Source organism: Leopardus geoffroyi, chromosome A2 (genome assembly GCF_018350155.1).
Source record: "Leopardus geoffroyi isolate Oge1 chromosome A2, O.geoffroyi_Oge1_pat1.0, whole genome shotgun sequence".
NCBI classification, from domain to species: domain Eukaryota; kingdom Metazoa; phylum Chordata; class Mammalia; order Carnivora; family Felidae; genus Leopardus; species Leopardus geoffroyi.
The window spans coordinates 70,328,219-70,472,397 of record NC_059331.1 but is presented as its reverse complement, the minus strand read 5'-3'; the positions used below and the strand labels follow the sequence as shown (position 1 = coordinate 70,472,397).

The window sequence follows — 144,179 nt, the reverse complement described above, 5'->3', positions numbered from 1 at the left end:
GAACATGCAATTAAAAAAAAAAAAAAAACTCTGTTCAACAAATGGTGTTGGGAAAATTGGACAGCAACATGGAAAAGAATGAAACTGGAACTTTCGTACACCATACACAAAAAGATAAGTTCAAAATGGATTAAGACGTAAATGTGAAAACAGAAACCATAAAAATCCTAGAGGAGTACACAGGCAATAATCTCTTTGGCCTTGGCCATAGAAACTTCTTTTTAGATATGCCTCCTGAGAGAAAGGAAACAAAAGCAAAAAATAACTACTGAGATTACATCAAAATAAAAAGCTTCTGGGGGAGGAGTTAAGGTGGCAGAGACCCTGGGCTTTCTTTGTCAAGAGCAAAACATAGCTGTAGTGAGGTCAGATTACTTGGAACACCCAGGAAATAGATCTGCAGAGTGGCAGAAGGATCTCCACAGTTGGAGAGAGAGAGCTTGGCAGATGAGAGGTGTGTGGATGTCACTTGGGGGGAAGAAAATGGTGGAGTCATGGAGAGGAAGAAACATTTACTGTTGAGAAACAAAAGGAGAGAAAGAGAGTGGTTGAGGAAGTGTAGCATCAAGTTAGCACAAGAGGATAACCTCTTGGGACCGCAGACTGGGGAGTGACAAGTACCAAGTGTCCCAGTTCTGTTTTTGCAAACAGCTTTTGCAAAACCCAGCTCAAAGTCTGAGGTTTTGGAAGTGCATGACATTCTCCAGAGTGGAGCCATGGCCTGCACTCCTGGGGAGGAGGGAGCTGGCCCCAGAGTGTAAAGCATGGTATAAACAACTCTGGGGTGCACTTGGAGAGAATAGTCCCCCTCCTGGAGGGGACTGGAGTACTTTTGGAAGATGGTTTATTGCCTTCCCAAGGACAAATGACCCTGAAGGTGCCAGCCAAAGGCCTTTCATCAACAGGGTGGAGAGGATCTACTCCAGAGGAAAGGGTGGATCCTTGCCGTATCCTTGAACTTTGGGTTTGGAAACCCAGCCTTGCACCAAGGAGAAGGCACAGGACTGCCATGGCTCAGAGCAAGCTGACTGTCCTCGCTACTCTGTGCGGGCTGCCTGTATAGCAGGGGTTCACATCCCTGGTCTGGGGATGAAACATTGGGGTGGCACCATTTCTGCCTCCCCACCCCAAAACCAACATGGTGGGACTTCAGAGAGCAATACAGCAGCCCTCAGTGGAGGCAGAATCTGCTTACATCAAGTCTTGCCCTTCTGTGCCTAGCGATTGCTTATTTACTAGGGCAAGACTGACTCTGAGCCAACGCAGCCAGCCTCTCCTGCAGACTGGCGCAGCCACCCCCCACCCTTTTTTCCTTTTGGAATCAGGCTCATAGATTCTGATTTGTTTTGTGTCATTTCTTTTTATCGTTTTATTATTTTTTTAATCAGGCTTTTTAAATTCTTTTATTTTCCCTTCTTTTCTCTTTTCTTCTGATTTTTTTTCTTTCTTATTCCTTGGAATCAGCCTTATAGTTTTTTTGATTCTCTGTTTGCTTTTGTTGTTGTTGTTGTTGTTGTTCCCTTTCCTTTTCTCTCTTTATGGAATTGGCACCACCCTACCCCCACCCTGCCCCAGTTGTTTCTCCAGAGTTACATCAACAAAAAAATCAAAGCACACCTAGTTAAAGGTCCAAACACTCCACCACTGCAAGTAGGGAGTTCTGCAGAGGACTGATCAGTGGGAAAGAGCAGCCAAAATGCAACAGCAGAGTACATACAGCATATACGAGAAACAGTTCCTGGAGTGCCAGCCCCTGAAGACTGTATGATTCCTTTTTAATATAATAGTGCTTTCAGGTGCAGGACACATACCAAGTTTTCAATGCATGCAAAAGACAGAAACTTAACAAAAAACACAAGATGGAGGAATTCTCCCTAAAAGAAAGATCAAGATGAAATCATAGCCAGGAACTTGCTCAAAACAGATATAAACGATATAGCTGAACAAGAATTTAAAACAGCAGTCATAAGACTACTAGCTGGGCTTGAAAAAAAGCATTGAAGACACCAGAGAAACCCTTACTGCAAAGATCAAAGACCTGAGAACTATTCAGGATGAATTTTAAAATGCTATAACTGATATGCAAAATAAATTAGATACAGTGACAGCGAGGATTGAAGAAGCAGAGGAGAGAATAGGTGAAATAGAAGATAAAACTATGGAAAATAATAAAGCTGAAAAAAAGGAAAGGAAATTATTAAATCATGAGGGGAGACTTAGAGAATTAAGTGATTCCATGAAACAAAATAATACCCATATCAAAGGCGTCCCAGAGGAAGAAGAGTGAAAAAAGGTGGTGGAAGTTTTATCAGGCCAAATTATATCTGAGAACTTGCTAATCAATTATATCTGAGAACTTTGGAACGAAACAGGCTTTCAAGTCCATGAGGCAGAGAGAATTCTCTTAAAAATAAAGAAAAACAGGTCAACGTCACGACATATCTTAGTGAAATTGCAAAATACAAGGATAAAGAGAGAATTCTAAAAGCAGTGAGAAACAAAAGGCCTTAACCTTCAAGGGTAGACACATAACGTTAGTAGCAGACCTGTCCACTGAAATGTGGCAGGCTGGAAGGAAGTGGCAGAAAATAGTCAATATGCTGAATTGGAAAATATGCAGCCAAGAATCCTTTAACCTTGCTGGTCTTTCAGAACAAAAGGAGAGATAAAGAATTTCCCAAACAAAAACTAAAGAAGTTCGTGACCACTATACCAGCCCTGAAAGAAATTTTAAGGGGGACTCTGAGTGGAGGAAAAAAAAAAAAGACCAAATCAGCAAAGACTACAAAGGACCAGAGAATATCATCAGAAACATCAAATCTAAAAATAACACAATGGCACTAAATTCATACCTTTCAATAACCACTCTGAATGTAAATGGACTAGATGTTCCAATCAAAAGATATTGAGTATCAAAATGGATAAAAGAACAAGATCCATCTATCTATTGCCAACAAGAGACTCATTTGACACCAAAGAGCACCTGCAGATTGAGAGTGAGGGGATGGAGAACCATCTGTCATGCTAATAGAGGTAAAAAGAAAGCTGGAATAGCCATACTTATATCAGACAAACTAGATGTTTAAAACATATGTAACAAGAGATGAAGAAGGGTATTACATCATAACTAAAGGGTGTATCCATCAAGAAGATTTGACAATCATAAATATTTATGCCACCAACTTGGGACACCAAAATACAAATCAACTAAACAGAAACATAAAGAAACTCATTGATAATAATTTCATAGTTGTAGGAGTCTTTAATATCCCACTTACAATGGACAGATTACCTAAGCAGAAAATCAACAAGGAAACAATGTCTTTGAATGACACACTGAACCAGATGGACTTAACAGATATATTCAGAACTTTTCACCCTAAAGCAGCAGAATACGCATTCTTCTTGAGAGCACATGGAACATTCTTCAGAATAGATCATGTACTGTGTCACAAATCAGCCCTTAACAGGTACTAAAAGATGGAGATCATACCATGTATCTTTTCAGATCACAACTCTATAAAACTTGAAATCAACCACAAGAAAAAAATGTAGAAATCCCTCAAATACATTGAGGTTCAAGGACACCCTACTAAAGAATGAATGGGTTAACCAGAAAATTAAAAAATACATGGCAGTAAATGAAAATGAAAACATGACAGCCCAAACCCTTTGGATGTAGCAAAGGCAGTCCTAAGAGGAAAGTACACTGCAATTCAAGAAGCAAGAAAATCCTAAATACATAACCTAAACTTACACCTAAAGGAACTAGAAAAGGAATAGCAAATAAAGCCCAAAGCCACCAGAAGAAGGAAAACAATAAAGATTAGAGCAAAAATAAACAATATGGAAACCAAAAAAAAAAAAAAAGAGTAGAACAGATCAATGAAACTAAAATCTGGTTTTTTGAAGGAATAAACAAGAAAAGAGAAAGGACCCCCAAAAATAAAATCATGAATGAAAGAGGCGAGATCACAGCCAACACCACAGAAATACAATTACAAGAGAATACAATAAAAATTCTGTGCCAATAAAGAGGACAATCAGGAAGAAATAGACAAATTGCTAGACACTCAAACACTACCAAAACTCAATCAGAAATAGAAAATTTGAACAAGCCCATAAAGAGCAAAGGAGTTGAGTCAGTTATCAAATATTTCCCAACAAATGAGAGTCCTGGGCCATATGCCTCCCCAGGGGAATTTTATCAGACATTTAAAGAAGAGTTAATACCTATTGTTCTCAAACTGTTCCAAAAAAAAATAGTAATGGAAGAAAAGCTCCCAAACTCCTTCTCTGAAGGCCAAAATTATCTTGATTCCAGAACCAAAGATCCCACCACAAAGGAGAATTACAGGCCAATATCCCTGATGGCAAAGAAAAAGTCAAACTTTCACTATTTGCAGGTGACAGTATACTCTATGTAGAAAACCTGAAAGACTCCACCAAAAAACTGCTAGACCTGATATGTGAATTCAGAAAGTCAAAGGATATAAAATCAATGTGTAGAAATCAGTTGCATTTCTATACATCAATAATGAAGCTGCAGAAAGAGAAATCAGGAATTGATCCCATTTACAACTGCACCCAAAACCATAAGATACTTAGGAATAAACCCAACCAAAGAGGTAAAAGATGTATACACTGAAAACTACAGAAAGCTAATGAAAGAAATTGAAGACACAAAGAAATGGAAAAACATTCCATGCTCATGGATCAGAAAAACAATTATTGGTAAAATGTTGATACTACCCAAAAGCAATCTACACATTCGATGCAATCCCTATCAAAATAACACCAGCAATCTTCACAGAGCTAGAACAAAGAATTCTAAAATTTGCATGGAATCATAAAAGACCCCAGATGTCCAGAGAAATGTTGAAAAAGAAAAGCAGAGCTGGAGGCATCAGAATTCCTGGCTTTAAGCTTTATTACAAAGGTATAATCATTAAGACAGTATGGTACTGACACAAAAACAGACACACAGATCAATGGAACAGGATAGAGAACCCAGAAATGGACCCACAAATGTATGGTCCACTAATCTTTGACAAAACAGAAAAGAGTATCTAATGGAAAAAGTCTCTTCAGCAAATAGTGCTGGGAAAACTGGACAGCAACATGCGGAAAAAGGAAACTGGATCACTTTCTATTTGATCATGTCAAAATAAAATTAAAGTGGATGAAAGACCTAAATTTGAGACAGAAAACCATCAAAATGCTAGAGGAGAAAACAGGCAACCTCTTCTACCTTGGCCTCAGCAACTTCTTTCTTGACATGTCTCAGATGGAAAGGGAAATAAAAGTAAAAATAAACTATTGGGACCTCATCAAGATAAAAAGCTTCTGCACAGTGAAGGAAACAATCAACAAAACTAAAAAGCAATTGATGGAATGGGAGAACATTTTTGAAAATGACAGATAAAGGGTTAGTATCTAAAATCTATGGAGAATGTTTCAAATTCAACACCCAACAAATAATCCTGTGAAGAAATGGGCAGAAGACACGAATAGGCATTTTTCCACAGGAGACATCTAGATGGCCAACAGACACATGAAAAGATGCTCAACATCACTCATCATCTGGGAAAACAAATCAAAACCATAATGAGATACCACCTCACACCTGTCAGAATGGCTAAAATTAACAACTCAGCAAACAACGGATATTGGTGAGGATGCAGAGAAAGAACACTTTTGCACTGTTGGTTGGAATGCAAACTGGTGCAGCCACTCTGGAGAAAAGTATGGAGGTTCCTCAGAAAATTAAAAATAGAACTACCCTGGGGCACGTAGGTGGTTCCGCTGGTTAAATGTCAGACTTTTGATTTCATCTCAGGTCATGCACAGTTCATGAAATCTAGCCTCGCATTGGGCTCTATGCTCACAGTGTGGAGCCAGCTTAAGATTCTCTTTCTCCTTCTCTCTCTTCTCTTCCCCACATGCACTCTGTCTCTAAAAATAAATAAGTAAACATTTTCAATTAAAGAAAAAAAATTTTTTAAATAGGGCACCTGGGTGGCTCAGTCAGTTGGGTGTCCGAACTTAGCTCCGTTCATAACCTCACAGTTTGTGAGTTCAAGCTGACAGCTCAGAGCCTGGAGCCTGCTTCAGATTCTGTGTCTCCTTCTCTCTGTCTTTTCCCCGTTTGACTCTGTCTATTTCTCTCTCTCGAAAATAAATAAACATTAAAATTTTTTTTAATAAATAGAACTACACTAAACCCCAGCAATTTTGCCACTAAATATTTATCCAAAGGATACAAAAATAATGATTTGAAGGGGCACATGCACCCCAATGTTTATAGCAGCAGTATCAACAATAGCTAAATTATGGAAAGGGCCCAAATGTCCATTAACTGATGAATGGATAAAGAAGATGTGTGTGTGTGTGTGTGTGTGTGTGTCTGTGTGTGTGTGTGTGTGTGTATATATATATATATATATATATATATATATATATATATGATGGAATACTACTCAGTGATTGAAAAGAATGAAATCCTGCCACTTGCAACAATGTTCATGGAACTAGAGTGTATTATGCTAAGTCTGTCAGAGAAAGACAAATATGATTTCACTCATGTGGATTTTAGAAACACAACAGATGAACATAGGAGCAGGGAAGAAAAAAAAGATAAAGACAGAGAGGGAGGCAAACCCTAAGAGACTCTTAAATACAGAGAACAAACTGAGGATTGATGGATGGGTGTTGCATGGAGGGATGGGTAAATGGATAATAGGCATTAAGGAGGGCACTTGTTGGAATGAGCATTGGATTTTATATGTAAGTGATGAATCACTAAATTCTACTCCAGAAACCATGATTATACTATATGTTAACTAACTTGGATTTAAATAAATATTTTTAAAAATTAAAAAAAAAGAAACACAACAGGTGAACATAGAGGAAGGAAAGAAAAAATAAGATAAGAACAGAAAGGGAGACAAAACACGAGGGACTCTTAAATACAGAGAACAAACTAGGGGTAGCTGCAGGGGGGAGATGTATGGAGGGATGGGATAAATGGGTGACGGGCATTAAGGAGGGCACTTGTTGGGATGAGCACTGGGTGTTACATGTAAGTGATCAATCACTGGTTTCTACTCCTGAAGCCAATTCTACATTGTATGATAACTAACTTGAACTTAAATAAATAAATTTTTAAAAATAAAAATAAATATAAAAGTTTCTGCACAGTGAAGGATACATTCAACAAACCCTTATATAAGGAAACTTTTATAATGCGAGAAGATATTTGCAAATGACCTATCTGATAAAGGGTTAGTATCTTAAATACATCAAAAACTTATAAAACTCAACACCTCAAATTGAATAATCCAAATAAAAAAATGGGCAGAAGATATGAGTAGACATTTCTACAAAGAAGACATTCCTTTGGCTAACAGACACATGAAAAGATGCTCAACATCACTCACCATCAGGGAAATGCAAATCAAAACTACAATGAACTATCACCTCATACCTGTCAGAATGGCTGAAATCAAAAACATAAGAAACAAATGTTGGTGAGGATGTGGATAAAAAGGAACCCTCTTGTACCTTGGTGGGAATGCAAACTGGTACATCCACTATTGAAAAAAGTATGGACTTTTCTTAAACGGTTAAAAATAGATCTATTCTATGATCCAGCAATTGCATTAACTGGGCATTTGCCCAAAGAATACAAGAACACGAATTCAAAGGGAGACATGCACCCCTATGTTTATATCAGCATTATTTTTTTTTTAATTTTTTTTCAACGTTTTTATTTATTTTTGGGACAGAGAGAGACAGAGCATGAACGGGGAAGGGGCAGAGAGAGAGGGAGACACAGAATTGGAAACAGGCTCCAGGCTCTGAGCCATCAGCCCAGAGCCTGATGCGGGCCTCGAACTCACAGACCGCGAGATCATGACCTGGCTGAAGTCGGATGCTTAACCGACTGCGCCACCCAGGAGCCCCTATATCAGCATTATTTACAACTGCAAAGACATAGAGGCAGCCTAAGTGTCCATAAATTGATGAATAAAGAAGATTTCATATGAAATCTTGCCATTTGAAATGACGTGGATGAATGGAGCTAGAGAGTATAATGTTAAATGAAATAAGTCAGTCAGAAAAAGACAAATACCATATGATCTCACTCATGTGGAATTTAAGAAACAAAACAAATGAGAAAAGGGGAAAAAAGAGAGACTGAGACATACTGAGAAATAGACTTGGGGTACCTGGGTGGGTCAGTCAGTTAAGCATCTGACTTCGGCTCAGGTCATGATCTCACAGCTTGTGAGTTCAAGGCTCATGTCGGGCTCTGTGCTGAGGGCTCAGAGCCTGGAGCCTGCTTCGGATTCTGTGTCTCCCTCTCTCTCTGCCCCTCTCCTGCTCACACTCTGTGTCTATCTCCTTCCAAAATAAATAAACACTTAAAATTTTTTTTTTTTTTAATTAAGAAACAGACTTAACTATAGAGAACAAACTGATGGTTACCAGAGAGGAAGGGGGATGGTGGAGGGGTTAAATAGTGACGAGGATTAAGGAGTGCACTTACCATGACGAGCCTAGGGTGATGTATGGAATTGTTGAATTACTATATTATACACCTGAACCTAGTATTACACTGTATGTTAACTAACCGGAATCAATAAAAACTTAAAGGAGTAGTCATGCCAAAAAATGTTTATGCTGGATATATAACTGAATCTAGTGCAGTGTTGTCCAATTGAACATTCTAGGACTATGGAAGTGTTCTATATTTGCACTGTGCAATACAGTAAGCACTAGCTACATGTGGCTACTGGATGCTTGAAATGAAGCCAGTGAGATGGAGGAACTGGATTTTTAAGTTAATCTTCAGAAGGTAATTTCAATTCACATATTTATATGTGGCTACTGGCTACTATATTGGAAATGTAGCTCTAGAGTCTAGACCTAACCTCCAAGTTACTCAAAATGGGAGATGGGAGAACAAGTTAAGTGACACCTAGGGGAAAGAATCAAGACACATCCGTAAGACAATAATCCTGGAGTCCTCAGAAAGTCAATGTCATTAAAAACAAAATTTAAAAAACAGGTGACAGCTGATGGGAGGATTATCCTCGGTGAGAAGAGATGAACAAAATGTAAAGCATTCACCTAGATTGGATCCTGACTGGAAAAAAAAAAATACAAATTTAAAAGATAGATATAGTGTGGTATTATAACATTATTATTAGTTTTTCAGGTATGATGTTGGTATTGGAATTATGTGGCAGGTTATTATTTTTAGAAGATGCATAATGAAGTATTTATGAGTAAAGGGGTCATAATATCTACAACAGCTCGCTTTCAAATGATGTAACAGATGTATGTGTCTGTGTGAAGAGAGAGAAAACTAAAGCAGACACAACAATTTTTTTTAATAGTCTTGTCATGCATGATATCTCTTCTAAGAGAGTAGAAAATGTAACTACTGAATTGAGTGACTTACAGGATTTCCAGGCAGAATCTTAAGGATGCTGTCTGGCTTCTTCTTAGTCTTTAGAATACAGGCATACCTCCTTTTATTGTACCTTGCTTTATTGTGCTTTGCAGATATTGCAGTTTTTACAAATTGAAGGTCTGGGGGCGTCTGAGTGGTTCAGGTTCAGTCAGTTAAGTGTCCAACTCTTAACTCAGGTTATGAGTTAAGTTCAGCTCAGGTCATGATCTCATGGTTCATGGTTCGAGTCCTACATCAGGCTCTGTGCTGATGGCACAGAGCCTGCTTGGGATTCTTTCTTTTTTTCTCTGTTCCTACCCCACTTGCACTTGCTCTCTCTCTCTCAAAGTAAATAAATAAACTTTAAAAGAAAAAGAAGAAAAACCAAATTGGAGATCTGTGGCAGTCTCACGTCAAGCAAGTGTATCAGCATAATTTTTTCCAGCAGTATTTGCTCAATTCATGTCTCTGTGTCGTATTTTGGTAATGCTCAGAATGTTTCAAACTTTCTCATTATTATTACATTTGTTATGGTGACTTTTGATCAGTGATTATGACGTAATGTAAGCTCACATGATGGTTAACATTTTTGGGGGGAAATGAAGTATTTTTAATTAAGATATGTACAATATCTTTTCTTATACATAAAGCTATTGCACACTTAATAGACTTCAGTATAGCGTAATCATAATTTTTATATGCATGGGGATATCGAAACACTCATTTGACTCACTTTAGTGGGACATCTACTTTATTATAGGGGCCTGGAACTGAATCTGCACTATCTCCATGGTATGCCTGCAAAATGTAGGAGATGAGAAAGAAGCTTAAAAGAGAATTATTGAACTTAAGAGTCAGGACTTGCTGGTTTTGAAAATTCTCAGACCTTCAGATGGCAAATAATATTAAACTCAAGAAATGGCTTCCAAGCAAAAATAAAACTCAGGATACTGTCAAAAACATATGATATAGGGGCACCTGGGTGGCTCAGCTGGTTAAATATCCAACTTCGGCTCAGGTCATGATCTCATGGTCTGTGAGTTCAAGCCCCATGTCTGGCTCTGTGCTGACAGCTCAGAGCCTGGAGCCTGCTTCAGATTCTGTGTCTCCCTCTCTCTCTGCCCCTCCCCCACTCATGCTCTGTCTCTCAAAAAATGAATAAACATTAAAAAAATATGATATAAAATGGAAGGCAACAGTGTAGCTGCAAAATCTTTTAAGATTTGTTTTAAAAGAAGCTTCTAGTGCCAAACTTCAGACAATTGTTCAGCTCAACAAAAGAGCTCCTAAGAACCTGAAGGTCATTGTGTTGAGCAACCAAGCAGAAGCTGATGTAATGGGATGAGCATTTGGGAGGCTTGGGGAGAGGATGAGTGTATTTGTCAAGTGGAGAAATATGTATCATGTGTCCAGCCTCCAAGATGGCCCTCAGTGATCCCAGTCTCCTGATATTTGTGCCCTAGTCTAATCCCTCCACTGAATACAACACAGTAGAGGTGATGGTCTGTGACTTCTGATGTGTGGCCATAAACGAATGGCATTGGCTCTTTTACGTAGAACCTTGTCTGAGAGATCCAATTGCCATTCATTTGGAGTCTCAAGCAGCTCTGTGAGGGCCGACATGGACAGTGTACTGTGTTAGATAGTGTCCCCCCCCCCCCCCGCACAAATTTATGTCCTTTCTAGACCCAGATGTGACCTTATTTGGAAATAGGATCATTGCAAATGTCATTAGTTAAGATAATGTCATACTGGAGCAGGACAGGCCCATGATCCAATATGACTGGTATCCTTATAGGCGTAAAACAGGGGAACAGACACACAGGGTAGAACACATGGAAGACAGAGGCAGAGATTGGAGTGATGTATCTGCCAGGCCAAGAGTGCAAAGGATGGCTGGGAAGAGCAGAAGCCAGGAGAAAGGCAGGGACCAGATCCTCTAGACCCTTCGGAGGGAGGATGGCCCTACAGACACCCTGACTTCAGATTTCTAGCCTCAGAACTGTGAGAGAACAAATCTATTATTTCAAGCCACCTAGATTGTGGCATATCCAGGAAATGAATACAGACGGTAACTGAGGCTGAGGCTGTCTGCCATCAACAGCACCAAATTGCCAGCCAAGTGGGTGAGCCATCTTGGAAATGTTCCTCCAGCTCCAGGCAGCATCTAACTGCAACCTCATGAGAGGCCCTGAGCCAGAATTGCTCAGCTAAGTTGATCTTGAATTTCTGTCCCATGGATACTGATATGTTTATTGTTATTTTAACCCATAAACTTTGAGGTAACTAATTACACAGCAATAGATCAGTGATACTGCAAGGATCTTGGGGGAAGGCCATTCCTTTGAGGATAAATGAATAAATTCACTTATATATTTGATAAATTATGTACTCTGGTCCAGAGCTTTGATGATGGTTTGGACACTTGCCCTGAGTAATCAACTGAAATTAGAGATTATTAGACTGAAACAGTGGTTTGGGAAAATGGCATAGCCTTAAGAGTGGTTTAAAGACAAGTGGTACCTGGGTGGCTCAGTTGGTTAAGCGTCCAAGTCCTGATTTTGGCTCAGGTGATGATCTCACAGTTCATGAGATGGAGCCCTACATCAGGCTCTGCGCTGGCAGTATGGAGCCTGCTTGGGATTTTCTCTCTTTCTCTCTCTCTCAAAATAAATAAACATTAAAAAAAAAAAAAGAGTAGTTGAAAGACCATAATTCCATTCCACAGGGCAGTAAATCCTGTTCACTTCATACCTCTTCATTTTCCTCTGAACACTGCTTTTTCTTCCAGTTCTTTCCAAGAGACATGGCTCTTCCTCTCTTCCCTATCTTATCCCTTCTTGATCAACCACTAGTCTTCTGTTTCAGAGTCCTGGTTTCCCACCACCTTTTTCCAAATTATTGTATCCCCATGGTTCCAATCTTAATTAGACCCCAATTAGAGGAAATTTTTAAAAATACATCAAAAGAAATATTAGGATAATGAACTCTTATGTACCCATCATTAAGCATAAACAATTATAAGTTCATGACCATCTGTTTCATCCATCTATATTACTTGTGGCCCTTCCCTAGATTATTTTGAAGCAAATACCAGACATTTCATCTATAATTGATTTAAGCATGTAGCATTATCACACTTAAAATCAACAATAATTCTTTAATATCTTTAAAAATCCAATCAATATTTACATTTTTTTGACTGTCTTGTAAGGTTTAAAAATAATTTATTTGTATCAAGATCCAAATAAAGTCATACCATGAATCTGAGTTCTACATCTCTTTACATATATAGGTTTCCCTTCCCTCTCTTCTCTCTTTTTTATCTGTCTTTTCTTTTTGTAAAAGAAACCAGATTGTTTATCTTGCAGGTATATCCACAGTCTGGAATTTGTTAATTGCATTTCCATGTATTTGTATTTCTTACACTGATAGTTAAATAGAGAAGCTTGATCAGATTCAGATTTTTGTTTTGTTGTAAAGATCTACTTGAGAGGTGGTGGTGTATATTTCTAGCAGAAGGTACACAACTTGTCTCCAGATAGCCACTGAGGATAATTGCCCAGACTTTAATTAATTAAGAAGAAAAGCAGTAACATTTACATTCTATTTTTCCTTCAAATGTCTAATAGGGTGAAGCAGTGAAAACCATGCTTGTTTGAAGAGGGTATAAAACAAGAATATGAAGCTCATGTGCCTGATTTTTTTTTAACGTCTAATTTTGAGAGAGAGCGAGGGAGGTAGGGGCAGTGAGAGAGGGAGGGCACAGGATCTGAAGTGGGCTCTGCGCTGACAGCAAAGAGCCCGATGCAGGGCTCCAACACATGAACTGTGAGATCATGACTTGAGCCGAAGTCAGATGCTTAAACTGCTGAGCCACCCAGGTGCTGATTTTAATGCTTATACTTTGAGCACATTTTTTGGCTGCCTCTGTCCACTAAGCTTTAGATGTTAAGCTGTCACTGTACCGCTCATACTAATGGTTTATCTTCCTTCACTATGCTCACTCCTTCAACAAGAATGGAAATTAGTTCCATTTTTATCCTTGACCTTGAAATGTCTGATGCTACCCCCATAAATTTGGGTCTGGTTGAATCTCTCCCCCACAACTCAGTAGCTGTATTATATTGGGCAGCTCTACCAATCCTGAGTTGTCTCGAGCTAGTAAAGTGTGGCTGAGAAACCTCTTCAGAGACTTTTGTAAGGCCTGAATGGGATAAGCGAATGCAATGATGCTTATCAAATGCTTCATACAGTGCCCGGCTCCATAAACGGTCAATATTATCACTGTGCATTAAAAATGAAATGCACTCAAGCGATTAAACCCATTAAATGTACAAGGGCCCAGAATAAAGAATCCCTATTGCTTTACCCTTGAGTGGGCCACTGAGAACATTACCAATGATTCAGAATGTGCTAGTTTTAAATTAAATACCACATCTCTGCAAGAGCTCGCCATATGTGGGGTGTGTGTGTGCTGAAGCTGCCGCATCTAAGTGGGAGGAGCAAGCAGCTCCCTGAAGGAAGGCCATGGAATAACCAGAAGAAGCAGAAGCAGCTGGAATGGGAAAAGGCTGATAAAAGCTGCCTTACCTGGCTTACCTCTGAGAGAGGACCAGCTCAGAAGCCACAAAGTTCTATTAGTACAAAGTCTGTTCCCTAGAGAATCATCCCTAATTTAACTGTAAAGGTGACATTGATTTTGTGAACATTCGTACTGTGGTAGGTGCTTTGCTGAGATTGTTTTATTTAATCCCCCGCTAACAACCCCATAAGGAAGTACTGAATGTGGTAGAGCCCAGACTGGAACCCAGAGAGTCTGATGTCAGAGACCATTCTTGTCTCAGTGTCTATAAATGTTGATGAGCTACTGTATAAAATGTACCTTCATCTCCCCAAAGCACTTTAATTTTACAACTCTCTGGATGTGGAATGCAGGGATTTCAGGTGTCAGCATATGCTGAATGCTTTTCGAGGCAGGGGAGGTTAAGTGGGACAGGAGAGTGGCTTGCTTTGCAGCTGCCCTGCAGGCCCACTGTGGCTCCCAATTCCCTTCCCTTTCCCCCTGCCCCAGCCAACAACAGAGAAACTATGGTGTTTTGCAAACTCTTGACATATTTCATTTACAAATTTTCCCATTTGACAAAAATAGCAGGGTTTCCATATGGGATAAAATCAGAAAATTAAGATGTTAGCAAGACAATTCAATGTAGGAAAACTTCAGAAAACCGGAGTGTTTTGGGGTGTTCAGTGTGGCAAACAGCGCCCATCCTTCACTAGTCCCTGTTTGAACACATACCAGTGATGATGACAATTGAGTAAAGGGATGTTTGAACTCTCTTCAGTCTGTGGTGATTATGGTGGCTGGTGGCTTAGTACAGTTTAGGAAGAGTCCCGGGAATATTGTGGAGATAAAAACCTTCATGGGCTCTAAAATATTGGGAGCCTCAGGAGAGTGAAACTGCAGGGTTGGGGAGCACACTCTCAAGGTCTGCTGGAGTGCAGCCTTGCCACCCCCCTCCCAGGTATATTCCCACAAAGAGCATGACCTCCAAAGGGTAGGAAATACCCACACTTCTGGGGAAGCCAAAACATGGGTGGATAGGTGATTAAGGACTGAACAGAAGAAGGCAGCACCCCAGCAGGAGGAACGTAGAGCAAAGTGAGCCCAGAGTCCCCAGCAAGGAGAGCAAGAACCACCCGGCCAGGTACTCAGACCCCACCCAAAGTTGTGGGACTGACAGCTCCAGAGCCTCTGGGTGGCAGAAAGGAGCTTGAGTCTGTTTGATTTATATACCAGTCAGTTCTCCAGATGTCCCCTTACCTATCTAATAGCATCATGACCATCTCCCCAACGCCAGCAAAACACTGGAAGCTTCTTTTCTGAAAAGAGTTCTAGTCTTTGGCCCAGAAGACACTAGATCTAATTGAAGGTTGAAGTGCCATCTGGTGAAGGTAGCTACCCAGCTCACTGCCCCCACTTCCTTCTGCCACCTGCAGGCAGAAGGCTGGGAGTCAGCCTAGTAGGGACTGAGGGGCCCCAGAAACTGACTCCACCAGTGCGCCAACTGAGGGATCAAATGAGATCATACCACATGGACCAGAATTTCTATCAGCTTCAGTCCCTCAACATAATTCTGGGCAGTTCTTGAGTAGTAGTAGGGAGACCCTCTGCCTGCCTTGTCCCTTGAACACAGCTAGATAAGTTTCAAATCATTATGAACACCCAAGAAGTCAATCTGAATGCTGAGAGGACAAATTTCACAACTAGAGGGAGAAAAAAAAAAGGCCACATTGTGGAAGGTAGGAGGTGCAGAGAAAAGATTTGGGGAGAAAAGAATCACGGATGCTGTGGAGGGGAGGGAGACCTCATTAGAGACAGAGGAGAGAGAGGAGAGACAGAGAGAGGGAAGGAAAGAGGGAGGGAGAGTGAGAGAGCAATGTGCAGGGGATTGTACAAGAAAAACCATTGGCTAGGAAGGAGAGGGGCTGATTATCATGAGTTTTTAATAACCAGTGGAGCTCGAAGACTAAAGTTTTAGAAGTGGAGCCAGAATGGAGCCCAGTGTGTGTAGCAGGGCTCCTATGGAGAAGGAGGGCAGAGGCCCGGGAGTAGAGAGGGTGGGCTGAGGAGCCCTTGGGTCATACTGCGAAAGACAGTTTCCGTTCTTGGAGTGCATTGGGGAGAGGTAATGCTGCCTCTCCAGGGACAAAAGAGCTGGTGGACACAATTACATTCATTAACATAGGAACTGAGACACCTGCTGAGGGCAGTTAACCTGGACACTGGCTTTTTGCTGCACCTTAAATTCCAAGCCCCTGTACGTCGGTGCAACTGCCCTTCTAAGACAAACTGGCACCAGGACCAGCATGGTGAGATCCTACCCAGAGGATCAGTGTGGGTTGGTACCATTCCAGGTCCCTAAAATTTGGAGTTTTGAAACTCAGCTGGTGTACTTGAGATAAAACACAGGTGAACTGTGCTGCCAGGCAGGCAGACACAGACACGGTGAAGGCAAGGCTCTGAGGATACATGACGGGAGATTGTTTGCTCTTCTTTGAGGGCTTCCTGGAAAGTGGTGGACGTGAACTCCCCTCTCTAGGGATGAGGGAGCTGAATGATGCCATAGTTACCTCTACCCACCAGCACAGACCAACTTTAGTGAGCAGCACAGCACCCACAGTGGGGGCTTGAGCCTCTTATACCAAGCCCTCCTCCCCTGCCCCGCACTCTGCAGGTGCTTCTTTACTGGGGAAAGTATGCCTGAAAACCAGAGCAGTGGGCCCCTTCCCAAGAAGACCAGCACAACCCCCCCGACCCCCACACAACAAGTCTACTGATCATAGAGTGCACTATGTTCTCATATGTGCTCATAGTTCTGCTCTAGTGGAAGTAGGATCTGGCCTCTTTTAATAAGCAGACAAAAGCACGACTAGTGAAAAAATCACCACACATGGGATAAGGCCCAAAAAATCCCCATTGCAGGCAAGAAGAAATTCTACAGAGGACTGACCTGTGGGAAAGAGTAGCCAAAATGCAACACCAGAGTGCACACAGTATATACCAGAACACTTCCTGAAGCAACAGGCCTTGGACAGTATATGACCTCTTCTTCATAAAGCCATTACTCTGAGAAGTAAGAAACACAACAGGCTTTCCTAACACATGGAAGAATACAAAAACCTAGACAAAATGCCAAGATGGAGGAATTCATCCCAAAAGAACAAGTAAAGGTCATGGCCAGGGATCTAATCAAAACAGATATAAGTAATATGCCTGATCCAGAATTTAAAACAACAATCATAAGGATACTATCTGGGCTTGAGAAAAGCACAGAAGATGCCAGAGAGTCCCTTACCACAGGGATAAAAGGACTAAAAACTAGTTGGGCCAAAATAAAAATAAATGGTACAACTGAGGCACAAACCTGATGGATGTAATGACCACAAGGAGGGAAGAAGCAGAGGAGTGAATAAGTGATATAGAAGATAAAATTATGGAAAACAGTGACCTTGAAGAGGGAAAGAAAAATCTTGGGTCACAAATTCAGACTTGGGGAACTCAATGACTTCATAAAGTGTAATAACATTCATATCATAAGAGTGCCAGAAGAAGAAGAGAGGGGAAAAGGGGCAGAAGGCTTACTTGAGCAAATTATAGCTGAAAACTTCCCTAATCTGGGGAAGGAAATAGACATCCAAATCCAGGAGGTACAGAGAACTTCCATCAAAATAAACAAAAACAGGCCAACACCAAGACATGTTGTAGTAAAATTTGCAAAATATAGAGATAAGAGAAAAATCCTAAAAGCAGCAAGGGAAAAGAAATCCCTAATTTACAAGAAAAGACAACTAAGGTTAGCAGTAGAAATCTCCACAAAAACTTGGCAGGCCAGAAAGGAGTGGCATGATATATTCAATGTGCTGAAAGAGAAAAATATGCAGCCAAGATTACTCTATCCAGCAAGGCTGTCATTCAGAATAGAAGGAGAGATAGAGTTTCCCAGGCAAACAAAAACTAAAGGAGTTTGTGAACACTAAACCGGCCCTACAAAAAATATTAAAGGGGACTCTTTGAGTAGGAAAGATAGACCAAAAGTGACAAAGACTAGAAAGAAACAGAGAAAATCTCCAGCAACATGACTTTACAGGTAATACAATGACACTAAATTCATATCTATCAATAATCATTCTGAACATATATGGACTAAATGCTAATCAAGAGATACAGAGTATCATAATGAATAAAAAAAACAATACCCGGGGCATCTGGGTGGCTTAGTCAGTTAAGCTTCAGACTTCAGCTCAGGTCATGATCTCACGGTTCATGATTTTGAGCCCCACAGTGGGCTCTGTGCTGACAGCTTGGAGCCTGGAGCTTGCTTTGGATACTGTGTCTCCCTCTCTCTCTGCCCCTCACCCACTCTCTCTTTCTCTCACTCTCTCTCTCTTCCTCTCTCTCTCTCTCTCTCAAAAATAAACATTATAATTTTTTTTTAGTGTTAGAAAAACAATACCCATCTATATACTGCCTTCATGAGACTCATTTCAGACCTAAAGACACCTGAACCATTTATCATGCTAATGGACATCAAAAGACAGCTGGAGTAGCCACACTTAATATTAGACAAACTAGACTTTAAAACAGAGGCTGTAACAAGAGTTGAAGAAGGGCACTGTGCCATAATAAGGGGTCTACTCAACAAGATCTAATAATTATAAATATTTATGCCTCAACTTGGGAATAGCCAAATATATAAATTAATAACAAGCTTAAAGAAACTCATTGATAATAATACAATAATAATAGGGGACTTTAACACCCCACATACATGAATGGACAGATCACCTAAGCAGAAAATCAACAAGTAAACAATGGCTTTGAATGACACACTGGACTAGAATGGACTTAACAGATATATTCAGAACATTTCATCCTAAAGCAGCAGAATATACATTCTTGAGTGCACATTGAACATTCTCCAGAATAGATCACATACTGGGTCACAAATCAGGCCTTAGCAAAAAGACTGGGATCATACTATGCATATTTTAAGACCACAATGCTATAATACAGGAAGTCAACCACAAAAAAAATTTGGAAAGACCACAAATACATGGGGGTTAAAGAACATCCTACTAAAGAATGAATGGGTTAACCAGGAAAGGAAGAAATAAAAAAAAATACAAGGAAGGAAAGAAAAATAAAAACGTGACAGTCCAAAATCTTTGGGATGCAGAAAATGCAGTCATGAGAGAGAAGAATATTGCGATATAGGTCTACTTCAAGGGGCAAGAAAAATCTCAAAAATGGGACCTAACCATACACTTAAAGGAGCTAGAAAAAGAACAACAAATGAAGCCTAAAGCCAGAAGAAGGGAAATGATAAAAATTAAGGCAGAAGTAAATGATACAGAAACAAATAAACAAAACCCCAGTAGAACAAGTCAATGAAACTAGGAGTTGGTTCTTTGAAAGAATTAATAAAATTGATAAACCCTTGGTCAGACTTATCAAAAAGAAAATAGAAAGGGCCCAAATAAAATCATAATGAGAATGAATCAATCAATCATTCAACCAACACCAAAGAAATACAAACAGAATATTATGAAAAAATTCCACGGCAAAACATTGGGCAATCTGGAAGAAATGGATAAATTCCTCGAAACATATAAACCACCAAAACTGAAACAGGAAGAAATAGAAAATTTCAACAGACCGGTAACCAGCAAAGAAACTGAATCAGTAATCAAAAATCTCCCGACAACTCTGGGCAGTTTTTTTTGCAGCACACACCAGGGAACCCTAAAATAGTAAAGGTAAAAACTAATGCCAACAAATAGGAAAAAGCAATTCAGACAGACTAAACTAAAAAGCCAGCTGAACAGGGCTAGAGAAAAATTCCCAGCCCACTGACCGGACTCACCTATGTTCATGAGCCTGTGGACTGGTGATGCCATCAGGGCATATTTGCACACGGTGAGTCAGGACCTGAGGAACCAGTAGAAGGAGCCAGAGGATGTGTCTTGAAGTGTGGGGTCCCCAGAGCAGTAGCATCGGTGTCGCCCTGGGACTTGTCAGAAAACAAACTCTCAGGCCCCTCCCCAGACCTAGTGAATCAGACACTAGCCCAGCAGTCTGTGTCTGAACCGGTCCTCCAAGCGTTTTCTGAACATGTCGAAGTTTGGGAACCACTCATTCCTTCTGCCACCCTCCGGGGAAATAATTCCTTTTCTTTTCTCTCCTCAAATCCCAACACTGCCGCCTCCTCCATATTCACTAAGCAGATGTTGCCTGGCTTCCTACTTCACCGAGAAAACTGAAGAAATCAGAAGAGAATTTGCACAGCTGCCACTACCCCCCATTCGCCCACCAGCGTCTGTGCTGTCTGTTGACCACAGCGCGGGGTCTGAGCCACTGTCCACAGCTGACCCACACTCAGGCACTGCCTCCCACCTCCTCTGCCTCTTAAGGACATCACTCTAGTGCTGCCTCTTGTCTGTTGTCTCTTTTTATTGTGTGTGTGTTTTTTTTACCTGTCCACAGGTTCACACCCATCAGTTTACAAACATGCTATTATTTTTTTGAACTTAAAAAAAGAAGTTTTAGGGACACCTCGGTGGCTCAGTTGGTTGAGCGTCTGACTCCTATTTTTGGCTCAGCTCATGATCTCAGGATCATGGGAGTGAGCCCCGCATCAGGTTCCATGCTGAGCGTGGAGCCTGCTTAAGATTCTCTTTCTCTCCTTCCGCCCCACTCCCCTGCTTGTGTGGACTTTCTCTCAAAAACATAAAAAAATAAATAAAAAGTTTTTTCTTGATCTTCTCTCTCTCATCAACTATGGCTCCATTTCTTTCCTTTCTTTTGCAACAAAACTGCTTTAAAGGATTGCCTATATTCTTGACATATTCACCAATGACCTCTCAGCTACTGAATCTAATGGTCAACTCTTGGTCTTTTTCTTACTTATCAGAAGTATCTGGGTCAGCTATTCACATCCTTCTGCATACATATCTGTTCTCCTCCCCAGCTTCCTGGAAAACATGCTCCCTACCCCAGTGACTGCTTCTTCTCACCCTCTTTGGCTGGTTCTTTCTCTTCTCCCAACTTCTTAGTGCTGGTGTGGCTCAAAGCTCTGTCTTTGGCTGCTTCTCTCTTCTCTTTATCCTCACTTCTTGGGTGAGCTCATGCAGCCCCATGGCTTTCAGTAACATTGATATGTCTCAAAGTGACAGTTCCACCCTAGATTTCTCTCTCAACTCCAGATGTTCCATGTTTGTCATCTCAAACTCAGTAGGACTGAGCCCTCATCTTCCTGCCTGACATCCTCCACATTTCAGCTTCTAGCAACTCCCCCCTTCCGGTTGCTTGGGACAAACACGTTGGAGCCATCTTTGTCTAGTCTTTTCTACTCTTCACCTGATTATAGGAATTTTTTTTAATGTTTATTTTTGAAAGAGGGAGAGAGAGCATGAGTAGGAAAGGAGCACAGAAAGAGAGAGACAGAGGACCCAAAGTGAGCTCTGCACTGACAGCAGGGAGCCCAATGAGGAGCTCGAACTCATGAACCGTGAGATCATGACCTGAGCTGAAGTCGGACGCTCAACCGACTGAGCCACTCAGGCACTCCTGATGATAGGGAATTCTATTGACCTTTCAAGGTACATTTAGATTCTGACCACTTCTCACCAACCCCACTGCTCTTAACTGTACCAGGGTGAGCTACCACCATCATTTCTTTCCTGGGCTAGTCTTCTGGTTCCCGTGCTATGCTGCATTCTCCCAGAATGATCCCTTTAAAACATAGACCAGATAAGGTCCTTCCTTTGCTCAAAACTCTCCAATGGCTCTCTACATCAACCAGAATGAGAGCTGAACTCCTAAGAATGCCCTTCCAGGCCTAGCCTTCCTCTGTCCTCTCATTCACTCCATTCCAACCAGGCTTTTCTGCCTCTCCATGAATGTGAGTGGCATGCACCCATGTGAGGGCCTTTGCACCAGGAGGACTTCTGTCTGGGTGCTCTCCCACAGTCATCTGGCCAACTTCCTTACTTTCTTCATGTATTGGCTTAAATGTCACTGTCTCCAGTCTTACTCTGATCATCCTGTTTAAAACAGTAATCTGTCTTCTCTCAGCCACCGTCAGTCCCTCTTATTCTGTTTTCTTTTTTCTGTATTATTACCTTCATATGTGAGATGATTTGCCTATTTATGTTCATTGCTTATCTCTCTCTGCTGAACTGCAAACCCTAGAAGGTAAGCATCTTTGTTCACTGTTGGATTCCAGGTGCCTAGGATAGTGTGTGTGGTGTTGAAGAAGCTCTTAATGACTATTTGTGGAATAAATTAACATCCTCAGAGAGATAAGATATTGTGGCCAAGAAATAAGAAGACAATATATATAAAAGATACCGTAAGAATGAGACAAACTCATGGACATAAAGAAATGAAAGACTCAATAGAAGAATTGGAAAACAGAGTTGAAATCTCTTGGGAAGTAAGACAACAATACAAAGGGGTATGAAATAGAAAAAAAGTTAGGGATCATCATCGGAGGTTTAATACCCAAATAACGGGTATTCAAGAAAAAGACAAGTACATGAGAGGGGGAAAAACATTAAGAAATAACTCAAGAAAAGTTCCTAGAATTGAAAGATATGAGTTTCCAGACCGGAAGGGCCCATCAAGAACCCAGGACTGGCTCATCATGCCAGAGAGAAAAAAAAAAAAAAATAAAATAAAAAAAAAAAATAAAAAAACCTGTAACTTGAAAAATTATTACATACAAAACACAAAATTAAGTATAAAGGAACACGGATCACAATGGCTACAAAATTCTCAGACACAACACTGGAAGCTAGAAGACAGTGCAGCCATGCCTTGAAATTTCAGCAGGAAAGTGATTTTTAGTCCAGAATTCTATAAGAATCTGTAATTTTTTTTTAACTTTTTTAACGTTTATTTATTTTTGAGACAGAGAGAGACAGAGCATGAATGGGGGAGGGTCAGAGAGAGAGGGAGACACAGAATCTGAAACAAGCGCCAGGCTCTGAGCTGTCAGCACAGAGCCTGACGCGGGGCTTGAACTCACAAACTGTGAGATCATGACCTGAGCCGAAGTCGGAAGCTTACCCGACTGAGCCACCCAGGGGCCCCGTAAGAATCTGTAATTTAAGTGTCAGTGCAGAACAAAGGCAACTTTCAGGCACGTGAGGTCCCAGAACATTTAGCCCAATTGCCAAAAGGGAATGTGGCCCTCCTTCCTGCTAGTGGAGAGACTCAGGGCTCCTTGGGCCCTTATCCCCCTGTTAGTTCCCAATAGCTGATAGGGCATTGATAACTTCTCTTATGGCCCCTAAGAAATGGTTTGCAAAGCTGGCCTCATCAGTTCTTGGAACTGTTGGGAGTATTTACACGATTATGGGAGGAAGTGTGATTATGTTACTTGGTACATGTTTTATTCCTGGGCAATACTTGAAAGAGTGGGGTGAGGTCCCTACTGACATGTGACTGGCACTGCTTCTGGTGGATGATCCTAGGAAGGCCACAAGAGTCTACCTAGTATAGAACCGGAAGATCTCTGTGGGTCACTAAATAAAGAATAGACCAGAGACATGGAGAACACAACCTCTCTAAACGTTCAGATTTTTCATAAGTCTGAAATTGTGGCTTCATTCCTTCTTGCTCCTATGGTTCTTCCTCCCCTTGATAGACCTTGGACAGTGAGGTTTGTGCACGCACGCACACACACACACACACACACACACACACACACGCACACACACACACACGCACACATACAGCTGGCTGGAAGCTCCAGATTGCCAGGCACAGCAGTGATACTGAGCTGTCATGAGGCACGGATTTTGGAACTGGACAGATCTGGGTTTTCATTCTGTTACTTAGGAGGTGAGCCTACGTCCTCACATAACAGCACTGCACCAATACCTTCACTTGCCCCAACAGAGCACATACATGAGCTAGACACCTTCTCCACTTGTTATTTCATTTTAATCCTCCCACCAACAAAATGAGGCTGTCCTGATTATTGTCCTGGATTTCTGGGAAGACAAAACAAAACAAAGAAACAAAAAACCCTTGAGCCTCAGGCAAGTTCTCATTCAAGTTCACAAGTGGTTGAGTTCAGAGCTAAACACAGGCATTCAGATTCTTAATCTCCACTACATATGCCCCTTGATGGCAGAGATCAGCCTCATCTTCATGCCAGAGGGTGTCACATTGCAAGGCTGGGTTGCTCATCTACCTGTGGTCCCCTCCTGCCATTTCCTGGAAAATGCACACGGGATTCTTCACCCAGGCTTATTGCCCCCACCCCCCACTGCAGAGGAACTGTCTGACATCTGCTAAGGGAGGGCCTCCCGAGTCTGAGCTCAAGGCTACTCCCTCCCAATAGGTGTTCATCAAGCAGGACTGTGAACCTCATAAGGATAGGACCCATGACTGTCAGTTCACGCTCAGCACTTAGCACAACGCCTGGCACACTGCGGGTGTATAATAAACACGCGCTGAAAGAAGGACTCAAGCCTCCCGTCTCCCAAGTGGATAAGGAAATGGGTGCAGTAATATTTGTGAAGCAGACTGGACCTCATTATAGCCCGAGACATCTGGGATCACTGGTGCTTCTAGCGATCTAACTCTAGGAAGCCAGTCTTGGTAAAATGGGTCCTTGAAGGAGGCTGTAACTTCACGCTGATCAGGAGGCAATGATTCAACACAGCCTTCCAGGGCCATGGTCCAGTTCAACAGCAGGCTGACAGGCATCAGGAGGTGACAGCCATTTCGAAAATTGACATCCGGCTCCTTATGACATATGGAAAAATTGAGACTGGAGGTGGCGTCACCCGCTGCGACAGGGGTCTTCCTAATTGGATGGGGTGGCTCCTGATTCCAGACACCCCTGCCACGCCAGTCTTCCACAGCATCCCTGCTTCCTACTTGAAGCCCAGCTTGCTAGCACGCATTCTTTAATCCAGAACCTGACACCATTACCTTTTGGGGTCAAAGACCACCTTGAAAGCCTGGTGAAAACTAGCAGCTGCCTCTCCAGATATTCATAGGCGTATGCACAGGAAATTCTGCACACAATTTAATGGGCCCCTAGATACCTCAAAACCACCACGGTCCCATCCCCACAACAAGCCTGGCCTCATGCCTGACTTGAAGCCCTTGGAAGAAGGGCCTCTCCAAGCTGCAGCAAAGAGCCTGGGAGGGCCTAAGGACAGTCCGTAAAAATGTTTAGGGAACCTGGGCTTTAAACCTGGATCACTGCTTTTATGAATTCGGCAAATGAAGTAACAGACGTTAAAAGCAGCACGCAGGAGGCAGGGTCAGAGTCCCCCACGCGGCCCAGAAGGCGGTGAGGGAGGAGCAGATGATGAGGATGGAGGAGGCCCGGCTGCTCCATTTCCCAGTCACGTGCTCCTGACCAAGGCCTCTCCCCCCAGGTGTCAATTTCCTCCTTTCTGCCTGGGGCACTTAGGGGAAGGGACGTTGAGTGCAAGTCAGAGTGTGACCACTGGTGACAACCATCTGCGCGTCCTCCATTCTGACTGTTACCCTGGGCAAGGCTGTCGGCTTTCTCACCTGTGAAACAGTCATAGTAATAGTGCCCCCCTCCTGCAGTGTTGTCACCATTAACAACGTGAGTGCAAAGGCCTGTCACACTATGCCAGCCACATAGATGCTGCTCTTACCATCACTGCCCAGGTTTCAGAGGGCCTTGGGATAGGAAAAGAATGCATGTGTAGAGACCTTCAGCAATCATCCCAGTGAATTATTCAGCACATCGTAAGGTGGGCACCCGCCACATTTTTAAGTGAACAATGAAATCTTCAGACTGGTGACCAATGCTCGTAACCGTCACCCTTAAATGCAGAGAAGAGGTGAAAACAAATGAAGATCCCACCAGTCATCATCACAAAACTGTCTTTACTAACAAAACCAAAGAACCCCACACACTTTTTCCAACATCAACTATTTTTTCTTCCAAATTTTAAAATGGTATTGTGCATACATGTAGTTGTTTCAACTCAGACACATTTTGAAGGACACAAAGAAATCAAGAAATCATTGTGAGATGTTTTGAGATCTAAATTCAGACCTACATCTATTAAACTGACTTCTGTGAGTCCTCTGCTCCTTGGCGTGGATGCCATCACTCTTCCGCCTTCAGGGACCAAGAGCTGGAACTGTCCTCAGGCAGCAGCTACGTGCCAGACGCCAGGAAGCGGGCTGACGTGGAGTCACAGAGCTGCACATCTGTGAACATCTAGTGGGTAAGTAGGAAGGTGTCAACCCAGCTGGGTTAAAAAAGAAAAAACCGTAAATAAAATCTCCGTTTATTCCACAAGTATTTTATCTTTCCCTCAGTACATTAGTCAGAAAGAAGCCTCGTGCTTATTTTTCAGACCTGGTGGGATGCCCAGGTGAGTCACCCTTGCTGTTTCTGGTCTGGAGACACGTGGCCAGAACCAGGACTTCCATGCGCTCCCTCTGGCTGAGACAGACACAGCCCCTGTGCGGTCCCGCTGGCTTCCTCTGACAGAGCTTACAGCCGAAGCCCTGAGTGCCGCCATGAACGAGGCAGGCCAGACCTCGTAAGCTCTGTGTGTGTGGTTTGGGTGAGGTGGGTGGGAGGGAGGGTTGTTTGGCTGGGCTGTGATACCCGGTGGTGAGCTCTCCTACCAGATAGTCCCCCTCAACTAATTCAGGACAGCATACTGTGCCTGAGAAGTTCCTGAGCAGGCCTAGGGAGTTGGTGAAAATAGAACCATTAGGGTTTATACCCATGGAAGCCATCCACCTAGTTTGAGAGAAAACAGTCATGGGTTAGAAACAAGTATCTGCAATGAAGGGACCCATGAGGCATCATCTAGAAACTGAAGGTCATGTTAGGGTGCCGGCCCCACAAACAAGGCTCAGCAACATTCTGAGAATTGCATATGCATGAAGGAGATTTGTTTTCTACGTGGATATTCATGCTCCTTTATGAAAGGAGTGGACATGAGGGCTGATAAATGATTGGATGGTCCCTTACAGACCAGGACCAGATGACCAGAGAAACCTGCTTTTAGTCTTTTACAATCCATGCCTCAGCTCACAAGACGAGAAGTATGTAGAAGTCCTAGGCTACTCGTATTGTGATGACAAAAGTCTTCTAAAAACTGAAATCCACATGACAGAATTATTGAGGGTACAGTAATCGAAATGAATGGCCATTTTTTTTTTTTTTTTTTTTTTTTTTTTAGATAAAACATGTCAGACAAACACCGTCATTTTCTTGGTTAGAACACTATGTTTCCCATATGCATAAATGCAGACTAGGCCTTTTATGGTTAATATATTTCATCAAATGTGAGATTTCAATCACCCAAAAGTGTGCAAAAAATGACTACTCCTCCCAAATTTACACTGTGATAAGTTACCGAATTTTGAAATAAGTTTAATTGCAGGGACATGGGAACAGCTGAGTATCTTTCCACTTATCACCATCTGGAATTGTATCCACGGAACTTATAATAAGTTATAATGCTGATAAAATTGAGGTGCAGTCTGTTTTAATATAAACCAAATCTAGAATTGCCAATGCTTAGTCATTGCTGGTTGCTTTACAACATGGTCACGAAAAGGCTTCCCTTGAATGTTCTCTGATTATCATGAAGTCCACTCCCCAGGCGTCCACTGCTTGGGATTGTAAGGAGCCTCTGGAACTTCACGTGGGAGCCAGAAACCCCTGCTGGGAATAGGGAGCCCCAGCTGGCCAGCAATGCATGCCCTCTGGCCTCTTAAAAGCACAAAGGGTGAACACAAAACACAAAGAGGGAGCGTTCAAGCACCTTGCGCAAAGGCTCAACCCCTGCCCCCAACCATTCCAGCAAAACCCCTTTTATTTGGTTGCTTTTCAATTTTTGGAGTGGTCTTTCCTTCACGCTTGTCTGAAAGGTTCTCATGGAAAATGCTGAAGAAGTAGCACTAGGATGTCACCTTAGAGATTCTTTCTGATAGATGAGAGACATACTACCTGACTATTCCCTGTCAGTACACAAGACACCTCACTTTAAATATTATATACAGAGAAGTGGCCGCTGCCGTACCCTCGTGTACGGTCAGCTCCGGGCTCACGGAAAGAGAAGGGCTTTCTGTTTAGAACAACTTACATTTGCAGACAACAAACACCAGAAACATGCAAATGCTACACAAGGCTGGACGCGAAGAATTCATATTTGACACCAGTGAGGGGAACACTGTTACAAAACGCCAAAGGGATGGTTTCTGTCATTCATGCTCTAACTTGAGGGTCTCTGCAACGAAGGGGGTGCCTGTGAAGGTGTTTGCTTCTCTTTTTTTTTGTTTTGCCTTCTTCAGGATTCACAGATGGCTCTGTGTCAGGCACTAAGCAATCTGGCTTTTGGTCCAAACAGGTAGGTGTCTTAGCGGTCTCACTGCATCTTTTTATCCCTCTGCGAAGGGGCAAGTTCAAATGCTGGAAACCGTGATGTCTCTGGTACCAGGATGTCGGAGAGAAAGTGAATCGCCCCAGCCATGCCTGCAATGTAAAATGTAGATCCTTTTAGGAAAGGGCATGAGGGTAGAGTCTGAAAGAAAGTGGCCCTTAATCATTTCCTTTACCAGGGGCTGGAGGGATGTCGGAAAAGGTGCTGAGGATTTTACAGATGACTTCATAAAAAAACCAGAAAACAGTTTACCTCAAAAATCCTTATATCAGCACCCAGCAGGCAATGATACCAGTTTTCTTCCCTGCCTTACCTTTCCTAAAAATTGGGTTCTGGGTTTTAATCCTGTATCTTGAATCTTTACGATGAGCGCACAGAACAAATCAAAAAAGTTATGGGTGCTGCCGGTGTGCTATTTTAACCATAAAACTCCCTCTCTCACAGCTTTATTCTTATTTCAAACAAAAAGCTGCATTTCATATCTTCTTTAAGTTTTAAGAATGTTAATTTTTTTAAGTTTTTAATTTTAATTCCAGTGTAGTTAACATACAGTGTTATATTAGTTTTAGGTGTACAATACAGTGATTCAATAACTCTACACATTTCTGTGTTCATCAAAGTAAAGTGTATTCTTAACCCTTTCACCTACTTTACCCCCCTGCCATGGACTCAGCTCCGCTCTGGTAACCATCTGTTTATTCTCTATAGTTGAAGATTTGTTTCTTGGTTTCTCTCTTTTTCTTTTTGTTTTGTTTCTTAAATTCCACATATGAAATCATACAGTATTTGCCTTTCTCAGACTTATTTTGCTTAGCATAATACGCTCTAGCTCCATCCATGTCATTGAAAAGATTTCATTCTTTTTGATGGCTGAGTAATATCCGTGTGTGTGTGTGTGTGTGTGTGTGTACTACTTTAAAATGTATGCTACTTGAAAATGAACTTTATTTTCATCAAAATCCACACTCCAAATCATCACTGCAGTCTGCACCAGCATTGGGCTTTCAACTGACCTATGGAGGGTGGGTGAGGAAACCTGCTAGCTGGCTCCAGTCTCCAGACCCCTCAGGTCCCTTTTCAATAGAAAAATTCCTCCCTTAATTGGATTACTGTTTGCTTATAGTTCTTCTTTTGATGTAAAATGTACATGCAACGAAACACACAAGTCTTCAGTGGACTCACTCTGAATTTTGACAAATGTGCATACACTCGTGTAAACTAAACTCCTATCAAGAGATGTGGAAATTTCCATTACCACCCTCAGAAGTGCCTGTCCCTACCATCAACCCTGATGTGGACTGGTTTGGCCTGTTTCAGAACGTCCTGTGAATGGAGTCACATAGTACATAGCCTGTTGTGTCTGGCTTCTTGCCTCAATGATTTTGCAATTCATTCATGCTTTGTGTGTGTCACTGGCTGTTTTCCTACATTTCAGTTGTTCCCAGACTTCCCCGTAAGTTTTTGTTTGAAGGAAGGGTTCTAGAAAACCACTGACTTATTAGAACCCTCAGGAGGGGTCCTAGAGTGGCCAGGCTGAGATGACCTTTGTTCTCTTGTTTTGGTGAGGGGGAGCAGCAGATTCACCTAGATGGAGCACTTGGGATGGAGAAAGTTCCAGAAGGGGTCATGGATGTCAGCATCCCTTTCAGCCTAGTAGTCTCCACACACGTATTCACTGTTACTACTTACCACCCATCCAACAAGAATCTATGCAGAGCCTACAGCCAGGCACTTGTGAGACACAGGGGAACAGATGAATCGGAGACCTTCCCAGCCTTTACGGAATTGTACACTCAGACTTCGACCTCCTGGGGTTTTAGCTGCCATTAATAAACTTGAATGAACTCCATTTAGAGTTCAGGTATCAACTCTATTGTATCTGATGCAAATACACTGCCGTTTTATGATGTAAAAGACTAAAATTTTTTCTGAGAATTATTTTTTATTATGATTTCTTTGAATATTAAAAGGATATTATCCTGTGAAAGATAAGAGCAAATGCTCTTTCTGCTCATATTTCTAATATGTGATTAAAAAACACTACCAATAGCAGAAATAGAACAGGGCATTTCACTACAGACAATTCAGATGTAAGAGGATAATAAAGAAGTACTGTCACAGCTTTATACACATAAACTTAATGCCCTAGGTAAAGTGGAGGGAGCAGTGTCTCAAAAGCACAAACTGCTGAAACTTACCAAATATGAAACTGATAACTTGAACAGCCCTATAAACTACTGAATAAACTGGACTTAGAGTTTAAAAACTCCCCAAACAAAAAATCTTTACGCCATAATTTAAGTTAGAATTAACACCAATTCTTCCACGAATTAATACACTGTCTTTTCCAGAAAACAGAAAAGGATATTTCTCAAACCAGTTTATTAGGAATTAACTCTGATACCAAAACCAGACAAAGATGGTGCAAAAAAGGAAAAGTCTAAGCCAATATCTCTCATGAATATAGATGTGAAAATCCTCAACAAAACATTAGCAAATGCAATTCCGCAATATATAAAAAGACCAAGTGAGGTTTATCCCAGAGATGCAAAGCTAGCTTAATATTTAATAATCCATGATGTTAATAAGCTAAAGAAGGAAAAAAAAATCACATAATCGTATCAACTGATGCAGAAAAAGCATTTGACAAAATTCAACACCAATTATTTGATTTAAAAAAATATTCAATCATTTATACCTTCTGAAGTTTACTTTGGAATTAATATAAGATATACCTTTTAGAGCAACAAGTTATTAAAAGTTATCCTCAGTTTATCCTTTGCCCTTTGATTTCTGTGGCTTAAATGATAAATTATCCAATTCACACACACACACACATACACACACACACGCACACACACATACATACACACAATATAAATGTAAAAAATGTAGGAGTCCTCTTCGTAGGATTTCTATTTTGTTTTCCTGAATTATATTCTCTAGCTTGTAGCAGAATTATTGTATTTGATTTCCTGTCATTGCTCATTCTTCAGAACTTTCTTCTGTACGCTATTATTTTTACCAACTACAACTACTTCTAACTGCTAATACTGTCGAGTTACTAATACAAATTATTCATACTTATTTATATATCTAAAATAGTTAAATGTATTTAAATAACTAAACATGTTTCCTGTGAATAGATCAATATTATATGTACACAATATAACAGATGAAATGCAGAGGAGCAAACTTATTATTTCTTCTATTACTGACTAGCAAACATCCCATGTTCTGTCTGCATGTAGTCTTGACAAAAGATCAAGAAATATTTGAAGGACATTCACAGGTACACAAAATAAGTAAGGCAAAGAGACTCATAATTTTCAGCAACAAACTACTTGGTTCGGGTTATTTTATGGTTGTGGAGGTATTATTCAAGTAAGAATAAATGGACTAGAACCAGTGCACAGGACAGGGGGACCAAATTCACCCACCTACATACTTAAACCTAGCTTTTTTGCTCGCTCTTACCTTCAAAGAGAGAATAAGGTCTGTCAGGAATGCGGCACCCATGTGCTCCATATTCTAGACACCACTCTGCAAACTAAGAGGAAGCATATTTAAGAGCGGAGATTTCACTTCGTGAAAAGGCAACAAACAAGACATTGCAATGAATTCGCCAGGAATCTAATAAAGAAGATTCCCAGGCAACCAGAGAGGGGTCAACAGGGCACAGACAGGCTAGGGCATGGCTATGCCAGGAGAAGCAGGGGAGACCGTGGAGTTGGGAGAAACAGGTTAAGAAAGGAGAGGAACTGTATTTTTGGATATTGCGTACGCTTTCCCGAGTGTTCAAATGTTGTTTACATAAAGACTCCTTACTTTGCAAGCTCGGTAGAGATACTTTTTGTCCTGTGTGAGATGGTACAGGGACAGGAAAGAATAGCCGTTCCCAGCCGTCCCATGGCAGATACCATAGCCCTTGCGAAGCAAACCTCGCTGCCAAATCACATCACTACACTCCATGGCTTCTTTCAGGTATTTCTCCTCCTTAAAGACCTGGGCAATGAAAAGTAAAGCAGTGTTAAAAAGATGTTTTGAGGGGCGCCTGGGTGGCTCAGTGGGTTAAGCGTTTGACTTTGGCTCAGGTCATGATCTTGCAGTCTGTGGGTTTGAGCCCCGTGTTGGGCTCTGTGCTGATAGCTCCAAGCCTGGAGCCTGCTTCGGATTCTGTGTCTCCCTCCCTCTCTGCCCCTACCCCGCTTGTGCTCTCTTTCTCTCTCTCAAAAATAAACAAACATTAAAAAAATTAAAAAAAAAAAAGATGTTTTGAATGGTAAGTTAGTAAAATAGTTTCCTTTCTGGTTAGTAAATTACACAACATTAGGAAACCTGAAGTGGCTCCTGGGGTAAAATGAGCACCCCCAGCAACACCATGGTGCAGCACCTCACAATCTACCCATCTCTTCCCCTTGTCCTCCTAGTTCAGGCTTCTGCAAAAGTAATTCTAAAATTTAGTTAAAAAAATCAGAATAAAAGATGTCAGAAAAAAAAAATGGGGCACCTGGGTGTCTCAGTTGGTTAAGCGCCTGGCTCTTGATCTCAGCTCAGGTCACGGTCTCGTGGTTTGTGGGTTTGAGCCCCATATCGGGCTCTGTGCGGACCATGTGGAGTTTGCTTAGGATTCTCTCTCTCCCTCTCTCTGCCCCTTCCCCACTCTCTCTGTCTCTCTCTCAAAATAAATAAACTTAAAAAAAAAAAAAAAAAAGCAACCAGAAACTCTTTGGTAAGATGTTTTGACACACATCGCCCATTCTGTACTGCCTAGAGCAAGGTACACCACCTACCGTGTTGAAACTTAGCTTATGTTGAAGGCCCCTGAGGGGCTGAGGATCTACAATGTTCTGCAGTGAAGAATACTCAACATCCTGGGTCAGCCACACTATCAGTAAGACCCTGATGGCCTGGCACTATCAGGGCGGGCGAGATCTGTCATGATCTATCACAGGGAAACCCGCACACAGCTTCCTGCTGGAGCAGACACGCCTGGGTTGCAGAACTTAATGGCACTGATTCCACTTAGCGGTTTATATGGACAGGCACAAATGAGCTCAGCAAAGACAAATGCCTGGTAGGAGGAAACTGTTTTTTTTTTTGCCTCCTCATATTCCCTTTTAAACTGTCTTCTCTTTCTCCTCACATTTCATTAATTTTGTTTCTATAGTCCTTCCCTTGGAATCTGCTGTCTGTAATCTCCACTTGCTTATCACCTCATTCCATTCTACTGCAAATGAGTTTTGGGCAATGAATTAGAGTCAAGGGGGTCATTAGAGCTGATCTTTTTAGGGGTAGCAAATAGGATTCATCTACTTGTCAGTGATTAGTAGTGACCACAAAAAAAAAAAAAAAAAAAAAAAAGGTGAACTGTGTGAATCAGGGTCTGTAGAGGGTAGGAGGAGGGAAAAGAGAGGGTCATTTGCATGTTACTCACTATTCCTGATCAAGAGTCTGTTCACCAGAGTCAGATGCAAGACTAACCCATGAAAGCCATTTGAGATGTGGGCTCTGGGGTCAGACTGCCTGAGTTGGAATCTCAGCTCTGTGTGGCCTTGGACAAATCACTGAACTTCTTAGGTCTGTTTTCTCAACTATAAAAGGATACTATTTCCTCACCTCAGTGGCTTCTTATGCGTATTAATGACACCAAGTCAATCAGATGGGGGAGGGGGGGAAGTCTTTTCAATAAACAGTGTAGAAAGAATCAGATTTCCTGATGCTTAACAAACAAAGAACCTCTCTTGGGCTGCCTGGGTGGGTCAGTCACTTAAGCATCTGCATTTGGCTCATTCGGCTCAGGTCATGATCTTGGGTTCATGAGTTCAAGCCCCGCATCGGGCTCTGTGCTGACAGTTCGGAGCCTGGAGCCTGCTTCAGATTCTGTGTCTCCCTCTCTCTCTGCCTTTCCCTCGCTCACACTGTCTCTGTCTCTCTCTCAAAAATAAACATTAAAAAAATTAAAAGCAAAAGCAAAGACCCACTCTTCTTACCTCACATGCACAATCCTAATATACAAAATATACACGTAACATACAAAAGTTAACTGGAGACAGTTCATAGTTCTAAATGTAAAATCTAAATCTGTGCAGTTTGTAGGAGAATATTCTCTGTATAATCTGGGGGTAAGTAAAATTTTGTGACAACTGATAAAGGGAAATCTCACTAAAGTGGAGTTGGGAGGTTAGAAGGGAAAGCCTCAGCACTAGAGTCCCTTCCAGGAAGGCTTGTCAATTCCAGACCCCACCAGAAGAGGAAACAGAAAAGAATCATCAATTACAGGCCCCAACAGGGAATAAGGTTCATTGCATCTTCTACAAGAAATCGACTACCCCTGCAACGCAGCCAATGAGAAACTGTCATCACTCCGAACTCTTGCTTTTTCCTAATGGACTTACATTCAAAACAAGTCCTCCCCCTTCCTCCTTCTCCATAACACGGTTCTCTCCTTTGTTGGACTTGCCTGTGGTTTTGCCATAGCCTGCACATGCCAGGAAGTAATTCTCTGCTGTTCTTGAATAAGCCCATTTTGCTGGTAAAATAACTGGCTGTTTTATTTTTTTAGCTTAACAATTTCTTAGACAAGACACAAAAAGAAATTACCATTAAAAACACTTGATAAAACACAGACTTTATCAGAATCGAAAACTCTCTTCATCAAGAGATACCATAAAGATGATGATTAGGTCAACTATAAAATTATTTCCAAACCATATAACCTGACAAAGACTTGTAACAGAAGATACGGAGAATTCTTACAGCCCAATAATAAAAAGATAAAAGAATAAAACAACATGGGAAAAAGAAATGAAGAGATAATTTAACAAAGGAAGATACACAAATGACCCATCAACAGGCAAATCTGCTCATCATTAATCTTTAGTTAGATGCAAATTACAACTACAATGAAATAGCCATCAGAATAAAATCAAAATGACTTAGAATACCAACTGTTGCCAAAGATGAGGAGAACCCTCTTCCACTGCTGATGGGACTATAAAAGGCGCAACTATTACTCTGTGCAAAGCTTTGGCAGTTTCTTACAAAACTGCAGCTACTTTCTGATCAGCAATTCTACTCCCAGGTATTGGCCCCAAAGACCTGTACAAGTGTTCATAGCAGCTTATTCATTAAAATAAGTGAAACTGGAAAACAAATTAATAAACTGTGCTATGTTTATGGAAGTGACTTTTAAACTTAGGAAGGTATCATGATCTTGAGGAAGGAGGAAAGAAAGTAGAGTTTGAAAGAATCTCTCCAGGTGAGTCTGATATGCACCCCTAAGTATTCCATATTTCAAATAATCGACTTACAAAGGAGCCTCTGGAACACAGTTTATATGAAAACATTTTCTGATGCATGGTCAACAGCTGACCATCAGGGAGCACTTCTGCTAGAATTCTATTCTGGGGTTTTCGGTGCCAGCACGTAGGTACAGGAGCAGGGAAGGCATAGTGGTTTCACACTTGAGCGTGAAATCGAAACATTACGTTGATACCACTTTGGTATGATTTACATGGTTTTTGTGGGCATATTTGTAAATACCTTTCCAAATACAATTTTCATCTGACCAATGTTTGGCATTTGTTTATAGTGGCTGAATCCATACAAACTGCTAATACCAGAGGGTCCATATGTGTAGTTAGAAGAAGGTAGAATTTGTTATCATTACCTGTAATTTACTGTCAGATAATCAAGAACTGATTATAACTATTCAGCAAAATAGCTTCCAGCTATAGGGTCTACAAACATAATTTGTTAGAAAGTCATTTGCAATTAATAAAATTCCTAACACAGCATATTGTTAAGACCCTGACATTTTTTTCAAGGATCATCTAAACTACTATAGAATTTTAAATTAACAAATAATACATGTTCATACAAAGTGGAGTATACTCAACTACCCACTGCAACTTGATTAGCATCTATAGTTAGGGAAAACAAATTAAGTGAGCCTCCACTCAATTTATAGTTTTTTTTAAGTTTATTTATTTATTTTGAGGGTTGGGTAGGGAGGGAGGGGACAGAGAGAGAGAGAGAGAGAGAGAGAGAGAGAGAGAGAAAAGGTGAGCAGGGCAGGGACAGAGAGAGAGAGGGAAAGAGAGAGAATCTCACTGTCAGCGCTGACACTGATGCTGGGCTTGAACTCAGAAACTATGAGATCATGACCTGAGCCGAAATCAAGAGTTGGACATAGAACCAACTGAGCCACCCAGGTGCTCCTATAGTTTCATGTGTGAAGGATATTAATAAATTTTCAAATACATGAAAGCCTTATGCTTTCATAAGCATTCTTGAAGAACTTATGAGTTGACATGCCAGCATGAGAAACTGTCGAAAACTTATTACACAAAATGTAAGCACTTCCTAATTCTGAGACCCCTTCAACGAACGCAGACCCTCTTGAGTTAACAAAAACCTGAGAGAAAATGGTGCCTAGAGCTGTGTTTCTCTAGCTTTGCACTTCCAACCCCGCTCCTGCTCACACCACCCTCTGCCTCGGCCAAACAAAAATCTCACCCTCTACTCTCTGACTCTGAAAATATATTTTTACCCCTAATTGTAAAACTATGTTCTAGAAGCCTTTTCAAATTGCCATTGATGCCCTCTTCCCCAAAAGATTCTGGTGTTTCTCGCCCTCCTCATGTTTGACTGGCGATGTAAATGGACAAAATTAAGTTTTAACGATGAAGAATGGGATCTTAACGGGTTTTGCTCCACACTTTCTAGAAGACAGGAATTTCTGTGTTGGAATAAGCAGGGCAAGGACAGGCGTTCAAATGATATTCTGAGTGAAAGCCGCACAGGCAGCAGGGGGTCTGTGCCACCTGTGGCACAACCAGGAGCAGAGCTCTGCTACATGTGACCAGCACAGGTGCAAACGGATGGTGGTGACGGTCAGCAGGGCTAATAGACATGGACCTCCCCAGGATGACGGCCCCGCTGGAAGCCCTGATGCCTCATTACTGCCTCCCACTGGCTCAGGGGTGGGGGTGGGGGAGACCCTCAGAAGCCAAGACTATGGGCCACCAGGAGTGCCCCCCTCTACAGTTTATCCCCTTTAATGTGAAAGAGAAAAGGGAGTCTGGCAAACAAAAGCTTTCATATTTTAACAAAGTCCTACATCTGTTTTGAATCTCAGAGTGTCCTTGTTTGTCAACAATATACTTGGATATTATGGTTGGATATTTATAATATTATAAACTTATCTCTATGTCACTGAAGTTCCAATGATTGCTCTAGAGCTCCAATACAGGGAGGCAGTGACTTGAACAAAATTCTGTTTTAATTTAAAGGCTGAGGTATTAATAGTTAAGAAGACGAATCATTAAATTCGTCTGATTTCCAAAGTGTATTTCATTGTGCCTTGCTCTTACCAAATATCCTAACTTTCTATTTTCTTGAATGCTCATACCTGAATTTTATATTATTTGAATATTTTAGCTATTACTATTGTAGGGAGACTAAAAGATTCTGAAAAATTTGCCTAAATTATGAGAGATACATAGTTAGTCACAAGGGGAAAATAAAACTGATTCAGAGACCAGTTCTCTTGTTATTTTCAGGTAGAAATGTGAATTCTGCTTCATTAATTCCATCTACTTCCTCAAAACTAAGGGACTTTGCCAAAACACTAATCAATCTTTGTGATTATTGTCATATACTTTGATATATGAGCAACAACCTCCAACATCAAATATTATAAATAAAAATGTATTTAAAAAATAAAATTATGAAAAAAGCATTGGTTACAATCCAATTAAAAAACGCACAGAGGGCGTAACTGGGTGGCTCAGTCAGTTATGATCTCATGGTTTGTAAGATTGAGTCCTGTGTTGGGCTCTGCTGCTGACAGTACAGAGTCTGCTTGGGATTCTTTCTCTCCCTCTGTCTCTGCCTCTTCCTTGCTTGTGCTCTCTCTCAAAATCAACAAATAAACTTATAAAAAAAAAGGGCAGAGGATTTGAATAGACATTCTTCCAAAGAAGACATACAGATTGCCAACACACAAATGAAAAGATGCTCAACATCACAAATCATCAGGGAAACAGAAATCAAAACCACAACGAGATATCACCTCACACCAGTGAGAATGGCTAAAATCAAAAAGACAAGAAATAACAAATGTTGGAGAGGATGTAGAGAAGAAAAAACCTTGTGCACTACTGATGGGAATGTAAATTGGTTTAGCCACTATGGAAAACAGTATGGTGGTTCCTCAAAAATTTTAAAATAGAGATACCATATGATCCAATAATTCTACTATTAAATATTTACCCAAAGAAAACAAAAACACTAATTCAAAAAGGTATGTGTACTCTATGTCTATTGCAGCGTTATTTATAATAGCTAAGAGGGTGTGCACGGAGCCTACTTCAAACAAACAAAATCAAACATGAATCTAAGACAAAAGATAAATCCATCTGAAACTTAAAGTTACACAGAAAAAAGAATTAAAAAAAAAAAAAGAGTGATTAGGGGTGCCTGGTTAAGTCGGTTAAGCGTCCGACTCCGGCTCAGGTCATGATCTCGCGGTCCATGAGTTCGAGCCTCGCGTCGGGCTCTGTGCTGACAGCTCAGAGCCTGGAGCCTGTTTCAGATTCTGTGTGTGTGTGTCTCTCTCTCTGCTCCTGCTCATGCTCTGTCTCTGTCTCAAAAATAAATAAAAACATTTAAAAAAATTTATAATAGCTAAGATATGAAAGCAACCTAAGTGCCCAGTGATACACAAATGGATAAGAAAGATGTGGTATGTTTGTGTTTATATATATATATATATATATATATATATATATATAATATATAATGGAATATTACTCAGCCATATAAAAGGATGAAATCATGCCATCTGGGACAACATGGATGGACCAACAAGGTGTTTTGCTAAGTGAAATAAGTCAGACTGAGAAAGGCAAATACCATATGATTTCACTTGTATGTGGACTCCAAACAGAAAAATGAATAAAATAAAGAGCAGAATCAGACCTGCAAATACAGAGAACTGATGGTTTCCCAGGGGAAGGAGGTGGGGCGACGGGCAACATGGGTGAAAGTAGGAGATACGGGCTTCCAGCTGGGGGGTAAGTCACAGGAATAAAAGGCACAGCCTAAGGAATAGAGTCCAAGATACTATAAAAATGTTGTATGGTGACAGATGGTAGCCGCACTTGTGGTTAGCCTGGGAGAACATATAGACTTGTGGAATCACTATGTTGGACACCTGAAATGAATACAACATTGTGTGTCGACTATGTTCAAATAAAAAATTAAAAAAATAATAAAATGTGTTAAGTCTCCTAAAAAACGTGCTTGGAAACATTTTTTCTCTGAGAACATCCATTATTTTTTCCAAGAAAGGACAAAACACTTAAGGGTTATAGAATATAGTAAGCTGTTTGTAATTTCAACTTCTATGTAATAAAATATTAAGAAAACACATTTAAAAAACACCAGAAAACAAAGAAGCAGCACTGTTTGCTTTCAACTTGGAAGATAATTCTCAGTCCAGGAGAGAAATCAAATGCATTCTTAATATTGTGCCCAAATGCATCTAGACAGGACCAGAAGAAATCAGTAAAGGTACTGCCTATTTTCAGATAATATTCCATATGTGTAAAACTTTGAACATCACACCCATCCCTTATGAATAATTTTATAACAATTTTAAACTCAAATTTAAAAGCCCCTGAATAAGCATCATCATCCAGCAATAAAGGCTTATTCAAGCAAGAAAATAAAATGACGGGAAGTCAAACAAAAAAGCATTTGGTTATAATAGTGCCTACTGCCTTACTGGGTATTCACACTCAGGATAAAAATCATTACTCTGCCGTTGGCTAGATTTTCTTTTACAAGTGAATATAATCCCTGTCAACACACACACACTTATAGCTCCGACCATAGGAGTGACCAAGTGAAACAGGGAGGCTTCATTTTGTAAAAACATTAATTCTAAAATGCTTTTAGTTTGCAATCAAATGTGCTGGCCAAAATCTAACTGAGAACCTGGTGAAAAAACTGAAGCTCTGAACAGTAATGCTTGTGGTACACATGGGAGTACTGACCTTGTAAGCCTGCGTAAGCATGTGGATGACGCCCGGGGCACCGTGGCACCAGTGGACCAAGCGATCGGTCTCATTGCTTAACGACGAAGGGTAATTCCCAGATCGGAATCTCTTGTGGCGCACGTAATCAATACTAGGTTTCACCATTTCTGTCAAGGTCTCTTGGTCCACTTTTGCTGCTGGCTTTAAACAAATAAAAACAAAACATTTAATTTCTTTTTCCTTATGTGTTTTTTAAGCCTTTGTACTGTAGCTAGTATAATAAAGCATCGATTACCTGGAATACTGAGGAGCATCTAAAATTAAAATTAATTAAATTATCCGGTTATTTAAGACTTGGATAGACCTTTTGTTTCAAATTTTTTGATGTTGAAGACAGTCCGAAGGCCATCAGCTGGAGAATTCCCTCTCGCTCAGGGTAGGCCTTCACCTGACTGAATGAGGCCCACCCACACTGCGGAGGGCAAACTTCTTTGCTAGAAGAAGTCCATGCATTCGTAAGAGTGCCAACAACACCGACCTTATCTTGTTCACGTTTGCTCAGGGACCTCTCTTGTGGCCGTGTATTCTGGGCCACTTGGAGATTAATATACATGCCTTAGAAATAACTGCTGCGGCAAGGATGGGGGAAGCTGTTTTGGCCTCCCAGGAGTCTGTCAGAGATAACACAGTCTTTCCCCTTCCTGATGCACAGGTGGGGCCCTGAGATCTCACTAAAGGGTAGCTGCCCATTAGGTGCGTGCAAGCCCTTTGAGGTGTGTGCAAACCCTCTGATCTCACTGCAACACTCTTCTGCATGTCCCCTCCCTCCACAAAATCTACGGACTAAGGTCTGGACTTCGCAGAAAATAATTATGCAGGTGCCATGGATCATCCCCTACTGATACTCCCCCCCACCCACCCCGACCCTTGTCAGTAAGGTACCTTGAAGAAAAGTCTGTGTAAACTCCATGGAGTGGCCTACTTTGTTTTCTGCCTTCTCAGTTGGGGGATACTTTACCATCCCTCCCCTTACCTTCTAACACCATTCAATTTTTTTTTAATGTTTATTTATTTTTGAGAGACAGAGACAGAGACAGAGAGAGAGAGAGAGAGTGAGTGAGTGAGTGGGAGAGGGGCAGAGAGAGAGGGAGACACAGAATTTGAGCCAGATGTGGGGCTCGAACTCATAAACGGTGAGATCATGACCCGAACCAAAGTTGATGCTTAACCAACTGAGCCACCCAGGCGCCCCTACACCATTTAAATGTAAATCTCACCCCAAATACCCTCATAGAAACATCCAGAAGAATGTCTGACCATATACCTGGACACTTTGGCCCAGCCAAACTGAAACACAGTATTAAACATCAGAGACAGCTAGCTAACATTTTTAGTGGGAACTTTGAAACACCTGTATCTGTAGACCTTTACCTGAGCGGTTTCTCCAAAAACCACCAAAACATCCCACTTCAACCCCCCTCGTGAGGTGAAGGCAGTGATGCCAACAGGTAAGAGAGGCAGTAGTGCGTGATGCTGGCCGTGGGGACAGGGAAGTCTCCCCTCACACCCTGAAGACATTCAGCCAAGCCCCCTGTGTTCAGTTCTACGCTTCACTTCAACTGTCCTCTACACTGGCTTTCTTGAATTGAAAGATCTGGTTCGGTTTCTCCAGGCCATTTCCTTTTGTCTCCAGTAGGAGTTAGGGGAGGGCCAGTCACTGTGCACGGTGATCTTATTGGCAGAAGTCCAACTGCTCTGTATAAAGTTTTCAAAGAAGCCCCCTCGCTGCCCAAACACCATGCCCCACATGCACGAGTCTCTCGGTCTTTGATAGTAACGGCACATTAAGTTCCTGAGTGCTGGGTTTTATAGGACAAACCAGCTTGCTTCTTGCTGGCATCCTCTTCTTCAGACACCTATGTGTGATCTTGCTCTGTCCTGCCTGGTCACCTGCCATTCTTTCATCTACTCAGTCTACACATTTGTAGTCTGGGGCTCCAGATGTGTCCTAGTCTCATCAAGGAAGTTAGGTTTCTGGTTTATTGTTGTCCTTGCTGTTTTGGGATGATTTTCAAGAGGAGAAATGTGTTTATTCTGCCATCTTGAAAGTGGAGTTTCAGTCATGTTTTAAAAGTTTTTTGTGTGTACTGTTGTGACAGCCTTCCAAATGAAACTGCGTGGGAGAACCTTCCACCGCCACACTGACCCACGGCTGCATGGTAGACTGGCACTAAACGCAGGGGTGGTGGGGGAAGAGCTGCGTCTACCTGGCCCTTGTGAGCGAGCTTTGGCACACGGCTGCTTAAGAGATTGCTACAAGAAAACCGACGCTGATTTCCATACAGAATTTTGGGTAAATAATGGTGCCATGTTCTTCACTTAAAAGCAGACAAGGGGACAATTTTGTGACCTGTGTTTCTCTCAAGGAAACCCTTATTATCTAACAAAATTAACCTAGACACCTCAATCTAAACTAAGTGATGTCTTATTGGTGTGGTTTTTATATGGTTATGATTCCCATAAGGGTGTCACTTAAAAAGAAAGTTTCAAAAGCTAGTGTCAAAACATTTTTCTGGGGAAACAGAAAACACACACAAATCACCAACTTCCCAGAATAGCAGTGCTATTTTTAAATGAAATGCAATTCTAGTTACTTTGGAAACACGTGTCTGTACTATAAAGAAAATTCACAAATTGGAGTATGTGTTTTATTTTTTCTAGAATAAACAACGACAACTAGTTACCAGAAAATGGGGGTTTAGCCCTGTTTAAATGTGAATTTCCTTTAGTGATAGAGTAAGTTTTTGAAAAAAAATTTTTTAATTTTTGAGAAAGAGAATAGTGTCAGCGGGGGAGGGGCAAAGGGAGAGGGAAACATAGAATCCGAAGCAGGGCTCCAGGCTCCAAGCTGTCAGCATAGAGCCCGACATGGGGCTCGAACTCACAAACTGTGTGATCATGACCTGAGCCAAAGTTGGACGCTTAACCGACTGAGCCACCAGGTGACCCATGGTAGAGTAGGCTTTCAAAAAGGATGTGAAGTAAAAATTTTAAAAAGAAGTATAAAGGTTTTTAGTTAAAAAGATCTAAATTCTAATAATCCACGCTCCTTGACTTACCAGCTTCGAGATTTTCAGCATTAATTAACTACTCTTTTATGGGTGTGGTAGATAAAGAAAGGTTTAATTAAAGAAAAAAAAGTAGGCTGTGTCTACAGTGGGGAAGGGAGGTCCAGGCCATGGGGCTGGAAGCAGGTTGAAGCAATATTTGGGGTGGGGTCTCTGCCTGCCTGATGGAAGTGAGTATTTAATTCAGCAGATGTCACGGATGATTGAGAGACCAGATCATCGAGACAACAGTAAACTAGTTGAAAATTTAGAACACAACTGACAGCAAGTTGGGGGTATCTGAACATGAGAAAGTCTCTGCCCAGTCTGGATGCTGGAGGCTCTTTCTGCTTCCCTCCATTCAAAGAGTTCCTACTACAATGAGCAGAAAGACATAGAAGAAAAATGCGGGCAGCAGGCACCTCACTAACCCAGTACAAAAGTGCATGCAGGACGCACACTCTTGGACTTCACTGCTTGGGGTTCATGAAGCAGAGCATAAATATCCATGATTCAGTGCAGGATCCTTATTTAATTTCAGTCTGCTGGATTTACACTAACATTTCAGGCCCCATTTCCCATCCGATCAAATATTTTATACTGTAGTCACTGTATTGGTATTCCAGAGTATTCCTATTTACCTGCATTAACATGTAGTAGATTCCAGCCATGCCGTGGGCTGCTCCAACGTACTGCTTCCTGTGCCACTGATACAACAGCGGACAGCGCTCAGCCTTCCTTTCTTCCCTTGACAGGGTCTTGCCTGATTCAATAATGGCATTGACTACCTACGGAGATTACGAAGACAGCGTTAAGTATCTTGTTTTTGTCTAATTAACAACATGTCTTTACATAGATTACTTAATCCAAAAATCTGTAAGCAGTGAATAGCACCACTGTTATCTTTACTTTATAAATTAATAAATAGAGGCAGAGAGAAATCAGAAGACAATCTCAGAGTAGAAAACGACATCAGGGAGTCAAACCAAGAAATTAAAAGTTCTTTGCGTGAACAGTTCACTGGAATCTAGAAAAACTTCCTAAAAGAACTTTCCCAGACTGCTTAGTTGCCTTGTAATTGCAATGTTTTCTCCAAAAGACCAGCCCTACATCTTCCAGGAAAGGCTGGAGGAACTGGCCTTATTTATGAACGGCTAATGAAATGCCTGCAGCATGCAGGGTTTTAGTTAAATCCAAAGAATATCATACCTGTAATGACTACATGGCAAAGACACAAACTGTTTCCTCATATCCTCTCTCCCCTCATACTTTTGGTAACAGTGCTCCAAGTTTTCGCTGGGCACCTGGGCTCTGAGCTACAGACAGACATGGTCCTCTGAACAAGTTCTGGCAGTGAAGTGTGAGCAGGAGTGAAGCAGACAACCTCTAGATTGTGGCCTTAAAAAACAAGCTGCTTTGCTGCTCAAGTAGCTTGGGTCTTGCAGATAAGGGCCTGCCCCTAGGACATGGCAGAACAGGACAGAAGAACCTGGATCCTTAGCCATATTCCCAGGACTGCCTAACCAGTTCAGATACCTCGTGACCAGAAATAAACATCCTATCTTTTGAGAGATGCTGTTGTTTGGTTCTAGTAAAAACAGGTGAATTAATAGTGGCCTAAGAGGACAGATTTTTACAAAACATACCTAGAAAGGGAAAAGAGGAGCTATTCAGTGATTTTATGACATCCCTTAAGAAATTACTGCTACCCAGAAGCAGAGTCCAGCCACTAATGCTGCTCTGTGCTGACAGGCTGGGATGGTAGACAGGAGCGCGCACCCACCGTTGCCGGCAACCCCACTGTACCTCTTTAATAGTTGACTCACACACGGTGCCCGGGCCGATCTCCGTGTTCAGGTAGAGTAAGGCATACAGATAACCTGCCCGTCCATAGAGCAGCTCATCGGGAAGGTCCGAATCTCGGCACACAATCGTCTTCTGGAGCTGCAGAAGTCTACCCAACAAGAAAAATTCTGTTTTCTTGGACAGTGTCTGAGATACCTCTTCCTGAAACTGTCAATAACCCCATCACTTTAGGAATTACCTGTTACTTTAAATTTAAAACGGATTTTACAACATACTGAAAAAAAAAAAAAAACAAACCCACCCCACCCAAACAACCAAAACTTTTCCACTACACTAATTTCTCTCTCAGATATCAAATTAATAACAAAACACCCTTCGGTTCAAAATATCTACCTTTAGGGATGCCTGGGGGGGGCTCAGTCAGTTGAGCGCCCGACTTTGGCCCAGGTCACGATATCACAGTTCCTGAGTTCAAGCCCCACATCAGGCTCTGTGCTAACCCTGCAGACCATGCTTGGGACTCTCTCTCCCTCTCTCTCTCTGCCCCTCTCCTGCTCTCTCTCAGAATTAAAAAAAAAAAAAAAAAAAAAAAAAAAATCTACCTTTACATCTAGTCTAAACGATGTAAGGGATGATATTCAATTTTAAAATCCAGAATGATTTAAAATTTAAAAGAAAAGAGTACTAAAATGTAGTCAATGCTTGGGAACTAGCTTGAGTCATTCTGTCTTTCAAAAACCATCAACCAACTAGCATGTGCCACACACTCCACCAGACCACGGGCGTGAGCCCTGATTTCTCCCTCTTCAAAAGAGAATATAAACCAGTTATTTTAGGTGCAATAAAAGTTTTACATTAATTGTTCCAAAACAATTGAACCTAAAAATAACTTAGTTATGATAGCGAACCTAAGGCATAGACGCTAATTTTCATGCAATGAAGGCAACCAAGATTACTTAGGAAAAGATTAAAGTAACATGAAGTAACATGTTTATTGCTCCCCAGATGAAGGCAGACACAGGCTTGGATAGAAAGGAGACATGTGATCTTATCATTATGTTCCAATTAATATATAACCTCTTCACTTCTTGGAAAGGCCTGTTTGCAACAAGAGATGAATTAAAAAATAATTTCCTTTTTGAATATCTTTCTACAGCAACACCTTGAATTGAGAATTTAGAGAAAATACTTCCAGTTTTAAAAACTCACTTTGTGATGCATTCCTGGGACTCACAATCACTTTTGAGTTTATGATACACCACAGCTCCTACTGCAAGGGGTCCAGCATCTCCACACAGGAAAGTGACCCTGCGGCCATTTAGATTCCGAAGTGTTCTCTTTACATAATCCAGGGATCGGAGCAGGTAGGTCTGGTCACATGTGACCCGGTACAGCTGCAGGTATAAAAGGGCTATGCCTAGAATAATGCCCCACCCCCAAAGAAAAGCATTATTACCTTTCTTTTTCACCTTCAGGATGTTATTTTATGATTACACGAAAAACTACATAAAACCTGTTTCTGAAGGAGCCTCGTCCAACAAATTACACATGATACATCTTTTAAAAACAGAAAGATGGGGTGCTGGGTGGCTCAGTCAGTTGTGTGTCTGAAGCAGGATTTCAGCTTAGGCCATCATCTCATGGTTCGTGGGATCAAGCCCCACATTGGGCTCCACGTTGACAGAGTGGAGCCTGCTTGGGATTCTCTCTCTCTTTCTCTCTCTACCTGCCCCTCCTCCACTCATGCTTTCTCTCTCGTTCTCTCTCTCAAGTTTAAAAAAAAAAAAAGGAAAATAAAAACAGAAAAAAAAAAACTCAGGGTAGAAAAGGCTAAACCAAGTTTAAATCCATTATCCTACTAATTGCTCTGATAGTGATTCAATACCTCCTAGACAAGGTAAAATGTATGACTTACCACACATTCCCATTTTCTGTACATTCATTTTAAGATCTTATCCCTTCTCCTCTGTATTTTAAGCTAACTTGGATCCTTTTTACTTCTCATATAATCGTTTCCTCCTATCCCATCCTAAATTAAATGATCACTTTCTAAATTTTACACCCTCTTCTTTCCAATTTTCCTATTTCTCACAATTTTTCAATTTCTTTAGTGACCAACATATCCAAATGACCAACCAACCAGTGACCAACTCACTGTTTACGGACTAGCTATCTGATGCAGAGTAAGGTAACGAACACAGAAGACAGAGTTTATCACGTATGTAACCTTCCTATTCAAAAAAATATTTTTTAATGTTTTTATTTTTGAGAGAGACAGAGGTGAGAGGGGGGAAGGGGCAGAGAGAGAAGGGAACACAGAATCCAAAGAAGGCTCCAGGCTCTGCACTGTCAGCACAGAGCCCCACACGGGGCTTGGACCCACGAACCGTGAGATCATGATCTGTGCTGAGGTCAGATGTTCAACCAACTGAACCACCCAGGTGCCCCAACAACCTTCCTATTTTAGATTAAGGAACAAATCCAGGCACTCAAGTGAACCAGAGAGGGGCCTTTTTCTGGAAACCTATAGAGGATGACCTGTTCGGCTTCTGAAAGCCTGCTATTATTCCTGGACCCCAGTCACTATGACAGCTAAGTAAAAGAAATGAATCTGTATAAATACATACTTACTGAAATATATTGCAGAAAAAGTATTGATAGAAATGATATGATGGTGAAAAGGACACACAAAATATTTATTCATGTTTCAACTGCGATTCTCTAATATGTTCTTTGTCTAATATCCACTCTCATTTCTATTATTTTTCATTTTGCTTTAATTTTTTCACTTGAGTATAGCTGGCACACAATGTCACAGCAGTTTCACATGCATGACACAGCATGGTCATTCAACATCTCTGTATGGTACACTATGCATTTTGCTTTTTACATTTCTCTAAATAAGTAGTTTCTTTTTTCTTTAACTCTCCATTTCAGGGTATCCTACTTCCCTTTCAAATTCTTAACATCTCTCTCTCTACATATATTTGAAAAGACCTTTTCTCATTACTCATTTCTTTAAAGCTTTTAAGTCGAACAGCTATAAAAGTACCATATTTGTAAGCCTAGAAAAAATAGCCTCCCATATGAATTGCTTATAAACTCCTAGAGTTGAGGTTTTTTTGTATTCAAAAAATTGACATTATAAACATAGAAAGCAAGTTAAAAGTTACAAATTTCAAACATAATCACTATAGAAGGTTTACAAATAAGTACTTCATGACTGACTGAGAAATCCATAAAAATAGAATGATGATGTGGTCAGCTTGTGACCCTAAAAACCAATAGTTATGTGTATTCAATGCTTAAATATTTTATTTATTTATTTATTTATTTATTTATTTATTTATTTATTTAGTTATGAGTAAGAACAAGCAAGCAGGGGAACGTGGCAGATGGAGAAAGGGAGAGAGTGAGAGAGGGAGGGAGGGAGGGAGGGAGGGAGAATCTTAAGCAGGCTCCATGCTCAGCACGGAGCCCGACACAGGGCTCAATCTCACAACCCTGAGATCGTGACCTGAGCCAAAATCAAGAGTTGGCCACTCAGTTGACTGAGACACCCAGGCACTCCACTGCTTAAACATTTTAAAGTAAATGACAGGCAAACTATTTTTTTTTAAAAGACATCCTAACTTTCTGCCCTTGAAAACTTCAGTATAAACATCTAAAATATATAAACCTATTTTATAAACCAAAGTAGCATTATAACTATCAAATTAATAATTAGTAAGGGAGACTGAGCTGTGGTTGTTTTTTTGGTAAATATTTATGTCAGTTTTGGTACCAGTATTATCCTTGCTTCATAAAATAACAGGAAGTATTCCTTATTTTCCTATCTTTTGAAACATTTAAAAGGAGTAAAGGAAAAAAAAAAAGGAACACTGAGACTTCCTGTTCTTTTTTTATTATTTTATTTTTAATTCCAGTACAGTTAAGGTACAGTGTTATATTAGTTTCAGGTGTACAATATAGTGATTCAACAATTCCATACATTATTCACTGCTCATCACAAATGCACTCCTTAATCTCCATTACCTATTTCATGCCCCTCCCCCACCACCTCCCCTCTGGTAACCATCTCCATCTCTGTAGTTAAGAGTCTGGTTCTTTTTCTTCTTCTTCTTCTTTTTTTTTTTTTTTTTTTTGGTTTGTCTTGATTTCCTTTGTTTAGTTTCTTAAATTGCACATATGAATGAAATCATATGGTATTTGTCTTTCTCTGATTTATTTCACTTAGCATTATACCTTCTAGGTCTATCCATGTTGTTGCAAATGGCAAGATCTCATTCTGTTTTATGGCTAATATTCCATTGTACGTATGTGTACATATATATATACAAATATATATATGTGTATATACACACACATATATATAAATATGTATGTGTGTGTGTGTGTGTGTGTGTATATATATATATATATATATACACATACATATATATATGTATATACCACACCTTCTTTATCCACTCATCTATTGATGGACACTTGGGCTGCTTCATAATTTGGCTATTGTAAATGGTGCTGCAATAAACATAGGCATGCATGTTATCTTTTGAAATTAGTGTTTTGTTTTCTTTGGATAAATACTCAAGTAGTGAAATTATTGCATCATATGGTAATTCTATTCTTAATTTTTTGAGGAAACTTCATACCATTTTCCAGAGTGGCTGCACCAGTTTGTACTATCAACAGTGCAAGAGGGTTCCTTTTTCTCCACATCTTTGCCAACACTAGTTTCTTGTGTTTTTGATTTTAGCCATTCTGACAGGCGTCAGGTGATGTCTCCTTGCTGTTAAGATTTGCATTTCCCTGATAATTAGTGATGTTGAGCATTTTTTCATGTGTCTGTTGATCATCTGCCCATCTGGATGTCTTCTTTGGAGAAATGTCTGTTCATGTCTTCTGCCCATTTTTAATTGGATTATTTGTTTATTTGGTGTTGAGCTGTTTAAGTTCTTGATATACTTCCGATAGTAACCCTTTATCAGATATGTCATTTGCAAATATCTCCTCCCATTCAATAGGCTGTCTTTTAGTTTTGTTGACCGTTTCCTTTGCTATGCAAAAGCTTTTTGTTTTGATGTAGTCCCACAAAAAAAAGTAGCACTGGGATTTCCTGTTCTTTTAAGGAAATTGCCTTTTTTTGTTTGTTGTTTGTTTTCCCCTAGTTTTACTAAGATAAAACTGACAAAATTGTGTATATGTAAGTGTACAACAGAGTGATTTGATATACTTATGCATTGTGAAAATATTACCACAACCTGGTTAGCACATCTACCACCTTGCATACCATTTATTTAAAGTGTGTGATGAGAACACTTATGATCTACTCTTAGCAAATTACAATTATATAATACAGTATTATGAACTATAGTTACAATGCTGTACATTACATCTAAAGAATGGACATGTCTTATAACTGAAGGTTTGTAGTCTTTGACCACCACCTCTCCCATTTTCCCCACCCCAGCCCTGGTAATCACCACTGAACTCTGTCTCTATGAGCTCAATTCCTTTTTTTTTTAGAATTTACATATATGTGAGATCACTGAATTTTTTCCTTTCTGTCTCGTTTATTTCACTTCATATAATGTCCTCTAGGACCACCCATGTTGCCACAAATGACAGGATTTCGTTCTTTCTCATGACGTAATAATGTTCCATTACATCCATGCAGATGTAGGTATAGATGTAGATGTAGATTTAGATATCGGTAGGTATCACAACTTCTTTACCCATTTAACCATCGATATGTACTAAGGTTGTTTCCATCTCGTGGCTATTGTGAATAATGCTCCAATGACTATAGGGGTACATACATCTTTTTGAGTTAAGTTTTCCTTTGGAAAATACCCAGAAGTGGAATTGCTGGATCATCTGGTAGTTCTATTTTTAATTTTTTGAGGAACCTCCATCCTGCGTTTTTCATAATGGCGGCACTGATTTACACTCTCACCGACAGTGTACTAGGGTTCCCCTTACACCATGTCCTTGGCAACATTTGTCATCTCTTCTATTTTTGATAAAAGCCATCTTAATAGGTGTGAGGTGATATCTTATTACGGTCTTGATTTGCATTTCCTGATAATTAGTGAAGTTGAATACTTTTTTGTGTATGTGTCAGCCAGTTGTATAAGCCTTCTTTGAGAAACTATCCACCCAGGTCCTTGGCCCATTTTAATTAAATCATTACTATTATCATCATCATCACCATCATTATTATTGTTATTATTTATTACCATTATAACTTTTGCTATTGAGTTGTAGAAGTTTCTTATATATTCTGGATACTGACACCTTAGCATAAACATGGTTTGCAAATATTTTCTCCCTATCTGTGAGTTACGTTTTTGTTGATTGCTTCCCTTGCTGTGCAGAATCCTTTTAGTTTCATGTAGTACCACCTGTTTATTTTTTCTTTTGTTGCCTATGCTTTTGGTGTCATATACAAATAATCATTGTTAAGATCCATGTCAAGGAGCTTTTCCCCTACATATTTTTCTAGGAGTTTTCAGGCATTATATTTAAAGCCTTTAATCCATTGTGAGCTAATTTTTGAGAGTGGTGAAAGATAGGGGTCCAGTTTCATTCTGTTGCATGTGGCTCTCCAGTTTTCCCAATACAATTTATTGAAGGGATGATTTTCTTGTTGCCTTTGTCAAGGATTATTAGCCATTTATACATAGGTTTATTTCTGTCTCCTCGATTCTGTCCCATTCAGCTATTGTGTCTGTTTTCATGCCAGTATTATATTGCTTTGATTACTATAACGTTGCAATATATTATGAAATCAGAATGATACCTCTGGCTTCATTCCTTGCTGCTAATTCCTTGCTCTAATGCATACACTGTTTCACCTGATGATATCCCATAATTCACAGAAGCTTTCTCACTCTTTTTTCATTCTTTTTACTTTTTTCTTCTCTGACTGGATAAGTATAAATGATCCTGCCTTTCAGTTCACAGATTCTTTTGTTCCACTTGCCTCATTCTGCTGTTGGTGCTTTCAACTGCATTTTTCCATTTCATTCATTGTATTCTTCAGCTCCCCAATTCCTCTTTGATTTTTTTTATGGTTTCTATCTCTCTGTTAAACTTTTTATGTATTGTTTACCTGATTTCATTCTGTGTTTTCTGGCAGCTTATTGAGCACCTTCAAAACAATTAATTTGAATTCCTTATCAAGCAATCAATGTGTCTCAAATTTTTGTTTGGAAGTTGTCTTTTTAGATGTTCTACCTCTTCTAGGCTGAGATTTAGTAGATTATATATTCATGAGAATTATCCATTTCACACATATTGTGAAATAAATTTATAGACAGTGAAAAGAAATGTGGTTTCTAAAATTTCCTTGGTTTCAATTGTTTCCCCATTTCATTTATCATGTTTCTGTGTCTTCTTTCCCTATCTGCAACTTGTTTGAATCTTAAGTCTATGATTATAAGTAATCAACGTTACTATAAGCTTATGCCTATGTTTCCTCAATATTTTAGCTAGTTCTCCACTACAGGGTTGGGACATTTTTTTTTTTTTTTTTTTTTTTTTGTAAATGGCCAGATAGCAACTTTATGTTAGGCTTAGAGTTGCTTATTCAGTCTCTGATGCATATTCTTCTGTTTATTTAAAAATTCTTTTTTTTTCTTTTCTTTTCTTTTTTTAATTTAAATTCAAATTAGTTAACGTAAAGTGTAGTCTTGGCTTTAGGAGTAGAACCCGGTGATTCATCTCTTATACATGACACCCAGTGATCATCCCAAAGAGTGCCCTCCTTAATGCCTATCACCTGTTTTACCCATTCCCCCACCAACCATCCCTCTAGCAACCCTCAGTTTGTTCTTTCTCTGACTGACTTATTTCGCTTAGCATAATACTTTCTAGTTCCACTCATGTTGTTGCAAATGGCAAGATTTCGTTCTTTTTCATCACCAAGTGGTATTCCATTGTATATATTGTATATACATTGTATATACAATATATACATTGTGTGTATATATATATATATATATATATATATATATATATATATATACACACATCTTCTTTATCCATTCATCAGTCGATGGACACTTGGGCTCTTTCCGTAATTTGGCTATTGTTGATAGTACTACTATAAACATTGGGGTGCATATGCCCCTTCAAATCAGCATTTTGTATCCTTTGGGTAAATACGTAGTAGTGTAATTCCTGGGTAATAGGGTAGTTCTATTTTTTTTTCTTTTTTTCAACGTTTATTTTTTTATTTTTGGGACAGAGAGAGACAGAGCATGAACGGGGGAGGGGCAGAGAGAGAGGCAGACACAGAATCGGAAACAGGCTCCAGGCTCTGAGCCATCAGCCCAGAGCCCGACGCGGGGCTCGAACTCACGGACCGCGAGATCGTGACCTGGCTGAAGTCGGACGCTTAACCGACTGAGCCACCCAGGCGCCCCAGGGTAGTTCTATTTTTAATTTTCTGAGGAACCTCCATACTGTTTTCCAGGGTGGCCGCACCAGTTTGCATTCCCACCAAGCTGCAGCAACTTCTTACTTGGCATGTCTCCAGAGGCAAGAAAAATAAAAGCAAAAATGAACTATTGGGACCTCATCAAGATAAAAAGCTTCTGCACACTGAAGGAAACAATAAACAAAACTAAAAGTCAACTGACAGAATGTGAGAAGATATGTGCAAACGACATATCAGATAAAGGGTTCGTATCCAAAATCTATGAAGAATTTATTAAACTCAACACTCAACAAACAAATAACCCAGTGAAGAAATGGGCAGAAGACATGAACAAACATTTTTCCAAAGAAGACATCCAGATGGCCAACAGACACATGAAAAGATGCTCAACATCACTCATCATCAGGGAAATACAAATCAAAACTACAATGAGATACCACCTCACACCTGTCAGAATGGCTATGATTAACAACTCTGGAAACAACAGATGTTGGTGAGGATGTGGAGAAAGGGGAACTAAATATATACTAGCAATAAGAGTTCTGTTCCACATTATGACCAGGAATTGGTATCGTCAGCGTTTTGGATTTTGACAATCACTTAATAACATAAGATGTTAAACATCTTTTCATATACTTATTTCCCATCTGTATTATCTTCTTCGGTGAGGGTCCTTTCAGTTTTTTTGCACATTTTGTAATAGGGTTGTTTGTTTGTTTCTTATTGAATAGTAAGAGCTCTTTGTATATATTCCATAAAAATCCAAAAATGTCTTTTGCAAATACTTTCTCCTTGTCTGTGGCTTGTCTTCCCATTCTCTTGACATTATCTTTCTCAGAGCAGTTTTTAATTTTAACAAAGGCCAGTTTATCATTTGTTTCTTTCATGAATCATGCCTTTGGTGTCATATATAAAAAGGCCATCTAGGTGTTCATCTCTGTTATCATCTAGCTTTATCATTTTCCATTTTCCATCTAGGCCTATGATCCATTTTGAGTGAATTCTGTTTTTTGAAAAGTGTCTAAAGTAATTTGTTGCATGTGCATGCCCAGTTGTGCCAGCATCACTGGTTAAAATGACTATCTTTGCTCCACTGTATTACTTTTACCTCTTTGTCAAAGACTAGTGGACTATATTTGCTAAACTACATTTAAGCAAGTCCATTTCTAGGCTCTCTATTCTACTCTATCCATCTATTTGTCTATTGTTCTTAAAAAAAAAAAAGTTTATTTTATGAAAGAGCATGAGCAGAGTACAGGGACAGAGGGAGAGAGAGAAAAAATCCCAAGCAGGCTCCACACTCAGCAAGGAGCCTGTTACATGTGGGGCTCGATTTCACGACCCTGAGGTCAAAATCGAGAGTCAGATGCTTAACTGACTGAGCCACCCAGACACCCCTGTTTGTCTGTTCTTGCACCAGTCCCACACTGTTTTGATCATTGTAGCTTTATAGCAAGTCCTACTTTCAGGTAGTAACACTCCTCCAACTTTGTTCTTTTAATACTGAGTTGGCTATTCTGGATATTTTGCCTTTCCATATAAATATTAGAATCAGCTTGTCAATATCCACAAAATAACTTGCTCCAATTTTAACTGCCATTGCATTGAATCTATATATCAAGGTGAAAAAAAAAAAAAAAGACAATATTGAGTCTTCCTATCCATGAACATGGACTATCTTTCTATTTATTTAGTTCTCCTTTGATATCATTCATAGGACACTTGTAGTTTACCTCATGTAGGCTTTGTACATACTTTGTTAAATTTATACCTATTTCATTTGGGGGGGGTGTTAATATATATGATATTGGGTTTTAATTTCAAATTCCACTTATTCATTGTTGTTATATAGTGAAGTGAACTCGTTTTTGTATATTTACCTCATATCCTGCAACTTTGCAATAAGTGCTTATTGATTTTTTATTTATTTTTTTATTTTATTATTATTTTATTATTATTTTTTTAGAGAGAGCAAGAGAGTGAAAGCAGGTGAGGGAAAGACAGAGAGGGAGAGAGAATAGCAACTCAAGCAGGCTCCATGCCCAGCACAGAGCCTGATGTGGGGCTTGATCTCATGACCCTGGGCCTGGGATCATAACATGAGCCAAAATCAAGAGTTGACCAACTGAGCCACCCAGGAGCCCCTGGGTTATTTCTGATTTTCTACATAGAATGATAATGCCATCTGCAGGGGCAGATTTATTTCTTCCTTCCCAATCTGTATACTTTTTTATTTCCTTTTATTGTTTCATTGCATTAGTTAGGACGTCTGGTAACAGGAATTTACATAAGAACTTAAAAAAAAAGAATTTCCATCTCTCTACTTACGTTATTATTCTTGCATGTTTACTTTTTTCACTAAAATCCTTAACATATTAATCATAGTATTTGAAAATTCCTGGTTTGATAATGCTAACATTCCTGCTATATCTGATTTTAGGTCTGATGTTTATTTACTCACTTCAAAATGTTTTATTTTATTTTTTTGCCTTTTAGTATTCCTGGTAATTTTTTTTAAGTTTATTCTTCTATTTTGATAGAGAGAGAGAGTGTACAAGTGGGGAAGGAGCAGTGAGCGGGGGGGAGAGAGAATCCCAAGCAGGTTCCACACTGTCAGCATGGAGCCTGATGTTGGGCTTTAACTCACAAACCATGAGATCATGACCTGAGCCAAATTCAAGAGTCTGATGCTTAACCCACTGAGACACTTAAGTGCCCCATTCCTTGTCATTTTTTATGCAAGGTAGATATAATGTACTGGGTAAAAGAAATGGCAGTATCTAGTCCTTTAGTGATGTGGTCATAAGGAATAGGGGAGTGGGAGCTTTCTATGGTTCTATGATTAGGTCTTAGTCTTTTTGTGAGTCTATGCTCCTGGACTATGAACTTCACTAGAGCTTCTCAGTGTTTTCTTCTCTGTAGGCTGGACAGGATAGTTATAAGGGGGGTGGAGTTGGGTATTTCCCTTCCCCCAGGGAAGTCTGGGTTCAATAAAACTCCAGTGGGTAAGGCTCTGGTAAAAATTTTTCTCCTGAGGGCTGGTCTTGTTATGAAAAAGATTGTTCTGGCATATTTCAGAATGGTTCCTTTTCCCTCCCCTTTCCAGAAGCACAAAGGGATTGTTCTCCAGTATCCACAGTGAGGACCTGAGAGATCTCCCAGAGTTGACCTCACAAAAAAGTGTGGAAGCCTCCTCATAACTGGGTCTACCTAGAGGCTTTTGTACTCTCGTATTCGTTCAGACTCGACCTCTAGAAATTCATCAGTTAAAGTTTAAATTTCTTTTCCCCACACAGCTTCCCATGGAGGTTTCTTCTTGCAGATCTGTTCTCCGGTAAACTGTGATTTTTCTATCTCTCCCTGTTTATCTCTTCTATTTTTGGTGTAACCATTTGTTCTATGACCTCACCATACTGATGGCTGTAAGAACTGTTTCTCTCAGTTTGTTCATATTTTTACTTGTTAGGGTGCAGTGGCAACTTCTAAAGTCATTGCATCCCAGACCAAAAACTAGAACTCTCTCTTCATTTTATGGGTTTTTTTTTTTTCCATTTTTATGGTATTGCTGTGCTTTCTGTAGTATCACTATTCAGCCTCACATTATTTTATTGTCTTTCCATCTCTTTTTTGAGTTCCCTTGGTTCTGCTTTGTGACCCAATTGCTTAAGTAGGTTCCAAAATCACTGTTGAAAATGCTGCAAATTTTCTCCACATTGTAATGGTATCTTCCCGATGTTTTTTCTTCTATTAACAACATGTGATATTCCTGCTTTTTCTAATATTATGTATACAATTGAATTTTTTCCTTAAGTTTGAATTAGATGAATTTTTCTCAATCAACTATTATTAACAGGAAGATTCCCTAAAAGAGGGAAAGGATGAGGATATCTTTCCCAGCTAAAAAAGCCTTCATCTCAAGGGCATCCTCTTCTTATTAAGTGACAAACTTTATTCGTATATGGTGACTTGGGGTGACCAGATTTCCTTTGATTCGCATACCCATTCTGGTTTCGTAAGGGCTCCTATCACTGATGTTTCCTTCCTTACCTACACAATTAGCAGTGCCACCAGGGATGCAGTTCCTGCCTTATACAACAATCCCTCTTTTTGGAATGGTTTTTAAAAAATTCTGTAACCTCGGAACACCTGGGTGACTCAGTTGGTTAAGCGTCCAATTTCAGCTTGGGTCACGATCTTGTGGTTCATGGGTTTGAGCCCTGCGTCAGGCTCTGTGCTGATAGCTCAGGGCCTGGAGCCTGCTTTAGATTCTGTGTCTCCTTCTCTCTCTGCCCCCCCCCCCCCCACTCACAATCTGTCTCTCTCTTACAAATAAATAAACATTAAAAATTATGTTAAATTCTATAACCTCTGTTCCCTATATACTCTCCATACCTTTTTTTTTTTTTTTCCTCTCTTCCTTGCCCACTTCATACTCAGATATGCCTGCAAAAACTCCCTCTCTGGGTGTCTCATCCTTCTGAGAATAATTATTTCTTGATTTGGGAGATGGGGAATTGCAGAATACAACTTGCCACCCATGGGTCCTTTGGCTTTCTTCACCTGGACACCATTGTGGTTTTCCACAGTCATTTTGGGTTCGATTTATTTTTCATCCATTACTATTTGGTGTATTCTCTATCTCACAATTTTGCCTAAAAATTAAATTGTGGGTACTTCACTCATTCTTCTTGATTATACAGTTTTAGGAGACAAGATAGGAGAAGCATGGGTATAAATACATTCCATAGTGCTACCTGAATCCCAGAGTCCTAAATATTACTTTTAATCATTCACACCAAATACCTCTATCATAGCTCTATCAGTGATTCTAAAAGATGACAATAAATGAGGATTTTTAAGAAAATTGATTCTTGGACTCCTCCACCTAAGATCCTCATTTTGTCATTTTGGGGTGAAGGCTCATAATATTTTGTTTATTATAAAGCCCTCTGAGTGTTTCTGATGCATAGCATTTAGGACCTAATAAAATTAGGACCTAAAATTGGATGTTAAAATTAGCATTTAGGACCTAATAAAATTAAAACTCCTATTTCAACAAGAGGAAATATTTTAAGTAAAAGACTTATTACTTATATGTGGAATTTAAGAAACAAAACAGATGAACATAGGGAAAAGAGAAAATAAAAAGGGAGAGGGAAACAAACCATAAGGGACTCTTAACTATAAAGAACAAACTGAGGGTTTGCTGGAGGGGAGGTGGGTGGGGAAATGGGTTAAATGGGTGATGGGTATTAAGGAAGGCATCTCATGTTGGGATGAGCACTGGGTGTTATATGTAAGTGATGAACCACTAAATTCTAATCTTAAAACCAATATTATACTATATGTTAACTAACTAGAATTTAACTAAAATTTTGAACTAAACAACAAAAACTACTTCAAAACATATGTTTAAAACAAAAAAGATGTGATACACACACACACACACAGACACACACACACACACACACATATATACACACACAATGGGACATTAGCCTAAAAAGAATGAAATCTTGCCATTTGCAATGAGATGGATGGAGCTAGCATGTATTATGCTAAGCAAAATAAGTCAGTCAGAGAAAGATTAAATACTGTATGATTTCCCTCATATGTGGGATTTAAGAAATAATACAGATGAACATAGGGGAAAGGGGAAAAAAAAGAGAGAGTAAAGGAAACCATAAGAGACTCTTAACTATAGAGAATAAACTGAGGGTTGATGGGCGGGGGGGGGGGTGGGGGGAGTGGGGGAGTAGGTAGGGTAAATGGGTGATGGGCATTAAGGAGAGCATTTGTGATAAGCACTGGGTGTTATATGTAAGTGATGAATCACTAAATTATACTTCTGAAACCATTATTACACCATATGTTAACTAAGTAAAATTTAAATAAAACTTTGAAATAAAAGAAAAGAAAAAAGAAAAAGGTGTTTTAGGGAAAATCTGTGCTAAGAGTAACTATGTAGTTTTTCCTTTCAAAATATCCTTCTTTGAATTTACTTCAAGTTAGCCAAAATTACCTAAATTTATATTAAGATAAATTTCTTTGGCTGTATAAGTTGAACTAACTCCATGTCTTCCTGGGTTTAAAAGTTTGAAAAATTTAATTGTAATGTCATTTATGTAAATGTTGTATTCATAATAGGCAAATATAAATAAAGCACCACAGAAATAAATATAAAAATAAACACAAATAAAAAAAATTAGGGCCTTTTCGGTTGTGTATTGCAAAAGCAGGTATCGTATCGGTTCTCAGTATTCTAACATGTATACTTATGTCTGTGCTGTTCATTGACTAAACTATAAAAGTTTAGCAAAGGCTATAAATCAATATGAAAATTATTATTGGCACTAATCATACTGTATAGTCTAATCCCTCAGAAGACGGTCTTTATTTCCTTATACTCCCTAAGTAGTTATCATAATGTTCTGGCTACACAGTAAAATAATAAGAATATAAAGATTAGTTAAGGCAAGCTAATTTTGAAATTAAGTTTTTGGATGTAAAGTGTATTACTGGTTGCTTATTCAATTATTATCACTAAATTCAAAAGCAAAATCTTTATGTGTCCAAATGAGTCAAATGGGTACAAGCAATAGGTTAAATAGTTTAGGTACAATGGAGAAATCACATACCACAACTTGTCACAAAGATCAAAGTGTAAAGGCAAATAAAAAACTGAACCTACAGCAAGTTATCTCTTATTATACATTTTCATAGATACCCATATATTAGTTCAAATAAATAATGCTATAAAAATATGACATACTAGGGGCGCCTGGGTGGCGCAGTCGGTTAAGCGTCCGACTTCAGCCAGGTCACGATCTCGCGGTCTGTGAGTTCGAGCCCCGCGTCAGGCTCTGGGCTGATGGCTCAGAGCCTGGAGCCTGTTTCCGATTCTGTGTCTCCCTTTCTCTCTGCCCCTCCCCCGTTCATGCTCTGTCTCTCCCTGTCCCAAAAATAAATAAACGTTGAAAAAAAAAAAAATATGACATACTACATATCAAAGTTCAAATTTCAGGCAGAAAAGATTTCTTTAGAAATAAAATTCCAAAGTACCTCATCACTGAAGAAGTTCAAGATTTTGTTTAAAGGGTATAAAACTTTACCACTTTAAAAGAAGAAAAATTTTAAATTCAAGTGTTACAATTGTAATCCCCAAACAGAACATCAATTAACTATACCCTATATTCTCACCTGTCCAACCAGTATAAGCAGAGCAATCATGTGGGTCAGCTGTCTTGAGCCCCTCTTCCATTTGCTGTAGAAGATCTTTGATTTTGGTCTGGATTCGCCTTGTGAAATTATGAATGATCTGAGAACCAAAAAGAAGACATAAATTTAAATTGCATAAGAGTAGGGTAATATTGTAATAAATACTTTAGTAGTCTAACTTGTCAGAACATGAGACAGTAATCATATTACTTGGCCCATTTCAATGCTTCATTGGTTATAGGGTCTCTACTTTGATTTTATAAGGAAAATTGTTAAATGAGATAATGCCCTATATGGACTATAAGTCATTGGTAAAATTATAAAAAATAAGTTATAGAAACCAAAGGAAAAACTATTTCTTAAAAAAGATGGATTTGGGGCACCTGGGGGACTCAGTCGGTTGAGCATCCAACTCTTGATTTTGGCTCAGGTCATGATCCCAGAGTCGTGGGATTAAGTCCTGCATCCAGTCCATACTGAACATGGAGCCTATTTAAGATTCTTTCTCTCTCTCTCTCTCTCTCTCTCTCTCTCTCTCTCTCTCTCCCCCTCTCCCCTGCTTGTGCTCTCTCTCTAAAATAAAAATTTTTAAAAAGATGGATTAGACTAAACAAAAAAAGATGGATTCAACTAAATGTTAACTTCTACAAGTTAAAGAATATAAGAAAAAGATGATTCAAAAATTAATGACCAGGGGGAAATAACTGTAATAGAAAACAATATAATAAAAAAAGACTACAATAATACAGAAATAGATTTAAATTATTGATGTACTTTTTAAAAAGAAAAAATCAAAAATATTCAATCACTTAGAAATTATCGAAAAGAAAATAAATACAAGTACCATGGTTTGCCTTATCAGATTAACAAATAATAACATTGAAAAATATGAAGTCCCCATGCTGCTAGGAGCTACAGAAACAAGTATCCTTTTTCACTGCTGGTAGTCTTTCTCAAGAGAAACAGCAATATTCTTCTTTTTTTTCAATTTTTTTTTAACATTTATTTTTGAGAGAGCGAGCACAAGTGGGGGAGGGGAGAGAGAGAGGGAGACACAGAATCTGAAGCAGGCTGCAGGCTCTGAGCTGTTCACACAGAGCCCGACATGGGGCCTGAACCCACGGACTGAGAGATCATGACTGAGAGATCATGACTGAGCCGAAGTCTGATGCCCAATGGGCTGAGCCACCCGGGAGCCCCAGAAATATTCTTAAATAGGTAGCTGATAGTGTTCAGATTTTTATGTCTCTGATGATTTTTGAAAAATCTACTGCTACACAAATTGCTGAGGTATATTAAGATACGTGATTATGGTCATGGGGTTTTCTATTTACTCCTTTATTTATTTATTGCTTTCATGTATTTTGTAGTTCTGTTGTTAGACATAGACAAATTTATGACTGTATGTCCTCCTGACAGAGTGACTTGTTATCCTAATGAAATGTCCCTCTCTGGGACTATAGAGAAAATGTTTTTGTGTTATTGCACAGTTAGGGATTTCAGGGCAAATTTTACTGAAATTTGGGGTTCTGAACCAAAAGTAAACTTTAGGAATTAAGTTACAATTGAATATATTGTGAGGACTCCAGAGAGGTTTACTTAAACCCAGAGGTATGTGTTTACATTTCCGGGGGCTGTATATATTTCTGAGTAGTAAAACTGAAGACCAGTGGGCTTATCTTTTCATTGAGAGATTTATTTACACCTCCCCCCCCCCGCCAAAGACTTAGATATTTGCAATGAAACTCTCTCAGAAGAACGGAAGAAGTTTCCTCTATTCCATTTGTAAAAAGCAGAGAAAAATTATTTCTTTTTTTAATATTTGCCTACAATACATAGACTGTGTGTGGAGGACATCTGACCTGGCTTCATTGTGTTGTCCCATAGGCAAGACCTGAGACACGTGGAACCACTCACTGGCTATAGTCTGTCTGATAAATAATAAATCTCTGATCCAGAAACCTCTTGTGTACATTGAGGAAAAAATTAATTGATAAATAGTAAAAATCTAAATGAGGGTGAGATCGGCATCACTGCAGCATTGGGCACACCTTATTTTTGTCCTGCAATAATAAAAATAAATCCACAAACATAAGCGCTTCTGTGTGAGTTGTGGAACCCAGCGCCTTGCACCACGGGACCCACAGTGGGTTTAGCTCACCGGTCTACCAGATATCAGTACTGGCTGTAGAACCTACATGAGACTGTGAATTGGTTCCCACCCCTCTCAGATGTGATCTGGGAATGCATGCAGAACAGTGAGTTAAGCAATCACTTTCAGATCATAAAGCCTTTGGGGGAAGTCCGAAAAGTTCCAACATCCACTAGAGGAAAAAAAACAAGTTTGTAGGCACTAGATTGGGTAAGACCTTGTCTTTATCAACATCACCCCTTCTCGAAGGTGGTATAGCACAGGGCTAAATAGATGGCCTGTATTTTCTCCCACAGGGACAAGGGAGAGCCTGGGCATGAATGAATGCCCAGTTTTCAAATTTGTGCAGGACTCTGCTGAAGAGACTCATTTTTCTCTCACGGCATCCAGAGCATCACTTAGAGAGCTCCATGAATGGGGAGAGGAGGCAAATCAGGGCTGTTGTATATAAGATTCTCAGACAGCATAAAAGGGATATAGTTCCTGCTGATGTATGTGTTCCAGACTCCATCAGGTTCATGAAAAATCAAGGAAACATGACATACCCAAAAGATCACAATCATCTTCCAAAAACCAAACCCAAACAAAGACATGAAAATGTATGATTTACCCGATAAAGAATTCAAAAAAGCTGTTTTAAGGAAACTCAACGAGTACAAGAAAATACAGAAAGAAAATTTAAGGAAATCAGGAAAAGAACACATGACCAAAATGAGAAATTTAACAAAGAGATAGAAATCATAGAAAAGAATCAATGATAAACTCTGGAGTTGAAGAATTTAATGGAATAGAATCACAACAGAGAGAATCAAAAGCAGAGTAGACCAAACAGAAGATAGAATGAGTTAGAGGACAGGCGCTTTGAAACACCCAGTCTGAAGACAAAAAAGAAAAACAAATTAGAGAGTGAAGAAAGCCTATGTGATCTATAGTACACTTATAAAACAAAACAAAAGAAAAACAAATTTCTGAATCAGTTCCACAAAGAGAAGAGATGAGGGAACAGAAAGCTTAAAGAAATAATGGCAGAGAACTTCCAGATTCTGGGAAAAGATTTAGACATAATAAATAGATCACCCCATTATTTTCATTCAAAATGTCCTTGTCTAAGACACATCACAATAGAAACATCAAAAATCAAACTGTAGAGTGCTGACAGCACTGACTCCATCTTGTTCATATTCACTTGATGACCTCTCTTGGGGGCTACATATCTAGACCCCTTGAAGATTAATATGCATACCTTAGAAAAGACCACCAAGGCCAGGATGGGGAGAGGCTTGCTTTGGCCTCCCATGAATCTGTTAGAGATAACATAGTCTTGCCCCTTCCTGGTGGCACAGGGGGTGCCACAATATCTAATTAAAGATTATCTGCAAATTAGATACATGCAAACCCCTGTGAGATGCATGTAAACCCTTCAATCTCACTACAATGCCCTCTTGTGTGTCCTCTCATTCTATAAAATCTGTGGATTAATGTCTTGACTTTGCATAGAATAACAAAGCAACTGGATCATCTATGGCCTGATCCCCCCATCAGTAAGTTCCCCTGAATAAAACACTGTGTAAACCAAAAGAAGTTGCCTTCTTTGTTTCTCAGTCTCAAAGTGCCTTCTCCATTTGGAGGATACTTTATTGTCCCTCTCCCACCTTCTAACACAACAACAAAAAAAGAGAGAAACCTAAAGGTAGCAAGAGTAGAGATTATATATAACCTACAAAGGAACTTCAATGGGGGTATCAGTGAATTTCTCAGCAGAAATTGTACAGGCTAAGACTAGGATGATATATTCAAAGTGCCAAAAGAAAAAAATAACTGCAAACCAAAACAAAAACAAACAAACAACAAACAACCGCCTCCCCCCCCACCCCCCAAAAAAAACAACTTTCTGGCAAAATTATCCTTCAAGAATGAAGGAAAATAAAGACTTTCCCAAACAAACAAAAGCTGAGGGAATTCATCACCACTAGACCTGCCTAATGAGAAGGGCTGAAAGGAATGAAGGGAAGCTAACTAGTAACATGAAAATATAGGGCTGCCTGGGTGGCTCAGTCGGTTAAGTGTCCAATTCTTGATTTTGGCTCAGGTCATGATCTCACAGTTTGTGATTCGGGCCCCATGTTAGGCTCTGCACTGACCTCATGGAGCCTGCTTTGGATTCTCTGTCTCCCTCTCTCTTGCTCCTCCCCCACTTGCTCTCTCTCACAATTAAATATTTAAAAACCAAAAATAAAAAAAAATACAAAAATATAAAACACACTGATAAAGGCAGACATGCAGTCAAATTCAGAAAACTCTAATACTATAATATGATAGTGTGTTACCCATTTTACTATAAAGGTCAGAACAAGAGTAGCAAAAATAAGTATTACTATTATAATTTGCTAATGAATACACAATATAAAAAGAGACAAATCATCACTAAAAAGCATAAAAGGAGGAGAGTAAAAGGGTGGCGATTTCATGTGAGATTGAGGTTAAGCTGTTATCAGTGTAAAAGAGACTATTAGATCTATAAGATGTTTTAGGTAAGTCCCACAGTAACCACAAAACAAAAAATTATAGTGGATTCACAAAAGTTAAAGACGAAGGAATCAGAGCATACAACAGTGACAAATCACAAACCGACAAAGGAATGCAGCAAGAGAGGCAAAAAGGAAAAAGGCAACTACAAAACAGTCAGAAAGCTATTAAAAAGATGGTGCCGGTAAGTCCTTATGTGTCAATAATTACCGTACATGTAAGTGGACTGAACTTTTTAAACCAAAAGGCAAAGAGTATCTTGATGGGTAAAACAAACAAACAAACAAACAAGAAGACCAAACCTGAAAGAGACTCACTTCAGCATTAAGGACACACATAGGCTCAAAGAGAAGGGATGGAAAAAGATATTCCATGCAAGTAAAAACCAAAGGACAAGGGTGGCTATATCAGAAAAAAATAAGAAAGAACAGACTAAGTAAAAAACAGTAACATGAAACAAAGGTCATTGTATAAAGATAAAGGGACCAGTTCTTCAAGGAGACATAATAATTGAAAATATATACACACTCAACATGAGAGCACCTAATACATTAAGCAAATATAATCAGATCTGCAGGGAGAAGTAAACAATACAAGAATAAAACTGGACTTTAATATACACTTTTTAAGAATGAATAGATCATCCCAACAGAAAATCAACAAGTAAACATTGGATTTAAACAATATGTTAAACCAAATGGACCTAACATATAGAAGACATTCCATTAGAGGATAACCGAATACACATTCTTCTCAAATGCACACATATCATTCTTCAAGGATAGATCATATCTTCATACAATCACAAACAAGTGTTACCAAATCTAGAAGACTGAAATCATACCAATTATCTTTACTGGCAAAGTTATAAAAGTGGAATCAATAAGAAGAAACTGGAAAATCTACATATATGTGAAAATTAAACAATGCACCCCTCAATAATCAAAGGGTCGAAGAAGAAATCGAAAGGACATTAAAAAAGTATCCTGAAACAAATGAAAATGGAAACACACATACTTAAATTATGGGATGCTGCAAAAGCAATTCTAAAAGGGAGGTTTATATGGATAATATTTATATAGATAATTTCTATATTAAGAAAAAAATGATTTTTTAGAAAGTTTATTTATTTTGAGAAAGAGCATGAGCAGGGTAGGGGAAGAGAGAGAGAGAATCCAAGCAGACTCCGCGATGTCAGTGTGGAGCCCAGTGGGGTGTCTGAACTCACCAACTGTGAGAGCCATGACCTGAGCCTAAATCAAGAGTCAAGTACTTTACCGACTGAGCCACCCAGGCATCCCAGGAAAAATTAAGATCTTAAATAAATAACCTAACTCTACATCTCAAGAACCAGAAAAAGAATAAACCAAGCCCAACATTAGCAGAAGGAGAAAAATAATAAATATCAAAGCAAAAGTACACGAAATAGAGACCAGAGGAAAAGTAGAAAAAAATTAACAAAACTAAGACCTGGTATTGCAGAAAGAAGAAAAAATTGACAAACCTTTAGCCAGTCTGAAAAAAAAAGGAAGACTCAAATAAATAAAAACAAAATGAGGGGCACCTGGGTGGTTCAGTCGGTTAAGCATCCAACTCTTGATTTTGTCTCAGGTCATGATCTCACAGTTCCTGGGTTCAAGCCATGCATTGGCATCTGTGCCAAGAGTGCAGAGCCTGCTTGGGATTCTCTCTCTCTCTCTGCCCCTCTCTCACACACGTGTGCGCTCCCTCTCTCTCTCTCAAAATAAGTAAACTTAAAAAAAATAAAATAAAAACAGGAATGAAAGATGAGACATTACAAGTGATACCAAAGAATGTAAAGAATCATGGGAGACTTCTATGAACAGTTATATGCCAACAGAATGGATAACCTAGAAGCAATGGGTAAATTCCTAGAAACATACAGGTAAGGCCAAATCAGAAAGAAATGGAAAATATGAACAGAGCAATACAGGGGCAAGGAGATTCAACGTGCAATCAAAAGCCTTCCCAAAAAGAATTCCTCAAATGAGATGATGAATTCTACCAAACACTTCAAGCAAAATTAGCCATTCTTTTTTTTTTTTTTCAAAATCTTCTAAAATTAAAGAGGAGGGAATACTCCAAATGCATTGTACAAGACCAACACTGCCAAAGCCAGATAAGGAACACTGTAAGAAAACTACACATCAATATCCCTGATGAACATGGATGCAAAACTTTTCAGTAAAATATTAGCAAACTGAATTCAAAAACACATTAAAAGGACACTATACCAGGATCAGGTGAGCTTTATTCCTGGGATGCAAGGATGATTCATCAATAAACGCGATACACCACATTAATAGAAAAAAAGATAAAAAATTATATGATTCCCTCAACAGATTTAAAAAAATACAATTGACCCTTCCTTGATTTCATGATTAAACTCTCAACAAATTGGAAATAGAAGGAACACACCTTAACATAATAAAGGTGTATACAACAAGGCTATAGCTAACATCACACTTAAAGATGAAAGGTTGAAAGCTTTTCCTCTAGGATCAGGACCAAGACAAGGGTGCACACTCTAACCACTCTTAATTGATTAAGAGTGATAATGGTACTGGAAGTCCTAGCTAGGGCAGTTAGGGCAAGATAAAGAATTAAAAGGCATCCAAATCAGAAAGGAGAAAGTAAAACTGTCTACATTTCCAGACGACATCATCTTATATACAGAAAATCCTAAAAACACAGCCAAAAAATTGAGGGAAGTAATCAACAAATTCGGTAAAGTTGCAGGATATAAAACCAACATACAGAAATCAACTGTGCTTATATATACTAACAAAATAGCTTAAAAAGAAGCAAAGAAAACAATTCTATCACAATAGCACCAAATACAATAAAATACTTAGGAATAAATTTTGCCAAGGAGGTGGACTATAAGACTATGAGACTATATAACTCTGAAATGAAAGAAACTGAAGACAAACAAATGCAAAGAAATCCTGTGTTCATGAACCAGAAGAATTAATATGTTACTGCTGTTAATGAATATGCCAACAACAATGGCTGATTCTCCATCTAACTGTCTGAAGACCTTTTGACTACAAGTTATTAGCTTGAACTTCCTGAGACTTGTGCTTTGGCTTTTACTGTGAATCAAAGGGATACAGAATAATTTGCATGACAAGAAAAAGACTGGAGAAGCACCTGTTTGACACCCGGTACGGCACTACCCATAAGATGGTACCCAGTCCGTGTCTATTTCCCATACTCTTCTTCCCTACCATCAGAATTCTGATTATATTCAGGGCAGCAATGCATCCAGCCCCAGAAGAGCTACTTGCTTTTCCAGGCTGCCTTAGGACCAGGGGCAGACATATGACATAGTTCTGACCAATGAGGCATAAGTACAAGTCTTCTAGGACCTCTTAGAAGGTTCTTCTCTTTCCTGATGAAAGAGAAGGATACAGCTGGCACTCCCTTCTTTTTTTTCCCTTTTCCCTGCTATAAAATTAGACATGCAGTCTGGAGCTGTAGCAGCCATCTTCTACTAAACACAAAGAAGATGAGAGAAACACCAAAATGATCTCATAAATCCAGGCCCTGATCTTGTCGAAATAAGTCAACACCAATAGTTGTGTACTTCCAGACCTGCTATATGGGAAAAATAAGCTGATTAAGATACTTCCAAAATTGAGACTTCTGTTTATTGTAGCTGAATGCAGGCCGAACTCATATTTATATACAGTCTTGGCTCTGCTATAATAACCTTATCCCAAAGTATATGCTTTATTCCTCATAAATGCCACTGGAATGTAGCTCTAAGACTTATGATTATTTAATCCCTACTAATACTTGCCAAAATTTCACTGTAAAAATTTGTCTGCCTCTGCTTTGAGGTGGCTTTTCTAGTTCTTTATTTTCTCTCCCTCATAAAAGAAACTTCTAATTTGTTTATATGAGAACCACACTCTTATAAACAAAGAAGAAAATTTATTATGCCAGAATTCTGTTTGCATGTGATAAAGATTACCATACCAGGAGAATTTTTAACTGGCTCATCTCAGTTAATAGCAGTATTATATAAAGATAATTAACAATTACTGAGCACTTATAACATGACTGGCACTAAGTGCTTTACATGATATTTCAATTACTCTTCACATCACCAAATGCTTTTCTGTTTTTAGGTGAGAAAACTGAGGCTTACCCAAAGTCACAAGACTCTTGGGGCTCTGACTCTATGGTCTAATTTCAAAGTTCCTGGGCTTCCCCATGCTGTGTAATTATTGTGAAATCTTTGATTCTATATTTACAGTTTACCATTAGATTTTCAAAAGACTTAACAGCCTTCCCTCAAACACACCGTATAAATACAATACATATCGGCCACATAATATAGAAAAAGCAGGAGTAATTAAAGAATTTTGGAGGTTTTACCTCTGATCAGAGACTGCTTTTTAGTAAATGCATTGCAATCAGAAGAAAATGTTCTTTTCCTACATAATAGGCAATGTTCCCCAACAAGGATGCTCCAAAATGTTATAAAGCAAAACTATATTGGAAGAGGTATTAATCACTGGCTATAACAGAACTTGTCAGGTGTCACTGCACCCGTGTGCAATGCATGTTATAATGAGATTTATTTTTCTTCTTCACAATGTTTTTCATGGTAATAAATCTTGGAATTAGGATAAGACAGCTCTATTCAGAGAAAGAAAAGAATAAGACAGGTAAACATAAAGACACTGTGTGGTATTTCAGCATGCAAATTGCCCCAGATACAGGCTTGATAAAAGTTTAAGGAAATTAAACTCCTTTTTAGGCATGATATTTTCTACATTACCTCACAAGAATTAAGGGGAATAATTTCTGTTCTATTATGTCATTCCCTAAAACATGAACATATGCACATATTCTGCACCTCTCTGTCTCTACTCTAGATTTTACACAACCTGTGGGTTCAGTTCAGAAAGTTCATAAGCTATGTTCTGTGTTGCATTTGGGGAAAAAAAAGTAGATATAAATTTTACAAATATTATAGGTGATTAGAATTGATTAACATTAAAAAAAAAAAAAAAACCTCTTACTGAAGATAAAGGCCCAGATTTTCTTGAATCATGGTATAAAGCATAATTGATGTGTTAACTAAACATATGATAAAATACCCAACATCGTGTCTCTTTCTGTAACCGTCAGATACCTATAAAACATTTGAGGGAGCAGTTAAAATGGAGTAGTAAGGGTCCCTGGGTTTGTCTGGTCCCTTGAACACAGCTAGATCAACATCAAACCATTTTGAACACCTAGGAATTCAATCTGAGGATTAACAGACCAATCTGCATAATTTGAGGGAGAGCACATGGCAGGTACATGATGTGGAGAGGTAAACTGGGGGACAGAAGAGCCAAGGTGCCACAGAAGGGAGGGAGCCGCTGTCATAAGGAAGAGAAAGACAGAGGGGGAGAGAGAGCAGCACATTGGGTTGGTGCAAGAAAGCACACCCCCTGAAAGCAGCTAGAAAGAGTGAAAACACACGGGACTGCACAAGAAAACTGTTCCCCAAAACTATGGCTAGGGGAAAAAGGAGAGAGTTTCAGTCCTGCCAGCATTTTATACACAGCGGAAAGCAGAGTCTGAAGTTTCAGAGGTCAGCCCCTGGTGGTGCTCCATCGAGGAATGAGGGCAGAGCCCCTGGGGCGAACAGCGTGGTCTAAGGATTCCCAGGGTCGCCAGGAAGAAGTGATTCACCTATTCGGAGTGCAGTTGGTACAGGTGACCCAGCCTTTCCATGGGCAAAAGACCTGGTGGGCACCATCAAGCCACCACACTCAACTCTATAGGAATAGAGAGATGCCAGCTGAAGGCAACAAACACTGGCACCAACTGTGTGTTGTGATTTCCCATAAACTCTGAGCTGCTGCCACTGCGTGGTGGCGCAACCCTTTCTTGAGAACAACCTGGCCCTGGCCAGGGCAAGATGCTCCCCCCAGAAGATCAGTGTGCATTACTACCTCGGGGGGTCTCTGAAGTGTGGGGTTTTGAAACACAGCTGTGCCTGATATAAAACTCTGGAGAGAGGCGCCACATGGTAGGCAGATAGCTCACAGAGAGGGAGAGGCAGGGAGCTGATGGAAGTAAGGGACACAGGGGAGTAACTGGTCATGTGCCTGTGACAGCAAGAACTTCCCACTCTGGAGACTACACAGTGGGTTGAAACCATTTTCACCATTGGCCCACCGACACTGATCAACCCCAGGGAGCTAAACAGCACCATCAAGTGGAGAATGGAACCATTCCACCAAGCCCTGCCCCCTGTGCCTTCAAAACACACCTCCACTAGGGCAAGTTGGTCTGAGAATCAGAGCAGCAGATTCTCCCAGAGAATCTCTCCTCTCCCAGAGATCAGCACAAATCCCTTCCATGTGCTTAGTCTACCGATAATAGACTGCTGCAAAGTTTCAGCTCTAGGAGAAACTGGGTCTAGCTTCATTTGGATCTTTTCCTTTGTTCGTTTTTTTTGTGGTTGTTGCCTCTGTTTTTGTTTTTGTTGTTTTTCTTTTGTTTCTTGGATTCAGAAAGAGCAAGATTTTTGACTTAATTTTGTTTTTATATTATTTTATTGCTTTTTATTTTTATATCGTAATTGTTAAATTTTTCTATTTTCTATCAAGCTTCTCTTAATTAACAAGCAGACAAAAACACACCTAGGATCTAGCTTCCTTTATTTGATTTTTTTCAACATTTTAATTTTTATTTCATTCTATTATTAAAACTATTATTCTTGTTTTTTCTTCTTCTAAAATGACAAGACAGAGGAATTTGCTTCAAAAGAAAGAACAGGAAAAAATGGTGGTGAGGGATTTCATAAATAAGACATCTGAACTAGAATTTAAAACAACAATTATAAGGATACTAGCTGGGCATGAAAAAAAGCATAGAAGACACCAGGGAATCCCTTTCTGCACAGATAAAAGAACTAAAATCTAGTCAGGGCAGAATTAACAATGCTATAAATGAGATGTAAACCCAAATGGGAGTCCATAAAAATAAGAATGCACAAGGCAGAGGAGCAAATTAGCGACAGAGAAGATAAAATGATGGAAAGCAATGAAGCTGAAGAGAAGAGAGAAACAAAGGTCAGGAATCATGAAGACAGACTTAGGGAACTCGGCAATTATTAAAATGTATTAATATTCATATCATTAAAGCCCCAAAGTATGAAGAAAGAGAAAAAAGGGAAGAATGTTTATGTGAGCAAATTATAGCTGAAAATGGGGAAAGACACAGACATCAAAATCTCAGAAGCACAGAGAACTCCCATTAAATTATACAAAAATTGGCCATAACGAAGACATATCATAGTTAAATTCACAAAATGCAAAAAGAATCATGAAAGCAGCAAAGGGAACCCAAAAGTTCCCCATTGCAAGAACCCATTGTTAACCCATAAGGGAAAACAATCAGGTTCCCAGCAGGTCTGTCCACAGAAACTTGGCAGGCCAGAAAGGAGTGGCAACATATATTCAAAGTGCTGAATGGGAAAAATATGCAGCAAAGAATACTCTATCCAGCAATGTTGTCATTCAAAACAGAAGGAGACGTAAAGAGTTCCCCCCGCCTCCCCCCACACACATACACAAAAACTAAAAGAGTTTCTGACCACTAAGCCAGCGCTGCAAGAAATTTTAAGTGGGACTCTTAAGTAGAGGAAAAAACAAAAGCAAAAACAAAAAAACAAAACCAGAAGTAACAAAAGCGAGAAACGACCAGAGAGCAGCACCACCAGAGACACCAACTCTACAGGTAACAAAATACAATGGCACTAAACTTCTATCTTTCGATAATCACTCTGAAGGTAAATGGACTAAATGCTCCAATCAAAAGACATTGGGTATCAGAAAGGATAAAAAAAAAAAAAAGATCCATCTATATATTGCCTACAAGAGACTCATTTTAGACCAAAATATACCTACAGATGGAAAATGAAGGGATGAAGAACCATCTATCATGCTAATGGAAACCAAAAGAAAGCTGGGGTGGCAATACTTACATCAGACAAACTAGATTTTATTTTATTTTTAATTTTTTTTAACATTTATTCATTTTTGAGAGACAGACTGTGAGTGGGTGAGGGGCAGAGAGAGAGGCAGACACAGAATCCAAAGCAGGCTACAGGCAGGCTCTGAGCTGTCAGCACAGAGACCGACATGGGGCTTGAACCCATGAACCATGAGATTATGACCTGAGCCAAAGTTGGATGCTTAAGCTACTGAGCCACCCAGGTGCCCCCAGACAAACTAGATTTTAAAACAAACACTGAAATAAGAGATGAAGAAGGGCATTATATCATAATTAAGGGGTCTATTCAAAGGGAAGAACTAAAAATTGTAAGCATTTATGACCCAGCTTGGAAGCACCCAAATATATATATCAATTAATCCCAAACATAAAGAAATTCATTGATAACAATACCATAATAGTAGGACACTTCAATACCCCACTTATAGCGACGGAAAGGTCATCTGAGCAGAAGAACAACAAGGAAACAATGGCTTTAAATGACACAGTAGACCAGATGGACTTAACAGATATATTCAGAACATTTCATCTTAAAGCAGAATACACATCATCTTGAGTGCACATGGAACATTCTCCACACCTGATCACATACTGGGTCACAAATCAGCCATCAACAAGTACAAAAAGATTCAGATCATAATATGCATATTTTCAGACCACAATGCTATGAAACTTGAAGTCAACCACAGGAAAAATTTTGGAAATCCTCAAATACATGGAGGTTAAAGCGCTACCTACTAAAGAATGAATGGGCTATGCAGGAAATTAAAGAAGAAATTAAAAAATACATGAAGGAAAGGAAATGAAAACACGACAGTCCAAAACCTCTGGGATGCAGCAAAGGCAGTCCTAAGAGGAAAGTACATTTCAATTAGGGCCTATCTCAAGAAGCAAGATACATCCCAAATAAGCAACCTAACCTTAAAGCTAAAGGATCCAGAAAAGGAGCAGCAAATAAAGACTAAAGCCAGCAGAAGTGGGGAAATAATAAAGAATACAGAATTAAATGATAAAGAAACAACAACAACAAAATGCTAGAACAGACCATAGAATCTAGACCTGGTTCTTTGAAAGAATTAAAAAAATCTATAAACCCCCAGCCAGACTTATAAAAAAAAAAAAAAAAAAAGAGAGAGAGCGAGAGAAAGGACCCAAATAGATAAAATTACAAATGAAAGAAGAGAGATCACAACTAATACCAGAGAAATGCAAACACTTAGAGAATACTATGAAAAGTATATGTCAAAAAACTGGGAAATCTGGAAGAAATGGACAAATTCCTAGAAACTCCCTAACTCCCAAAACTCAAACAGGAAGAAAAAGAAAATTTGAACAGACCCATAACCAGTATAGAAATTAAATCAATAACCAAAAATCTCCCAAAAAACAAGACTCTTGGGCCAGATGGCTTCCCAGGGGGGGATTCCACCAGGCATTTAAAGAAGAGTTAATGCCTATACTTCTCAAACTGTTCCAAAGAAAAGAAATGGAAGGAAAACTTCTAAACTCATTCTACGAAGCCAGCATTATTACCTTGATTCCAAAACCAGACAAAGACCCCACTAAAATGGAGAAATACAGGCCAATATCCATGATAAACCTAGATGCAAAAATTCTCAAGAAGATACTAGAAAACAGAATTCAACAGTACTTTAAAGGAATTCTTCACCATAATCAAGTGAGATTTATTCCTGGGCTGCAGGGCTGGTTCAGTATTCACAAATCAATCAAGGCGATACACCACTTTAATAAAAGAAATGATAAGAACCATATGAACCTCTCAATAGATGCAGATAAAGCATTTGACAAAATACAGCATCCTTTCTTGATAAAAACCCTCAAGAAAGTAGGGACAGAAGTAACGTACCTCAACATCACAAAAGCCATATATGAAAGGCCCACAGCTAATGTCATCTTCAATGGGGAATAAGTGAGAGCTTTCCCCTAAGGTGAGGAACACAATAGAGATGTCCACTCTCAGCACTGTGATTCAACACACTACTGGAAATCCTAGCCTCAGCAATGAGACAATAAAAAAGAAATAAAAGGCATACAAATCAGCAAGGAAAAGTCAAACTTTCACCATTCACAGACAACATGGAAAACCCCAAAGACTCCACCAAGGACTTCAGCAAAGTCGCAGGATATAAAATCAATGTACAAAATTTGGTTGCATTTCTACACACCAATAATGAAGCAGCAGAAAGAGTAATCAAGGAATCAATCCCATTCACAATTGCACCAAAAACATAAGATACCTAGGAATAAAAGTAACCAAAGAGGTAAATGATCTACACACTGAAAACTACAGAAAGCTTATGAAGCAAACTGAAGAAGACACAAAGAAATGGAAAAACATTCCATGCTCATGGTTTAGAAGAACAAACATTGTTAAAATGTCTATACTACCCAAAGCAATCGACACACTCAATGCAATCACCATCAAAATAACACCAGCATCCTTCACGGTGCTACAAAAACAATCCTAAAATTTGTATGGAACCAGAAAAGACCCCAAATTGACAAAGTAATTTTGAAAAAGAAAACCAAAACTCAAAGCTTCACAATGCCAGACTTCAAGGTATATTACAAAGCTGTAATCATCAAGATATATGATACTGACACAAAAACAGACACATAGATCAATGGAACACAACAGAGTTCGATGAATGGACCCACAAATGTATGGCCAACTAATCTTCAACAAGTTGGATGCAGGAAAGAGCATCCAATGGAAAAAAGGCAGACTTCAACAATGGTGCTGTGAAAACTAGACGGCAATATGCAGAAGAATGAAACTGGACCACTTTCTTACACCATACCCAAAAATAAATTCAAAATGGATGAAAGACCTAAATGTGAGACAGGAAACCATCAAAGTCCTAGAGGAGAACACAGGCAGCAACCTCTTTGACTTTGGCCAGAGCAACTTCTTACTAGACACATCCCCAAAGGCAAGGGAAATCAAAGCAAACATGAACTATTGGGGTCTCATCAAGATAAAAACCTTCTGCACAGCAAAGGAAACAATCAATAAAACTAAAAGGCAACTGATGGAATTGGAGAAGATATTTGCAAATGACAATTCTGATAAAGGATAGTATCCAAAATCTATAAAGAACTTATCAAACTCAACACACAAAAACCAAATAACCTGGTGAAGAAACGGGCAAAAGATATGAATAGACACTTTTCCAAAGAAGACATCCAGATGGCCAACAAACACATGAAAAGATACTCAACATCACTCATCATCCAGGAAATACAAATCAAAACCATGATCAGATACCACCTCACACCTGTCAGAATGGCTAAAATAACAACTCAAGAAACAACAGATGTTGGTAAGGATGCAGAGAAAGAGGAACCTTTTTGCACTGTTGGTGGGAATGCAAACTGGTGTAGCCACTCTAGGAAACATTATAGAGGTTCCATAAGAAAATAGAAATCCCCCTACAATCCAGCAATTGCACTATTAGGTATTTACCAAAGGACACAAAAATACAGATTCAAAGAGGTAGATGCACCCTAATGTTCATAGCAGCATTATCAACAATAGCCAAACTATGGAGAGAGCCCTAATGTCCACTGACTGATGAACGGATAAGGAAGATGTGGTATATATACACAATGGAACATTACTCAGCCATCAAAAACAATGAAGTCTTGCCATTGTAATGACGTGGATGGAGCTGGAATGTATTATGCTAAGTGAAGTAAGTCAATAAGAGAAAGATCAATACCATGATTCTACTCACATGTGGTATTTCAGAAACGAACCAGATGCACATATGGGAAGGGGGGACAAAAGAGAAGAGAGGGAAATAAACCACAAAAGACTCTTAACTATAGAGAACAAACTATGGGTTGACGGAGGGCGGTGGGTAGAAGATGGGGGGGTTGATGGGGGATGGGTACTCAGGAGGGCACTTGTGATGAGCACTGCGTGCGTGATGAGAATTCTACTCCTAAAACCAATATTGCAATGCATGCTAACTAAAATTTAAATAAAAAGTAAAGTTGAGAAAAAGAAGCAGGAACACGATATGGATTATTAGCAAATGTTGAGCTTAGTATTATTCAGTTATTCTTTTGAAAAATAAATAATCATTGTTTTCCATGTGCCAGGCACTGTTACTGGGCCAAAAGGTGAATAAGACTGGGTTCCTACTCTCCAGAGCTCTTGGTCTAATGAGACAGACATAAAGATAATTATGATGCTACATAATAAATGTGTGTGTGTGTGTGTGTGTGTGTGTGTGTGTGTGTGTGTGTGTGTGTGTGTGGAGAGACAGAGACAAAGAGAGAGAGAGAGGAAGAGAGATTTCATACATGGTTACAGCCTGGAGCTTCTAGGAAAATGACACATCTTAGAAAACCATCTTCAACTCACCCTTCAGGAATTCACTATGGCTATTCTTAAATCCTTGCTTCTGAAGATGGGCAAGTGTATAGCCAGAGTGTTCAGAAGGGTGAAGAGGAGATGGAAAGGCATTAACAACCCCTGTGAGACTGGAGGAGACCTTTCTTTGGTTAGGGGTATCATCAGTGGGGCACTTTGTAGGGCAGAAGTCCATGAAAGCTTGTTCCTCTAATGTAGAACAAAAACAAAAACCACTGCTGAGCCTCCTTTGCATAGCTGTGTGCAGAAAGTTTCCTAAGCTCCATTAAAAGAATGTACGTCCTCTAAGTCTGTTAGTACCCTTTCATCAGTCATTGTCACTGTCATCGACACAACCCTACAGGTGAGATATAATTATTACCCCTATTTTGCAGATGACAAATATGAGGCACACGGAGAGAGGTAAAGTAATTTGCCAAAAGTGATACAAACAATAAGTGGTGAACCCAGGTAGCCAACTCCAGATTCCAAACTTTTAACCAATATGCTAAGGACTTTTATGGTAGGCAAAACAGCCCCAAAGACATCTATGCCCCAATCCCTGGAACCTGAAACAAGTCAAAGACTTCAGGGAGAGTATCCAGGTAGAGCCAGTCTAATCACACAAACCTCTAAAAGCAAGAACTTTTGGGGCGCCTGGGTGGCTCAGTCGGTTAAGCGGCCGACTTCGGCTCAGGTCGTGATCTCGCGGTCCGTGAGTTCGAGCCCCGCGTCAGGCTCTGTGCTGACCGTTCAGAGCCTGGAGCCTGTTTCAGATTCTGTGTCTCCCTCTCTCTCTGACCCTCCCCCGTTCATGCTCTGTCTCTCTCTGTCTCAAAAATAAATAAACGTTTAAAAGCAAGAACTTTCTCTGGGTAGAGTCAGAAGGATGTGGGAGAAGGTGAAGAAGACAGGGGAGACCTGACATGTGAGAGGTGACAAGGGGCCACAAGGAGAGCATGAGAAAGAATCAGGCAGCATCAAGGAGCAAAAAGCAGCCCCTGGAAGGCAAGAGCAGGGAAATAGGGACCAGAGTGCTACCCCCACAAGTTCTTCATTTGGGCTCACAGCCTGAACGAGACCAGAAGCATTTCATCCCCAGAGCTGCCGGAAAGGGAGGCGGCCGTGCTAACACCTTGATTTTGGCCTCATGAAACTCGAAGCAGGTAACCAGCTGAGCCACACTGTTCCCAGTTCTGCCTCACAACTGTGAGCAAATAAATAGGTGGTGTTTTAAGCTGCTAAACTTGCAATAATTTATGGCAGCAATAGAGAAATAACACAACTTACTTAGTTAACCCTTTGAATGGCTTGGGTGTGGCCAAGTAACAAAGATCCCTATGACAAATGAAATAAAGCTTCACAGAGAAGGTAGCATCTACCATGAATCTTCTAGAAGGATGAGTTTGCCATGTGAAAAGTACAGGGGAAGGCACTCTATGCTGCAGTACAAAGAGGAAACAAAAAAGATGTTTAGGTGAAAGACACGGTATTTTCCGGAAAAAACAAGTAGTCCTGTATGAAAAGTAAGGAATATGCAATAATTTTCTTTCTAAAATATTTATTTTTTCTATATTTTTTAAAAAAGTTTATTTATTTTGAGAGCAAGAGAAGGCAAGTGAGGCAGGGGCGGAGAGAAAGGGAGAGAGAGAGAATCCCAAGCAGTCTCCACACTGTCAGTACAGAGCCCAATGTGGGGCTTGAACCCAGGAACCCCGAGATCATGACCTGAGCTGAAGTCAGACACTCAACTGCCTGAGCCACCCACGCGGCCCTTTTCTGTACTTTCTGATGAAAGTTGTGTTTGAGGAAATAACAGAAATCTGTAAAGAAATCATGATCTTTAAATAGAAAAGTGAAATGTAAAAAGGTGTTTAAATGGGGCACTTGGGTGGCTCAGTTGGTAAAATGTCTTGATTTCACATCAGATCATGATCCCAGGGTCCTGGGATTGAGCTCCAGATTGAACTCTTGGAACCTGCTTGAGATTCTCTTCTCTCTCTGCCTCTCCCCGGCTCTGCATGCTCTCTCTCTGTAAAACAAACAAACAAACAAAAACCATGCACATATAAAGGAATCCTAAAAACATAAGGTAAGCTTTCAAGTTATGCATGAACCAAACTGCTGAATATGAATAAGGCTTTAAATACAGCAGGAGTGGGGTGCCTGGCAGTTGGCTAAGCATCCGACTTTTTTTATTAAATTTTTTTTTTAATGTTTGTTTATTTTTGAGAGAGAGAGAGCACAAGCGGGGGACGGGTAGAGAGAGAGGGTGGGACAGAGGATCCAAAGTGGGCTCTGTGCTGAGAGCAGGAACCATGAGATCATGACCTGAGCAGAAGTCGGATGCCTAACTGACTGAGCCACCCAGGTGCCCCAAGTTCATATTTTAAAAAATTCAACAAAACTGTAGAGCAGTGCTCCTCCCAAGCAAAAGGCATACTAATGCTCTAGCCTGGGGACCTGTTACATGCAGTTTCTGGATCATTGGATGGCAACCTGAATGACAGATATCAAGAAGACTGACCTAGCCACCCAACTATATTATCTTCAGTTTGCTTCTTTATATCAGGGAGAAGATTTTCAACTAAGATGGAAATCAGAAGAGTCTTATGTTCTAGATTTAGAGCTGTGTCTTTGGAATGTTTAGTAAATTCTTCCACAGTGGCTCCAAAATATTTTTCTTTCCCTCTGGGTACATAGTTTCATTTTAGCTTAGGGGAAGTCTCAAAAAAAAAAAAGTTTCAGGTTCTGAATATCAGCTTCCATTTGGCCAACTGCTGACCATAGAGCTACTTAAAAAAAAAAAAAAAATCCTTTCAGATATCTTGTCAGGTTTCAGTTGGGATTCTGAAAGTAAATATTTCTGATTGTATTGAGAAACGCCTTGGATGCAAGAAGCATCACAAATTGGGTGCAAAGGACACTAACCTCCCAAGATCTGGAGCCACTCCCAAAGATAGCCCAAGGAAGAACTCAGACAACTTCTCTGAAAGCCAGCAACAGGTGGTGGGACCCCAGCCACAAATGGAGTTCAGCACACATTTCTGTGCAGCAGTATTTTTGGAGCACCCCACCTGACAGCTGAACCGCCTACACACACAAGGACATGTGTGCTCCAGGCAGGCAGATACCCAAGCCAAATTCTCAGGACACAAAAAGAGAAAAATAAGAAGGCAATAGCTGTCCCTTGGAGAGAAAGGATCAATAACCAGTGGGTACCTGAAAGCCAATTCATGACTCACATTCAGGGATATAATTCTGACAAATGTTTTTTCCTGCCAACTTGAATTTGGAAAGGAAGGGACAACATAAAATTGACCTTCCTCTCCGGACCCGGAACCACAGGTAGAGATCTGGGAGAGCTGACTAGTAAGAATCTCACGCTTTGCCAGCTTCTGACGGTTTTCTCAGGATCTGTAGGCTCTGGAGAGGATATCCTAGTGGGTCTCATCCTAGTCCTCAAACTTTGGAGGAGAAATAATTTTCCCTGTACCCTCTAAGGCATGTGCTTGGCTGACACCCTTTTTCTCTATGGCAACTTATAAATGGGTAAGCTTATCTAGGATGGTTAAAAGTTCTCAATTGTGACCACTGTAATTCAAGATTGTTTTTGATAAGGTTAAGGTTTTAAGCCTGAGCCTTAAAACAAAATTTTACTCATCTGAACTCTCACATGGGACCCAGTTCAGTTTTAAGTCAGACCCCACCCAACCCCAGACCCAGTCTGGTTGTTGAATTGGATTGAGTCTGGAAAAAGAAATGTTTAAGTAAAGTCAGAAGCTTCATAATGCAAAAGCTGCAGAGCTAGGATCCAAGGAGGGACTCAGCGGCGACCTCCAGAGGCAATGAGAAGGCAGCCACAGGGGCTCAACAGGTACTTTTGCCTGGTTGGTCGTTCACTGCACCTGGGACCCATGGGTGGGGGGAAGGGACCTTTAGGTCCCTCTTCTGACACCAGAACTGATAAAAAGATAAACTGAGGCATATTAAAAATTTATTTAAGGACAAATCAGTTTGAATTGGACAGCACCAAACCAGAAGTGGTTAGGAGCTCTCTGCTGACAGGAGCCAGGGGAGAGACAGAAGCAAAGGACGGAAATTATTCGACTGGCTGTAGCTTAAACCTAGTTTGCTGTCTGTGATTGGTTATCCTTAGCATTTTGATTTTGCAACCGTGGGGTATTTATTGACTTAGATCTTGGTTTGCTTATGTAGACCACCAGGGCATGAGAGCCACCCCAGTGTGTAATTGTCTCCTTGTTTAATTAATTTAACAGCACAGATTTGACAGATTAAGGAGAGAGCTGCATGCACAGGGACTTACAAGAAACTATGTTAAGAGACTGGCGAGGGGTAAAATATGACTAGAGAGGAGGGAGCCTGAATAACCCTGGGTGGTAATGAGGCTGAAGAGGTAGACTGGAGCCAATTCTGAAGGATTTGACAGATCCTAAGAATTTGAAAGCTTTCTCACCAGAGAAAAAAGGAAGATAAAGAACACTCTTACATGGTATCTCTAATTTGACATAATCTTGAGCCGTTGGAAATGCTTTATTTTATAATTCTTTATACAATTTTCTGGTTTTGTTTTAAAGTGTATGCTTTTTTACTTCCGAAATTTGTTTAACCTCATAGCATATTAGGGAAAAATAAGGAAATCAGCACTTCTCAACTGTCCAGAGAAATATAATGCTTTTTTCTTGATTCTAAATGGACTAAAGTGGGGGTTAGGGAGGGAGTATACTCTAGAGCTTTTCTCCTCAAAGTGGGATCTGTGAACCCGAACATCTGCATTCCCTGGAAGCTTGTTAAAAATGCAGATTCCACCCTCTACCTAGTGAACCAGAAGAAGCAAACTGAAGATAATATAGCTGGATGGCTAGGTCTGCCTCTTGATATCATTCAGGTTGCAATCCAATTCTTTGAGGAATTAAAAACGACTGTACTTCTCTTACAAAATAAGGCTTTACAGAAAAGCAATGTAGCTCTCGAACCCATCCAAAGTCCATCTATCCTTTTTACCAATCCCAGAACTCACCTTATTCATCTCAAAAGTCTTGCAGATACAGTAAAAGATCTAGACTTAGGAAACATATGCCCTCTTGCAGACATTTATATCCTTTCTCTGTGCCTTTGAGATGCAAATGTTCTACAAGATCTTTAGGAACCCCGAACCATAAGATCTATTTGCCTTTCTGTATTTTTATGTATGTCTATACATGCATGTTAACGATGGGGTGTTTTTGTTTTTTTTTAAGCTACAAATGTTACAGCCAAAACTAATTTGAAAAGAGCTTTACTTAATTAGCGTAACGAAAAATAAGTGCTTACATAAATTAAGTATACTCTCAGAAACACAGAAACGAATCCAAATGGTTTTCAAATTCACATGATCTAGGATAGTCTTCGGTAAACAGAAGCCAGTTAAACTTTGTTGGTTTAATTAAAATAGGCATGTCTTAAGGGTTACTGAAGCCAGTTAAAAGGATAAAGTTGAACAAAAATCAAAATGGCTGCACTCATGCTTCAGTAAAGCTCGATTTTAAAGTAACCTTTTTCGTCTCTTCTGCAAAGCTCCCTTCCTCCATTCTTAAGGACTTTTGTTTCCGGAACCTGGTACCACCCTAAAGGCAAGAGGTAGGAGGCTGGCAGCACCCAATTCCAGTCAAAACCTGCTAGATCCTGTATTTTCCTATAAACCTCCCCCACCCCAGCCCTTTTCTGTAGGGGGCTTGCAGTTTTTAAAGGCCTTAGCCTGTTGAAGCCTCATTTGCCCAGCAATGTAACAAACTATTTTCCTTCTTTATTCTCCAACTCTGTCTTCATGTTACATATTAGGCTCCACGGCACAGAGGTCAATTCTCGACATTCTCAGCACTAAATATAATGCAGACATAAAGCTTTTATTCTATCTGGGTGCACTAGTCATAAGGTCATGTTATCTCTTATAAAATTTGTCAGCCAGAAAAACAACTTCATATGAAGGATACCTATTTAATGTCTCATGAAATTCTCATGAATAAGTTACACATAATTATTAACAACAGGTAAATTAAAATCTCTCATGTGGTTTGGAGTGTTGGGATTTGGAGCTGTCAGCTAAGAAAGAATTCTTAGATGCCTTCAGTACAAAAAAGTGGTTTTACTGAAGCACGGGGACAGGACCCTTGGGCAGAAAGAGCTGCACTGTGCTTGTGAGGGGTGACTGATAATATGCTTGGGAGTTGGGGGAGGTAAAGCAAGTTTCCAAAAGGACTTTCACCTGCTAAAGAAGAATCACAGGATCCTGGAGGCCTAGCTATTGTCAAGCTAAAGTTGTTTTTCCCTCTACCTAGCATTCAGACAGGTGGGAGTTCCTGGAAGAATGTCAGACTCTGCCTTTCTCAAGTATCTGTCAGTGGGCTGCAGGTTATCTGGAAATTTAATTTTATCTACAGTTCCTTTTCCTTTGTTTCCCACATCATGTCTAGATCATTTCCAAATAAGATAAAATTCTGAGGCACTGATTACTGAATATACGTTCAGCTACTTTTGGCTTCTTATTAAAGGAACTAAAGCTATTTAAGTTCATTGGTAAACAGGTGTGCCACACTGAAAAATTTACTGTAAGGATGAATATACTTCTAGAAATCGTGAAATTCATAGAATAGCCAATTTACAGAATGCCTGTGGAACAGGCAATCCGTAATTGTTTACTTCTTAGTTTTTACTAGAAATAAAGGTTTCCAAGGATTAAGAATTCTAGTCAATACATGCCCTTAAAACAAATAGAAATAACAAGGTTAAAAGGAAACAACAGTGTATTAAAAGTGGGCTAAGAAAAAACACAATGTATTTCTTTGGATAAGGAAAAATATGAAGAACATGTCTTTTGTTAAAGAAAAAAAAAAGTGCAACTGCGTCCTCAAGTAAAAGGACTGGTTGTTCCAGAATAAGAGATAAAAGCTGAGTGGACAGAAAGTTGTGAAAAAGGATTTTTGGTTTTCTGTGTGGGCAAGCTGGCTAAGGCTGGCAAGACTTTTCAGTTTTGAAGCATGAGTCTTAATATCAAAAGTGGTGCCTATCAAAGGGAACGGGGCTAACAGAACAAAACCCACAGCCCTCCCTCCCGGAAGCAGCGCAGCTTCGTAACACAGAAAGCGCCCACGAAACAGTCGCCTCCGATCTCTGCGCCCTCCCAGGTTGGGACTCTCGCGCGGGCGCGGACCGGTGACGTCACACGGGGGCGGGGAGGGGCGGATGGACTCTACCATCGGCAGGATTCCCCCCCTACCTGGCGCGGCCCAAGGCCCGGGCGAGGCCAGCTGCCGACTCACCTTTCCATCGTTGTGAAAAGGGAGGCCGAGCTCGTCGGCGGTGGGCTGGGGGCGAGCGCAGCCTGTGTCCTCGGCCGCTCCGGCGGCGAACACCGCCGAGGCCGCGGCCTCGTAGTCCGGGAAGGGGTTGGTGAACGCCCGCTCCTCCATCTCCGCTTCCCCGCCCAGATGGAACTTCAGTCTCTTTGACATGGTCTCGCCCATCTCCGCCGCGCGCCCGGTGCCCCACCACTGGGGCCGCGCGGCACGGCGTGCGGGCGGGGACAAACCTCCTGCAGAGGGCTTCGCTTCGAGCCACGCTCTGGGAGCCGGGAGTGCTCGCGCCGCCGCCTCTCCCCGGGATCTAGCGCGGCGGAAGGCGAGGGCTTTCTTTACGAAGGCCGCCAGCTGCGAGCACCGGCGGGGCTTCGGGGCGGGCTGGAGCCTCTCCGAGGGGCCTGCCTCGGAGCGGGTGGCTGGCACATCTGGCGGCAGCCGGTGTGCTCCACGTGGTGCCCCCGCCCCGCCTGGACGCCGACTGGGCCGCCGAGCCCCGGCGGCGCGGGCTCCGGTGAAAGTTGCCCGGCGGGGAGCACTAAAGCCGGGCTCTCCCCTGCTCCAGGCGGCCGAGTCCGCTCACGTCTGACCGCGCGGTCTCTTCGCCGCCGCCGTCCGCTCCCAGCCCGCGGCCCGCACAGCCGGTCCGAGGAGACGCTCGCGGCAGAGGCCGGAGCCCCCGGGCTCTCTGGAAGCGCTCCCGGGATCGCCGCTCCGGCTCCTCTTCTGCGGCCGAGCCTGTCTCACGATTTTCTAGAGAAAGCCGAACGGCCGCGCGGGGTACTTTCCCGCAGGAAAAACCTGTAGAGAATAATTCGCTGTCATTCAAGGTGTGTGCGGGTTGCAGAACAGGGAAGGCGCGTCCCTGGACGCGCCATCATCAATCTGCATTTTCACCAGCCGAGCGGTGCCTCTGGTGTCCTCGGCCCCTGGTGCGCCAGCCAGCCTCGCGAGCAGCAGCAGCTCTTTGATATTAAGGGGGAAAAAATTGTTCCAAAGAAAAGAATTTCAAAACAGCCTAAAACACTGCAAGGATAGTGTCTCCCAGGGGCAGGGGGGGAAACAGTCCCTCCTATTCATCACAGTTGGGAGGGGGGTGTCTGGAGGAGGAGCCACAGGCCTTTTTTTTTTTTTTTTTTTCCTTTTCACGTTTTATTTCAGTCCCACTGTTTTGAATAAACATATCTTTGGTAACAAGAAGTAATGTGGAAGCATACTTAATCATCTAAATATTTAATTGGCCCGAAAGATTCCTCCAATATTAATTGCCCAGGAACAGAATATAATAAAAGGACACAAGCGAATATATGTTGCCTTTATATAATCCAAATATGATTAAAAACAGTCTGTTGGTTCTCATTGTTCTTGTTACTTTCATTATTTGGGACCATATAGATCTAATAATTTCTCCTTGAATAAAATATCTTATTTCATTCCCCCCCCCCCGCATTTAAACATTGATTGAATGCCAGATGATGCTAGGTGATGACAGATATTAAAAAGATACTTTCTGCCCTTCCAGCTCCAAGTTAGTGGGTGAGAAAGGTAAGAATTTTTTTTTTTTTTTTTCTTTTCTGGAACCAAGCAGTATGCTTATGCTTTAGTATAATGAAAAGTGACATAGAGGAAAACACAGTACCCTACAGTAAAGAACCAGTCCTCCTGCCTCTGTGGCCTGGCTTCTCACTACTGACTGTACTATTGTCTCCCCCAACTGCACAGGATTGTACATGTGAAACACCCCCTACTGATAGGATGTCCATGGGCGATGACATGTAGGAGGAAATAATTTTAAAGGGATTAGTCAGCATAACTATCCTCAGAGTTCAAGGAAACAACTGGTATGAAAGTATGACTGTACAGCTGCATCCTTTGAGGGACTCTTCCACTTTCTGCTTCGTCTCTGTCCTGGGGTCCCACCCTCAGCAGAAGAAATTTTCTTACTGCTCCCATACTTTCATGCCTTCCCTTGAAGGAAATTTAATCCCCTAACCACTGATGCTCATCCTTCTCCCACCTCAGAGGAGGCTTCACTAGACAAAATAGCATCTTCACTAGACAGATGTTCACCAAAGCCTGGGTTGTTTAGACTAGGACATCACAGGCAGGTGTTGCCGAAACAGCCACTGCAGGCTTTGCACTGTTAATTAAATCTGGTGACCTTGATGTCTCTCTCCCACCTGCTATGAGGTGAAGGTAGTTTTTCTCCTTCTTAAAAGCTGGTGGGAACCTGTGAACAATTGTTGCCAAGGACACAAACGTATCTGAAGGACCACCAATATTTTCAAAGACTAAAAAATTTACACCCAGTTTAAGGAATTGGCATCTTTTTCTAAATGCTGTCTGACCTGCAACTTTGCTGTAAGTGGAAATTTCATTTACACTGTTTTGCAGAGAAGTAACAGTTCTTCGAGGTTTTAAACACAGAAGGTGTGAGTCTTCCTCCTGTAGGAGATAGGTTGCCCTGAGACGGTGAGTGGGGCTACATGATGGAAACTTCTAGATAGCGTGCATGTTAGCCAGGGGGCTGGGGGAGCAGGTGAAGGAGCATCTACTGGATTCATGTGAAGGCCTGAGGTTTTGTTTGTTTGTGTTTTGATTTATTAAATACTTATATTTTTATTTTATTTATTCTTCATGTGCATGTCATATGACAGGCTTTTAGACTTGTCTATGTTCCTAAGCCCCTGAGTGAGTCCTCCAGTCCCTGCCAGAGCCACCCAAGCCTCCATGATGAAGGCCTTTCCTCTGGGTGGTACAAGAGGAAGTCCCAGTAAGCAGGCCACCAAATTCCCTTCTACCCTGCAAATCCCTCTTGAGATTGCCCTCCACTCTGTCCATCCATCAGGGTCTGGGTTGTTGGCTTGTTGGGGAAGAAACAGGCTAGCCCAGGGGGTACAGAGGAGGGATTTGTTTGTTACCCCCATTCTCGATACATAAGATGGTTCCTTCCAGCTGCAAGCCATATACAGACACTACATGTGCTTTATACCCCTAATTTAGGATAAATTTGATCCCTTAAGCCGGCAACTGGTTCTCAAAGTATGATCAGGAATCTTTTGGGGCAGCTGTGAGGCCAAAAATGTTCTTTTTTCTCTTTTTTAAAATTTTGAGAGCAATTTAACATGTTAACTTCAACCTACAACTATCTTCTAATGTCATTATTTGAAATATAAAGAAACCGATGCTCACAGAACTAAAATAATTCACAAGCCATGAGGTTGTTTTTCCTTTTTAAAAAAATTTAAACAACTTTGTACCATGATGTAGCAAATAAGGTAAATGTCATGAATAGGAAAGCTGCAGTTTGCAATATACCCCTGGGAGGGTATTAGACCAGGGCAGGTGCATTGCATAGAACTGGTGGTGGCCCCTGTAGCATAAAGAACAGAGTCGATAACATAATAACTTTGTATGGCCAGAGATGGTAACTATACTTATCATGGTGAGCATTGCATAACGTATACTATTGTCAAATCACTATGTTGTGCACCTGCAACCAATGTAACGTGTGTCAGCTATACTTAAATAATAAAAACTAAAACACACACACACACACACAAAAACCCAAAAACCAATTAGGTAACATCATGAGAAATTGGTTTGCTGTCTCAAAACTATCCATTTAAATGTCTTATCTCTTCATGATTAGAGGTCTCATATTGTCCCCAGTTTCTTCATCGTGTTTTGTGTGCAATACCTCACAGGATGGGAAATTCGTGGACCACCAACAATGGCAGTACCCATTGGGCTTGTCTTTCTGGATGTGAAGGTGTGCGGTGGCTTTGCTGCGATGATCTTGAACATAAAATCTTTTGTAAACTAGGTAAACCATGGCAGCTGTTTGAGCAGCAACGGGGACTGCTGAAACCCATCCAGCTGGTACTCTGCGAGTCAGACTCATCGCTTGCAAGGTGTGTGACCGGACACTGAGCGCCCTGAGCACTTAGGTAGACAGTGGAGTCCAGCAAGAAGAACTCTCTTCTATTATTCGCCTTTTTCACTACCATTTTCTCCTGAGTGTACAATGGGGTTTTCTAGAGGCAACGTGATATAAGACGTCATAGCAGATTTAATAGAGAAGCAAGTATGAGAGTTCAGTTAATCTCTCTCAGTCAGGTATAAAGAAATTTGTAAAAATGTAAAATGAGGCCACTTCCCTCGTGTATATTATTTTGGTTTTGAAAGTAGTTACCTTTCATAAAAATGTGTTGCCTACATTAACCTATAGTATGTCATTTATTATGTTGCCAAACTAATAAAGAATTAAAAATGTTCAGGATTAATTTCTAAATTGGTACCTATTAATAGATATCGTCCATACAAAAATTCTTTGGGATTCTCAATAGATTTTAAGAGTGTAAAGGGATTCTGAGACCAACAATTTTTTTTCAAATTTTTAAATGTTTATTATTTATTTTTGAGAGAAAGAGCATGAGCGAGAGAGGGAGACACAGAATCCAAAGCAGGTCCCAGGCTCTGAGCTGCCAGCACAGAGCCTGACATGGGGCTCGAACCCACGAACAGTGAGATCATGGCCCGAGCCAAAGTCAGACACTTAACCAACTGAGCCACCTGGGCACCCCCTGAGAACTACAGTGTAAGAGCTGCTGCCTTCAGCAAGCTGTTCCATTAGGGATATTTCATTTCAGAGATACGGAAAGTTCATAGCAGTCCAACATGTAGATGAATGCTGCAAAGTGTGCCTGGCCGAGAGCACTTACATCACCCGCTAATGTTTCCTATTTCCTGTTGTCTTTTTTTACTAGGCCTCCCTGTGACAGCTCCCATATTTTGACATCATTCATATACTTTCTTGCTTTGTGGGACTCAATTTATGACTGAAAAGTGATGATCAAAGAAAGGCTAGGCATCTCTTCAAACATGCCAAAGGAGAGTTAGAAGATGCCCGAATGTTGTGCCTAGTCATGGATATTTCAAGAGATTTAAGGCTTCTGCTGGGATTCAGAATGTAAGTGGGATGCTATGTTTACACTTTTTATGCTTATCGTTGTAGAATCCAAAAGCATTTTCGATTTTTACCAAGTTTGGGTTCTGTAGGCATTCCCGGGAAGAAAAGATGGCACATTGGAGAGCATCTTTTGCTGTTTTTGTCCCTGTGACAGCTGTCAGCGTGGGGTATCTGTGGCACGGCCCCTGGTGGCCAAGCACAGGGCCACTGTTCTCCTCAGACTTGGTGGGGACTGTTAAAAAGGTTCTTACCAGAGGAGGGCGTGGTCATCCTGGGAAATCTCTGAGTCAAACCAGACAGTTCCATACTCTTCCATACTCCTTTCCTCGGTAGGATCAAAATCTATCATGACTGTCCAAAATATCTAGTTTGGTTTCTAGGCGTAGGAACCTAAGCCCTAAGGGCTTAACTTGTTCCAGGCTAAGGGATAGACAGCAAGGCAAAAAGGAACCCAGAAATTGGTTAGATCACAGGGAAGGTTAGGAAGGATCAAGAAGCATTGCTGAGGAATCACTGCAGGACTCAGTCTGGGCACCACAACTCACACAGGCTCCTGAGGAACATGAGGTCAAGACCTAAGGTGGAAGGAGGAGCTGAACTTAAAACACTGTGCTTATGGGGGCACCTGGGTGGCTCAGTCGGTTAAGCATCTGACTTCAGCTCAGGTCATGATCTCACTCACTTCCTGTGAGTTTGAGCCCCGCATCGGGCTCTGTGCTGGCAGCTCAGAGCCTGGAGCCTGCTTCAGATTCCGTGTCTCCCTCTCTCTCTGCCCCACCCCTGCTCACGCTCTGTCTCTGTCTCTCTCAAAAATAAATACACATTACAAAAATTAAAACAACAACAGCAACACCAACACTGTGCTTATGAAAAGCTAGTAACTGGACTTCATATGGGAGATTTAGACCCAAGGTTGTGGTAACATTGCCGTCTCCACCCTAGTCTCTTGTTGAAACCATTCCTCAGCTGTGCTTCTGGAACCTGGCCTTAGGAGAAAGGCCACACTGACAGCAGCATGCTCAGGGACAAGCTCATCTTGAGCACCCCAGAATATAAGAGACATAGGTATTTACTCAGGAAATTAAAGGTACAGCAGGGATCTCACTGCTGGGGTTCAGATATCTCTAAGAAGGTCTGGGGACTTGTGGGCAGCCCCCAAACCAGGCTATTTACAAGAGTTGGTCTTCTCTTTATGCCCTGGGAGCCTGATATAACCATCTGGCCCAGGAACAAAGCCTCAGTTGTGTGCAGGCATGGTGTGATTCTGAGAACAATGTGGGATTGGAGCTTGTCCTCAGCTCAACCTGCGATGGGTGGTAGGAAAAGAGAAAGGCACACACGGAAGGAAAGATGGGTTTTGTGGAGCCTGTGCATTTCCCCCTTCTTACTACAGACCAGGCACAGCCTGTCAGACAGCAGAGATAGTGCAAAATAGAGGCAGCACCCAGGGAGCAGAATTATTCATGAACATAGGAGATGTACCATGAAGACTCCCATATGTTCCAGTAGGGATCAATTTGCAGGTAATGAGCCAGTGACCTATTCATGTGACCTTATTCATAAGCTAGGGGGATCTGCCCCACGGTACTCAGAGCAATTGCAGAGATAAGGTCTTTCTGGGAAAAAATATGGTATTTTTTGGAAATGAGTAAACTATAAGATATCTTCTATACTCAGATGGCTGCTCTGCCTGCATCTAGTTGATTATTTTCTGAGCTCTTCTCCATGCAAGAAACAGGCGTCTCCTGATTGCAAGCTGAACTTCATTTAGGACAGTGTCCCCCCATCAATCCCCCACCCCCCACTACCCTTCATTTATGAAGAAAGAGTTGACTGACTAGTTAACTCTCTGACTTCCTAAGCAAATAATGACATGGAAAGATTCCCCTCCTACCCTACGCATTGTACGATTCCATTTATTTGAACTGCCCAGAATAGACTAATCTATAAAGACAGAAAATAGACTAGTGGTTGTGTGGGGTTTAGGAGAATGGAGATTGGGAAGTGATGATTAGGAGGTATGAGGTTTCTTTGTGTGGTGTTGAAAATGTTCTAAAGTTGGTTGTGGTGATAGTTGCAAAACTTTGTGATATACTAAATCCCAGCAAATTGTAATTATATGATAAATGAATTGCATCTCAATAAAGCTGTTATACACAAAAAAACAACGGAGAGACTGATAGCCAAGTGCTGGAGAGCAGCTCTGATTCTACTCTCTAAAAATATAGGTGAAAGAAAGGACTGTTCTAACTTGCACTATGTGAGGTAGAGAGACTCAAGACACCTGGGCTCCATGTTGGGACACAGATTTACTATTGGTTGTTGTACAGAAAGAGGGCTCTGGGAGTGGGTATTGCATGGCATCATTCAAATGGGCTCTGATATGGCCCCCATGAGACCTGGCAAGGTGACCAGAGGAAGAGAGGGAAAAAGATAAAGAGAAAAGACAGAGATAACATAATACCTCCCTAGGCCCTTCCTCAGAATTTTCTAAGTTCCTCTTTTATCCTAGGATTGGGGAAGTCTGGCAGTGCCATCAGGGTAGGGAGCCCCAAGCCCTGAAAAAACACACAAGGGCCTCTTCCCATGTCTTTCCTTCAGAGCACTTGCCCCGGCAGGGTACAAACCAGATACGCCAGGAGCTCCAGGAGTAGTATCTCTGGGGTTTTCCTACGGTCTCCATGCCTGACCCAGATTCTAAGAGAGTGGCCTGGAGAGTGATCAGGCCACAAGAATGAGGCTGATATATTTGGGGTGATTTATGTAAATAGTGGCCCTGTCATCTTCCCAGGGCTAAGGTATGCCTTCTCCAACCTCAGAAATAAGGTTAGTAGAGGAGGAATGTCATGTGACTCTGTCACAGACAATACATCCAGTTAACTGATCTTCAACAGGGGTGCCAAGAATACACAAGAATACACAATTTCTCTTCCAGAAATGGTGGTGGAAAATGATATCTATGTGCAAAAGAACAAAATTAGATCCTTGTCTCCCACCACACACAAAAATCAACTCAAAATGATCAAAGACTTAAACATAAGACCCCAAACTGTGAAACTTCTGAAACACGGAAAAACCTTCATGACATTGATCTTAGCAATGGTTTCACCAGTGTGACACCAAAAACCAAGGTAACAAAACCAAACATAAGCAACTAGGGCTATATCAAACTAAAAAGCTTCTGTACAGCAAAAGAAACAATCAGCAGAGTAAAAAAGGCAGTTTATGGAATGGGAGAAAATATTTGCAAATCGTGTATCTGATAAGGGGTTAATCTCCAAAATATACAAGGAACTCCTACAACTCAGAAGGAAAAAACTAATAACCTGATTAAAAAATGGACTAAGAACTTGAATAAAATAGTTAAATTTGTAGAATCAAAAAGTGGAATGGTGGTTGCCAGGGACTGAGGGAAGAGGGAAATGGGACTTACTAACCAACAGGCATAACGCTGTAGTCAAGCAAAATGAATAAGCTTTGGAGATCTGCTGTACCGCTTTGCACCTATAGTCAACAGTAATATATTGTGCACTTAAAATTTGGTCAAGAGGGTAGATCTTGTTAGGTGTTTTTTTTCCACCATAAAATAAAACAACAACAAACAAACAAAAGGTATATGGTTCAGTTACATCACCCTATAATTTGTGTTATCGTTAACATGTTTATATCATCTATATATGTTATAAACACAATACGGTGTTCATCTTTAACATATGTCTTAAAATATTAATAAACATAATTAGAAAAAAAATCAAACTCTTTCCCCTGCTGGGAACAGCAGGCGAAATCTCTATTATTTTCATTTTCAGCTGTTACTTTTTTGCTGGGTTCCCTGGAGTCTCCCCATGCACGTGTAGCGTAGCAAATCAGCCAAGAAATGGGCAGAATTTACAATCAGATTTGGGGGTTTATCCCCTCTATGTCTCCATCTTGTCTAGGATTTCTTCCTTAGCTTTCTATCTGCTGGCTCTGCCAGCCCCCGAATTTTTTCATCTGACATTTTAAGCAAGTAAGGCTGAGGCTTTTGGCTGCCTTGAACTGCCTGTGGACTGAGGAGAACCTTCAGGCCAGAAGCTGCATAACTGCAAATCTCTTGCTTAATGGGCTTTCTGATTTTCAAAGAACGATTGCACTCCAGTTTCTGCCTGCTTTGCGTCATACTCCAGAGCCTGTACACTTTTGTCTTTTTAAGTTTTTTTGTTCAGATTTTATAATAGTTAAAGAGTTACAGTCTGGCAAAATCATTCCATTGTAGCAGCCAGAATTCCTCTTAAATATGATTCTATAGCAAGATTTTATACAGAATTTATTTTACCAGTCCACTATTAGACATTTAGTTGTTTCTGTTTGCTTTTGAAGAAAAAAATAACAAGAAGATATTAATGTGGCTCAGTTGGTTAAGCGTCTGACTCTTGGTTTCGGCTCAAGTCATGATCTCACAGTTCGGGAGTTTGAGGCCCGCATTGGCAGTGCAGAGCCTGCCTGGGATTCTCTCTCTTTCTCTCTCTCTCTCTCTCTTTCTCTCTCTCTCTCTCTCTCTCTCTCTCTCTCTCTCTCTCTCTCCGTCTGTCTTTCCCCCTGCTCATACTTTCTCTCTCTCTCTCTCTCTCTGTCTCTCCCTCTCTCAAAATAAATAAACTTAAAAATAAAAAAGAATATATTAATGGCCACCAACATGATCATGTGACAGTAGCACTGCATTGTCCAACTTTGGGTGGGGCCATTCACACTGTTGTCTTTGAAACGTCCCCGGAGCAGAATTGAGGATGTGTTTAGCACCCTGAAGAGCTGTGCTGTGCTGTGGCCACGTCTAGGAGCCCCTGGGGTCCTGTCAGGGAAAAAGAGGGTATGAAGCACTTGAGGATGCCAGTAAAATTATGAGTTGAAGCCTTGGAACTAAATAACATCTTTGTTGTTAATCATGAAATTACTAGGCATGCCCTTATTGGGCTGTCTACATCTTGTGTTGCTGTGGAAAGCATGGATTGCATATGGTATTAAATTCACAGGATGTTTTCTTACACTCATACCTGCTTTGTGCTTAGGTTCTTTGGTCTATCTGAATCTCTTTCACCTTCTCTGACCCTTCAGCCTATTCCTTCTTTGTTGTCCCCAATAATCAGCTCCAGGAATTAGCATAGATCTGTGTAAGTGCAGAGAGTGGCACCTTGACCACAGGGCATGTTCGAAGACTTGCGTAACAAAGAAGAGATGAGAATGTTGTTGGTTTTTAAAATTTATTTCTATTTTATTATTTATTTATTTATTTATTTATTTATTTATTTATTTATTTTGAGAGAGCATTCTCACGAAAGAAGGAGAGGGACAGAGACAGAGGGAGAGAGAGTATCCCAAGCAGGCCCTGTGCTCAGCACAGAGCCCAACACAGGGGGTGGGGAGGGCTTGAACTCATAAACCTTAGATTATGACCTGAGCTTAACAGACTGAGTCACACAGGCACCCCAAAGAGAATGTTCTTTATTGCTGATTTACATTTAGGAACTCTCTTGCTGGATAGTTCTTGGCTTAAAAGAGAAAACATCTTCATGAAAAATGACATAATTATAGTTTCTTTGCTGAACTGGGTATTTTAAAGATTCTAATTTTGATTGAGAGAACTTTGGATATAATGAGAGTTTAAAAATTACATTTACTTTTCTTTTATTCCTTTCTAGAATAATATCTTGATTGACAATTTATATATAAGGCTATACAAGTAAGACAATAAAACATCTATTGCAAAGGAAGGAACAGAAGGGAGGGAGGAAGGGAGAGAGGGATGAGGGAGGGAGGAAGAGAGGGAAGAAGGGGTGAGAGAGTGAGGGAAAGAAGAAGAGAAAAAGACAAAAAAAAAAGATGAAAGGAAATGATGAGCACTGGGTGTTGTGTGTAGGTGATAAATCACTGAATTCTACACCTGAAACTGATATTACACTGTGTGTTAACTAACTGGAATTTAAATAAAAACTTGAAGAAGAAAAAAAAAGGACGGAGGGAAGGAATGGAAAGAAAGTACCTCATGTGGGTGTCTCAAATGACTAAGCTCCTTCTGGATGAAGTCAGTTGGGGTCCCATAAGCCAAATCTTTTCAAATGAGTGTTAATATTATATTCCTACAAGTGACTAAATTTTAGAATGTTAATCTACAGACACAGTTTGGGATCTTTTATCTGTCCATCTGTCAGGAAAAGAATTGGCAAGGGTAGGGCTGACTCACATGATGGTAACTTCTTCTAGTCTTATATTATTTCCCTGGCAATATGAATATCATGGGCATTCTATCTGCTTGAGTAGAAAGTCTCCCTATGCTCTTTTTTTTATTATTATTTTTAGTAAACAGTGTATACCCAGAATTCATACCAGGAGGTTTCAGTTCTTAAAAACGATTGAGTATTAACTAAGATTGGTTCCATCTATACTGTGTCCCATCAAATGTGGGATTCATCCATCTCCTAGTACCCGGTTAACAAAGATAGAGAGATAGCTCAATACACCACAGCCAGATTAATGAAAAAGAAAAATTGTAGATTGGCTATCATGGATCTCATTAATGTAAAGTTTGTCATTACCACTACCAATACATGGCTACCTATGGCTTTCTTGGGTTCACAGATCCTTCAGATATTTTATTGGTGGATAGTGACATGATAACCTGGTGATATAATGAAAGCAGGCAGTGCAAAGCCCCAAGGCTGGCTGAAAGTTGTACATTCTGACAAGGGGTTATTTAAGTCTAAAAACTAGTTTCCATTAAGTCTTAAAAATATTTTCCCATCAACATAACAATCCACATGTACCTTTGTGGAAACATGATTAGGAAGACAGGAAAATTGAACCTAGTAGTATGATCTTGACCTGATTTCTGAGATATTTATCTATAGAATCTTCAGCTCATACGCTTATAATATTTTTGTTATCTTTCAGCGTCTTTTTGTATGTAACACTGAGATGTATCCAGATGGATCTGGGGGCTCCTGACATATTTGCATCCTACACGTCCTCTTCAGGTTCAGCATCAGTATGTCAGTTAAATGCCTAAAACATATAAATCCAATAACTTAAATAGGCACCAGGTGAATCATTAAGAGTGTAGGCTCCAGAGTCTCACTGAAACTCTGTTCCTTACTAGCAGTGAAAATAACTTTGGGCAAGATACTTAAACCTTCTGTGCCTTAGTGTTCTCATATTATTAATAATTACTATTAATAATGATAATAGTAAGGGTTAAATGAGATAAGGCTTTTGAAGCCTGGTAGGCTGCTTACTGTATACACAGTAAATGCTCAATAAATAGCAATTATTGGTATTATTAATATATTACTAGGTAGCCTATTTTTTCAAACTCTGATCACCTTCAGACGTTAAAGCAACCCAGATGTTAATGTAGTCCTATTATGTTGCTGTTTGGGCTCTGTTTAAGAAACTGTTGCCAACTCAAGGCTATGGGGCTATTTTCATGTTATCATCTGGCAGCTTTATTCTTAAACCTTTCATATTCATATATATAACCCATCTGGAATTATTTATGTGTATAGCATCAGTAGGGACAATTTTTAAGTTTTTCCCCATTGGATATCCAACTGACCCAGCATTATTGCCTTTACTCATTATTCTATCCTGCCAACTTTGTCAGAAGTCAAGTATGCATGCATGTGTGAATCTGTTCTTGGTCTCTCTTGTTTCCTTTGGTCTATTTGTCTATCCTTTTGCCAATACTATTTTAACTATTGTTACTTTGTATTAAGTCTTAAAGTCAGGTAGAAAAGTTCTACCACTTGGTTCTTCTTCAAGATTGTCTTGGTATTCTAGGTGATTTGCAATTTCATACACCTTACAGAATCTGCTTGTCAATTAAAAAAATGAACTTCTGGAATTCTGACATTTTTATAATTCTGAGTCTCAAATCCCTCACATACATATTTATGCTTATTTAGATCTTTTAAATTTTCTCTTAATACTACTCTATGGCTTTCTGTATAGAGATCTTACATATATTTCATTGGATTTATTCCCAGGCTTTAAATTTTGACGATATGATTTTTATTTTTTTGAGTTATAATTGACATACAACATTATATTAGTTTCTGGTGTACAACATAATGATTCAATATTTATATATATTGTGAAATGATCGTTACAAGAAGTCTAGTTATCATCTGTTACTATACATATTACAAATTTTTTTCCTTGTGATGAAAACTTAAAAGACATCACTAAGAGTGTAAGGTTAGGCCATAGGCTAGGAGAAGATATTTGTAGTACATTAAACTGACAAATAACTTATATATAAAGAAATTTTATATATATAAAGAAGTTTTATTTTTTGAAAAAGACAATACAGTAGACCAGATATTCAAGCATCCCAAAGTGACACTTCACAAAAAAAGGATATTGAAGTGACTAATTAATAGACAAGTGTTCAACATCACAAATGCAAATTAAAGTTGTACAATGAGATTCCATCGCACACCTAGCAGAAAGGTAAAATTAAAAAGAATTTCCATACTAAGTGTAGGCAAGAATGTGAAGTAACAAGGAACTCTCATGCAACATGGGTTGTATTTCATTGGAAAACTGTTTGGCAGTAACAGCTAGAGTTGAATTTGCACGCATCCTATGATCCACCATTCCACTAGTAGGCTTAGCCCACACAAATGCTGGCACGAACTGAAAGACATATATAGGAATGTTCCTATTAGCATTATTTGTAAAGCTCCAAACTGAAAACAACCAAAATAGCCATCAATTTTAGAATGGATAAATTGTGGTATAGTTGTATGTGATACAGCTGAAAAATGGCCTCCCAAAGATATTAGGTTTTAATCCCTGGAACCGTAAATGTTACCTTGTGATTAAGCTGAAGCTCGTGAGATGGGGAGACTATTCAGGGAGGCTGTAAATGCGACTAGTACCTTATAAGAGGTAAACAGAAAGAAATTTAATATACACAGTAAAGGAGAATGCAGAGTGACCCAGGAAGCAGAGACAGAGTGATGTGGTCACAAGCCAACAAATGCTTATAGCCACCAAATGTTGGGAGAGGCAAAGAATGGATACTCCCTCACTCTCAGAAAGAAATGCACTCTGCTGACACCTTGGTTAAGGCTCAGTGATATTGACTTTGGATTCCTAGCCTCCAGAACTATAAGAGAATAAATTTCTGGCATTTTAAGCCACTTTTTTTCTGGTAATTCATTACAGCAGCAGAGGAAAGGAATACACTATACAATGAAATACTATAAAGCAAGAGAAACAAATGAGCTTCTCTACACACACCAACATGGATGAATCTCAAAAATGTAATTCTGAAGGAAAGACAACATACTTATGATTCCACTTACATGAAGTTAGAAAGTAGTCAGTACTCATCTGTGATGTTAGAAGTCAGGATGGAGAATGCCTTTGTGGAGGGAACAGTAACTGGGAGGAGCAGGAGTGGGTTTCTGGGGTCTGGGAAATGTTCAGTCCTTTTATATGTAGGGGTGTATACACCTTGTGATGATTCATGAAGCTGTAATCTTATCACTTATGCACTTTCTATATGTGTGTTTCATTCAAACAAAAATTTATTAAGAAAAAAACCCACCTAAATGAAATCTGATCCAGTTGTACCTGATATGAGCCTTCCCTGTCATCCCCTCAGGGACTGTGGCTTAAGGGCTCGGGGTGGGGGGCTGTGTGGCTGCATCTGTACCTTAACCTGCCCCTTCCCTTTGGACCTACCCTGCTTTGGATTGTTTCAATCTGACTCTAGTGGCTTCTCTGCTTTGCTGTTCTCTATATAAATGGGATGTGTACTTTACTTGGGAGGGGCCAGCATTCAACTTCACTCAGGACTACCCTTTATCACAGAGTATTCCTTCAAAGGGGGGGCTGCTGTTCTTCTGATAGTCACACCAACAAGTCCAGGTCTACAACATCTGTTCAGGGTGTCACTTGCCCTATTTGACCCTTTGCCTGGGTGACTCTAGGGCTCCTGCTGTCCTCTGGCATCCAATGGAATGCCTTAGCTTCCCTTTATGTCTCCAAGATCTTCAGAGATCCAGGATAGATGGAGAAGTAACTTTGTCCTGTTCTCAGGCACATTCCACAGTGGGCCCTTCTCACCTTGTTGGCCTGAATTACTTTGGCAAACTTCATACCAAAGAAAGCATCAACCAGGGAGAGAGAGACCAATATTTTTTCAGGTGATTATAATTCCCATAAATGATTCTTCTAATACTTCTCTCCTCTCTTGGCTTTGGACGGGAATAGATTGGCAAGAGAAGCACTTTCTTCTTTTCTGTAGAAGGAGAAAGGAGAAGTTCTCTCACCATTAATGCTGGAACTCAGGTAACTCACTAACCAATCCACCCCAACTCTTCCTCAGGCTACTCCTTCGGGTGAGGCTGGTGGAGAGATGCAGTTGAGAGACAGTCTCCTTTTTCAGTCCTGGGGGCAGGGTTCAATATCTGAGCTGGACTGTGGTGGATATACTCAGCATCTTCCTATCCTTGGCATTAAACCTTAGTCATTAATTCTGGGACAAATAGAAAAGTCCCACTTGGTTTGTTATACCAAGGTCCACTCTACCAATCTTTGCAGATACGAAACTAGAGCCAAGCTCAAAAACTAGAGCCAAGCAAAGAATTCAGGCAATATTTTTTCCTCCTGAAGGATCTAAGGATACTTAGAAGATTGGCTCCAATCCTTGGTAACCTGTACTTTTATAAACTCATATATTTTTGTCTGCTTGGACCCCAACTATAGTTGTAACTGGAGAAACAAGCTACATTTATATTCCTTGATCCTTGGAAGTTTACTTGTAACTGAGAGTAATAAACTTTCATTGTAGTATTTTTGATTCTAGCCTTTATGACTGTTATAAAGTGATATTTCATTGAATTTTTAAAGTTGCATTTCCTTAATGATTGGAGATGTTGAGTATCTTTTCATGTGTCCCCGGGCCATCTGTATGTTGTCTTTGGGAAAATGTCTATTCAGGTCCTCTGTTCATTTTTAAATCATGTTATTTGGGTATTTTTTGATGTGGGTCATATGAATTCTTTATATATTTTAGATATTAACCCCCTATCGTATATATCATCTACAAATATCTTCTCCCACTAAGTATACTGCCTTTTCGTCTTCTTGGTGGTTTTCTATACTGTACAAACACTTTTTAATTAGATGTAGTTCCAATTGTTTATTTTTGTTTTGCTTACCTCATCTCAGGAAATGTATCTTGGAAAATGTTGCTACAGCTGATGTCAAAGAAATTATTGCCGGGCACCTAGGTGGCTCAGTTAGTTGAGCGTCTCCCTCTTGGTTTCAGCTCAGGTCATGATCTCACAGTTCGTGAGTTCAAACCCTGCGTTGGGCTCCATGCTGAGAGTGTGGAGCCTGTTTAGGGTTCTCTCTCTCCCTCTCTCTCTCTCTGCTCCTCCCCTCCTCATGCTTTCTCTTTCTCTCTCTCTCAAAAGAAATAAATTCATTAAAATAATTATTGCCTATGCTTTCTTCTAAGAATTTTATGGATTCAGGTTTGATATTTAGGTCTTTCTTCCATTTTAAGTTTATTTTTGTGTATAGTGTTAAGAAAGTGGTCCAGTTTTTATTTTTTTGCAGGTAGCTGTCTAGTTTTCCCAGTATCATTTATTGAAGAATGTTTTTACCTCATTGTATACTTTTGCCTCCTTTATCATAAATTAACTGAGCATATATGCATGGGTTTATTTCTGGGCTATCAGTTCTGTTCTACTAATCTCTGTGTTTGTTTTTGTGCAGGTACCATGATGTTTTGATTGTTATACCATTGTAGTATATCTTGAAATCTGGGAATGTGATACTTCCAGCTTTGTTCTTTTTTGTTAGGATTGTTTTGGCTCTTTGGGATCTTTTGTAGTTTCATATAAATTTTAGGATTATTTGTTCTAGTTCTATGAAAAATGCTGTTGGTAACATGATAGGGATTTCACTGAGTATGTAGAATGCTTTGGGCAGTATAGACATGTTAACAATATTGGTTCTTCCAATCCATAAGCATTGTATACCATTGCTTTTCTTTGGATGTTTAATTTCTTTTTTTTTTTTTTTGAACGTTTATTTATTTTTGGGACAGAGAGAGACAGAGCATGAGCGGGGGAGGGGCAGAGAGAGAGGGAGACACAGAATCGGAAACAGGCTCCAGGCTCTGAGCCATCAGCCCAGAGCCTGACGCGGGGCTCGAACTCACGGACCGCGAGATCGTGACCTGGCTGAAGTCGGACGCTTAACCGACTGCGCCACCCAGGCGCCCCTGGATGTTTAATTTCTTTTAACAATGCCTTAGTTCTCAGAGTACAAGTCTTTACCCCTTTGGTTGAAACCATTCCTACGCCCAAATGTCCATCAACTGATGAATGGATAAAGAAGATGTGGTGTGTGTGTGTGTGTGTGTGTGTGTGTGTGTGTGTGTGTACTTGGCAATCAAAAAGAATACGTGGATGGAACTAGAGTGTATTTATGCTAAGTGAAATAAATCAGTCAGAGAAAGAAAAATATCATATGATTTCACTCATATGTGGAATTTAAGAAACAAAACAGATGAACATATGGGAAGGAAAGGAAAAATAAGATAAAACAGAGAGGGAGGCAAACCATAAGAGACTCTTAAATAGAACAAACTGAGGGTTTCTGGAAGGGAGGTGGAAGGGGTGATGGGCATTAAGAAGGGAACTTTTTGGGATGAGCATTGGGTGTTATATGTAAGTGATGAATCACTGGGTTCTACTCCTGAAACAAATACTTCACTGTATGTTTACTAACTTGAATTTAAATAAGTTAGAAATAAATAACAAAAAAATTATTCATAAACATTATATTCTCTTTGATGCTATTGTAAATAGGATTGTTTTCTTTACTTCCCTTTCTGCTTTTTTGTTATTAGTGTATAGAAATGCAACAGATTTCTGTATATTGATTTTGTATCCTGCAACTTTACTGAATTCATCTATTAAATATAATAGTTTTTTTGGTGGAGACTTTAGGGTTTTCTATATATAGTATGTCATCTGCAAATAGTGACTTTTACTTCTTCCTTACTAACTTGGATTCTCTTTATTTCTTTTTCTTGTCTGTTTGCTATGGCTAGGACTTCCAGTACTATGTTGAACAAAAGTAGTGAGAGTGGACATCCTTGTCTTATTCCTGATCTTAGAGGAAAAGCTCTCAATTTTTCACCATTGATGATGATGTTAGCTCTGAGTTTGTCATATATGGCATTTATTGGTAAGGGTGTAGAGAAAAGGAAACTCTTATTCGCTGTTGGTGGGAATATAAGTTGGTACAGCCACTATAGAAAATAGTAGGGAGGTTTCTCAAAAAATTAAAACTAGAAATACCATATGTTCTTGTAATTCTACTTCTGGGTTTTTACCCAAAGAAAATGAAAACACTAACTCAAAAAGATATATGTTCATTGCAGCATTATTTTCTATAGCCAAAATATGGAAGCAACCCCAGTGTCCATTGATAGATGAATGGATAAAGAAGATATGGTACACACACACACACACACACACACACACACACACACACTGCAATATTAGTCAGCCATGTAAAAGGATGAGGTCATGCCATTTGCGACAACATGGATGGACCTAGAGGATATTCTGCTAAATGAAGTAAGTCAGACTAAGAATAACAAATGCCATATGATTTCACTTATATGTGGAATTAAGAAAAACAAAATGAATAAATAAATAAACAAAAATCAGAATCAGACCTGTAAATACAGGGAAAAAAGTGATGGTTGCGAGAGAAGAAGAGGGATGAGAGGGATGGGCAAAATAGGTGAAGAGAAGTAGGAGATCCAGGCTTCCAGTTATGGAATAATTAAGTCATGGGAATAAAAGGCACAGCATAGGGAATATAGTCAATGATACTGTAACAGTGTTGTATGGCGACACATGGTAGCTACACTTGTAGTAAGCATATCATAACGTATAAAGTTGTTAAATCACTATGTTGTATACCTTAAACTAATGTAATATTGTGTGCCAACTATACTCAAAGGGGAAAAAAAGATGTGTATATATACATAATGTAACATTACTAAACCATAAGAAGCAGGAAATCTTGTCATTTAAAATATGGATGGACCTAGAAAGTATTTTGCTATGTGAAATAAACCAGACAGAAAAAGATAAATTACCATATGATTTAATCTATACTTGGAATCTAGAAAATAAAAGAAAGAAACAAACAACAACAACAAAAAAGGAGAAATAGACTCATAGAGAAAAAACTGATGGTTGCCAAGGTGGAGTGGGTTGGGGATGGTGGACAAAATGAGTGAAGGGGGTTAAAAGATACAACCTTTCAGTTATAAAATAAATAAGTCACTGGGATAAGTATAGCATAGGGAATATAGTAAATCATATTATGATACACTTATTGTGGTGAACATTTTGTAATGTATGTAACTTTTGAATCACTGTGTTGTACACCTGAAACTAAATTTAATATTATATGTCAACTACAAATGAAAATTAAAAAAAAAAATTTAAAACCCTGGTTTTGTCTGCCTTCATCTATATTCTTACACTAAGAAGATAAAACCTTTATTTTTTTGATTAATGGATTTTTAGCAGTTTTAGGTTGCAGAAAAAATTAAATGAAAAGTACCCAGGATACTTGTATAATCCCTTAACTCATCAGCCCTACAATTTCCCGTATTTCTAGCATCTCACACTAATGTGGTACATTTGTTGCAGTTGATGAACCAATGTTGTACATTATTATTAACCAAAATCCATAATTTACTTTAGGATTACTCTTGGTGTTGCACATTCTATGGTTTTTGAAAAAGTGTAATAATGTGTATTCATCATAAGGTATCATACAGAATAATAGTTTCACTGCCCTAAAGTCCTGTTTATGCCATGTCTTCATCTCTCTTCTGCTCTCTCCTTCCGAACCACTGATCTAGTCAGTGTCTCCATGGTCATGCCTTTTTCAGAATGTTATAGAGTTGGAATCATACAGTATGTAGCCTTTTCAGATTGGCTTTTTTATTTAGCAATATACATTTAAGATGCCTCCATGACTTTTCATGGCTTGATAGCTAATTTTTCTTTACTACTAATATTTCATTGTCTAGATGGACCACAGTTTATTTAACCATTAATTTACTGAAGTAGATTAGATTCCAAAGTTTGACCATTATGAAAAAAGCTGCTATAAACATCTGCGTGCAGGTTTTGTGTGGAGATAGTTTTCAAGTTCTCTGGGTAAATGCCAAGCAATGTGACTGCTGAATCATATGGTAAGAGTATATTTAGTTTTTTAAGAAATTGCCCAAAGTAGCTGCACATTTTACATTCCCACCAGGGGGTGTGTAATTGTAACTGGTTGTTTTAATTTGCATTTCCTGAATGACATATAATGTGGAGCATCTTTTCATATGCTTATGTACCATCTGTATTTCTTTTTTTATTCGAGTATAATTAACATAGAACGTTGTATTAGTTTCATGTATACAATATAATGATTCAACAATTCTATACATTTCTCAGTGCTCCTCAAGATAAGTGTACCCTTAATCTGCTGTATCTATTTCCCCTATCCTCCTACCTATCTCCTTTCTGGCAACCACCAGTTTGTTCTCTATATTTAAGAGTGTGGTCTTTTGTTTGTCTTTTTTTTTTTTAGTTTTTGTTCATTTATTTTGTCTCTTAAATTTCACACCTGAGTGAAATCATTATCTATTTGTCTTCCTGTGGCTGACTTATTTCACTTAGCTTTATACCTTCTAGGTCCATCCATGTTGTTGCAAATGGCAAGATTTCATTCTTTTTTATTACTGGGTAACATCCATACTATATATATATATACCATATCTTCTTTGTTTATTCATCTATCATTGAGCACTTGAGTTGCTTCAATATTTTGGTTATTGTAAATCATGCTATAATAAACATAGTGATGCATTTATCTTTTTGTATTAGTGTTTTCATTTTCTTTGGGTAAATACCCAGTTGTGGAATTACTGGATCATATGGTAATTCTACCTTTAATATTTTAAGAACCTCCATATTGTTTTCTACAGTCACTATACCTATTCATATTCCCACTAATAGTACATGAAGTTTTCTTTATCTCCACATCCTCACCAATCTTTTTTATTTCTTGTATTTTTGATATTAGCCATTCTGACAGGTATAAGATGATATCTCATTGTAAATTTACTTTTTATATTCCTGATGGTTAGTGATCCTAAGCATCTTTTCATGTGTTTTCTGGCCATTTATATCTCTTTGAAAAATGTCTATTTAAGTCCTCTGCCCATTTTTAAAGTGTTATTATTATTATTATCATCATCATCATCATTATGTGTGTGTGTGCATTGCATGAGTTCTTTATATATTTTGGATATTAATCCCTCATTTGTCTATCATCTACAAATATCATCTCCCACTCAGTGTACTACTTTTTCGTGCACTGTGCACTGTGCAAACACTTTTGAATTAGATGGAGTTCCAATTGTTTATTTTTGCTTTTGATTACCTTGCCTCAGGAGATGTATCCAGGAAAATGTTGCTACAGTTGATGTCAAAGGAATTACTGCCTATGTTTTATTCTAGGAATTTTATGGTTTCAGGTTTCACATTTAGGTCTTTATTTTGAGTTTATTTTTGAGTATGGTGTAAGAAAATGGTCCAATTTCATTCTTTCACATGTAGCTGTCCAGTTTTCCCAACACCTTTTGTTAAAGAGACTGCCTTCTTCTCATTGCACATTCTTGCCTCCTTTGGCATAGACTAACTGACCATATTATCCTGGTTTTATTTCTGGACTTTCAGTTCTGTTCCACTAATCTATGTGTCTATTTTTGTGCCACTGCCACACTTCTTTGATCACTTCAGCTTTATACTATATCGTGAAATCTGGAATAGTGATACCTCTAGCTTTTTTCTTATTTCTCAAGATTTCTTTTGCTATTCACAGTATTTCATGGCTTCATATAAATTTTAGTATTATTTGTTCTAGGTCTGTAAAAATTGTTGGTATTTGGATAAGGATTGCATTAAATTTGTAAGTTGCTTGGTTCTTCTAACTCATGAACATGAAATATCTTTCCATTTGTTTTCGTCATCTTCAATTTTTTCCCACTAATAGCGCAACAATTTCTTTTGTTAATGTTTTACTATTTTTAGGCTACAGGTCTTTGGTTAATGTTATTCCTGGATATTTTATTATTTGGGTGCAATTATAAATGGGGTTGCTTTCTTAATTTCTCTCTCTGCTACTTCATTATCAATGTATAGAAAATGCAACAGAGTTCTGTATATTGATTTTGTATCCTGGAACTTTACAGAATTTATCAGTTCTATTAATTTTTTGGTAGTCTTTAAGTTTTTCTACATATAGTATTATGCCATCTGCAAATCATGAAAGTTTTTCTTCTTGTTTACCAATTTGGATGCCTCATTTCTTTTTCATGTCTGATTACTTTGGCTAGGACTTCTAGTACTATGTTGAATAAAAATGGTGAGAGTGGACATCATTGTCTTGTTCTTGATCTTATGAGAAAAGTTCTCAGCTTTTCACCACCTGAATATGATGCTCACTGTTGGTTTTTCATATATGGCCTTTATTATGTTAAGGTATATTCCCTATAAACCTACTTTGTTGAGAATTTTTTATTGCAAATGGATGTTGTACTTTGTCCATTGCTTTTTATGCATCTATTGAGATGATCATATGTTTTTTATCCTTTATCTTATTGATGCAATGCATCTTGTTGATTGAGTTGTGAATATTGAACCACCTTTGCATCCCTGGAATAAATCTCACTTGATTGTGGTGAATGATTTTTTAATATATTGTTAGATTCTGTTTGCTGATATTTTGTTGAGGATTTTTGCATCTATGTTCATAAAATACATTGGCCTGTAGTTTTCTTTTTGGAGTGTCTTTATTTGTTTTTGACATCAAGATGATGCTGACCTGGTAGAATAAATTTGGAAGTTTTCTTCCCTCTTCTATTTTCTGGAATTGTTTGAGGAGAATGGGTTGTAACTCATCTTTAAATGTTTCATAAAATTTACCCATGAAGCCATTTTTCCCTGGATCTCTGTTTTTTAGAAGTTTGATTACTCACTCAGTATCATTGCTAATAATCAGTCTCTTCAAGTTTTCTATTTATTTCCGACTGATTTTTTTTTGTTTTTTGTTTTCTGTTTTTTGTTGTTTATTTTTTTTAATATTTATTTATTTTTGAGGGACAGAGAGAGACAGAGTGCAAGCAGGGAGGGGCAGAGAGAGAGGGGGGACACAGAATCCAAATTGGGCTCCAAGGTGTCAGCACAGAACCCAACGCAGGGCTTGAATTAATGAGCTGTGAGATCATGAACTGAGCCAAAGTCAGAAGTTTAACCAACTGAATCACTCAGGAAGCCCTCTGACTCATTCTTGGAAGGTGATATGTTTATAGGAATTTATCCATTTCTTCTTGGTTGTCCAACTTTTGGGCATACAATTTTTTATAATATTCTCATTATCCTTTGTATTTCTGTGGTGTAAGTTGTTATATCTCCTCCTTCGTTTCTGATTTTATTTAAGTCCTCTCTCTTCTTTCTTGATGAGTTTAAACATTTATCCATTTTGTTGATCTTTTCAAAAAACCAGCTTCTGGTTTCATCAATCTGTTCTATTATTATTTTAGTCTTTGGTTTCATTTATTTCTACTATATATTATTTTCTTCCTTCTACTGGCTTTGGGCTTTGTTTATTCTTCTTTTTCTAGCTCCTTTAGTAGTAAAGTTAGGTTGTTTATTTAAGATCTTTTTTTGCTTCTTGAGTAGGCCTATATTGCTATAATCTTTTTTCTCAGAATAGTTTTTGCTGCATCCCAAGTATTTTGAGTTGTTGTTTTAATTTTCATTTGTCTCTCTCTATTTTTTAATTTCCTCTTTGATTTATTAGTTGACTCATTCATTGTTTAGTAGCATATTATTTGGTCTCCACAGATTTTTGTTCTTTCCAGATTTTTTCTTGTGATTGATTTTTAGTTTCATACCATTGTGGTTATAAAAGATGCATGACATGATTTCAATCCTTTTGCATTTATTGAGACTTGTTTTGTGGCCTAACATGATATGTTTTTGAGAATGTTTCACGTACACTTAAAAAGAATTTATATTCTGCTCTTTTTGGATGGAGTGTTCTGAATATATGTGTTCGGTTCATTTGGTCCAATGTGTCATACAAAGCCATGGTTTCCTTGTTGATTTTCTATTTGGATGATCTAGCCATTGATATAAGTGGGTTGTTAAGGTACCCTACTATTATTGTATTACTGTCAGCTTCTTCCTTAATGTCTGTTAATAGTTGCTTTATGTATTTAGATCCTACAATGTTGGGTGCATAAATATTTAAATTGTTATATCTTCTTGTTCAATTATTCCCTTTATGATTATGTAATGTCCTTCTTTGTCTCTGTTACAGTCTTGTTTTAAAGTCTATTTTGTCCTATTTAAGTATTGATATCCCAGTTTTCTTTTTGCTTCCATTTTTTTTGTGTGTGTGCATGTCACACTTTAAATCCTTTTATTTTGTGAATCCCTTGGCTGATTTATAGATAAAATTGATTTTACTCTTTCTGTGCTTTAACCTCCATACGAGTTTTAAGTTTTAATCGACTAATTTTGTTATATTCATATTTACCTATGAAATTTTTTTCTTTCCTAATTTTCTTACTCCTTTATGGGCCCTCCTTTCCACTCAGTGAATTTCCTTTAGCATTTCTTGTAAGGCTGGTTTAGGAGAGATGAACTCTTAACTTTTGTTTGCCTAGGAATGCTTTTCTCTCTTTTTATTCTTAATGATAACTTTGCTGGATAGAGTAGTCTTGGTTGCCGGTTTTTGTCTTTCAGCTTTGAATATGTCATGCCACTCCCCTCTGGCTTGCAAAGTTTCTGTTGAAACATCAGCAGATAGCTTTATGGTTTTTTCCCTTGTATGGAACTGTTTTCTTTTCTCTAGCTGCTTAAAAATTTTACTCTTTATCATTATCTTTTGCCATTTTAATTATTATGTGTGTTGGTATGGACCTCCTTAGGTTGATTTTGTTGGACGCTCTCTGTGCCTCTTGGATCTAGAAGTCTGTTTTCTTGCCCAAATTAAGGAAGTTTGCAGCTATTATTTCTTCAAATAATTTTTCTCTCTCCCTTTACTCCTCCTTCTCCCTCTGGGATTCCTATGATGTGAATGTTATTATGCTTGATGATGTTCTGAGTTTCCTTAACCTATCCTCAATTATCTTTATTCTTTTTTTGTTTTTGCTGTTCTTTTTTTTTGTGGGGGGGAGGTCTTGGTTGTTTCCCATTACTCAGTCTTCCAGTTTTCTGATCCATTCTTTTGCCTTCTCTAGTCTATTAATGATTCCTTCTAGTATATTTTTTTAAGTTTTTTTTTTTAACATTTTATTTTTATTTTTGAGAGAGAGAGAGACAGAGCATGAGGGGGAGAGGGACTGAGAAAGAGGGAGACACAGAATTGGAAGCAGGCTCCAGGCTCTGAGCTGTCAGCACAGAGCCCAATTCGGGGCTCGAACTCACGAACCGTGAGATCATGACCTGACCTGAGGTCGGATACTTAACCGACTGAACCACCCAGGCACCACCCTTCTAGTGTGTTTTTAATTTCAGATGTTGAGTTCTTCATCTCTGATTGGTTCTTTTAAAATATTTTCTATCTCTCTTTTCAAGGTCTCACTGGGATTCTCCATTTTTTCTCAAGTTCAGTAAGTACGGATCTATACTATAAGGCACAGATAGATTTATGATCTATAAGGCATATTGCTTTTCTCCATTTCATTTAGCCAATTTGCTGGGGCCTTGTCCTTTTCTTTCATTTGAGACTTACTCCTCTGTCTCCTTATTTTGTCTAACTCTTTGTGTTTGTTGTTATGTATTCAGAAAGTCACTTATGTTTCCTAACCTTGAAAGTAGCGACCTTATGAAGAGGCTTGTTCCCTGTAGCACAGTGTCCCCTGTTCTCCAGAACTAGACATTTCAGGGGTGTCTCCTATGTAGGTTCCATAATGTTGTGGCTGGGCCTCATTTGTTTTTAGTTCAGTCAGCTACAATGACCCATTTTGCCTGTTGTAGGAAAGTTTTGCTTCCTATGCTGTGAAGGGGCCAGTCTGGAGCCATCATGGGCTTGTAGTTGAGCATTTTCAGCAGTCAGACAAGATTCCTGTCCTCAGTCCCTTTGCTGAGGTCACTCTCCCTGTGTGGTCCCCTGAGAAGCTTTAGTTGGTGGTTAAAGTCTGCACACAAACCAGATAATTGCCTCCAATCCACCTGCCCAGACTGCAGTGACCCTGAACTTCAGAGTTCCCTCCCTGTGCTACCCCTGAGAGGTTTTTGTTGATGGGCAAGGCTGACAATCAGATCAGATACCTGCCCCTACAGTCTGCTGCTGCAGACATACTGATCAGTAGGGCAGTCTCTGTACTGCCAGTTGTAAGGTTTTCCTGAAGGGATGCAATCAAATTAGTGTGTGTAGTTATCTTTCTCTCTCCCCAGAGAAGAAGTCGCTTTAGTGGTGCTGGTCCCTACTATTACTACTTGTGGGATGAGAAGGGAAGGAGCTGCTCTGGAGGTACTCCAGAGCTGGGTGGGGCTGGTTGGATAGGGTGGATCCACAGGACAAAGCAGTACTGGGCCATATGTGTTAACAAGACAGGTGGAGAGTGTTTGCACTGGTCCCCACAGGTGTCCTGTTGTCTAGGATGGGGACAGGAGGAGGGAAATGGTGCCCACTAGATATTTTATTCTTCAAGTCTCCTAAAGATCCTTGTATCTCCAACCCCTATTCTGAGATTAATAAATATATCTCCTTCAAGCATACTCCACGTGCTTTTCAAACTGCTGTGTGTATGCTGTATCTCAGCGGGTTGTTATGCTTTCTCTTTAAAGGGTGGGGACTCAAGTCCCCATCTTCCAGAGCCAAGCCTCCTGATTTTTAAAGTACTTGTAGATAAGCCCTGCTGGTTATAAAAACACACAAAGTTAAACCCCTCTGGTTTTCAAAGCCTAATGTTATGGGGATTCATCTTCCCAGTGCAGAACACCTGTGCCTGGGATGTCTGGTGTGAGGTCTGCTTCTCCCTTTCTTTGTGCTTGTGATGTCACTCCCATTTGTGGTTTGTCTCATTGGCAGTTTGATTCCAGATCACATCTCCACCACTCTTGCCATTTTTGATGGGACCTCCTTTCTATAATTGCCTGCTAGTCTTTGGGTCATTTTTCAGGTTGGGTGCACTGATGTGGCTATTATCTAGATGTGTCCCTAACATGAGGTGAACTTAGGATCCTCCTGCTCTGCCATTTTTCCAGTGACTTTTTTCATGCCAAAACTTCCTTCTCTCTAATCAAGCATATGATGCCCCATCATTATCCACTAATTCTATGGTTTGCTGGAATTCACTCAACTCAACATGCTGCTTAACAATGTTATTTATCCTAAGATATAGAAAATCATTGCAGAAGATACTTGGATTAATTTTCTCAACCTCTGTTGGATCTTCCTTCTATTTGAAATAATTGCAAAGCTAAAATTACATTTTTCAATCTCTTCTGGATAAGAATTGAATTATGCCAATGTGATACAGTAGCATGAGATTTGGATGGAAGGAAATTTGGTGGAGACCCCCCCCCCCCCCCGCCTTTTTCAGGTCTTGGCCATTGCTACTGGCAAACGAGATTGGAAATGTGAGGTTTCTGGGCAGCCACATCCCTGTTTTCCTCCTTGAGCTTTTGAGAAGACTAAAGGTTGTCACTGAACCGGCACTTTTTCTTTTTTCCCCAAACTTTTATGGTTGTAAAATACATATAACAATGTTTACTATCTTAACTATTCTTAAGTGTACAGTTCAGAGGTATTAAGTACACTGATATCGATGTGCAACCATCAATCACCACCACCCATCACCAGAACTCTTTATCTTACAAAACTGAAACTCATTAAACAATAAATTCTCCCTTTCTCCATCCCCCCTCCCTATCTGCTGGAAACTACAATTCTGCTTTCTGTCTCTATACTTTTGACTATTCTAGGCATTTCCTGGTGGTTCCTATTCTACCATCTTCCTAGAATCCTTTCAAAATGCCCTATTTTTGAGAACATTATTTTCATTATTCTTCAGTTGAGAAGAACACATTATGTTACGGGGAAGTTCTATTACCTCTAGATGAAAAAGGGAGGTGGTGTGTGTGCTGGTTTCTAAAGAATGCACAAAAGGGTGGCAGTTTAGAACGAGTTGTCTTGTATTTACAGTTCCCACAGATACCCAGAGTCTCCTTCAATTTTGAATCAAAAAAAGGCAGGTGCATGACAGCCAAGCATATAGAAAATGATTATGATTTGAAGAATTTGTTCTCTCCCCTGAGCAAGTGACCTTGACTTCCTTTCTAATATGGTAGTGGTGCCAACAGTCCTGATTAGTCCACTTGGGTTTGGTATCCTCTTATGCTTTTGAGATAGAACCCATATGGAGTTTATGGCAATAGTTCACAGTTGGCTGGAATGTTTGAAGAGACTTTTAAATGGAGGAAACATTTATAGAGATTAAGCAGGATTAAGGAACACATACTGTGTGCTGAGGTACCCAGAGACTAATACTAATGGGAAACTATCAGGCCAACATCCAAAGTGGCAATGGGAATGGTGTTATGAGAGCCTGCATGAAAACTAGAGTTTTGGAAGAAAATCTATTCATAAAATGATGCATTCCCTGCCAGGAACATGCCAAAGCAAGGAGAAAGAAAATGTGTCTTTGGCCTCTCTCTCTCCTCCCTTTCTGAACTTTAGTCAGCGCCTCTCATTGGCCAAACCATTCAGAAAGCCAGAGGGTAAGCACAAAGCAGAATAGAAGAAGGTGTAGAATTAAGGGGTTAGGGCCAGAGAAGAACAGAATATAACCAGCACAGATGTTGTCTCTTCTACAAGAATAGCACAAAGGATCCAGATCACTGAAGAAAAGCCCATCATTTTGTAGATCACACTAGTCACTGTCAATTTGCCCTTTGTTCAAGGTCTTTTGGTTCCTTGCAGGTGGGGCTTTCCTCTGCTTCATTCTGTGCTATGGGGTTCTCGTATAGGTTCTTGACCACCTCAACAGTGACGCCTGTTCCATTCTCCCCACGTTCACCCTATGACTGCTCCTTTCTGAGCTCCTGCTGAGTTTCCAGGAAGACTAGTCCTGCTATTTTTTTTTTTTTAACATTTATTTTATTTTTGGGACAGAGAGAGACAGAGCATGAACGGGGGAGGGGCAGAGAGAGAGGGAGACACAGAATCAGAAACAGGCTCCAGGCTCTGAGCCATCAGCCCAGAGCCTGACGCGGGGCTCGAACTCATGGACCGCGAGATCGTGACCTGGTTGAAGTCGGACGCTTAACCGACTGCGCCACCCAGGCGCCCCTAGTCCTGCTATTTGAGGGTCTACAAATTAAATGAAACTATCTATCCTTCTCAGTTAGTCTGGGAATAAACTTTCAATAAAATTGATCATGGAAAATTTATTTACTACACTTTTAAAGCAATTGATTTCTCGTGACAAAAATCTAGAAATTCAGAGTTTATTTTTTTGTTGTTAATTCTACCAAGTCAAGAGTTCTAGATTTTAACATGATTCTTCTATCAGGTTTATAAAATATCTAACAAACATTTTTCTGTGTGCAGTATATTGTTGCCAGTATTTTGTATTGATTGTTTCTGCTGGTGATATTAATTATAATTTGGATGAAAGACTGAGACTTTGCATTTATTTATTTAATAATCTGTAAGAAAGTGTGTACAATTTTGCCCAAGAATTTCAGAACCGCAGGGGCACCTGGGTGGCTCAGTTGGTTGAGCGTCCAACCTTGGCTCAGGTCATGATCTCAAGGTTTGTGACTTTGAGCCCCACATCAGACTTGCTGCTCTCAGCGTGGAGCCCATTTCAGATCCTCTGTTCCCCTTCTCTGCCCCTCCCCCACTTGTGAGTGGCACTTGAGCTGTCTCTTTCTCTCTCCAAAATAAACATTAAAAAAAAAAGAATTTCAGTACTGCAATATTTTTGATGATTAGTCTAATATTTTACTAATTCAGTTTTTACATGTTCTCATCCCTCCCCTTTTCTGGTAATATTCTAATTATCCATCCAAAAACATGTCAGGGGCCTAAATGCTTAACTGTTTCATCAAATATATCTTTTGTTCCATCATCAAATGTTTAGCAATTATGTGAAAGCTTTCACCATCATTTATCTGCTGTTATCTTTTTTTTAATGTTTACTTTTGAGAGAGAGAGAGAGCGTGTGCGCAAATGGGGGAGGGGCAGAGAAAGAGGGAGGCACAGAATGTGAAGCAGGCTCCAGGCTCCCAGCTGTCAGCACAGAGCCCCACACAGGGCTCGAACCCACAAACTGTGAGATCATGACCCTCGAACTCATGAAGTGTGAGATCATGACCTGAGCTGAAGTCCAATGCTTAACTGACTGAGCCATATAAATATGTAAATATATTTATATACTTTTCAAATAAATATATAGCTACATATAGATATATATCCTGACTTTTACCATAAGCATTTTGTCATTAGCATATTCCCAAGCTATGCTGCAGTTTGCCAAAATGTAATCTTAGTGGTTGTGTAATGTTTCATCTCATGAAAATATCCTGACTTTTTAAAAAATCTATTTATTTATTTTGAGAAAGAGAGAGTAGGGAGGAGCAGAGAGAGAGGGAGAGAGAGAGAATCCTAAGCAGGCTCTGCACTGTTAGCATGGATCCTGATGCAGGGCTTGACCCACCAACCATAAATTCATGACCTGAGCCAAAATCAAGAGTCAGAGGCTAACGTGACTAAGTTAACCAGGTGCGCCCAAACACCCTAACTTTTTAAGTAGTCCCCTATTTTTGGACTCTAATGTATATTCAGTTTCTCTATGTTATTACTAACATTCGGGAAATACTTTTATTTGTATCTCTTCATATATTGAATTATTTCACCATAACTATTCCTGGAAGTACAATCAGTGGATCAAATGAAATTTTAAGAAATTTAAAAACTGTTGAATTATTTTCCCAAAACATTTTTATCCAAGAAATGATTTGGATTGTAGTTTTGCTCAAACACAGAGAAAAGAAGTAAAAAACATTGAATCTGGTACATCATAGAATAGTAGGTAATACAATATTTGTACCCTGAAAAATGTTTGCAGCTGGTACAAGGAAAGGCTCAATTGAACCATTAAAATAAAAACCAATGTAAACATTACATCAAACAGAGCCATTCTCCATAAAATGGCTTTATTTTAGAGTCCTTCCACTCCTTTAAACTACTTTCTCGACCAAGTTTTCCTTTGTCCTCCACTGAACCCTGAACCTCATGGTTTCTCTGCTCATTTATATATAATTAAGAGCCTCAAGGTCACTGCAAAACACAGCTTCAAGGGCATCCATTTTTAGTAAAATCATAAGCTAGATACCCACATGAACCAATTTGCTTGAAAACCACTAAAACTCCTGTATAAATTTGTGTTTACCCTCCTTAAAAACTTTTTTGACATGATGGAGAGGTAGGCATTGTCAGGCCAGTTTCTAGATTAAGGACAGGCATTACTGTACCCTCTTTACGTAGCAAGAGTATTTGCCAGACCTGGAGAACTTGAGGTTTGTTTTTCATCCACACACCATACAACTTCAGTCACATCATAGAAAGGAAAAAAGAAAGCCCAGAGCCTGATCCTTTCCCACAATGCTGGACTTCCAATACCTCTACTCTTAGTGTAAAGTATATATATATAAAGTTTGTGTGTGTGTGTGTGTGTGTGCACGTGTGTGTGTGATTTCAAACAATTGGAATAAAACAGATTTCATTATCTGACCACAATGTGGTCAAAAACAGTCAATAAATTAATAACAAAAAGATAACTCCAAAATCTCGTAGGTCTAAAATCATAATGAAAATTAGACGATAGTTTGACCTGAATGGTAATGAAAATACCACATATAAAAACTTGTGAAACGCAGCTAAAGCAATGTTTAGAGGAAAATTATACACATTTAAATAGAAGAAAATCTCAAACTTAATGAGCTTGGCACTTAAATGGGCAAGAAAACAATTGTATAGAATCATTTTAGTGTGAATTTAATGTAAAAAATATGATTTTCATCAAAGAAAATTATATGATCTATCAGAAGACCATTGCTTTATATCTTGAATTTCTCAGTAAAATAGAAATGTAGGTCCTTTAATAGAATTTGAAACAGGGTGACTTAGTCCATAACCAATTCCTGTTCACAGAATCAAAGCCCCAAGATGTATCAAAAAACCCTTAAGATAACTTTATTCCTAAAGATTTTCCTGAAGAAATGATCAAAGATTAAGACACTTTCAACAGTGAAGTGAGTGGCTATGCCAAAAGTCTGCCTTGTTGTAGTATATTGGTGAACAACTGGCCTATGTTCTAGATGAACAAATGAATGTATCTGTGATGCAAAATGATCATCCCTCTTCAAAATGGCCGTGGTTATTTAATCCTTTCAGATTCTCACGCCATACCTTGTTCACCCCACTCCTTCAGCACAGGTACCCACTTCTCTCCAGTATGGTTGGGAGAGAGGGTTAGTTCTGAGTCTGTTCCTGAGTTGTCCTCTCAGCTGTCATGGCCTCTCCATGCAACATGCTCCTCCCACTACTTCCTTCCATTCTGCTGGTTTCCTCCAAACTCAACACTACCTCTGCCCTCTTTCCAGCCTCATCTGGAGGGTGGCCATGGGGAAGACTGTGCTCACCTTCATGCTCTACTCTTCCATTTGTTCTCATTCCCTATTCCCTATTCCTTTATTTTCTTTTAAAATTGTTATCCTTGCCCTCTCTTTCTGATTTTATTTTTTTCTCTAATGCCATGTCACCATTTAGAAATACTATATATTCCCTTTTTAAGGTATATACAATGAAATGGCCTAGAAGCAATGAGCACATGTAAGACCCTGATCTTAGTTCCTAAATCCCATTTCTCCCAAAATGGAAGCAAGACTCCTTGAAGAAATGTCTGACAGTGGGTCTAGGGAGTCTGATCTGAAGCCTTTATCATCTTGTTTTATCAGAAATCAAGCAAATTTTCAAAGATGGATGGATCAGGCCAAAAGGACACAGGATTTACTTTTCTGTTTTTATTGTATTTCTCAATAACATTTACAATAATTTAAAAAAATGGTCGGGAGGGCGGTGCCTGGGTGGCTCCGTCGGTTGAGCGTCCAACTTCGGCTCAGGTCATGATCTCGCGGTTTGTGAGTTTTGAGCCTCGCGTTGGGCTGTGCTGACAGCTCAGAGCCTGGAGCCTGCTTTGGATTCTGTGTCTCCCCGTCTCTCGGCCCCTCCCCTGCTCATGCTCTGTCTCTGTCTGTCTCTCAATAATAAATAAATGTTAAACATTTTTTTTTTAAATAAATAAAAAAAAATTGGTCGGGGCGCCTGGGTGGCTCAGTCGGTTAAGCGTCCTACTTTGGTTCAGGTCATGATCTCACGTTTTGTGAGTTCAAGTCCTGCGTCAGGCTCTGTGCTGATGGCTCAGAGCCTGGAGCCTGCTTCGGATTCTGTGTCTTCCACTCACTCTGCCCCTTCTCTGCTCAGGCTCTGTCTCTATCTCTCAAAAATAAATAAACATTAAAAACTTTTTAAATGGTCTGGAAGAGGCTCCCACTGTCCAAAAATTGGTCAGTTTGTCAAAAAGAATAATGACAATAATGAGTTATAACAAAGTACAATATTACATGAATACATATAATATTCAAATAGAGAAAGAAGGAGAAAAAGTAGAAGAGGGAAAACTCTTATTAACAAATACCAGCAAAAGAATGATAGAATCTTAAGCAACACTGCAAAGTGGTAATTGAGTTAAACAATAATTATTAGCTAGACGATAAAACTATAAGAAGAAATGTTGTGGGGACAGGATATTATACACAAAAAATCATCCTACAGATATATAAATTAATTACTAATTATAACAAGGAAAATGTAATTTCAGAATTGAGGAATTGGTTGGTTCCTTACCCAAATTATCCAATTTAATACCACCAATAGTGGGAAAATCTAACTTTGAGGAATTCATGATGTGATGTAATAAAAAATATATAATATCTTCTGGGTAGTACTGTCCTCCAAAGTATTTAGCTTGAACCTTATAATTTACTTGACAAATTTACTTATTACAAATTACCAGACAAATTTACTTGACAGCTGACCTGAATTCTTTGAAAACAGTCAATTATCATTAAAAAAAAAAAAAAAAAGAAAAATCATGGGGAAAGTTCTAGACTAGAAGAAACTAACATTTTTTAAAAAAAAATTATTTATTTTGAGAGAGAAAGTGAGCAAGAGTGGGGGAGGGACAGAGGGAAAGGGAAAGAGAGAGAATTTTAAGCTCAAGAGAATCCCCACATGTCGTGGCATTTGAACTCACAAACTGAGATCATGACCTGAGCTGAAATCAGGAGTTGGAGGCTTGACCTACTGAGCCACCCAGGCACCCCAGAAACTAACATTTAAGAAGTCACAATGTGTGAATTTAATTGGATCCAGGAAAACAAAAGCTTTAGATGACATTTTTGAGACAATTGGGTAATTTGAATATAGTTTCTCTCTTAGATGATATTCTTGAATTATCTTTGTAGCTATGGGAACGGTTTTGTAGGAGAATGTCATTCTTAAGAGAAGCATGCTGAGTGAAATGACATAATGTCTATAGCTTACTTTTAAGTCATTCATCTGTTTTATATCTATATATAATTTATTACATAAATTATAAAAATTATATATAAACTATATACAAAATATATTTCTGTTATTAATATATTTATGTTATATAAAACATACACTTTGCACACATACAAATAGATACAATACATACAGCTAATGAAAATGTGACAAAGTATGAACAGTAGATGAATTTAGATAACTGTTATGTAGATGTTTCATGCTATCTAGAGAATATTTAAATGTTGAGCACTACTGGGAAATACAATTAGTCTCATTGTTCTTGGGAAAATAAAGTATATGATAAACTTTTATAAGAGTTTCTCTTAGGATACTTCCCAGTTCCCAGCCTAGCTCCTTGTCCTGAGGACTTGGCTTCCTTCCCTAAAACATCTTCAGCATGAATCTCCACTTCTAGGGAAACTCCATCCCTAACTCTGCAATTTGCCTATGTCTTGGGCTCATCAGATTTCCACCAGCAGTGTCTCACAGGCTTTCTGCCAAGGCCTAGAAGGACACTCAGCCCAGGCTCCAGAGCAAAAGATTTAAAGCCCCTGGGGGGTGACCCTCAGCTCATGAAAGATGGAAACCCATGGACACATGCCCCAGTCATCCTGAGGCATTTTTTAGACATGTCTACTACTTAGTTTCTCAAAGGCCTGCCAGATGGGTTGAGGCCCACCTGCCTACAGTAATTACATCTCAAAAATACACCCTTTATTGACTTTTCTCCCTTCCCTGTTTCTGCTCTGTTTCCTGAGATCCTCTTTCCAAATAACTAACTGCATCTAATGTATGTGGGGGAATCCAGACTAAGTTATCTACTCCAGGAATTAATGTCACCCTGAGATCTATTTCCTCACCCACAAGTATATTCCTATAGTGTGATAACCACATCAGTATGTTTCTTAAATCTGATTTAATCAAACTATAGCAATATCAAGTTGTAAGGGAGGAACTTTCAGCAGAACAATGCTCAGTCAACTAATAGAAAATGGTGTATGATGTGGAGAACAAAGGCAAAAGAAAAAAATACTAAATCTCCTTACAACTTACAACCTATTGACAATTCCTTGAGACAGGTAGAGTGACCTTCTTCTAGGAACTCAACTGCCTCGATGTTAATACTTTACTATGGGCAAAAGGCAATCTTACCTTAACATTATCCCAGACTCCAAGATCCTGTAAATCTTCTTTAACATATAAAAATTCCTTTGGAAACTTGCTTTATCTCCCCACCCCAAATATATATAAGCAATCATCCTCCAAGCATATGGCCCACTGATGTACATCTGAAGGGTCTCATGACTAAGGTTTTACTAGACAGTAGTAAATGACCCTTTCCTAACAAGAGCTAGCCCGCTCGAGGTCCTGGAAATTTTGCTTTCAAAATTCCTTAGAGACTTATGCTATCCCTAACCCCCTCCCAACTTGAAAGTATATAATCAGTCACCTGTCACAACCCCAGTGCAGCTCTTTCTGTACACTGGTCTTGTCCCTGTACTTTAATAAAAACACCTTTTGGGACCAAAGACATCTCAAAAATTCCTTCTTGTCCATTCACTCTGAACCTCAACATCTCCACATCAATTTGCTTAATACACACACACACACACACACACACACACTACATAATCTTCTGAGGACAAACATTAATTTTCAGAGACTTTATTGATATTAGAGAAGATAATAATTTCCTAAATACAAAACAATCTGCAAAGATCCACACCCACAGTTTTGCGAACTATCAGTTCTTTCTACCATCCTCCTGCTTTCAGACTAGACTCAGAAGCTTTCAGTCCTAAGAAGCAGAGCTAATTACTAGAAACATTTAAATAACAGAACATTTTGCCCATTGAAGGGCAAATTTGAAATTACTGCTTGTGTCATTCAGGATTTGGAACAGGAGACAGAAATCACTCCAAGTACTTTAATGAGTCATAAATTTAATTCAGGAATTAGGTACTTGGAAGGTTGTTGGGAAGAAGCAGTTTCAAGGCCTCCTGGAATGATGGCAGGAAATATGAGTCCTTACTACTATGAAGGATGTTACTTCATAGACTATCACTAAGGCTATGCCATAAGGAAGCCCATCCTCCTGCTGCTGTTGTCCCACTGCCTCTCACACCAGGAAGCTGAAGAATGACTATCCAGAGCACTTAAACAGGAATTAGGAGTCAGACTTACAGTGCCAACACAAGAATGTGTATAGCAGCTGCATTCAAATGACCTCAAGACTGGAAACAACCCCTGGGGCGCCTGGGTGGCGCAGTAGGTTAAGCGTCCGACTTCAGCCAGGTCACAATCTCGCGGTCCGTGAGTTCGAGCCCCGCGTCAGGCTCTGGGCTGATGGCTCAGAGCCTGGAGCCTGTTTCCGATTCTGTGTCTCCCTCTCTCTCTGCCCCTCCCCCGTTCATGCTCTGTCTCTCTCTGTCCCAAAAATAAATAAACGTTGAAAAAAAAATTAAAAAAAAAAAAAAGACTGGAAACAACCCAAATATCCATTAACAGGAGAATGAGTCAATAAGTTGTGGTTTATACACACAATAGAACACTACTCAGCAGAAAGAAGAAATAAAATACTGGTAAACATGACTTCAAAATAAGTCAAAGAAATTCTGCTAGAGGCTAGAGGAGTAATTTCCTCTGGAGGTTTCTGTATGTCAGGGTGTGAGGAGACGGGACACAGCAGGTCTTCTGCACTCAGTTCTTCTCTCTGAGGACACCTTGAATCCTGATAATGGGCCTTGACCAAAATCAAGCTTCTGGAATGGTCACAACAATCACTGCTTAGTGATATCATCTTGTATGCCTAAGGCAGTGAGGGAAGAATGTTCCAGCTGTCAGCAGTGTGTAACATAAACACCACGTTTCATGGGGTGCACTGTAGGGGCCCAGGGCAGGCTGCCCCAAGATGGACCACTTTGGCAAAAAGATGATTTTGAGTTAAAAGTAATGAAAACCCAGCAGATGCAGGAAAATTTCTCTGCCTCCCTCACAACTGCCTAAATTTTCATTGGAAAGGAGATCCTGTAACAGGAGGAGAGCATTAATGGGGACCCTCCTTTACCTAAAGAATTCATCTGCATGATAGGGCAACCTTGTTTTTCCAAATATCTTCTTTCGCCTTCTTGCTAATGAACGTTCTCCCCTTTGTACTCTCAAATCTACCCCTCTACTCTCATATAAGCTTTTGTGTTGCCTCATTGTCTTTGGGATCTCATATCTGTGTGGATTCCCAGTAGGTACACCTACTGAATTTGATTTTCTCCTGCTAGTCTGTCTCCTGTCAATTTGATTCTAAGTCCAGCTAGGAGGACCACGGGCAGAGGAAGATCTTCCTCCCTGACAGCTTCTGGTATCTGGTCTGAGCCCCTCAGTTTCTATCACAGTTGGTCATGTAGCAGGCACGTGTCCATGTGACTAGCTTCCTGTTAAGGACTCCAGACTGTAAAATTCAAGTAAGATTGCCTGGGCAGTAAAGGAGTCCTGTGTCTGTGGTCTGCAGCTGGAGAGCAAGCAGCAAAGAGAGGATTGAGAAGCCTGTGCCTGACCTCTAGATTTCTTGCACTGGGACTTTTGCTATAATAAACTTTAGCCCTGAATATTTGAGTCAGTTGAGTCCTTGCAGCAAAACATGTAAGCAGTGAGTGGTGATAGGCTCCCCAAAACAGAGGCAGAGGGAGCCTACTTGGATGCTGGCATAAGGATAAATACAAATCTTAAAAAAAAAAAAAAAAAAAAAGGAATTTTTCTTTGTGCAAGAAGTGAAGACTCCCCCTACCTCCACTTTCCTTAGAACATGTACTTGAGGAAACTTGTGATTTCTTTCTCTGTCCCTTAAAGATATATGTACACAAAATTTAAATAATCTTTTTGCCAGTTTTACAACCCAGGGATGTTTTTGTCAAGGGCTTGGGAGCTCCTTGAAACCTAAATATTAAGAAAGATTTTGTGGGAGGGCACCTGCTCCAAGTTATAAACCTATCTCCTGTCGTAAAAATATGAGAAGTGTTATTTTTCCTTTGGATAAAAGCAATTTGCAAACACAGGTGGATACCACAAATTACCAGGTGAAAGTAGGATGAACTGTGTGTGACAAATGATTTTGTAAGTCCTCTTACTTGAAGACTAGTTATCATTTGTCTTAAGAACAGATATGTAATGGGATATGATGTGGAGAACAAAGGCAAAAAGAAATGTAGATAAAATTATTTAGTTCAGAAAAAGATCTGAGAAGATGTTAAGTTTATGTTTAAGACCATAGTTGGTACAGAGAAAGCTTATAATAAATATATAAACAAAAACAATGAATGATAACAAAAAACAGCAAACCAGGGAATAGGAAGAATATGATTTTAAGAGTTACCACGTTGTTAGAGTAAAATGCCCACTGTTCAACAAAAATATCACAAGACATATGAAGAAACAGGAATGTATGGGCCACTCAAAGGAAAAACTAAATCCATAAAAATTGTCCCTGAAAAATATCTAATGATGAACACACTAGACAAAGATATAAAAATAGTTGTCTTTAGCATGCTCAGAGAAAGAAAATGGGGAAAGTAAACAAACAAAAACAAAAAAACAGTGTGAAAAAATGGGAAATATCAATAAAGGAATGGAAAATTTTAATTATTTTTTTTTATTTGATAGAGAGAGAGGGAGCTTGTGTGAGGGAGGGGCAGAGGGAGAGAGAGAAAGAATCCTAAGCAGGTTCCATGCTGAGGCTCAATCCACAACCCTGGGATCATGACCCAAGCCGAAATCAAGCGTTGGACATGCAACTGACCGAGCCACGCAGGCGCCCCAAGGATTAGGAAACTTTAAAGGAAACAAAAGAATTCTGGAGCTGAGAAGTACAATAGCTGAAATGAAAAGTTCACTACATGGATTCAAAGGTAGATTTGAGCATTTGAAAAAAGGATCAGCAAACTTGAAGATAAAACAATGGAGATTATCTAGTCTGAGTGTGAGAAATGAATCCACTGACCCAATCAAAGGAGGGACTTGGAGACTGGAGCACAGTGAAGAGAGGCTTTAATCGATGTTCATTCAAGAGCAGGTGTCTGATGGACAGGCACGCCCAGGGCAATCACAGCAGGCAATTTATCTCCTAGCATGCAAGTTCCTCCCCTGGTTCCTCATTGGCTAAGTACTACCGAGGTTACAGCCTTACCCAGATGTCGCCTAAGTCCACATAAGGCAAAAAGTAGTCTGGATGGAGCAAACATACATTCCCTGAGGTGACACCAAGACTTTCAGTCACTCCCTTTGTTCTATGGGGCATGCCTATTGCAAAGCCCATGAAACTAAGCCTGTGAAACTAAGTCTGCAAAAATAAGCCCATGAAACAGAGCAAGGAAGAAGAACCAGGAAGTGAAGTGTCTAAGGGTTTGGGACTCCATTGTGGGAAGGGTTCAAACATATTCCAGTAGGTTGTAAACCTACTATTAAGGGGAGAGCACAGCTTTTATTTGGTATTTCTGAAAATGAATCATCTCTCTTACTTCTCACACTGAAGAACAGATAATTTAAAAAAGATTTTTATAAGGTAAACAGGGTCTAAAAGTTTTGTGGGATAAATCTTGAGAACAGCATGAGAAAAGTGAGTCATCACATACAAGTGTCCCTCAAAAAGATCAAAAGCAGATTTCTCATCAGAAACTTCGGAGGCCAGAACTCAGTGAGCCAATATATTCAAAGTGCTGAAAGAGAAGAACTATTAACCACGAATCCTATATCTGACAAAACTATCCTTTAGAGGTGTGGGAGAAATTAAGGCATTCCCAGATAAACAGAAGCTGAAGGAGTCCATCACCAGTAGAACTGCCCTACAGGAAGTGCTCAAAGCAGTCCTGCAAGGTGAAATGAAAGCACACTAGACAGTAACCTGAAGCCATATAGAGGAATAAACCTCTCAACAAAGGTAAATGCCATGGCAATTATAAAGCTAACATTATTGTAACAATGGTTTATAACTTTACTTTTTGTTTTCTACACGATTTATGAGACTCATACATTAAAAAAAACAGTATAAAAGCTAGCATTACTGTAACATTTGTTTACAACAACTAATCTTGTTTTCTACATACTTTAAGAGACTAATGCATTTGAAAGAATTACTAGCTTATGTTTTGGGGCACACAATGTATAAAGGTATGATTTTGTGACATCAGCAACCAAAATAAGTGGAAACAGAGCTGTAAAGGAGCAGATTTTTTTTGTGTTTTTGGAGTTAAGCTGGTATGATTTCAATCAGTGCTGCAATGTTAGGCTATTAAATATAGTTTCCATGGTAACCACAAAGAAAATAGCTGTAGAATATTCATAAAAGAAAGTGAAAAAGAAATTTAAACATTTCACAACAAAAAAATCAACTGAACACAAAAGAAGATAGTAAGGTAGGAAATGAGAGACAAAAAAAGCTGTAAGGCACATAGAAAACAATGAGCAAAATGACCTAAATTAAGTACGTCTCTACCAGAAATTCTTTGTATGTAAATGGACTAAACTTTCTAATTAAAAGACAGTGAGAGAATGGGTAAAAACACAATTCAACTACAAGTTGTCTACAAGAGATTTATTTACTTTTTCTCCAAAGGCATAAACAGTTTGAAAATGAAAGAATGAAAAGAAATATTCCACATAAATAGTAACCAAAGGCAGGCAGGGGTAGTTCTGCTGATATCAGACAAAATAGAATTTAAATTTTAAAAGTTTATGAGACAAAGAAAGACATTACATATTAATAAAAGGTTTAATACAGCAAGAGGATATAACCATTATAAACAGTTATGTGCTCAATGACAGACCATGAAAATATATGAAGCAAAAACTGACAGAATAAAAAGGAAAAAATAATAGTTCTACAATAATAGTGTAAGATTTAATACTCTACTTACAATAATGAATAGAATAACCATAGAGATATAAGTGAGGAAATGGAGAACTTGAACAACACGATAAACCAGTGTTTGTAGTAGAACACAGACTCAACAACAATAGCATAAACATTCTTCCTAAGGGCATAGAGGATATTTTCCAGGAGCCACCATATGTCAGGTCCCAAGTGAAGTCTTAATACATATATATTAATGTTTTTATTTATTTTTGAGAGAGAGAGAACGAGCTGGGGAGGGGCAGAGAGAGAGGAATACACAGAATCTGAAGCAGGGTCCAGGCTCTGAGCTGTCAGCACAGAGCCTGATGTGGGACTTGAACTCGTGAACTGTGAGATCATGACCTAGGCCAAAGTCAGAAGCTCAACTGACTGAGATATCCAAGTGCCCCAAGCCTTAATATATTTTTAAAAAGTAGGTATTATACAAAGTGTATGCTCTGATTACAGCAATATCAAGATAGAAATCAACAGAAGAACTGAAAAATTCACACAATTGTGCAAATTAAACAATGGACTTTTGCTCCCAAAATTTGTATTTAAATTCTAGTTAGTTAACATACAGTGCAATGTTGGTTTCATGAGCAGAATTCGGTGATTCATCACTTACATATACCACCCAGTGCTCATGAAAACAAGTGCCCTTCTTAGTACCCATCATCCATCTAGCCCATTCCCTACCCATTCCTTCCATCAACCCTCAGTTTGTTCTCTATCATAAAGAATCTCTTATGGTTTGCTTCTCTCGCTCTTCCCCCCTTCCCTTATGTTCATCTGTTGGTTTGTTAAATTCCAAATATGAGTGAAGTCATAGGGTATTTGTCTTTTTCTTACTGACTTCTTTAGCTTAGCATAATACCTTCTACTTCCATCCATGTCCTTGCAAATGGCAAGATTTCATTCTTTTTTGTTTGTTTGTTTGTTTATGTTGGGGGAGTGGTGAGGTAGAGAGAGAGGAGAGAAAGAATCCCAAGCAGGCACCTCAGTGACAGGCAGAGTCTGAGGAGGGGCTTGAACCCATGAACAATGAGATCGTGACCTGAGCCAAAATCAAGAGTTGGATGCTTAAAGAACTGACACACCCCAAAATTTCATTCTTCTTGATGAGTAAGTAATATTCCAGTGTGTGTGTGTGTGTGTGTGTGTGTGTGTGTGTGTGTGTGTGTGTGTATACCACATCTTCTTTATCCATTCATCAGTCAATGGACATTTGAGCTCTTTCTATAAGGTATCGTTAGTAATGCTGCTATAACATTGGGATACATGTACCCTTTGAACCTACGATTTTGTATTCCTTGGGTAAATACCTAGTAATGCAATTTCTGGATCATAGGGTAGTTCTATTTGTAACTTTTTGAGGAATCTCCATACTGTTTTCCAGAGTGACTGCCCCATGGCATTCCCACCAACAGTGTGAGAGGGTTCCCTTTTCTCTGCCTTCTTGCCAACACCAATTGTTTTTTTGTGTTGTTAATTTTAGCCATTCTGATAGGTTGATTCGTATTTCCCTGATGACAAGTGATGTTGAGCATCTTTTCATGTGTCTATTAACCATCTAGATGTCTTCCTTTGAAAAGTATTTATTCATGTCTTCTGCCCATTTCTTCACTGGATTATTTGGTTTTTGGATGTTGAATTTGATAAGTTCATTATAGATTTTGAATACTAACCTTTTATCAGATATATCATTTGCAAATATCAAATTGTTGATTGTTTCCTTCACTGTGCAGAGGTTTTTATATTGAGGAAGTCCTAATAGTTCATGTTTGCTTTTGTTTCCCTTGCCTCTAGAAACATGCCTAGTAAGAAGTTGTTCTGGCCAAAGAGGTTGCTGCCTGTGTTCTCTAGGATTTTGATGACTTCCTGTATCTACATTTAGGTTTTTCATTCATTTTGAATTTATTTTTGGGTATGGTGCAAAAGAGTGGCCCAGACTCATTTTTCTGCATGTTACTGTCCAGCTTTCCCAACACCATTTGTTAAAGACACTGTGTTTTTTCCCATTGGATATTCTTTTCTAGTTTATCAAAGATTAGTTGGCAATACAGTTGTGTGTCCATTTCTGGGTTTCTCTTCTGTTCCATTGATCTTTGTGTCTGTTTTTGTCCCAGTACCATACTGTCTTGATGACTACAGTTTTGTAATATAGCTTGAAGTCAGAATTGTGATGCCTCCAGCTTTGGTTTTCTTTTTCAGGATTGTTTTGGCTATTTGGGGTCTTCTGCAGTTCCATACAAATTTTAGGGTTGTTTTTTCTAGCTCTATGAAAAATGCTGGTGGTATTTTGATAGATATTGCATTTAATGTGTAGATTGCTTTGAGTAGTGTAGACATTTTCACAACGTTTGCTCTTCCACTCCATGAGCATGAGATGTTTTCCATTTCTTTTTGTTTGTTTGTTTTTTTGGTTTTTCCATTTCTTTGTGTCCTCTTCAATTTCCTTTGTAAGCTTTCTATAGTTTTCAGAGTATAGATCTTTTACTTCTTTGGTTAGATTTATTCCTAGATATCTTATGGGTTTTGGTGTAATTGTAAATGGATCAATTCCTTGGTTTCTTTTTCTGCTGCTTCATTATTGGTGTATATAAAGGCAATAGATTCCTGTACGTTGATTTTGTATCTTTTGGTTTTGCTGAATTCATGTATCAGTTCTAGCAATTTTTTGGTGGAGTCTTTCAGATTTTCTACATACAGTGTCATGTCATGTGCAAATAGAGAAAGTTTGACTTCTTCCTTGCTGATTTGGATACCTTTCTTTCTTTGTCGTTGCCTGATTGCTGAGTCTAGGACTTCCAGTACCATGCTAAGTAGTAACGGTGAGAGTGGACGTTCTTGCCTGGTTCCTGACTGTAGAGAAAAAGTTCTCAATTTTTCCCCATTGAGGATATTAGCTGTGGGTCTTTCATATAGGCCTTTATGATGTTGACCTATGTTCCATTCACCCCTATTTTGTTGAGAATTTTTATCAAGAATGGACGCTGTATTTTGTCAGATGATTTTTCTGCATCTATTAAGAGGATCATTTGATTCTTATCCTTTCTTTTATTAATGTGGTGTATCATGTTGATTGATTTGTGAATACTGAACTAGCCTTGCAGCCCAGGAATAAGTCCCACTTGATTGTGGTGGATGATCCTTTCAATATATAGTTGGATTCAATTTGCTAGTATCTTGTTGAGAATTTTCGCATTGATGTTCATCAGGGATATTGGCCTGTGATTCTCCTTTTTAATGGGGTCTTTGGTTTTGGAATTAAAGTCATGTTAGCCTTGTAGAAGGAGGTTGGATGTTTTCCTTCCATTTCTGTTTTATGGAACAATTTGAAAAGAATAGGGATTAACTCTTCTTTAAATGTCTGATAAAATTCCCCTGGGAAGCCATGTGGCCCAGGACTCTTGTTTGTTGGGAGATTTTTGATGACTGATTCAATTTCTTTACTGGTTATAGGTCTGTTCAAATTTTCTATTCCTTCTTGTTTCGGTTTGGCAGTTTGTATGTTTCTAGGCATTTATTCATTCCTTCCAGATTTCCCAGTTTGTTGGTATATAATTTTTCATAATATTCTCTTACAAATGTTTGTATTTCTGTGGTGTTGGTTGTGATATCTCCTCTTCCATTTATGATTTTATTTATTTGCATCCTTTCTTTTTTCTTTTTGATAACTCTGGCTAGGGATTTATCAATTTTATTAATTCTTTCAAAAACCACCTCTTAATTTCTTGATCTTTTCTCTCTTTTTTTTATTTCTGTGTTATTTATTTCAGCTGTAATCTTTGTTATTTCCTTTCCACTGCTGGCTTTAGGTTTTATTGGCTGTTCCTTTTCTAGCTCCTTTAGGTGTAAGGTTAGACTGTGTATTTGAAACTTTTATTGCTTCTTGAGATAGTCCTATATTGCAATATCCTTCCTTCTTAGGACTGCCTTTGCTGCATCCCAAAGGTTGTGGACTATCGTGTTCTCATTTTCATTTACTTCCATGTATTTTTTAATTTCTTTTTTAAATTCCTGGTTAACCCATTCATTCTTTAGTAGAAGGTTCTTTAACCTCCAATTATTCGTGGTCTTTCCAAATTTTTCTTGTGGTTGACTTCCTGTTTCATAGCATTATGGTCTTAAAATATGCATAGTATGATCTCAATCTTTTTGTAGTAGTTGAGGCCTGATTTGTGACCCAGTATGTGATCTATTCTGGACAATGTTCCATGTGTTCTGAATACATCTGTTATGTCCATCTGGTCCAGTGTGTTCTTCAAAGCCACCTGTTTCCGTGTTGATTTTTCTTATATGTAAGCTTAGATGCTTGCTGTAAGTGGGGTGTTAAAAATTCCCTATTATTATTGTATTATTACCAATGAGTTTCATGGTAGAATCGTTAGACCCCTTAATTATGATATAATGCACTTCTTCATCTCTTGTTACAGTCTTTGGTTTAAAATCTAGTTTGTCTTACATAAGCATGGCTACCCCGGCTTTGTTTTCTTTCTTTTTTTAGAATTTGAAGGTTTTTTTTTTTTTTTTTTGAGAGAGAGAGAAAGAAGGAGCAAGTGCACAAGCTAGAGGGGAGCAGAGGGAGAGAGAGAGGGTGAGAAAGAATCTTAGGCAGGCTTCATGCCCATTGCAGAGCCCACTGTGGGACCCAGTCACACAACTGTGAGATCATGACCTGAGCTGAAATCTAGAGTCAGCTAAACTGGCTGAGCCACCCAGGTGCCTCCAGCTTTGTTTTGAAGTCCATTAGCATGATAGGTATTTCTACATCCCCTCACTTTCAATCTTCAGGTGTCTTTAGGTCTAAAGTGAATCTCTTGTAGACAGCATGTAGATGGATCTTGTTTTTTTATCCATTCTGATACACTATATCTTTTTATTGGAGCATTTAGTCTATTTACATTCAGAGTGATTATTTAAAAATATGAATTCTGTGCCATTGTGTTACCTGTAAAGCTGATGTTTCTGATGATACTCTCTGTTCTTGTCTAGTGTTTGTTGCTTTTGGCATTTTATTCCCTACTAAGTTTTATTCCCTATTAAGTATTCCCTTTAATATTTCTTGCAGGGCTGATTTAGTGGTCATGAACTCCTTTAATTTTTGTTTGTGTGGGAAACTTTTTGTTTCTCCTTCTATTCTGAATGGCAGCCTTGTTGGATAAAGCCTTTTTGGCTGCGTATTTTCCCCATTCAGCATGTTGAATATATCCTGCCATTCTCTTCTAGCCTGCCATGTTTCTATGGACAGAGCTGCTTTAAACCTGATCTATCTTCCCTTGTAGGTTAAGGACTTTCTTTTCCCTTGGTGTTTTCAGGATTCTTGTCTGTGTATTTTGTGAATTTTATTATATGTCTACGTCAGGGCCTGATTTTGTTCAATTTAATGTGAGTTGTCTGTGCTCTTAGGATTTCAATGTCTGCATCCTACCCCAGGTTAGGAAAGTTTTCCGCTATGATTGCTCAAATAAACCTTCTTCCCCTTTTTCTCTTTATTCATCTTCTGGGACTCCTATAATAGGAGTTACAAATGTTACTACATTTTTTTTTTTTTAAATTTTTTTTTTTTCAACTTTTATTTATTTTTGGGACATAGAGAGAGACAGAGCATGAACGGGGGAGGGGCAGAGAGAGAGGGAGACACAGAATCGGAAACAGGCTCCAGGCTCTGAGCCATCAGCCCAGAGCCCGACGCGGGGCTCGAACTCACGGACCGCGAGATCGTGACCTGGCTGAAGTCGGACGCTTAACCGACTGCGCCACCCAGGCGCCCCAAATGTTACTACATTTTAAGAAGTCACTGAGTTCTCTAAGTTTACCTTCATGATCCAATACCTTTCTTTTCCTCTTCTTTTCAATTTATTATTTTCCATAATTTTATCTTCTGTATTACTGATTAGTTCCCCTGATTCATTCATCTTCATTGTCATGGCAACCATTCGGGGTTTGCATTTTTAACTTCAGCCTGACTAGATTTCAGTTATTTTATCTCTGTAGGAAGGGATTTTGTAGTGTCTTCTATGCTTTTTCAAGTCCAGCTAGTATCCTTATAGTTGTTGTTTTAAATTCTATTTCAGACATGTTACTTATATCTGTATTGATTAATTTCCTGCCATTACTTCTACTTCCTGTTCTTTCTTTTGGGGTGAATTCCTCCATTTGTCATATTGTCTAAAAGAAAGAAAGAAAGAAAGAAAGAAAGAAAGAAAGAAAGAAAGAAAGAAAGAAAAAGCTAGACCTCCTAGGTGTATTTTGGTCTGCTTGCTAAAAGAAGGTAGATCCAAAATAAAAGATATATATATATATATATATATATATATATATATATGCATATATATATATATATATATACACACACACACTTAAATATACAATTGTGTGTGTGTATATATATGTGTGTATATATATATATATATATATACAATTAAAACAACAAACAGGAGTCTAGATCCTTTTTCCCTTGGAGTTGGAGTTGTGTAGCACTATATGATCAGTAGACTTAGTGTGTGTGAGAGATTTATACTGGTCTTCTGGGGGGGGGAGGGCCTGTTGTGCTGATTCTTGGGCTGTCTTGCCCCCATAGAGATGTACCTGTAGGGGGCAGAGGGGGTGGTGCTTGGTGTAAGCGGCTCTCATCTCCACTTGGTATAAGCGGCTCTAGTCTCCACTTGGTGGTGCTGTTTAGTTCACTGAGGATGGTCAGTACTGATGGGCAGGGTCAAAATGGCTTTGCCCTGCTCTCTTGTCCCTGGAGCCAAGAGCCTGTGACTGGCACTCTTTAGGGAGCCCTCACGGAAAGGTAAACAATCACTCCTCTTGTGTCCCCAGCTTCCATCAGATTCCTGCCTTCACCCTGTGTCCAAGCTGTCCACCTGCCAGGTGGCATATCTCAGGTGTGTGGTTGGGTTTTTAAACTCCAAATTTTAGGGACTCACTGGGCATGGCCCCATACTGGTCGTCTGGGGGATGGTCTTGCCACACATTTGCCGTTTGTTGGCCAGTCCCAGAAAAGTGGTCATACAACCAATGTAGCAGTTTGGAGTTTATGGCAAAATGGAGCAGAAATCTGGTACCAAGTCTCACTGCCCTCCACCAGCCTCCATACTCCTATGCCTGGGAACACTGAAACACGTTGTCATCCCCGTTCTTTTGTCCCTGGAGAGGCCTTGGTGCCCCTCCCAAATGCACTCCAAGCAGAGGAACGGTTTCTCCAACTAGCACCCAGGGGATCCTCAGATCACACTGCTAATCTTGAGTCTGCACCCTCCTTCCCCACAGGAACACCGCTAAGCCAGGAATGACAAGTGGTGATGCACTTGTCTAACTTCAGATTTTGTGATCTGCTGCTTATGATACCTTGTAGCAGTCTCCATAAGCAGGTTCCCTCTCCTCCACAGCCCCTGCAGCACCTGCAGTTCTTATTTTCTCCAAAATCAACTCTCTGCTGCTGCTACCTTTCACGATTCTACTTGAAGACTTGCAGTTTTATTCTCTCCATCCTCAGATTGATTTATTGGGTGTTCAGAATGATTTGATATGTATATAGCTGTGTTCCAGGTGGGAGGCAAGCTTAGGGTCCTCCCACTCCTTCACCATCTTAACTCCTTCAAGCAATACGCTTTTAAACAACAAATGGATCAATGAACAAGTCACAAGGGAAGTCAGAAAACACTTAGAGATGAATGAACACAAAAAGACAACACATCAGAATCTAGGGACATAGAAAAATTGGTGCTAAGGGGGAAATTAGATTAGATTAAATTACTTAGATGAAAAAACAACAATGGTCTGGGTCAAGATAGTAATGTAAAAGGATCCTGGACTCACTTCCTGCCACAGACAGCCTGAATCTACAGTTACATGTAAAAAAAAATTCTCTGAAAAAGGTCAAGAAAAATAACAACACCAACAAAAACTAGCTGAACAACTCGTACACATCAGGCAAATGAGAGAAAAATGCACATGATAGTGGGTAGGAGAAACTGAGGCAAAATCTTGCCGTAAACCTCATGCCTGCTGCAACAACTCACAACCGGCAGGGAACTCAAAACTCCAAGTGAGGAGTGAAGGGTTTGAACCCCATACTGAGCACTCCAAAATCTAAGACCTGCAATTGAGAGACAGGGCCCCAAACAACTAGCTTTGAAATCCAGAGGGCTTGTGTTCATGAGACCCATAAGGCCATATAAAACTGAGTGACAGTTCTCACGGGGCCTGTGCACACAGACTCCACCACCCCCAGGGCCCAGGGAAGAGGAAATTGTGAGAGACGCTTATTTGTTTAGCTTAAAGCATCAACCCGAGGGGCAGGCATTTAATTTAACACACACCTAGGGGCCTACTGAAATACTCTCGGAGGTGGGGGTTGGTCATTACCATCTTTGTGCTCTCTCCCTGCCTCACTCTAGTTTGCTGATATCTCCCAAGAAGGAACTTGTACCCTTCTTTGACACCCTGAATTTTGCAGCTGCCACCAGCAGTCATCTCTGGATCACCTGACTCTGCTGTCCAGCAAGGCTGTAACATATGGAGAAAGAGTTCTTTAATTGGCTACCACTCCCAGGACACACAGGAGGCAACAGACAAAGGAGCCCAGTCCTTCTGTGAAAGGAGCTTCCTAGCTCATCTTCATGGCTATGGGTTTTAGAACCAGGCTTGTCTTTAACACACATCTAGGAATTGACTGTGATCCTCTCCAGAGACCTTGGCTAATGAGTGTTATCTTCATACTCTCCCTCTGCTGTGCTCCAGAGCATTTGTATCTTCCATAGGAGCTCTACGTGCATCTGGTACTATGTTTTTTTTTTTTTTTTTATGTCCAGTGCACCAATTTTTGTAGCTGACACCTAGGGGGCACTATGGCTGGCTTTGGTGATCAACAGGGCTTGCGTTTCTGGATCCCATGCGACTGTCCCACTTTGGGAGGCAGTTCCTGAGAAGCCATTACCATTGAGACAGTGCACAGACCAAAAAACAACCCCAGTCATTCTGTGAAAAAGGGACTATTTTCTTGTCCTGGATCTTTGGCAGAAGAGCAAAAGCCTTCCAGTTTAGCCCACATCTAGGAGAATAGATGGGCTCTCTGGGGACAGAGGCCAGTGCAGGCCATCTTTGTACTTGGCCTCTACCTCACTCCAGGTTGCTATTATGTACCAGAAAGCAGTTTCTATACTCATCTGTCACCTTGATCTTTGTGCTTCTGTGAAGCGTACATCTCTAGATCACGTGGCTCTAATGGCCAGTAGAACTTATGCTTGCTGTCCCATAGGACTCTATATATTTGCATACTTAAAAAAACCACTGTGTGAGAATCTAGCTTCCAATCAGCCTGAGTCTAGATGCTGACTGAAATCCTCTGTTTTGAGATACTCACAAATCTTGCATACCCTTATCTACTGGGGTTCATTAAAAATAAAGTAGGCTAGGGGTGCCTGAGTGGCTCAGTTGGTTAAGAGTCCGACTTCAGCTCAGGTCATGATCTCCTGGTTCGTGAGTTCGAGTCCTGCATCAGGGTCTGTGCTGACAGCTCAGAGTCTGAAGCCTGCTTTGGATTCTGTGTCTCCCTCTCTCTCTGCTCCTCCCCCACTCACACTCTGTCTCTGTCTCTCAAAAATGAATAAATTAAAAAAACTAAAGTAGGCTGCAGTTGGGTGGCTCAGTTGGTTAAGTGTCCAACTCTTGATTTCAGCTCAGGTCATGGTCTCGTGGTTTGAGTTTGAGCCCTGCATTGGGCTCTGCACTGGCAGTGTGGAGCCTGTTTGGGATTCTCATTCTCCCTCTCTCTCTGCTGCTTCCCTGCATGTTCTCTCTCCCTCTCAAAATAAATACATAAACATTTAAAGGTAAATAAATAAAGTATGCTGTTTGTACAATCACAAAGGTTTGTACAACCACAAATTAGGGCAGGGTTGAGCAATAAAGTTCATCTTCTAAACAAGGCCACTCCCTCAAGATTGGATGAGGAGGCTATTTTATGTACTGCTTAAAACCCAACACAGAGAGTCAAGAAAAATTAAAAAAAAAAAAAACAACAACAGAGCAATATGTTTCAAGCAAAAGAATAAGGTGAAAACTCAGAAAAAGACCTTAATGAAATGCAGGTAAGTCATTTACCTGATAAAGATTTCCAAATAATGGTCATAAAGACACTCTCTGAGCTAGGGAGAAGATAACATAAACATAGTGAGGACTATAGAAGATATTAAAAAGTAACAGAAGTTCCATAGTTGATGCATATAATAACAAAACTGAAAAATAAGAGAGAAGGGTTCAACAGCAGAGGGAGGATCTAAATGAAACAGAGAAAAGGATCAATAAACTTGAATACAGAGCAGTAAAACTCACCCAATCAGGGCAGAAAAGAAAAAGAATAAAAAGAGTGAAGATAATATAAGAAAATTATGGGACAATATTTGCATTATAAGGGTCCCAGAAGGAAAAGAGAGAGGGACAGAAACTTATTTGAAGAAATAATGACAGGAAAATTCCCTAACCTGGGATAGGAAACAGACATCCAGATCCAGGAAGCCCAAAGAGTTCTAAAAAACATGGACCCAGAAAAAGCCATACCAATAAAGTGTCAAAATTAAAATAAGGAGACATTCTTAAACACAGGAAGAAAAAAATAACTTGTTACATATAGGGCAATGCCCATAAGAACCATCAGCACATTTTTCAGAAGAAACCTTGTAGGCCAGAAGGGAGTGGCACAATATCCAAAGTGCTGAAAGAAAAAATCCCGCGCCAGTCAAGAATAGTCTACCAGGAAATACTGTCCCTCAAAATTTAAGAAGAGATAAAGAGTTTTCTAGACAAGCAAAAGTTAAAGGAGTTTATTACCACCAAACTGACCCTATGAGAAATGTTAAAGGGACTTTTTAAAGCTGAACAAAAGGGTGCAGAGTAGTAACAGAAAACCACAGGAAAGTATAAATCTCACTGGTAAATGTAAATATGTTCAATACAGAATAATCTAATGGTGGTGGTGGGTGAATCACTTAAAATACTAGCGTGAAGGTCAAAAGACAAAAGTAGTAAAAAACGTAACTACAATAGTTTGTTAGGAATATACAGGATAAAAAGATGTAAAATGTGGCATCAAAGACATAAAACATGGTGGTGGGGAAATAATAACTTGTTCAACACTTTAGAATGTGTTCAAAGTTAAATTGTCATCAACTTAAAATGGACTGTAATAAATATATGATGTTTTATGTAAGACTCATGGCAACCATAAAGCAAAAACCTACAGTAGGTATACAAAAGTTAAAGAGACAGTAATCTAAGCATCCCAATACAGTAAATTATCAAATCATGAAGAAAGAGAGCAAGAGGGGCACCTGGATAGCTCAGTGAGTTAAGAGTCTGACTTCGGCTCAGGTCATGATCTCACTGTTTGTGAGTTCGGGCCCCGTGTCAAGTTCTGTGCTGACAGCTCAGAGCCTGGAGCCTGCTACTGATTCTGCAACTCCCTCTCTCTCTCTGCCCCTCCCCCACTCCCTTGCACACACACCGTCTCTCTCAAAAATAAATACACATTTTTTTTTAAAAAAAGAAAGAGAGCAAGAGAGAAAGAAAGTGGCTGAGTGAATAAAAAAAGAGACTAATTTATATATTTCCTACAAGGAACTCACTTCAGATTAAGGACACACACAGACTGAAAGTAAAGGGATGGAAAAAGATATTCCATGCAAATGGAAAAGAAAGCTGGGGTATCTATCATTTTATCAGATAAAATGTGCATTAAGACAAATATTATAAAGCAAATATTAAAAGACCTAATGGAAGAAATAGATAATACAGTAACAGTAGGTGGCTTTAATACAACATTTTCAACAATAGATATATCATCTAGACTAAAAACCAATATGGAAAAATCAGTCTTAAATAACACATTAGACTACAGGGACCTAACAGATACATACAGAACATTCCATTCAAAAGCAACAGAATACACATTCTTCTCAAGGAAACATGGAAAATTCTCCAAGATAGATTATATGTTAGGGCACGAAATAAGTCCTAATAAATTTAAGAAAATTGATATCATATCAAGCATTTCTTCTGACCACAAGAGTATGAAGCTAGAGACCAATTAATGGAAGAAAACTGGAAAATTTAGAAATATGTAGTGATTAATAACATGCTACTGAATAATCAATGGATCAAAGAAAAAATCAAAAGAAATCAAAAGAAATTTAAAAATACCTTGAGACAAGTGAAAATGGAAATACAACATGCCAGAACTTATGAGATGCAGCGCAAGCAGTTCTAAGAAGGAAGTTTATTGCAATAAATCCTTACACCAGAAACAAGAAAAATCTCAAATACTTACATCTGAGGAATTAGAAAAGAGAAGAACAAATGAAGATCAAATTTAGTAGAAGGAATGGAATTACAAAGATTAATGTAGAAACAAATGAAATAGAGACTAAAAGGTCAAAAGAAAATATCAGTGAAACTAAAGCTTTTTAAAAATCATTTATATACGGGGTGCCTGGGTGGCTCAGTCAGTTAAGTGTATGACTTTTGATTTCAGCTCAGGTCATGATCTCATGGTTGGTGAGTTCAAGCCCTGCATCAGGCTCTGTGCTGACAACACTAGCCTACTTGGGATTCTCTCTCTGCCCCTCCCCTGCTTGCTCTCTCTCCCTCTCAAAATAAATAAACATTTTAAAAAATCCTTAAAGTTATTTATTTTTATTTTTATTTTTAGAGGGAAAGAGAGAGAATCTCAAGCAGGCTCCCTGCTCACTGCAGAGCCTGATGTGGGGCTCAATCCCATGACACTGGGATCATGACCTGAGTCGAAATCAAGAGCCAGACACTCAGTTGAGCCACCCAGATGCCCCTAGAGTTGTTAAAAATTTTTTTTTTGAAAAATTGACAAATCTTTAGCTGGACTCACCAAGAAAAAGAGAGAATTCAAATAAATAAAATCAGAAATGAAAAGTGAAACATTAAACTGATACCACAGAACTACAAAGGATCACAAGAGACTATTATAAACAATCATATGTCACAAAATGGACAACCTAGAAGAAACATAAATTACTGATAACATACAACTGCCAAGACTGAATCACAAAGAGATAGAAAATCTGAAAGACTAATAATTTGAAGGGAGATTGAATCAGTAAAAAAAACTTTTTAAGAAAAAAAAAAAGTCCAGGAAAAACGACTATCCAGATGAATTCTACCAAACATTTAAAGAAAAACTATTACCAATCTTTCTCAAATTCTTCCAAAACCAGACAAAGATGCCCCAAGAAAAGAAAATTAGAAGCCAATACCCCTGATTAACATAGATGCAGAAATCCTCAAAAAAAAATTAGCAAACCATATTCAACAATACATTTAAGGATAATACACTACAATCAAGTGGGATTTACTTCAGGGATACAAGGATTATCCAACAACTACAAATCAATTGATATGTTACACTACCTTAAGAAAGTAAAAGCTAAAAATCTTATAAACATAGCAATATGTGCAGAAAGGCATTTGACAAAATTTAACATCCATATGTGATTAAAAACTCTCAGCAAAGTGGGTATAGAAAGAACATACCTAAACATAATAAAGGCTATATATGACAAGCATATAGTTAACATCATACTCAAAAGTGAGAACCTGAAAACTTTCCTTCTCTTCTCAGGAGCAAGACAAGGATGTTTGCTTTCACTATTTGTATTCAACATAGGCATGCATAGATAGATATTCAGACAGATAAATGATAGGTGGATAGATGATGGATGGATGGATAGATAGATAGATAGATAGATAGGATAATGGCATCCAAAAAGAAAAGAAGTAAAATTATCTATGTTTGCAGATATGGTCTTATATGCAGAAAATAATGAAGTTTCTACCAAAAAAACCTGTTAGAACTAATAAATAAATTCAGCAAATTAGCAGTATACAAAGTCAACATGCAAAATATCACTTGTATTTCTATATGCTAACAATGAGCAATTTGAAAAGAGAATTAAGAAAACAATTCCATTTATAATACAAACAAAAATAATAAAATACTTAGGAATTAACTTAACCAAAGAGATGAAAGACATACAATTCACAACATGGCTGAAAGAAATGAATGAAGACATAAATAAATAGAAACAGATCCCAAGTTCAAGACTATATTGTTAACATGTCAAACTAAAAAAGAAAAAAACTAAGAAACTCATCTACAGATTCAGTGAAATCTCTATTAACATTCCAATGACATTTTTTGCAGAAATAGAAAAACCTATCCTAAAATTCATATGGAATCTCAAGAGATCTTGCATAGCCAATACAATCCTGAAAAAGATGTCAGAGGACTCACACTTCCTGATTGCAAAAGTTACTACAAAGCTACAGTAATTAAAACAGTATGGTATTGGCATAAAGGCAGACATATAAACTAATGTAATGGAATAGAGATCACAGAAGTAAACCCTTACGTATATGGTCAAATGATTTTTGACAAAGGTGCCAAGACCATTCAATGGGGAAAGGATGGTCTTTTCAACAAATTTTGTTGGGAAAACTGGATATCCCCATTCAAAATAATGAAGTTGGATCCTTTCCTAACACCATACACAAAAATTAATACAAAATGAATCTAAAACCCAAATGTAAGGCTTAAAACTATAAAACTCTGAGAAGAAAAGAGGGAAAGGCTTTAAAACATTAGATTTGTCAATAATTTCTTGGATATGACAAAAGGCATAGATAATTAAAAAACAAAACAGACAAAACTGACTTCATGAAAATGAAAAAAATAGTACATCAGAAGACACTGACAGTAGAATAGAAAGGCAACCCATGAAATAGGAGACAAAATTTGCGAACCATTTATATAATAAGGAATTCATATCCAGAATATATAGAGAACTCTTAAACTCAGCAAACAACAGAGCAAACAACTAAAAACAATGGGCAAAGGACTTTCATAGGTATTTCTGAATGTCCAGTAAACACATGGATACACCAATCGTTAGGAAAATGCAAATGAAAACTGTAATGAGATATATCCCCACACCCACTAGGATGGCTACTATCAAAACAAAACCCCGAAACAACAAATGTTGGCAAGAATATAGAGAAGTTGGAGCCCTGATCCCTGTTATTAGTAATGTAAAATGGTACAGTTGCTGTGAAAAACACTGTGGCATTTCATAAAAAAATTAAAAATAGAGTTATCATAGAAGCAATTCTCCTTCTGGGTGTATAGTCAAAAACATTGACAGCAGGCCCTCAAATATTTGTACGCCCATGTTCACAGCAGCATTATTCACAATAGCTAAATTGGAGAAGTAACCTAAGTTTCCACTGATGGATGAATAGATAAGCAACGTGTGGTACATACATACAATGGAATATTATTCAGCCTTAAAAAGGAAGAAAATTCTGCAATATACTACAACATGGATGAACTTGAGGACATTATTCCAAGTGAAATAGTTTCACTATAGTGAATGCATTCACTATATGCATTACTTAGAGTAGTCAAAATCATAAAGACAGAAAGCATAATGATGGTTACCTGAGGTGGCAAAAATGGGGGAGTTATTGTTTAATGGTTATACAACTTCAGCTTTACGATAGGAAACGAGTCATGGGATTGGATGGTGGCGATGGTTGCACAATGTGAATATTTAATACTGCTAACTGTGCACTTGAAAATGGTTAAGATGGTAAATTTTATGTTATATGTATTTTGCTACAATAAAAAAAATTAAATGCGGCATTTGTTCTTTTCTCCACTGTACGTTGCACATTCATTTTGACACCTAAAATAAACTCAATATTTCTGTGCAAATAGCTAAGATGAATAGTGTAATAAACAGAAAGAAATTGTTTTTATTAGAAAACATTCCGGCCTGTAGAAAGTGTTGAAAAATAAATTCCATTACAGCTTCTTTACGAAAGCAAATGTAATTTCAGGAAAAGAAGGAGCATCTAATAACCTCAACTAAAGTAACATGACATCTGCACTACTGAATGTCTCTTTGTGTAAGGATCCTAACGTGGTCAAAACTCCCACAAACAAAAATCCACCATCACCATCAAGGGCAACAAGTACTGGATTTATTAATTTAATCCTGGATTCTTCAAGGACAGTGATTTGATATGAGGGTTGCTCATTGGATTATGAACCAATGGCCAAATCCATATGGAATGCAAATAATGATGCATAGCTTTAGTTTGTTTTTTTTTGAATAATATTTAATACAAGCTATGTCAGCAGTCTCTTAAACTAAGCAGGAAAATATCCCAGCTGAGTGGGCCATATTTCACCAATCAGAACCTTGACGCATACAGCCTCCCAGCAGGTGCTTCCATATTGGTAGCACGAGGCAGTAGAACAGATTAAATATGATTTAAAGAAAGAAAACAAATACCCCATCCCAAAGAAAATATCAGTGAAATAAAAATGAAAACAAATACATGGAAACAGTTTATGTATTAAATAAATTATCAGTGAGTATAAATAGCTCAATGCATTTTTCTCTGATAAGTAATTTCTGAGATAAGGGGCACCTGGGTGGCTCAGGTGGTTAAGGGCCCAACTTCAGCTCAGGTCATGATCTCATGGTTTGTGAGTTTGAGCCCCCCATTGAGCTCTTTGCTGTCAGCACAGAATCTGCTTTGGATCCTCTGTCTCCCGCTCTCTGCCTCAACCCCTCTTGCACACATGTGCTCACACTCTTTCTCTCTCAAAAAAAAAATTAAAAAAATTTTAAAGTAATTTAAAGAGTGCTCACACTCTTTCTCTCTCAAAAAAAAAATTAAAAAAATTTTAAAGTAACAAAATTTATCGTTATAAAATTGTCAATAAAATAGGTGCAGGATGTGGAGAAAACAAGATTAATTATGCTTACATGGGCAAACAGTGTGGCATGGAGTTGTTTAAGAATGTTAGTGTTGGGGCGCTTGGGTGGTTCGGTCAGTTGGGCGGCCGAGCTCAGGTCCTGATCTTGCGGTCTGTGAGTTCAGGCCCGCGTCGGGCTCTGTGCTGACAGCTCAAATCC

The 144,179-nt window shown here is 39.3% G+C and overlaps 1 protein-coding gene and 1 long non-coding RNA gene across 3 annotated transcripts; one reads left to right on the top strand and one right to left on the bottom strand.

Moving 5' to 3' along the window:
- Positions 1-25,890: 25,890 nt before the first annotated feature.
- Positions 25,891-85,690, bottom strand: LANCL2 (LanC like 2). Its single transcript, XM_045494309.1, has 9 exons — positions 85,487-85,690; positions 61,042-61,159; positions 46,605-46,812; positions 45,396-45,543; positions 44,231-44,377; positions 40,501-40,683; positions 32,264-32,440; positions 31,913-31,985; positions 25,891-28,527 (listed from the first exon to the last, which is right to left on the bottom strand). Exons 1-9 carry the CDS (start codon positions 85,688-85,690, stop codon positions 28,421-28,423), a joined length of 1,365 nt encoding a protein of 454 aa, XP_045350265.1. The 3' UTR covers positions 25,891-28,420.
- Positions 85,691-86,240: 550 nt separating this feature from the next.
- On the top strand, positions 86,241-114,729 carry LOC123606211. Of its 2 annotated transcripts, XR_006716166.1 has the most exons (5): positions 86,241-86,352; positions 89,349-89,436; positions 90,292-90,494; positions 111,227-111,261; positions 114,579-114,729. It is a non-coding gene; the product is annotated as an uncharacterized LOC123606211 (long non-coding RNA). The 2 variants fall into 2 exon arrangements; XR_006716164.1 differs by lacking the exons at positions 111,227-111,261; positions 114,579-114,729 and having other exon boundaries at positions 90,292-92,366.
- Positions 114,730-144,179: the final 29,450 nt, after the last annotated feature.

What these genes read in the sequence shown, in the direction of transcription:
- LANCL2 (XM_045494309.1), bottom strand. Translation starts at nt 85,690, where the DNA reads ATGGGCGAGACCATGTCAAAGAGACTGAAGTTCCATCTGGGCGGGGAA. An exon ending in TGCTTATACTGGTTGGACAG is followed by an intron (nt 46,813 to 61,041) that starts GTGAGAATATAG and finishes GCATTATTCTAG; the next exon opens with GCATAGCCCTTTTATACCTG. An exon ending in GTGAGTCAACTATTAAAGAG is followed by an intron (nt 44,378 to 45,395) that starts GTACAGTGGGGT and finishes TAATCTCCGTAG; the next exon opens with GTAGTCAATGCCATTATTGA.